Source organism: Brachionichthys hirsutus, chromosome 16 (assembly GCF_040956055.1).
Source record: "Brachionichthys hirsutus isolate HB-005 chromosome 16, CSIRO-AGI_Bhir_v1, whole genome shotgun sequence".
Classification (NCBI taxonomy): domain Eukaryota; kingdom Metazoa; phylum Chordata; class Actinopteri; order Lophiiformes; family Brachionichthyidae; genus Brachionichthys; species Brachionichthys hirsutus.
In genome coordinates, this window is record NC_090912.1 from 8,580,603 (window position 1) to 8,722,699 (window position 142,097).

At 43.4% G+C, this 142,097-nt stretch overlaps 7 protein-coding genes, 2 pseudogenes and 2 gene segments (V, D, J or C); 7 read left to right on the forward strand and 4 right to left on the reverse strand.

Moving 5' to 3' along the window:
• Positions 1-8,173: 8,173 nt before the first annotated feature.
• Positions 8,174-31,336, forward strand: ttyh2l (tweety homolog 2, like). The gene is made up of 14 exons (XM_068750127.1): positions 8,174-8,302; positions 11,835-12,007; positions 16,507-16,618; positions 20,068-20,288; positions 22,996-23,091; positions 24,429-24,501; positions 26,162-26,231; positions 26,340-26,395; positions 28,192-28,284; positions 28,373-28,465; positions 28,992-29,134; positions 29,254-29,439; positions 29,519-29,597; positions 31,256-31,336. Exons 1-14 carry the CDS (start codon positions 8,174-8,176, stop codon positions 31,334-31,336), a joined length of 1,605 nt encoding a protein of 534 aa, XP_068606228.1.
• A 1,615-nt stretch (positions 31,337-32,951) lies between these two features.
• On the forward strand, positions 32,952-35,956 carry LOC137905957 (charged multivesicular body protein 6-like). The gene is made up of 8 exons (XM_068750243.1): positions 32,952-33,075; positions 33,317-33,426; positions 33,892-33,979; positions 34,130-34,216; positions 34,591-34,656; positions 34,921-35,001; positions 35,414-35,498; positions 35,743-35,956. Exons 1-8 carry the CDS (start codon positions 33,010-33,012, stop codon positions 35,790-35,792), a joined length of 633 nt encoding a protein of 210 aa, XP_068606344.1. The 5' UTR covers positions 32,952-33,009; the 3' UTR covers positions 35,793-35,956.
• Positions 35,957-37,047: 1,091 nt separating this feature from the next.
• Positions 37,048-81,448, forward strand: LOC137905265 (BAR/IMD domain-containing adapter protein 2-like). Of its 2 annotated transcripts, none has more exons than XM_068749480.1 (14): positions 37,048-37,119; positions 49,324-49,399; positions 52,118-52,204; positions 61,754-61,815; positions 63,079-63,150; positions 64,461-64,598; positions 71,536-71,688; positions 73,270-73,509; positions 74,927-75,164; positions 75,384-75,585; positions 75,701-75,769; positions 75,863-76,022; positions 76,232-76,269; positions 80,073-81,448. In XM_068749480.1, the coding sequence occupies exons 1-14, from the start codon at positions 37,048-37,050 to the stop codon at positions 80,140-80,142; spliced, it is 1,677 nt and encodes a 558-aa protein (XP_068605581.1). In that variant the 3' UTR covers positions 80,143-81,448. The 2 variants fall into 2 exon arrangements, with proteins under 2 accessions (XP_068605581.1, XP_068605582.1); XM_068749481.1 differs by having other exon boundaries at positions 75,863-76,016.
• A 1,860-nt stretch (positions 81,449-83,308) lies between these two features.
• LOC137905591 (serine/threonine-protein kinase LMTK1-like) lies at positions 83,309-102,642 on the reverse strand. The gene is made up of 15 exons (XM_068749837.1): positions 102,558-102,642; positions 94,021-94,154; positions 93,122-93,263; positions 90,372-90,451; positions 89,811-89,929; positions 89,608-89,695; positions 89,382-89,515; positions 88,517-88,601; positions 88,299-88,420; positions 87,580-87,729; positions 85,663-87,262; positions 83,884-85,518; positions 83,751-83,790; positions 83,625-83,651; positions 83,309-83,523 (listed from the first exon to the last, which is right to left on the reverse strand). Exons 1-15 carry the CDS (start codon positions 102,640-102,642, stop codon positions 83,309-83,311), a joined length of 4,656 nt encoding a protein of 1,551 aa, XP_068605938.1.
• A 2,871-nt stretch (positions 102,643-105,513) lies between these two features.
• On the forward strand, positions 105,514-106,397 carry LOC137905592 (immunoglobulin lambda variable 5-37-like). The segment is given in 3 exon segments: positions 105,514-105,553; positions 105,646-106,034; positions 106,149-106,397. Coding segments are annotated over 3 exon segments (678 nt in total).
• A 669-nt stretch (positions 106,398-107,066) lies between these two features.
• Positions 107,067-109,531, forward strand: LOC137905595 (gastrula zinc finger protein XlCGF57.1-like; annotated as a pseudogene).
• A 3,445-nt stretch (positions 109,532-112,976) lies between these two features.
• LOC137905974 (immunoglobulin lambda-1 light chain-like) lies at positions 112,977-120,401 on the reverse strand. Its single transcript, XM_068750262.1, has 5 exons — positions 120,362-120,401; positions 119,952-120,269; positions 114,314-114,338; positions 114,137-114,174; positions 112,977-113,451 (listed from the first exon to the last, which is right to left on the reverse strand). Exons 1-5 carry the CDS (start codon positions 120,399-120,401, stop codon positions 113,129-113,131), a joined length of 744 nt encoding a protein of 247 aa, XP_068606363.1. The 3' UTR covers positions 112,977-113,128.
• A 2,521-nt stretch (positions 120,402-122,922) lies between these two features.
• On the forward strand, positions 122,923-123,809 carry LOC137905596 (immunoglobulin lambda variable 5-39-like). The segment is given in 3 exon segments: positions 122,923-122,962; positions 123,055-123,442; positions 123,566-123,809. Coding segments are annotated over 3 exon segments (672 nt in total).
• Positions 123,810-124,478: 669 nt separating this feature from the next.
• LOC137905597 (gastrula zinc finger protein XlCGF57.1-like) lies at positions 124,479-126,783 on the forward strand (annotated as a pseudogene).
• A 3,589-nt stretch (positions 126,784-130,372) lies between these two features.
• Positions 130,373-133,010, reverse strand: LOC137906141 (immunoglobulin lambda-1 light chain-like). Its single transcript, XM_068750450.1, has 4 exons — positions 132,971-133,010; positions 132,563-132,878; positions 131,533-131,570; positions 130,373-130,847 (listed from the first exon to the last, which is right to left on the reverse strand). The coding sequence occupies exons 1-4, from the start codon at positions 133,008-133,010 to the stop codon at positions 130,525-130,527; spliced, it is 717 nt and encodes a 238-aa protein (XP_068606551.1). The 3' UTR covers positions 130,373-130,524.
• Positions 133,011-134,772: 1,762 nt separating this feature from the next.
• LOC137906142 (medium-chain acyl-CoA ligase ACSF2, mitochondrial-like) lies at positions 134,773-141,742 on the reverse strand. The gene is made up of 16 exons (XM_068750451.1): positions 141,615-141,742; positions 138,661-138,856; positions 138,253-138,381; positions 137,827-137,880; positions 137,275-137,393; positions 137,023-137,185; positions 136,807-136,902; positions 136,576-136,727; positions 136,411-136,499; positions 136,243-136,319; positions 136,046-136,153; positions 135,813-135,964; positions 135,551-135,692; positions 135,062-135,172; positions 134,924-134,992; positions 134,773-134,823 (listed from the first exon to the last, which is right to left on the reverse strand). The coding sequence occupies exons 1-16, from the start codon at positions 141,740-141,742 to the stop codon at positions 134,773-134,775; spliced, it is 1,836 nt and encodes a 611-aa protein (XP_068606552.1).
• Positions 141,743-142,097: the final 355 nt, after the last annotated feature.

Genomic DNA, 142,097 nt, shown 5'->3' on the forward strand with positions numbered 1-142,097 from the left:
CATCATCCTTGAAGTGAGTGTCATTCGTGTCCACATGCAGCTTTTCCCCTCTCTGCCTCTGCCTCTATATATTCCCTCCACGTCGCAGTAAACGATTGAGCATCCGCCACCAGGAATCCTATCTGGGTAATTACCCAAAGACTTTACACTCCATTGGTATGCATTCTATTCAAATTATACAATAGGTTGTATTTTATACACTACTACAGGAACTACTTAAAATTCACTGATTAAAGTTATTAAAGTATATCAGCACTTTTCAGAGGTATCCCCCCCGACACACACACAACCCATTCCCTGCACCACGTTCACCACTCCCCATCGGCCCTCATTTACCACCTTCATGTTGCCGTCACTGTTTTTCACTCACATCACAAACCAGTCTCTTTGTGTCCTTATCCATGGCTCAAACAAAGCGCTGAACTTAAGACGGATTCTGAGTTCTTGTCCTCAGTGGTCATCATTATGCGTAATGGCTGTCAAAGGCTTTACATATGTGTGTGTGTCAGAGGAGCCTGATGAATCCGTGCCTCACCTGAAAATTTGTTACATTTATCCAGGTATTTGTAATAAAAAGTTATTTTCCAATTGACTTCAACAGTTTAAAAATTATTTTTAATTCAAAATCACTGCACTTTCACATTTTTTGCTCGAGTACTGTGACGATAGATGCGGTGAGGCAGCAACCAGCTGAGCCTCACTATGGACTGTGCAATTACTCTGCTGTGCAACATACTATGCAGTAGCACTATATGTAGCAAGTTAAGATAGCTACTGTATATGAACTAAAGTACCATTGTCCAGCTGTATATAATGTAGTGTTTTTGTCAACAACTGTATACATGTAGCATGTTTCTTGTGCTGAATGATCATAAAACAGCTGTAAAACGTAACTAGGTGAGGCACGCACTTTTCATGCTTCATGGTAGGGGGCGCTGTGATCCCAGGGTTTCTATTTGTGATTCGTCAGCTACAGAGTAAGTTATAATGTAGCTGTCTACAATCTGCAGCAAACACGTCAAGTGCAGGAACCATATAGCGCACAGAACGGCAACACACATAGATTGTTGTACCTTAACCATGTAAAAGCAAAGCCTTCTCAAAGCATGCCATGGTGGCCGGGTTATTGATGAAACAACCAACCAAGGATGGATCCCATCTTATTTTGCAAAAATAAAAAAAATCCACTCTGTATTTAGGCTTGAAAGTTTGAGCGCCTTCTTGGAGGAAGAACTATTGATTGTGGGAACAAGGAAACGGCCGCTACCTGGAATCTCACAGTAGTTCCTTCTTTTGAGTGGCAATTTCAGCCTTTTCTCCAATCAGCACGCCACTTAACTCCTTAATAAGCTGCACTAAGAGCTCGTGTTTAGAAAACTCATCACACACACGCGCGCGCATTGGTACGTATGGCGCAAGAACAACAGCAGTCCCACAAGTGAGTTTCGATACACCCAAGCTCCATAGTTTAAAGAACATGTGAAATGAATTCAGATGGATCAATCTAAATGTCGATACCTAGATGATAAGCATCATCAGGTGAGGCACATCAGATGTACTCCAGATAATAGTTATTCATGTTAGCATATTATGCTTCCAAAAATTCATAGCTTGGAGCAAATAATTATCTCACTGTGAAATGATATGCGGCGTTGATTGGCAGCAGATGACCGACTCTTCGTAGAGAGATAAGCCTCGGCAGCATCCGAGAGAAGCAGCTGCTTGAAGAGGAAGCAAAGCTGAGATGTGGCAGGAAGAGAAGTTTTGTTTTTTTTTAAGTTAAAGGAGCTGTCCCATGAAACAACAAAAAAAGTTCAGTGGCATCAAATTAAGAATAAGCATGAATTTAAAAAAAATGAATGATGTCAGATAATAAAACGAAAAATAATGAAAACAATTTTTACTTCCAAAAGGTCTTGTAGTCTAATTATAGCTGCAACAGATGCTTTGACCAAACAAGCTGCAGCAGCAGGAAGTACAGTGCAATGTTATTTAATGAGACAGATAACAGGTGAGCTTACCTGAGCAAAACGACCTGAGCAGCAGCCAAGCAGCTCCAACGGAAGAGTCAGGAACAACTTTACAGGCCATGCCTTCCGAAGTCATCAATGTGTAACGAGCAATGAAATTGAGCGCATTTAAACATACATTAATGCCAAGCCTAAGATCAATTAGCACTCATGAACTATTTAATTAAAAACATTTCTGTACAGCCAATTTATAAACCATCCGTAAGATCAACCGGGATAGAAATAAGATAAACCATAAATCAATCAGTAATATATTTTACAAGTGAAAACCTGGGTCTTAATTTTTACTTAATGAAAAATTTCAAATACAGCAAAATTGATGCCGGAGGAGGATTAGCCACAACTTTATTATTGTCTTTAAAATGATCGATACATTATAAATGAATGGTTTTTTGTTTCTGTTTTTTTGTTTAAGTAGTGCATAATCAATTAAGGCTTAAACCCCCAATAACGTGACTTGAGAGAAATTGACTTTACACACTACACAGTATTGCAAAGCATGGGGGGGGGGGGGGGGGGGGCAGAGTGCTGACAGCATACATAGAATTTTGTGCCACTCCCACAGGTCCGTTTGATTTTAGAAAGGCAGTAATCCTTTAGCTTTACAACCTTCAAAAACTGAATTAAGGAACTGAGGCATCAGTGGGGACAGGTTATTCACTCGCAGCCAATAAAAACTAAAGACTCTACTATATCTTAATACTTTGCTATTAAATCTTCAAAAAGGCCAGATAAACAAATAAAATATTATTACACTCAAGGAGCGCCCTCGCCGATTCTGCGTGTTTTGTTTGCTTCCAGCTCATGGACCCTAGTCTAGATCAATACTACGCTGTTGCAATTATTACCATCAGCAACCATTTGGAATGATTGGATTTGCTCCAAGGGCTGAAAAATAGACTTAGGCTGCATCATATGGTCGACTTTCCACTGCTGTAAATTTGTAATTGGATAAATTGCAGGCTAAGAAAGCCATTTTCCTGCAGGGTAATAAAAAAGGGACAAATGTGTCACTTTAGTTTTTTTCTCCTCACAAAAATCATTACTGTATGAAATAGCCCTTATAGCGCTGGGCAGCTGTATAAAGTAATAGTATAATCACGGCGTCAAATCTGCTGTCTCACATAGCCCCGGTGCCTGAGTTTCTCATTCCAGATGCCGAACCACATACTGTTGAAAACCTAAGCGGAATAAAATAGCAGTCGATGTGGGTGAAATAAGCTCTCAGGGGAGTCTGAGTGCTTTGCACACTAAAGGTTTCTTTTGGGCCCCAAGCATTTGCATTCCAAACAAGGATTTTAGGTTCAATTGGGAAAAAAAAGAGAACTTCATAAATGCATAGATTGCTATAGAACAATATCATTGTGTGTTTTGACCAGAGACTGCTCGCCATCGGTTAACAGGAGTACAGCATCTCCTGTTTGGAGCTCTTTGGGATGCTGTGAGAATTTTGTATCCAAAAGTAATACCATGCAAAAAAAAGAAATAGATATGTTTCATTTGGCAATGGCGACACACTTTGGGAAATAAGCTCCAGGGGTCGTTTGCTATTGAATTTATAATACAGAAATAGCTGTTCCAAGCATTTCATTTGTGAGCTAAATAGATTGAACATTGTAGTCATCTTTCATTAACTTGCAGAGGCAATGCCTCAAATGAAACATTCCCTACAGAGACAAATCTCCCTGCTAACACGCCATAGTGGCTATAGCATCTGAGGGACCCTGGGTGTTTCAAAGTGCCAATATCCCAAGGATTGCTGCATTGATATTACACTTTAATGCAATCGCAGGTCCGAGCTGCCCCCGGTTTGATTGGATAATACTGACACATTGAGCTCTCAGGCATAAATCTTCCTTCATATGTATAAATCACTCAAAATAGAGCGAGGGGATTTGAGTCACGAATCCCAAGCAAACTCTTATCTTAGCAATAACCATAAACGTGGTCCAATGCAAGACATTTCCACATTCCGCCGAGCAGTAACTGTTACGGCTTGGATAGGAGCCCAGGAGCAGCAGAAGCTGGAGATGCACTCTGAGATGAACCAATCATTCCTCCTGATTGTTATGGAGACAGTCAATCAGGACATGAATCCAGCGCTTGTTGAGGACACCTGAATATATACAGAGGAGGAGGAAGTATACAGCCATAAATGTTTTTTATTTTTTTTAATTTTTTTGCTTTCATGTAAATTGTGCCTGCACAAGTTGAGTCGAGGCGTCTCATGCATTTATCATTTTGTGCGTTTGTGTCCCTCGGAAGGTTTTATGAAGGAAAGCAGATTTATTGAAAACTCCAATTGGAATTTTTCGGTATTTCAAGTCAAGTTCGTCACATTCGAGGCCGTTGCAGGCGGCTGCGAGTGAGACACGGCTGGCTGTTGAAGTCAAGGTTAGAGTATCACCTTCTCTGGGAAGAATATTTTGCCTCTTATCAGAAATTCAGATTTTTTTCTTTCTCTCTCTCTCCCTTCTGTTTAACATTAAAATAGAATCGTCAGAATATTACCGACCTTGAAAGTTACTATTTCACTCATTCACAGCCCACTTTTAGGTTTTAATGTGCCGTCTGCATTACTCCACTTCAAAGTACTCTTTGATATGTATTTCCCATAACATCAGCGCCCCAAATGGCTGACCCCAGAGACTCTTTCTGATGAAAGGCTGGAGAGAGAGCAGTGGATCCGATCTATAAGCCACAGTTCATTAAGATTAGATCTCACTTTAAGGGTGGCGTTATGCTCAAAGGCGCTCTACTGCAATGATGCTGACATTTTTTGTTCTTCACAGATACGCAGTGGCCAGCAGAGGAGCCTTGCAGCAAAGTGCTGGGCTGCCACCTAATGGTTTCGGCTTCATTGTCTGTGGAGAATAGTGTTGCATTAAATTTGCAACCAACCGGCGCTGGCTTTTATGCAAGGGAGACGCATATATTACATCCTGTGCTGGAACCAACCAAGCTCGAGCAGTGTTGGTAAAATATTAAAGACACAGATTTACAACTCATGTAATTGAGTTTAATTAGATTCCAGTATATGATTGGAGTGACTGCAAATATCTATAAAAAATAATCCTTTATTGGTCTTTGTGGCCTAACGACATCCCCGGGCTACGAATTCACGCTGGCTTAATTTGATTTGCGAGTGAGACATGTTTTTGTCTGCACTGAGATTTGACATGAATAAATTAGCAAGCAGAAAGGAGGTCTGATAGTCTGAAAGCGCTTTCATTCATGTCACTCCTGCTTTTTCGCACCGGACCCTCAGTTGGAAACATCCGAGAGTGATTGGCACTGCAATCATTGGGGAGTTTTCTGGTACCAAATCCAGCCGTTTGTAAATGCAGGGCACAGACAGACCTTTAAATTCACACTGTGTATTTCAAGTGTCACCCTACTCAGTGTTCAGACTGAGCGCGCAACTCGCCTGGCCGTGGAGGTTTTATCGAGCCATCCAAATAATTATGCCAGCAGACCACAAGCCATCAAGATGTTAACTTGCAAGCAAACCGCATGTAGAAACAGTTCCTCTAGGTAAAATGCATATGGCGTATTTTCACATTCCCTTTTATCTGCCCATTGAAACCTTTTTGCGATTTGACCCGGATTGATTACCTTGCATTACTGACTAATTGATGGCATTGCAGTGGCCCATTCTTTCTGTGTTGAAAGGCTTTCATTGTTTTTCATGTTTTCATTCTCATTGCGTTCGGAACACAGGGACCATTCATACATTGCTTATTTTTATTACTACTACTGCACTTTCAGCTTGTCCTGCCAGGGGTCACTACAGCAAATAAACCTTGTACACTTCACCCTGTCCTTTGCATCATCCTCCCCAACAAATCTGTAAAACATCTAACCTTCACTCTCCCTCTTATTGCCTCATTTCTAATCCTATCCAACCTGATCACTCCCAAGGAGAACCTCAGCATCTTCATCTCCACCACCTGTCTTTTCCTCAGAGCCACTGTCTCTAAGCCGTCCATCATGGCTGGCCTCACCGCTGTCTTGTAGACCTTTCCCTTCATCCTCGCTGATACTCTCCTATCACAGAGCACACCTGATACTGTCCTCCCTGAAGTCCTCTCACTTCTTTAAGTCTATTCCTTATAACCTCACTGTTCCCCGCTCTATTGCATACTTTTGTTACACCTTCATAAATAGATCTACTAAAAGTGAGGATTATTAACTCCTCCAAGAAGTCAGGATCTCATCAGCATCATTTGGTTAGTGATTTCTCAGAATTACAAAAAAACAACTCAAAATAATTTCACCTGAGTTTTACAGATGGTTTGGAGTCTGTGGGTGAACAAAATGTTTCATCGTGGAGCTTAATTGAGAACAAGGGGCAGATCCTATATCTTTTTCCACCATCTTCACTCATGTTCGAAGGAGCGTTCCATATTTCCTTTGTCTTGGAGCTGGTGGAGATATGCACACAATAAAATGGCATTTTAATGGCAATCTTGGAAACCAGCAGAAATGTGTGTGAAGGTGTATTTATTGCTTTACATTTTTACCAATCGTGAACCTTTTTAACAACATAGTTGATTCATTCATATCACTGAATGCGACAAGTTCAACAAAACGCTAGTCTTCTGTCACTGCTCGGATTGTCCGAGTCGCACACAGTAATCCGGCTGCACAGCCTTCATGGATGAGTTCCAGCGCATGGGTTTTGTTTTACAGTCGATAATGAGCACACACACATGTAATCTCAATCGCCCTCTTCTCTGTGTGTGTGTGTGTGTGCGCGAGGGTCTGATTAGAAATATATTGATATTTCAAATCTTTTTACGCAGGTGGTGAAAAGCTGAAAGCTGGGGAAAAAAATAAGCCTTGTGTAATGATTTTGACCTTCTGGGGCTCCTTTCTGCTCTTTAAACATGGTAGCGGGTCATTGTTGACCAGCAAAGATGACACAAGGGGTTGGGCCTTTCATGGTGACATGAATCTATTTGACCGAGGTTCAGAACACAGCGGGGCGACGCTGAGACTTGATACGAGCACATTAGCAAATGGGCTCGACTTTCCTCACCCACATTTACAGCTCGACTGTAACTCTACTCATGCTGATAATTGCTTTCTCATCGTTACACTTTAAAAAAAAACAATATATTAAAAACCTCATATCCAGCGCCATATGCTCAACCCCTGGGGCAAAGTTTCTTTTACTGTCTCCTACACAGCGCCGCTCTGTTTGTGCAGCTTTTTACAACTACGGCCATTTTGCACGCCATGCCGCTTGACTTCACAGACTAGCAATTTCCCTCTTGAGTATCATGATTTAATACAAAAGCTAAAAATGACTTTATTCAAGCATCAAATGTTTGGAGATATTTTTGTCCAACCAAAATGAACTCCCGTATGATTATTATTATAGCTTCTGTGTTGATTCTCATCAATGTAGTTTCCAACAAGGAGGGAAGCCTTATTCTGTCTAAAGTAGAGGCCAACATCCCATAACCGTTGACTGGAGACCCCCCCTCCTCCCCCCTGCCATTAGCACTCTCTTCACCTCAGTGTGTCTCATTGTCCACAAGAGGTCAGACATTAACAGCCATAAATTGCGCATTTAAAATACTCATGTCTTCAAGCTGGATGCTGGATGCAGTATTTTTTTTCGTTTTCTGGCCCTGTTTTTAGTTTTATTGTTCATTTAGCGTTGCATTTCCTCAAAAAAATATATAATTCTATTGTATGCAGATAGTATTTTTAGTAACTTTTAACGTCCACTCTCATGATGGGACATCAGAAACTTGGTGTTTAAACTGCAAGACATCGCGTTTACTTGAGATGATCTGTCCATCAGATTCAGTTGTCAAAGTCTCCAGTGGAACGCTTTTGACAGCGACAGCGCTTGTCCCGCCTTCTTCTGTTTCAAGGAGGCAGGTTCATACCGTCACTCGAGCGTGCGTTTCGGACAACAAACGCGCTTTGGCCGCATCGGAAGTGCGTTCTCATGATTTCATGCGAACCCATGGACCGGATTGCAATTATATTCTGCTCCGCTCCAAAGTTGTCATGCGCAAAGAATAACTTATTTAATTTATTCTCTGTTATATTGTAGTGGTTATAACTTTTTTCTTTTCTTTTTTTTTTTATTCATCTTGGAGCATTTGCGTACTTTGCGACCGGGAATGGCCTCCGCGAGGCTTGATTACGTTGCTCCGTGGTGGACGTACTGGCTGCACAACTTCCCGCACCTCACGTTCTACTTCCAGCCGGTTGACAACACTTTCAAACCGGAGGACCCGAATTATCAGCAGGTTGGTTCACTGTTACGCTCGTTGCGCGTAAAGGCGCGCGTTTAGTTTCAAAAGGGTTTTTGGCAAACTGAGTAATCGTGGACCGCTTACTTGAAATAAGGTTGTGGGAAAAATAAACACAAACCCCTGTTGAGGTATAGAACTTTTTCTTTCTTGTCCCCGTTGTTCTGGTGTGTGGGTGCCACCCACTCAGCTGCGCCCTGTGTTTGTTCCACGGCCAACAATCAAGAATCCGCGTGCTGCAGCGCTCACATGATAACACATGACCTGCATTAGCTGGGCCATGATTCTCTCTATATCTCAGTGTATGTATTGGTACACACATTGGTATATTCAGGGCTCACATTCCATAGTATAAGAATAAGTAAAACAATCTCAAACTCTAAAAATCTAAGGAGAGGGTTGAGTTTTCCTCGTTTTTCTCCCTTCTAAGAAAGATTACAGTTTATGACTCATCATTCAAACAAGGACACTTCCAGGGAAGGGGAGGGGGGGGGGGGGGGGGCACTTTCACATGAAGGGTTAATTGTTCTAACTTTATAGATCAGATTAGTAACTTGAAATGCAGTATATTGTGTATGTATGGCGAAGCCCCTTCCAGATGTGAGTGGGGTGAACAGTCTGTGGTTTGGATGAGAAGAGTCCGCCTGATTGTAGGACTTTCCTGTCAGTTAAAGGACGGCTGTGTTCCACACTGGGATAATGTTGGTCACGATGTTCTCTCTGGTGCACCAATAAAAGTTTGGGAGAATGTGAGGAGAGACATATTTAGTATCCACAGGAAGTGCATATACTGTTGTGCTTTTTGACCAAGGCATAGGAGATGGTGTGCCAGGTGAGGGTCTTCAGTGATGTTCATTCCCAGAAGCTTGAGGCCAGAGATACACTCCACCTTACTTCCTCTGATGTAGGTTAGGGTGCAAGTGCAATCTTTACTCCACCTGAAGATCATAACAAGTTCCTGAGTCTTCTTGGTATTCACAAATTTGTTATTGTATTCATACCTCCCTATAGGCAAGCTCATTTTTCTCACTGATCAAGCCCACCACTGTGACATCATATGGAAACTGTGTGACATTCAATCCATGCTTGTGTCAGCAGTCGTAGTTGAACAGTGAGAAGATTGTAGGGCTGAGCACACAGCCCTGTGGGACACCAGTGCTCAGTAACAGAGTGGAGAAGGTTGGGGCTATGCCTAACCTGACGAAGGCCTCTTTCTGAGAAAGTTCAGTCAAGGCACTTTGTGAAGTATTGCTACCAAGGTCAGTGAATGCACCACGGGAAATAAATTGAATATGAATAGTTGTCAACATAATTTCCTATATGCATATGCATTAGACGTAACTTTTTTCTGTTTTATTCTTTGTACAATCTAGGTTGAAGTAGTAACTTGCGTTTTATCTTCAAACATTGCAAAACCAAAGAATCAAATGTGATAAAGAAAAACAAAAAAGCTTTCTCTAAATATTATTTCTAAAACTCTGGACAATCCTGCTTACTAATTATACTCATTTTGATCAAAAGTAAACTTATTTTGCCCCTATTTTCTCGATTCTCTTTAAAGAAAAAGAGAAACCTGTGAATTCTCATTAAATTAAAGAGTCCGATCTTTGTAAAAAGCTGTTACAGATACACATCAACTCTGATTCACTTTTTCATGGTTGGTGTGTAAAGATACCAAGAACAATTTAGACCCTATTTGTGATGATCCCACCATGTGGATGGTGAAAATCGAATTAGGTGGGGAAGTCAGTCAGTGAGGAGTGAAGAGCCATTTGAGCATCACAGAGACTGTTGGTTTAAGGCTGATGGGTCCTCAAAGTAACTCATGTTGCTCCTTTGTCTTTTGAAGAAAGTGTAGAGAGAGCATCTCCCAACCCACTTTCAAAGAAAGACTTTATATTGTTTAACGTAATCAGACATGCATCGCTCTTAAGCAGGCTTCCCACAAACACCTGAGAAGGAGCGAAATCCATGACCTCACGGACCACAGTTTTCCATCTCTTTTTTTTTTTTTTTCTTTCTCGCACTCGTGCATCATTTGCCTTTTTTACAGCTCTGCAGCTGGAGGAAATTGAAGTGGCTGCATGTTTAATTGCAAAATAATGGAGTGGAAAATTAGGATGGAGAGTGGTGCAGCGCAGTGCATATGAAAGGTCTGAGTTATAGTGACAGGAAATCTAACTGGAGTGGAAATCGGTGCAAAATTCTACTTTGCAGCTCTCGGCTCATTAAAAATGTTCTCGGCAAACTGTGATTAGCAAATCATTTCATTAAGGGTTTGGCCAGGTTGCCTGCTATCCTGGACAGCTGACATCACATCTGTATTTAACCTACAATATATTCTGTATAATGTTTGCCATCTTTTCCCTGTGGGGGTTACACTAACTGTTGGGCTTCATTGGTTTGTTTTTTCAACTGTCACTTCTAGGTTAGTAAATCACAGACTTGTGATTTAGTGTTTTATTATGCATTATGATTGTCTCAGGTTGACTGGCGGCTAATTTGTATTCGTTTCATTGGAAAATAAGAGCAAAATAAGACTCAGTGCTGCATATCTTAAAAATATGTATTTTATGTTATGCAAAATATTAATATCAGATTCATTCACAGTGTCATCATTGTTGAAGGAGAATAATTTGTCACAGACGTGCTTGAACGATTGCTCTGTTTTGTCAGCCAAACCCAGAGTGTCTGAAGCTATGGGCATTAAAAACTGTCTTCAAATTATTTACAAGATAAATCAAGGTCATGCTTTTCATTTGAACATCAGCTTTATAAAAATAAAAGTTGAAAGTTTTGAGTTTGCGCCCACTAAAACTAATCTCCCTATTGCGATGCATTGTGGCGGAGCCTCGGTTGATGTATTTGTGGCTCCAGTAATGCAATGTTTGAGCTGCAGTGTAAGCACAAATGGTTTGAGGTTTGCTTCACGATGCTGCACTAAAGATAAACAGATCAATTGATGTGTGTAATGCCTCAAGACGGCTTATCCAGCGGGCGGAGGGGAGGGGAGAGGGAGTGAAAGATCATGTGATATGTCTGTAAGAAAATAAAAAGGATTATGAATTGATTGTAGAAAAAATGCAAGAAATGTTCCTCCCATCTCTAAAACAAGCGATTCTATTTTGATCTGCCCCATAGCAAATGCATTTCGTGTTTCTTTACTGTGTGGTGCTTAAAGATAAAAACAAAGCAGAGCATCATGGAGGATGATTGTGCAGTATATCATGTACTTGTCCATATTTAGTCCATTTCAATGACAGTATTTCTCACTTTTTTATATCAGATTCCTCTCCATGTCCCCTCGGGCTGGACATATTTTGTACACTCACAAGGCCGAAGGAAAGCCCCTTTGTCACATGGCGCTCATCGCCGATGGCCTCGTGTAATTATTTTTCAAGGAAATAAAACCACACACGAAGCTGCCACTTTTTGGGTTGATCTGAATTTAATTAATATGAAGCTCTTTCTTCCATTCAAGCACAACCTTGTCTTTTTCCTCTCCTCTGTCCCCGCTGGCCTGCGACAGTCCCTGATATGTATGGCGTGTGCTGGCGTGGTCGGTCTAACTCTGAGTCTGCTGGTTTTGGCGATATACCTGGTCTTCCTGTGCTGCTGCTGCAAGGACGTAGACAAGGACACCAAAAGACCGGAGACATGCTGCATCACGTGGGCCGCCGTGATCACAGGCCTCCTCATGTGGTGAGTGCAAAAAGTTGAACTGTGAAAGTGCTCTTTCCTGTGTCTTTGCTGCAGCACTAAACTCATTCGCGTACGGCAGGACGAGACCTGGTGCTCCAGTTGCCTGGATCATTCAGGAAATTGAACGTTATGGTGGTTTATTTATTGATTTGCATTTAACCGCTCATCTACATTGGCAAATAATTAATGATGTCATCCGGTCATGCAGGATGAGCGAGGACATATTAAAGTAGCTTGATTGGAGAATTAGGCTCACTCTAACAAAGCATGGCATTGTCAAATGAAATTATGCTCAAATTTTAATATGAGTCAAATGACTCAGCTCTGTCTGCTGTTTGTTACCGCCGCCGAGACGGGTGGGGGGAGGTTAAGTAATCGCTGGCGTTGGTTTGTTAGTCTGTCTCTCTGTCTGTTAGCAGCATGCCTCAGAATGTTATGGACGGATCTTGATGACATTTTCAGGAAGTGTTTTGAATGTTACCAGGAACAGATGATTACATTTTGGTGATGATTCAGAAGAGATCCTGGAGTTTGGATCACTTTGAAATTTTTGTTAACATTTCTGTCAATGAAGCCTCAAAATTGTTCCTCAATATCTCGGTTGATTATTGATCAATGTTTATTGAATTTGACAGTCATGTGTGGGAGGGACCTCTATGTTACCACAATTTTATCCAGATTGGATCCAGAATTAAGTCAGTAAAAAATATGACATTTTAACATTGAAACCTCATTTATGGATTCAAACTCCATTTCATTTTTACTTTTCATGGTTGGTGTAAAAAGATACCAGGAACAATTTAGAACCTTTTGGTGATGATCCAGATCACAACGTGGACGGTGTAAAATCCGAAATAGGTGCCACCTCAGCTGACTCCTCTCGATGTGGAGGAGCAGCAGCTCTACTCTGAGTGCCTCCCTGGTGACTGAGCTTCTCACCCTGCGGAGGAAACTCATTTCAACCTCTTGTATCCGGGATCTTGTCCTTTCAGTCCTGACCCAGAGCTCATGACCAGAGGTGAGAGTAGGAATGTAGATTGAGCGGCAAATCGAGAGCATTGCGTTTGGGCTCAGCTCCTTGTTCACCACAACAGACCGATACAATGACTGCATCGCTGCAGCTGCTGCACCGATCTGTCTGTCCATCTCACGCTCCATTCTTCCCTCACTCGTGAACAAGACCCCAAGATACTTGAACTCCCCCACTCGAGGCAAAGACTCCTCACCGACCCGAAGACGGCAGACCACCTTTTTCTGTCAAGAACCATGGCCTTGGATTTGAACGTGCTGATCCTCGTCCGATTTGCTTCACGCTCTGCTGCAGACCGCCCACTACCACGCTGAAGCATCCACCCACACACACACACACACACACACACACAAGATACCAGGAGGGACGCGGTCAAATGCCTTCTCCAAATCCACAAAACACATGTGGACTGGTTGGGCGAACTCCCATGAACCCTCAAGCGTCTGAGAGTGCTCTGTAAGCCTGGCATGTTTCTCACTGGCCAGATCATTCATGAATAAATGATGAGACGTGTAAATCTCACTGACTGACTTCACTGATCCCTGATTGCTCAACTTGTTCTGTCAAAAATGCTCTACAGAAGCAGAATGCAGCGACCTTAGATTCATCCTCTGCTTTTAGAATGTCTATTACTTTCCCGTATTGACTAATAATTCTGCATCCTGTACCAAAATCTCATATTGTCGCAAGCTGAATGCTTTACCTCTGCTTTACTGCTAATTCATGCATGCATGAATACTTTCAAGCATAAACGAGCAGAAAGGAAACTTTCTCTGGCACACTGCAAACATAAATGCTGTTTAAATGCTCTTCATGTATTATTTAATGCATCAAAATGTATCGTGTCAGGAATGAGCCTCCAAAAGGTTGATGGAGTTTGGCAGAATCACCGTAATCCTGTGAAGTTTATCCGAGGGCAAATAAAATGAATTTGTTTCCTGTGTCACAGCACGTAAGGTCTTTTGCTATGTGACAGACGTGATGCTGCGTTCAAAAGCAGCTTTTGTTCTCTTGTTTCTTTCTCCATGGAAGCTTTTTCCAGCAAATTATTATTTCTGACCTCATAATAAAGCTGGAGGTGAATGACGCTTAAAAGAAACAAATATAAAGAAAGCAAATCCTGTCTAATTCCCCCCCTAAAAAGTGACAATACGGTGGTCTCGACAGAACTAAAGCATTTATCTGCTAATACTGGGCAGGATCATCCAGTCAACAAGAAGAGCTACAATCGCAGCTGGACAAAAGCACTAATAACTGCAGGGCTGCACATTTGCTCGAGTCCTATTATATTGCGTAACGTGTTACATGTCATACTCTAGTTGCTGCAGACGATCGTTACCACGGCTACAAAAACGCTTTCCTGTAGGTTAAACATCATCATGATGTCCTTTGCCATTACTGTTTCTTTGCTGTCATTAGTGGGTTGTTATTGTCACTGACATGTCGCTGGGGATGGTCGGATGCTTTAATGACGTGCTCATTATCCTGGCCGCTGTAGATCAACTGGAACACAATTAACTTGGAAGTGTGAAGCAAAATGTTTCCGTTTTCTTTGCAGAACTGAATGATGTTCATTTATTTTTTATTTTTTTTCCCAATTACGGCTATGTAGTGTCGGTTGTGAGGGTGACTGTAATTTTATTTCTTTTTTTTTGCAGGATTGTAGAAAGTTAACCTCTAGCGCCCCTCCATTATAACCAGCAGGAACTAGTTTAATGGCATCGCAGGCAGTGGTTTTCATTTTGCTTACACGGTTGCAGTTGCAAATTCATAAAGAAGCACACACAGATGCAGACACACACACACAAGTGCTAAATGCAAAAATTCAATAAGACTTCGTATCCTGTCTTTGCGCTTAACCAGCTTCCTTCAGACCCAATGCAGACGATATCTTTAACCCAGCCATGTGTCTGTCTGGATAACTGCATCGTTTTTGTTTTGTGCTTTTGCAGCACAGATGGTATTAAAAGTCCTCTGCAAATGAGTCATTGTGAGAGTACACTGGGATTTGGTTTCCTGTTTTGTATTAAGTGGGAGAAACAACCAGAAAAGCTCTCAGAGGGTTCAGACCTCCGCCAACATCGTCGCTCAAAATTCAACTCGGCTGCAAAACATTTTTAAGAGCCTTTTCTCTAACTACTTTCAGCATTCAGGCCTCTGAAAGATTGCATGGGCGCGCTTGCACACAGTGCATGGTACTTCCATTCCATTGAGTACTGTTAGGAAATCATTAATGATTGCATCATTGCTCTCGGGGCACATACCATGGTGCCACTTTGAGGACACTTGGATCTGTCTCAGGATAAAGGAAGTAGAAGCACCTAAGTCCTTGACCTTGGAGAACTAATCCTATAGTTCTGTTGAATGTGCTTATCTATTTTGTATACATTTTTTATGAATTGTCAACCCCAAAAAATATAATTTAGCTTCACACTGCCCTGATGAAGACCTTGGTGTTATATAAAAACTTAATAAGACCAGACATTTTTATCATGGCTAAATATTAGCGGCAGCGCCACGTCTTTACCCTTCCATTACTATTGGGATGCCACGGTATCTCGGGTAATTTTCCGTATCCGTATTATTTTTATGTTGAAGGGTTTAGGATCTGTGTGACTTTGTGCCTTCATGTACTCGGCCATCCGTTCCTTCCTCATCTTCATTCACCCTGTGCTTCATCTCGGTATGGCAGCAGGTCCATCTGACTGCACCCACCGTTAATTTCCTGGCATCGATTTCTCCCTCCTCTTCCCAGGAAGGAGCAACTTTCAAGTAGTCAAGGAGGTGCCCCTAATTTAGTGTCGGCCCGTTTCCCCCTTTTATTGATCACGCTTTAATAAACCTTGCGTTACCATAAAAATGTGTTGCGGCTTGCAGTTGCTTAATACACTACACCTATTTTTCTGTCCGTCACTACAGACACCCAATTTATAATGCTGCAAATATACAAACATTGCAGTTCATTCATAAGCGAAGGAAAAGCTCAAACTCTAAGTTTCCTTGTTCTGAGAGATTGTCTTCCCAGACATCAAATATATATATTTTTTCACATTAATATATATTATTATAAGCAATTTCCTACCTCTGCTCAGGAGGTCGTGTTTCCGCCTGCATCCATTGGTTGGTTTTTTATTTGACTAACTAGGATTACACAAAGCCTGCTTGACAGATTTTCCTATTAATTTTGTTGGAAGGCGTGGAATCGTTCCAGGTAAGAACCCATTAAATCCTTTGGTGCATCTGGATGAAAGACCAAATCCTTTTCATTCTCATTTACTGCCGGATCGGGGGGGGGGGGGGGTTCTTTTTTTTTCTACTACTTCACGGATGTTCTTGACACTTGGGTTAGGTTAATAATTGGACTTTGGATTAGGGTTTAATTTAATTGGTAGCAACTACTGGACCCTAGGTGTGCGCTCTGCTGAGTGCCCTTGTTGTTTGCTTATTCTGATTCTCATCCTCTTCACAGTTCGGCTGTAGGAGTGGGTTTCTATGGAAACAGCCAGACCAACGATGGGGTGTACCAGTTGACCTACTCCCTCCACAATGCCAATCACACATTGGGTGGCATCAAAAATCTGGTGAGGACAGCATGCCAAGTTCCTCTATATAATCTACAATCCCAGCATCATCATCATCCAAGGAATCACGGCCTGCCCCCCCCCCCCCCCCCCGCTTATCAAATATTAGCCACGGTGTAAGACATGACTTTCAATGCTAACACTTTTTGTTCTGAAATCATGATTAATGTCTGGTGGACACCAGAGCCCATCTTCTCTTAATGGGTTGTTTGTCTGTCTCAAGGGGACACTTCCCAGCAGGGGGGTTCTATATCCGCTTTATGTTACAGAGACTGAATTGCCCCCCTAGGGATTTGTGAAATGGGATCCTTTCTGTAAAAGTCCTGACCTGCATTCAGGGACGTTGTTTGGGAGGCTTAGAATGGGAAGGAGAGCAAGAGAGTCAGAAAAGGAAGCAGTAATCACAATGAGGAAGAAGGGGATTAACTCCCATCTGCAGCGCATTAATGGTTGTTAAGCCTCTCCTCTCGCCATCTTTCTCAGTCTTATTATCTGTACTGTATATGTGTGTGTGTGTGTGTGTGTGTGTGTGTGTGTCAGTGCCACATTATCGTACAGACATTTCACTAGTGTGGACACAAACAGATGTGTGATTTTTTTGTTTGTTTGTTTGCACTGGATGTAACTGAGGAGAAAACAGATTAAGATTTAATCCATTCGTAGCTCACACATTGTTTGGGTCGCGATGGATGAAGGGATACGATATACTAATGTACATTCACGGCCCTGCATTAAATCCTACAGTCGTGAAACTGATGAGGTTCAGGTTTGTTTTAAATGGTGTTTTGATTTAACTTGATTGCCATTCTGGAACTATTTCATCTACCCTTGTTCATATTAAATGCAGAGGTCATCATATCTTAATTTGGCCATGCATTTCAGTCAACAAATCTTGAATGCAATTAAAACACTCATGAAGAAGATGGCAGGATATATGCTGTTTCAAGGAATCTGGAAAAAAAGGGGTGGGGGTGAGGGAGGGGTGTGTGTATGTTTCAGTACAGCATTTTCCTGTGATGGATAGAGGCGTTGAGATTGATTTAGTATTGATTATTTCATCTTCTTGCTAGCAACACTCACCACTGTATCAGGATGCAATGCTGCGGCTGTAGGAGGTTTTATCACTTGGGAAGGAGCATAATATAATTACAAATCCGGTGACTCCGTTGGCCATCTTCCCCTAAAGCTAAGGCTGCACCAAGTCTGTTTAGTCTCGTGATTGAGAGAAGAACTTTATCCACTCAACCTTATTATTGGTTTACTATTGGCCCTCCTCTTCTTTATATTAAATTGGACCGAAAGCGGTCACTTTGCTAGTTTCCTGTACTGCATGTCTCACACTGGGTTGTTTTGTCTTGCAAGGTTAGGAACAAGACCAAATAAATATTGAGTTTCAAAAAATTTACCTTCAGTTTTCAAAATTCCTGCTACAAATGTGGAACCATGCTTACCTTTTTATACTCCCCTGAAAGCTGTGTTGTGTTTCTTGAAAAGTTGGACTTCATTCCATTCATTAAACATCAGTCGGGTAAATGCATCTCCTCATTGCCCTGTAATCTAAATGTTCACCATTGGATGCCGTCAGACATTGTTTTATTGCCACAGCTCATACAGTAAATCATATATATAAAATCACTGAAGGTCAAACTGGCCAGTGTGTTTACATTTTTCTCTGCACTCAAAGCCCTGCTACTAAAATCAGTCCGTCTCAATTGACAGGCTTGTCTGATATGTAAAGGCCTTCTTGTGACCCTTGTGAATGAATGCAATCTTTCAATGGATTGCACAGAGCAGCTGCAGCTGATACTGTAGATCCCATTTCTTGCACTCAAGCATATAGGGTTGCAGATGAGATTTGGCAAGAGCTCTGAGACATGAGGAAGATGGAGGTGGGGAGTGGGAGCACTTTACTGGTGATCTCATAGCCCCTCTCTCTCTCTCTCCCCATCCTCTGGGAGTGTTGGAGTGGAGGATGGGCCTGCGTCTTTGACCGATCTCCACATGGATCTCTGTCTAGTTTGAGAGTGTTTGAAAAGTGACAGAGCCGAGAAGAGAGAGATCTTTAACTTCTCTGGTGGGTCGAGGTTTCATAGCGTGGGAAAGTGCAGTCCTGAAAGAAGGAAATCGAGACGGCTTGCAATCTGCTTCGGCTCTGGAAATATAAAGCACAATCTGATCCGAATGAATGCAGCATCCTTATTAGTTTAATATTAAATATAGTGTTGTAGCCGTGCCATTATTTCTCCAATTTTAATTGTTGGAAATTTTAAGAAATCCCGGAGACTTAGATAAGCTTAACCCCCCCCCCCCCCCCTCGATTGCTCAAAGACTGATGTGTTCTCATGTTTGTTTAATCAGTACAAGATGCCAGGTCGTCTGGGAACTAGTGGCTTCAGTACTCAAATCTAACTCGGTTGCAATCCAGAGAGATACGTGATAATAATTCCTGGTTGTTTATTGTTGAAGATTGTCTGCAAAAATCAGAAATCCTTTGAAGTTTAGCCTCTCTAATGAGCTCAAACACAGGTTGTGGTGGTGGTAGTGGTGGTGACTGATGACTCTGCAAAGACTGATGAGATGAGTAAATAAGTGTGTCTGCCACGGATGCAACGCGTTGCTATTGGATAAATGCAATCGGCATTTGACAGCAACAGACAATGATGGCGGGAAAGTCTGAGAACATGGCTGGGGCGTGACTTACAGGATGGGAATGGAAATAAGCTACGGTCTGTGTGCAAACAGAGTCTTCCTGTCATAACAATTGTTGGAGCTTCACTTTACAAAAGGACCTTTTTTTCCAAGCTGCATAATATCATGTTTCCCCAACTATTAACTCCCTGAAATCTTGCCTGAGATTCAATGTTTATTCCTGTTTTTGAAAGACCTTATTGTTGCACTGGCGGTGGGTTTGAAGTGCACATTTTCATTTTAATGGCAAGTTTACTCTTTCTCTATATTTGCAGAGCGGATTGGATTTACACCCCTTTCTAAAATATCTGTAGAAGTGGGTCAAGCCATTTTGCCTGTGATTGTCAGCGAAACGGGGCTACGGTACAGAAGTGATTCACTCCTGTCAGCATCCAGCTAAAATTGAGTCGTTTAAAGCTTTGTTGATGCCGTGAAAGCGCGTGTGTGGTTTATTTTTTTGCTGTGTCACGTTTTTGCTTGAACAGAAAAGTAAACTATGTTGACTTTTCTTTGCTGCGCCTCCTCTGACTCTGTTCTGACATTGTTCACCTCCAAAGAAAGACAGATGAGCAAAGACTTTATTTCCTCGTTTCTTTCACGTCCTTGTATCTTTTTCAATCTTCTTTTAAGAAGCATCGGATTTGTATAAATGTCATTTTTGCTCCTACACTTCCTTCGGACCCTGTTTTCTCATTGATTTCTCCTCGCCGTATCCGGGACGCGGGGGACCTTACCTTTTTCTCTTTCGTGTAATATTGTAGGTTGCAGGATCACTGGGAAATGTGGAAACTGGACTCAAGCAGAACCTGCAACGACTGGATGAAATCTTTGCTGCGAGGCCAGACTACCTGCAGACTCTTCGCTTCATTCAAGTGACAGTCAACAGTGTCATCCGCGAGCTGATGGCTCTGCCAGATATCAATAAAGCCAATGTTGACTTGTCGGCCGTCGCTGACCAGACGGCCTTCGTTGAGTATTACAGGTAGGTGGAGCCTGAGTTTCCACCTCTCTTGTAGGGTTGACTCCACAATCTCCAGTCGCAAAGTGAATGGTTCACAGAGAACTTACAATGTTAAATGGTTTCCATTTGTCCATGAGCATGCACATTACAAATAATGACCTGCAGGAGCATCAAGTGGCGGCTTTATATAAAAAAACACAAAAACATCTGCACGACTCTGCAGTTAGCTTGCATAAGTTCCCATTATTTTTTTTTCTGCGCTTCATTTCAAACCGGCAAGTGTTTCTGACTTCTGGCGTGACGGAGCAGAGATAACCTCCATTGCTGTCTGGCGGCATCTGATTGGCTGTGATTGTCTTGTTCTGAACATGCTGCACAGAATTTGCTTTACAAACGTCAGCCATGCCAGACACAGACCAGCAGGGATTTTATTGATCTCCCTTGAGGAACACAGACCGGAAAATATATTGTTCCTAATTGCTAAATAAATGAAAGCTTAAATTGAGCTTATTGCCCACTGTGCAGTTTCAGCTGTAATGTTTATTACTCTCACAGAACGTTATGCGTGGCAGAGTGGCAATTAGACCATGAATGATCTCCTTACCTGCAGACCATTGCTCACATTGATTGCAGTTGTTATTTTGACATGGTTCTTGCTTTGAGATGTATGTTCCTTTAAAAAAAAAAAAAAGATATGTGAGAAATCATTGGAAACTGAAATTCAATAAGCAGAGAGAGAGAGATGGCGCGTGGGTGGAGGGGGGGGGGGGAGCGTAACACATGCATTGCATTAAATCAGAGGCTGGATACCAATTTATGAGCCTCTAATGGCTTCTGCTCCAAACTGTGAGTGTAATTTGATGGCTTCGGTAAATTTATTTTTTTACTTTTGCGCACATAAAACTTGGCGCCACTGCTGCGCTGTCAAGTTTCACATTTGCAATCTGTTCATTACCATACGGTAAGATTAATGTGGAAGAAATTGGAAGGAGAGGCCGACGCCAGGCCGATTTTAGAGGGGAGCCGTCTTCAGAAGGATTGCCTTCGTACACAGTTCAGACTTGAACCTAATCAGAGATCGGGGCTTGTGTCGGCGTGTTTATGAGGAAGTTCATCAAACTAATATCATTACATTTATCCCATAACTCCTGGCTGTACCAGTTATTTTCAAAAAAAAAAAACACATTGTCAAATGGGAATCTCAGTGTATTCCTCCATGTGATTTCAGTGAGAAACATCCTGCATGCTAAAAGATGCTTGCATATTTCATTGTGACCCGATACCTCTAAATATGTGCAACACAGGCCCATTTCATTGTGTGCACGATATTTCACTTTTGCCGTGCACACAGTTGAAGATAATGTTGGCCTCAAAAGTTGCCCAAATTGACACATCTATGTAAGGATGTGCAGCGAGCTGATTAAAAGCGCAGTTTATTGCTATGTTTACTTGCTCTGCGGATCATCTCTCAGCATCTACGCTAACTTGTTGTTGTTGTAGTTGGCCCCTGGTTATATAAAAGATAGGCAGTCAAAGATAATGTCCTCTGCAGTTCCGTATCCAGTCTGTTCGCCATTTTCACGGAGGATTTCAGAGTTCCTCTATGAGAGATTTATTGAAAACCTTCACCTTTAAGGTTTAACACCGGTTTTACATCATGAGTTTTGCCGCTTGGAGACGGGAAACTGACAACGCAAGAGGGCGATTGATTCATGATTCACGACCTGAAAGTCTCCCCGCTCGCTCAGAAAATCTGTTTTACATTAGCAAGCGGGCGCCCATAAAATGATTAAACAAAAACATCTGCACGACTCTGCAGTTAGCTTGCATAAGTTCCCATCATTTTTTTTTCTGCACTTTATTTCGAACCAGCAAGTGCTTCTGACCGATCTATGCTCCGTGACGGAGCATAGATAACCTGCATTGCTGTCTGGCGGCGTCTGATTGGCTGTGATGATACCGGATCCTCTTTAGGGGGACAGATGCCACCTTCCTGTACCAATCTCCTGGGTGTTGATTGGATTTCATCTAACCCTCATCCCGGTTTTCCTCAGATACGTGAACCTTATCCACTCCCTAATCTACTTCCTATTTCATCCCTTGTTTTTGTTTTGAGGGGAAATCCGTCTGTAGTCTCTGGCGGCGTTTCTCCCCAGTCGCATGCTGGTCTGCAGATTATTTTGACATTCCATTAGCGTACCTCCAGACTACTTCACACACCATGCGTGATTGACATTCTCTTGTGGTGCACAGATTTAGTGCAAAGCTGCAGATGCGCCGCAGCAAGCATCACTGTGGAGCATCTAAACGTGCGCTAGAGTGTGAACTGTTCTCTGTGAATGCGAACAGAGGCGCAACACTTCAGGAGCTTAACTAAAGAGTTAGTCAAGAGCATTCGCACATCTTTGGAGCATCAGAAAAATCGCACACGCATTCCCTTAAATGTTCAGGCACAGTCCGACCATATGTCTTTCCTGTGAAGGGGAGCTTGAAAAATTAATGCCTATGGATTTGTTGCTTTGAATTATTAAGCCAACAGTCTGGAAATTGCCTGAAACAGACGGGGTCCAACCAGGAGAGCGGGGGGGATGCTGATGTGCACGGACCTCACGCGCTCGGTCACAAACAAATGTCGGGCCGGCACTTCCTGAGGCTGCTGCGTGCCGTCTGCACGTGGAAGCGGTCAATCAGGGCTGTTGGACTGACACTTAATTTTCCTGTCTCAAAGATGGCTGACCTGTTTGTTGCTGCTGATCCTGGATCTGCTGATCTGCTTGGCCATGTGCCTGGGGATGGCCAAGCAGCCCCGATGGCTGCTCATCACGTAGGTACTCTGGAACCCTGGAGTGTGTTCTGTGAGCCTGTTGACTTCTCGTCGCTTCAGCCTCTCTGGCACCGTACGAGTCTCTCCATTAACAGCAGCGACGGTGGGATTACATTTATGGATAGCCCCTCAGACTGACTCAGCCCTGTTTCCTCTCCTCCATTGATGTATCTTGTATTTCAATATACAATTAAGAGCAACCGTTTTGTCATGTACTCACACTTAGTCAACGCAGCCAATCGGTTTGATGAATGTATTTTCTTTTATTGCCAAATTAGTTTAAAAAATCTACTGAAGTTTTTCTTCTACATAGAGTAATGCAAAAAAAAAGGAGAAAATCGATTCCAAAGCTCTAAAACAGGTCAAGAGCTGAATGGAGGAATCTTTAACCCTGCGAGGTGCAGCAAGTAATTTAAATGTCTGACGGGCAAATCCACAAGTTTAGACTTCCCCATCCCATTGGCCCAATTTAGTGCAGCCTATGCGCGAGCGCTAGCGGATGGTACTCGGGATCACTCTTCACGTCCCTCTGATGGATCCCTCTAATGCCTATCGATCACTCTGCTCGTTTAACTAATTATTAAGTGCTCTCGGGATGCTTTGTTGGTGCTTTCAAGAGGGTCTGAGCAGTGAGCTTGAGAACAGCGCTTTGCAACCCTTCCTGCATCCATCAGGGGAAGCTTTTCTCATTTTGCGGCACATTTTCTGGCTTCCGCCAACAACTGCTAAAAAAACATTCTGATTAATCATAAGGGTGAGGTTGTTTTAATTTTAATTTCTATAATTCACGTTCGCAGATTTCAGCATCGATACAAATATAAGAGGAAGTCACCAAAGCAAAGCTTATGGCAGTTTATGACTGACTGTGATGTTAGACATTAATTGACAACTTACACCAACGACAGAGGTAAAGTGGCATCAGTTAAACGGTCGATGGTGGAATTTATGCCGCGGTCTTGTGGAGCCCTCTTTTGAACTGCTTCATTCCAACATAACTCTGAACAGAATAAATCTTTTTTTGCTGCAAGTCCAGAGCCAATGAGTGCATTCGGCAAGAAGTCATAAGTTAATTTATCTGTATATTACTCCCTGAAAATGTGATTCTCGGCTGGATTGTCCCCAATCTGCGAGGCAGGAGAACAAAACGCAAGTTGGGTCTGTGTCTTCCAGCGCAAGGAGAGTCATTTCCAACTGAACACTGAATGGAATAAATCAAATTAACGAGGTGAAAAGGGGGGCTGTGGAATATCGGAACGAAGACAAACTTATTCATCTTCTCTTTGTGCGTCTTTGTATCTCTCCCTCTCTCTTTCTCTCCATTCTTCATTTTGCCTCAGGGTCATGGCGTTTGTAGTGCTGTCTCTGATCCTGAGCTGGGCCTCCCTGGGAGCGGGCGCCGCTGTAGCCGTGGTGAGAAAACACTTTCACTTCTTAAAAAAAGAAAAAAAGAGATTTCTTAAAATCTTTTTTTGTGTGTGTGCGTGCGTGTTTAAATTGGAGCCTCTGACACTCTGACAGCAAAACCATTTCTGACATGTGGGTGGGTGGCGACCGTTCTTCTATTTAGCTTCCCAGCTTGTGCAATTGCCTCCTTAAGGTCTTGTGGTCAATAAGCATGTGTTGTTGGACATGTCCTTGTTAGAGAGTGTCTGTACGTGGCTGTTTGGTTCACAGCCGCTGCCTTTCCTCTAGTCAGTCATGCAGTAAACCTGATTGCAAGTCCCCGGCCTTTTTGGCTATTCAAGCCGTCGCCCCACCATCGTAAACAAAGTTGTATGGAGCATTAATTACTAGCTCTGTTTTCTTCGAAAACTCTTCTTTGGTTGTGCTCGGCTTTATTCCCCTTTCCTTATGTCCCTCTCCTTTCTGACAGATAATTCTCTCTTCCCGTCTGTGCAGCATGTGCTCAGAACATCTGGCCTTAATGGCTCATGCATAAGGAATAATATTTGGGGTACAAAAAGCAACCCCATCCTTCATTTTCGCAATCTTCTTGCCTCTATCTTGTCTCTATCCCCCCCCACCCCCGCCCCCCTTGCTGATTATTCCATCTGGGGATAATCTCATGGGGTATTACATCTGGACGGCTGTTTCAAAAGAGAGGAAGCTGATTTCATCCTGAAATTCACTCCATGTTTGCATTTTTGGGGATTTTAATTGAATTTAGAGCTTCTCTGCTGTCTTAAAGTAAGATTACAAAACTGGGCGATGCTAAGCTACAAGCATTGTTAGTAGAACACAAATCTGCTTTAAGATTCTCTGTGGTGGCTTGTATCCAGCCTCCACCTCTGTCAGACTGTGATGCCACAAAGGAGCTGGGCAGGTATGTGAGAAATGTTTGTATGAAGATAGTAGTTGAAACTGCACAGTAAATAAACACGTTGATGGGAAGGCAGACGATTTTGCTGTCCTAAAGCTCTCTCAGAAATGTGCCCTTTAGTACATCGTTGATGAGAGGATGCATGAACAAGTAGTTACCGCTAGCGTAATGAGGCAGCGATCAAGAATAACAGACGGGATGTCATGTGATCGACTTGAGCAATATGTAGAAATCTGCCTTTTTGATTGGAGCTGTCCTCCAGAAATGCAGCAGATGCAAGACTTAATCAGGAATAAATAATGGAATGCTTTGATCTTAGAGCTGTAAGATTATCCCATCGGTTAATAATGCACGTGTGTCAGAGATTATAAAAAAAAAAGATTTTTAACTATTGCTGTCTTCTCACGGTCTGATGGAGGTTATGTGCACAGAAGCTTTATGACATTCATGGTAAATATAGCTTGTTTGCTACATTTCATACATTTTTACATTGCAGCAGTGGTTTTGTTTGTGTGTGTGCGCGCGTGCACTACATTGCACTCATCTTCAGCCATCGTATGAAGGCTTTTGTACTTTTGAGAACTCATCGATAAGTGTCCATTAATTTCCTCCACTAAAACTGCACCAAAAGACATGTCATTGACTCAAAACGTGTGCACTATGAGTATGAATAGTGCACACGTTTGGTTTTGCATTGATGCAGAGTTACAGCATCTTGGCTTTATTTTTTATTTTTTTCCTTTTCAACAGGGCACCAGTGACTTCTGCGTGTCTCCAGACAAGTTCATTGTAAACCAAACCAAGGATTTCCTCAGTGCAGGTAATTTATCTATGCCAGCAGAATAGCACAGATACCGGCTCTCTGTCTCTGAATTCTAGGATGCGATGCTAACCTCCCATACTCCATGTTTCTCCCCCCCCCTTCCAGATGTTGCACACTATTACTTGTTCTGCAGTCCAAATCTGCCCAACCCCTTCCAGCAGGTAATGACAAAATTGAGTCACGAAAGAGAAAGCGATTTTCATTAATTTTTTTACCTCATCTGATGCCAGGCACATCGCATCAAAAATATTTTAACTGTATATTTACAAATCAAATTATGCTGACACATTTTGGTTGGGGTGGGGGGGTTATTGCTTTCAATTAGCTGTGCATAATTTGTGCCTTTTGGGTATTGTCATTATCAGTATGTACATGTCCAATTTTAATTACAGAGATGACACAGCTGTTACACAACCTCTCCAAAAACCCACACAAAGTGAAAGACGATCAATAATCCCAGCACACATTTTCAAGGTCAGCCGAGTTAGACATATCGTGCTGTATAATAAGCACATGAGTTCCAAGTGTGGCGTCTGAGCTGTAATGGGTTTGGAAGAATATTTTACAAGAGGTGTGAGACGGTCAAGGTCACCTCAGTTCAGTTCAGTTCAGTTCAGTTCAGAGCTTTATTGTCCCACAAGGGGAAATTTGCTTTGCAGCAGAGGTCACAACAACAACAACAATGCCACAGGACGACATGGAACATGTAAAGTAAAACAACAATAAAAACAACCTTAAAAAAAAGATAAATAAATCTGTCCTATCTCTGGGATGGAGGCCCTAATGAATAAAGTGCTGCTTAGCAGTGCAGACAAGTGAAGGTTAGTGCAGGTTAAGAACATTTATTGCACTTGGGACAAATGAAAATTTAAATTTATTGCTCTTTATCCTGGGGAGCTTGTATCTCCGCCCAGAGCGTAGGAGAGCAAACTCCTCCAAGAGAGGGTGATCCGAGGTGGACAGAATCGACCGTGCCTTCCGCAACACCTGCCGGTCAAAGATTTCAGCCAGGGAATGCTGCTGTGAGCCAATGATTTTACTCGCTACCTTCACAATGCTGGACAAACTGTACACAGGACGTTACTCTGTGTACCAGAGGAAAGCATCAGGTTCATGCTTGTGAACAGTTTCGCGATGATTCAAATGGCCTCTTCTGTTGTAACGCAGGAGTTGGCCAACTTTTTCTGTCCTACTCCTGCTGCATCATAGCAGTAATGGGAGCAATGAGGGGGAAACAAAGGATTCAAATAGTATTTTAGCCAAATATAGGTCAGTAATAATGTTTTTATGATGATAAACCATTCCTAATTAACGCTGGAGATCGTCGCCTCCTGCAGAGTGCCCCCTTACCCATAAAGAATCTTTTATTTCTCAAACAATGCGCCACCTTCACACCTATTTAGCACATCAACATTTGATGGCACCGTGAAATTTAAGCACGTGAGATTTGACTGTGCAGTTTTACAGTATTTATAGAATTTCAGTTTGTTTTTTTCATCTGTGTGACACGCATTGAAATTATTCACGCATGACAAATCCTTGAACAATAATTCCGAAAGCCCACATTGCTTAGTTATTGTGGATTGCGATCCATTTAGGGATTAAAACCATGCCTGTTAAGTAGGTAAGGATGATGGTTTTGTTTTTTTTCTCTGATGGCCTACTTGATATGAATATTAATGTTTTGTTTAAGCTTGAAATTGGGCTGTGGGTGTGGGAGGAGGGAGCGACTGGTGAGCGAGACGTGTGCCGTCGAAGGTATAATCTGGACATATCTGTCTGGAGAGAAGTGTGTCCTCCTGTTAAGCACATTAAAAAGCCTTATTTAACAGCAATTTACTTGTTGGTGTACTGCTCCCAAACAATGCTCTCCTTAATATGATCCCCTCATTATCTGTGGGGTGTGTGTGTGTGTGTGTGTGTGTGATGATGGTGGTGGATGATTGTGTTTTTACAGCCCCTGACCGTCTGCCAGCACTCTTTGACCACCATGCAAACCCAGATTCAGCACTTTCTGCAGTTCTCCATCCCTTTCTTCCCCACTGCAGAGGTAAGTGGCCTTACTGGATGGGCTACTTCACCCGGCTGTGCAGAACGCATGCATCATTCTCTCCGCTTTCTCCTGCCTTGTTGTACAGAGAGACCTTTTGGGGATCCAGCGACTGTTGAACTCCACTCAGTTCAGCGTGCACCAGCTAACGGCCTTGCTCGATTGCCGCGCACTGCACAAGGTGGGACCTTGTTTCTTGTGTCATGTAATCCATCTGTACCTGCCATACGGGTTTCCCATCGCTACCTCAAGTTCTGCCTTAAGCTTTCCTTTTGTATGTTTGGGTTTCTGTAAATAAAGCGAGAGGCCCTGCTGCTGCCGTTGGCCTTTCTGGCTGCTCGTAATGTGACCTCTGATTTAGGCTTTCAGCTCAGTAGAGCCTTCATCTGATGATTGGGTGCTGTGGGCTGCATGTTGGCGTGTCATTTTATAAAAGCAAAAGCATACACCAAGACAGATGGTGGGATTCTATGGGTCACATCGGATTTTATGTGTGTGTGTATCATGCCAGGAAGATTGACTTTCTATTTAACATGAAGCATGAAGTGTGTTCATGCACTTTGTGCACCCGCAACCATGAAAATATGAGTGTGATCAGAGTTTGTAAGTCAACTTTATGAATAATCGGACAATTAAAAGTGTTTTGCGTTGGGAAAAGACTGCTGTTTCTACACCGTGCTAGTCTTACTGTGTGCCCGTTCGCCTAGGACTACCTGGATGCCCTAATGGGCGTGTGCTACGATGGCGTCGAAGGCCTCCTCTACCTCTCGTTGTTTTCTCTGCTGGCTGCTTGTGCGCTCTCCACGATGCTGTGTATCATTTTCAGAGTGTGGACGCTAATGGACAGCAGGTCAGCACCAACCAACCTCCTGATTCAATTCCGTACTCCCTCCACTGCTGGCCTGTAAAATGTTAATGCAAACCCTCCCTCCATTTCTGCCTTTGTGTACATGTGATGCGTGTCCCCAGAGACACAGAGTATGACGACATAGATGAGGAGGACCCTTTCAATCCCCAAGCACGGCGGATAGCCTACAACCCCAGAAGGCCCAACATCCACAGTTTCTATAGCTATACCAGCAGCCTTGGCAGCCAGGCCAGCCCTCCTCCAATTTCACAATCGGCTTCTAATGTCGCTCCACCTCCAGAATACATGTAAGATCAAATTGAGGGTGGCAGTAAACTGGTATATGTGTGGTTAATCTCTTACCCCCCCCCCCCCTTTCTGCTTCAGGAATCAGGCCATGCTGTTTGGAGAGAGTCCTCGATATGAGAATGTGCCACTGATAGGGGGAGGATCGCCACCGCCCTCGGTGCGTTGGACCTATGGGGCTCTTGTGTCCCTTGTTTGATGGGGACGATGGTCTCAATGACCTCATGACTGCTGCAACAGAAATCATGCATAGTGGTACCATGATCATGACAATACACACACAAAGCCTGTTAACACATGCTTAGAGTAGTGAGGTTGCCGTTCAAGTGATGGTAGACTGCCCTCTTCTGGCCAGTGATGGAAGTTCAATCACCTTGTTTTTTGCTCTGCCTTGGCTTTTGCTTGTAATCATTTTTAAAATAATGGCTAAGTCTAGCAAATAAAATGAGATGAAATTGGAGATAACCCTGGTAATTCTACAGTTGGGGTTAAGGTTTCATTTAAGTGAGGTTTGATTGATCTGATTCCAAGTAAGTTGCTGTGTAAATGTAAATAAATACAGGATGCAAATATTTGGAAAAGAGCCAAATGTTCTTGAGACCGAGTGCCAATATTAAAATAAGTTATACATTTTTACATGCCATACCAAAATCTTTTGAATTGAGCTTGCTAATTGAGTTCTGTCAGTGTGGCTGACTCGGTGCTTGAACTGAATCTGCAGAATACCAAAGACTTTAAACACTTTTAAAATGAAAGACACACACGGAGAGAGAGAACAAGAGAGTGGGTTATTAATTGTACTTCTAGTCTACTTATGTGAAATGCATATTTAAAGTGGAAACAGGCAACTGGATGCTCTAATACCAAAATGACTGTGAATGCCGTAGATTGTAAACATCAAAACACACAGTTAACAAAATTCTTTTTTTTAACTTGCTGATGTTAACTTATTTTGCCTACATCTTTTGCAGAGTAGTTTCCACACTTCTTCCACCATCACTATGGGATAGCAGCTGGGGGGGGGAAACAAATCCTTTCCTGTTTTAGTGCACAATAGCAAATATGCTTCCTTTGTGCAGTAAACCAAGCAAGAACAATCCTGCTTGGTTTACTGGCAGAGAGAAAAGCACGGCAAAAGGGAACAATACAAACACAAATCGAGTCAGTTTGTATGGTTTTTAATGTGCAATCAATATTTAATCATTAATTAAATATTGAGCTAAACAGTTTTCTGTTTCCACTGACACAGGCAATGCCTTGTTTGATTGTGTAACCTTAGTCAATTTATTCTGGGTTTTTGTGTATTTTCTGTGAAACAATTGCACATCTGCAGTTTACACGACTGTTTAATATGAGCCCCTCAATGATGCATGATGCATGATCTGCTGAATATTAACCAGTTTTTCTTTATTTTCATTTATCACTCAGACTTTTAGACACTAAGTTTTCTGGGATCTAACCGCTTCCTGATCTCATTTTCATCCCTCTCCATCCAATGCGTTTGTGAGCCTCCCGCTCTAACGATGCTTTACACAAAATGTTTTAAACAGTACTCCAAATGCCCCCTGAAAGCTCCGTACAGTCCCTCAGTCCTCTGTGACATCCCGGCACTGTTTTATCCTCGGTGTTGCATGTGAGTGTAAATTATTGTGACCCTCCTGCTCCCTGCTCCAGTAGATTTCCACCCCCAGATGCCCCTTGCCTCCTAATTAAAAAGCAGATCATACAATAGAAACACTCCCAAAATTCAATTTACACACAATTTTAAAGTTAATTTGGAATTATACAGATGTGCTGAATTGTGTTTTTTCCTTGCAGTATTCACCCGGGATGAAGACCACCTATCTCTCTATGACTGATGCCCAGATCAGACACTTTGCAACTGACTATCAGGTGTAAACCTGCTGCCTACAGCATCCTTTTCAGAGAAACAGTCTGAGACCCCCCCTCATGGTCCATGCCAAGGAGGCTGTCTTCATGGCATAATCCAGTTTGTGGGAGCTGCCACCTGCTGTCCCAATCCGAGGCATGAAAGCGAGCCCACGTGAGAGAATTACCTCAATAATACGCTAACGCGGCGTTCTGAAGGCACTGCGTGTTCCAGACAGAGATGGCTTCCGCAGGTTCGCCTTGACACTGCTGTGACGTCTGGAACTGACTGGATCAAGGATGTTTCTTTTTGCTTTTTCCTATATCCTGGTGTCCTGTGTGGATGTGATCATCATTACGGACCATAATTCTATGTAACGTGAGATGATTGAATGTGACTTGCAGCTCTTCCATTGTGGATTTTGATTTTTTTTTCTCTCTCTCTCTCTTCCAAAAAATCTCTACACTTTGGCGGTTATATAATTCTATCCTATTTTATGGCTTTTTGCCTTTTTGTACATGAAATTGATCCCCAACCACCACCTTTTCTGAATAACAACAAAAGGATCTAATGACTGCTGTACTATATATTGCCGTCTTGCTGCAAACAGCCAAAGATGCCACTATGGAGTTTCATGATCAGTATTATTTTTCTAGTACTAGTTACGAGGTAAAGGCCACGGCTCTCAGCATCTTGATGTTAATCTGGACTGAGCCAAATGACCTTTACTGAGAGGTTTGTTTGTATTTGGTTAAATCTGGAGATTATGCAGCTCCCTAGAAATTGAGATTAACTTGTGTCCAGGCATGTGCCACTGAGGTGATAACAGAGCAAGTAAAACACAAATGTCCTTTTTGATTTTAGACCCATCCATCCCCTCGTATCTAGTGAACGAGAAATTGTCTTCTTCAGTGTTGCACACATTTGCTGTTTTCTGTGAATAAACTTAAACTGCTGTTTTTCCATGAATACTGTATTCATACACGTGTGTTGTCATCAATCGCTTACTACTGATGTGTGTGTTAAAGAGGCTGTGCTTTACCCCAGACCAAATAATGGAATTAACCACAGCCAGCCCCTTGGATCTAAATCTTGAAAGTGTCTCATTGGCATGTCCGCCAGATGCAAGTGCTGAACTAGTTTCCTTCAATAATTGTTTAAGTGAAGGAACACATCTCCAGACCTACGATATTGGACAGAAGCGCTGCGTATCCCGGGCTGAAACCATCAGGAGTGATGCTTCACACCCCCATCATGGGCTTACCAGCTGGCCTCTGGTAGGAGGTTCTGCAGCGTTTGGGCCACCAGGCCATCAGAGTGTTGAACTGCAAACTTATTCTATGATATATATATTTAGTTAGTATATTTTTACTAATTTTAAACACTGTACTGAGCCTAAATTCGATTAGTGATCATATCTGTAGATTAATTTGAAGTCCGTTTATGGTTCTTGATGAAAATGAGCTAAATTGGACATTGTCTTTCTACTTCAGTGATCTTTCTTGACCAGTGGTTAATGAGAAATCAAATGGTCGCTGTCCACGGTGCTGATCCTGCAACAATCCTGACCCGCCTCGCTTGCCGTAGGAAGCAAAAAGTCAGGCTGTGGGGTTGTTTACGAGCTAGCTGTTTATCAAGTTCAATAAATAGTTTATAATTTGACTGTTGACGGCGGAGGATGTCGGGGGAAAGTGGCTAAAGGATGGGCAACGTTTTTGGGAGGAAGAGTCTTCCTCCTCGAGTGACGGAACACGACAGAGCGGTTCTGGTGAGCTGATAGCGGCAGATTAGACCCGTTACAGCGGGTTGCTGCTAGTTAGCAGTGCACACATGATGTCTGGATTGTTTTTAGCCAAACACAACGCGGGATATTCTGCAAAATTTGTCAGATGGCTTTTACTCCTATTTTTTTAAATTTACAATTATCCATTAACAGAAATTGTTTATGTGCCATCAGGATATATTGGCATTTATATAAATATATCTGACTCTTGTTGTTTTTCCAGCAGCAAATGAAGCAGCAAAGGGATCGTCTGAAGCAGTACCAAAAAAGAATCACCTTGCAACAAGGGAAAGAGCGACTTCTGGCAAAGCAGCTGCTGACAGATGGAAAGAAAGAGTAAGCTAAAACGTAATACAGTATAATAAAGAATGCATATAGCTGACCAAACTGGAACTATACCTTTACTGCAACAAAGTAACTGTCATTTTGTCCAAGTATTGTGTTCTACAACCCCCGATTCCAAAATCGTTGAGATGATGATCGTACATGATAATAAAGTACAAGATGATATTATGCATGCAACACACTTCAACAATGCAGACAGGTGCATGTTTACCGTTGTGTTCCATCACTTTTTCGTTTACCAGAATGTGAGACATAACCTCAGTTATATTGGATTTTCACGGTTTGACTTTAATAATAAGAATGTTAATCAGGAGACGCCGTATACATGGCACTTTTAAACTCTCTTGAAGTGCAGACCCTTCAGTGGGTTTTATGTAATTCTATTCTGCATGCATAGGTGGGGAGAAACAAAATACTATTTTGCATACTGGATTTCTCCTCTTTTTGTTGTTGTAGAAAAGCACTGCTTCTGCTGAAGAAAAAGCAATATCAGGACCAGCTGCTTCACAACTCTGCGATTCAGATCTTAAACCTCGAGCACTTGGTACGTTTTTTTTCAGATTACACTATTTTCATTTCCAAAATAGAAAAGTTGTCATTTGAAATCTGGTCTCTTCCTGCTTTCTGCTGTAATTCCTCTGCATGTTTCACAGGTAACATGTATAATATGTAACCAGCTCTTATTGTTCGACAGATTCAAGATATTGAGGGCCTGCAGAGAGACATGAAAGTTATTGAAGTTCTCAAAGTTGGCAACGACTGTCTGAAGAGTATACATGAGGTAGATCTACTTTTTTGTTCCCTTCTTTCCTGGCACTTCCGTGTTCACAGAAACACCACTTTAATCTTTAGATGTGCGGCCGTAGGGTCAAACTTTTAACTGATTAGCATGCTTTTGAAATGTGCTTCTAGCGTGGACTGCAGCGAGAGCTCACAATTTGTGTTTGTTTAGCTGTGCATGTTGTTTTGGAGATTAAAGGATTAAGCGGCAAAGCCTTCGCTACAGTGGTGTGAGTGCCGCATGTCCTTGGATACAGTGCACAGATTTTATTTTTTTTTTTGTTCCAGAAATTCAAAAAGCTGCCAGAAGAGCACTTTTAAACCCAAAACGTCAGTTCTTCTGTAATACGAGCTTTCTTTTCCGGCTTGTCACAGAGCATGCCGATAGAAGATGTGGAGAGACTCCTGGATGAGACGCAGGACTCAATTGAATATCAACGGGTGAATGTCTTCTTGTTGTAGAAATGCTACGTTTACCATTCATTCAGCAGTGTTATATAAGGCAGTAATGCATTTGTTCACAATAGATGTAAAGCAATAGCAGGAAGTCATTTCACATTTACGACCGCGCTATTTTGAGTATGTTCCGATATTCCTCTTTGCATTGTTTCACCAAACAGGAACCGTTGATACGTCGTCTGATGACACTGGTCTGTCTCTGTGCTGTCAGCTAACACGTTTGTTTTTTGTTTTTGGCTCCTGTAGCAAATAGATGAAATGCTGGCCGGAGCCCTGACGCAGGACGACAAGGATTTTGTTTTAGCTGAGCTGGAAGCTCTCATTCAGGTAGCGACATGTTAAACATTAGCGTTGCTGCAAGTCAGAGACTGTTTGGTGAGGATGAGTGTTCTTTTCCTGTGACGCACTACTACAGGCTTCACAGCGCTTTGCAGTCCCAATACTTAAAACCTCTGCAGATCCTTTCTCCTTTTGTGATCTGATGATTGTTCCAAAATGACACAGGCAAAACACGCTGCAATCGTTTACATTTGAACACAAAACACACACTTTAATTTTATTACCAGTTTGAAGAAAAAAAATGGAATCAATTAAAGCAGGATTGTTTTTTTAAGAGTTTAAACCAGAAGCTTATTTAGCCGTATCATCATTCTCTGAAGGGTGAATTTTTCCAGCATGTAAACTATTGTTTTCTTGAAGGGTCATCTACCCTGTTGCTTTATCCCTTCTCCTGAAACAGGCAGAGGATGCAGCGCTTCCAGAGGTGCCCACTGAGCCGGTCCCAGAGGTCCCAGATGTTCCAGAGGCAGCTAACGCTGAAACAGGTGCTCTAACTCCAAATGTACGATATTCTCCGCCCCAAAGCTCACACTCTGGTGCACCAGCATGAAACGTGCATCTGCACACACACTGCTCGTCAAATATAGATGAAAATGGGAAATCTATCCGTGATGAAGAATAGAAAATAAAAAAGTTTGTTGACATACACCGGTAGTTTTATGTTTCATTTTCTTTATGTATTTGTAATTGCCGGCAGACTGATGACCTTGACTTTACTGTCTTTTCTAGAGAGGAGAGAAGCCAAGAAGAAGGCAGATGGAGAGATGTCAGCAGCCTAACGGAGTGAACTGTGGCTGGGCGCCTCTTTTATCATTAATTAGGATGTGAAGCAGGGAGTTGAAGACATTGGAGCACCTTTGACATGTCTCCATGAAGGAAATTAAATGTGTTCCCTTCTGTCTTGTGTGATGTAACACAAAGAAAGGACTTATTTTTAAATGTTTTTCACGCATATTTCAGTTGTTTTCCAGAGTAAATGGAACTGTGGCAACAATGTGTGTTCTTGGCTTTTCACTCGTGAATTTCATGTCTTAAAAAAAACACCGATTTATTTATTGCGCTGTTGTCATGGAATCGTTTCATTCACAGTTCCACTTTTTATGTCACGCTTTCTCCAGAAGGAGGCGCTGCTTGGTAGTTTTTGGTTTTGACTCGACTCCAACAAACAGGCAGATTCATTCACTTCCCTGCGGAACGTTCCCCGCGTCATTGACAGACATTAGAAAGCTCATGAGATTTTTTTGAAAGAACATGATCAAGCATTAAGAAGGCACTTGACCTCTAATTAGTGCAATGAAGCGAGCACAAATTATTCACTTTGAGAAAAACAAACTCCACATTTATCCCTGCAGGCTAACTGTTTGAACTGTTGCAGAGAAACAGAAACGATGCATTTAATAAAATACATGTGTGTAGTTAGGAGCGCTGGAGTTCAATTCCTTGTAGGGGTGGGGCTAGGGCCAATAAATCTGCACTTTGACAAAATGGTGGTGCGTTATAATGTCGTAGGAAAAAAATAGAGGGGCGCATGTGTTGAGCGAAGGCGGTTTGTTGAAGTCGCATCAACACGATATCAATTTTAATGTCTGCCACTTATTTAGATACATTTGCATTTAACAAATCTCCCAAAATTCATGAGCCGGTGTGTCGGTTTATTAAATATATAGCGATCAAATCTGTATTGGGATGTCTTTCGTCCAGTCATAAATTAGTGTGATTCACTTTTGTAACATGTCAGGGAAACGGACCCATGTTCGTTTTCTACTTTATTTCTGAGTGATTCCGACGCGCGTTCTGGAGTTTCACGAAAAACCAGCCCTGCGATGAGTCCGTGAAGGCAGCAACAAGGCTGTCAGCTGGGTGGGGAGGGAAGGTGCGTTCAGTTGGAGTCGGGCTTCGGGGGGAACGCAGCGCGTCTCCCTCACGGGCTCGTTGTCTCGTTCGTCGCTTTACCGAACGCACCAATCCCCCCCCTCCCTCGCTTTACGCGGATAAACATTTCAAGGAGTAAAACAAAAGAACAAAACCCCGTTTATGGTCCTGGCTGAAGATTTCACGATGTCTCGCACCGACGAGGTTCACCGCATGACGGAAAATGTCTATAAGGTAAGGTTCAACTAATGAATAAAGTTTACGAGTTGCATGCGTTGAAATAGTTTTAACTGTCAGACGGCGCAGTTTAATTCTAACATGAATCAGACTTTATGAATCATTGTTCAGGACGCGTTTAGGGGCATCTGGTTTTATTTTTTTTTATTTTTTTTCATTATCTCTTTCGGGAGAGGCGCAGCAGCTGTTGTTCTCTGATCAGTTGCCAATTGACCCAAAAATAAAAAAAAATGCTCACTGTTCTACCTCCACGTAGCCTGTTTTCTGAGCGACTCCATGTTGATAAGGCAAGCACTTCTTTATCAGGTAAAAATTCCCCAATCAATGTTAGTCGATTCGTGTAACCCTGCGTTGCGTTTTCCTGTGTACCTATACTTCCCAGGTAAGACAATATTCCTGCGAGTAATACTGGATTTCAGTAGTCTTGTTCGTTTTCTGAAACGAGGACATTCCAGAAGTGGCGGAGAAGGTTGGGCTTATCTGTTGGAACAAGTAAACATTTGGCCCATAGGGATTTCAACATTGAAACCTGTTCTGCAGACGCAAGACTCTTCACTGCAACTGGAAAATTAAAAGAATGGGTCATTTTTATATATATATATAAAAATGACCCATTCTTTATATATATATATATTTATATATATATAATGACCAGCCGCCCCAAACTAAAATGCATTCACAAACAACGTTCCCTCTAAGGTGCGCTCGTGCGTAATTACGCACAGCTGATACATTGCGCAGAAAAAAAAAATCCAACCTAAATTGAAAATAACAAACACGTAAAAAACAATTCTGTGCTATTTTCCACGGTGAGTCAGTGAGTGACCGGTGACTGGCTGCTCCAGCTAATTATGAGATTCACGTGTTTTTACGCATCCAATAGACGCCATTGTAATCGGAGTTCTCGCGGGACCACAGTACACACATCCTTTGCTTGTTGATTTTATCTGTTTTATTTGTAGATTTTTATCGCTAGTTTTTATGTTTATTTTTATACTATTGTGCACTTTGAGATTTGCTTTGAAATTTAAAGTGCGTTTAAAATAAAATGTATTATAATGTCGCTCAAAGTTGTCAGAGGGACTGCTCAGGGAGTTTGTGTGTCAGACGCATGATAAATTAAAGTGAACATTGCTCACAACCATTGTAAGCTGCTGCTGCTGGGGAGTAAATGTTGGAAGATTTATTGAACGGTTTAATTCATTTTAAGTTGCTGATTCACCGATTAACCATTTCAGTGCCGTTTCTAACTCATTCATGCTTGGAGCCTTGTTTTACAGGGATAAACCCACTCAATGAATGTGAACTATTTTAGATGTAGCGCTATGCGGGCCCAACACCAGCACCTGAAGGTAATAATCTGGTTCCTATTTCAGTAGAGATCAGCGGCACTCGATGAGGATCAAAATGTTACCGTTTACACATAACAGCCCTCAAATGCTACCCTCCATTTACATGAAACCAGCTGTAGCTCTTCAAACAGGGGCCCAAATAACAGACACAGGGTCGATGCCCCCTTTTTTTCCTTGCAGGGAATAGATGAACCTGATTTGATGAAGAAATGATCTTCTTTTGCATTACGTTTTCACCCATTTATGTGTTTAAAAAAAAAGAAGACTTCCCAATCCTTGTTTAGAATTGGTCCCTCAGATGGTGCTGCTCATTCGAGTGCAAGTCCAGCAGCGGGGTTCAGTCAACAGGTTCCTGGCAGGCACCGGAGGGTGCAGACAGTTCCCTCGCTCGGGATGCTCATTACAAAAGCAAAGGTCATAGAGAGCGTAATCTATAGTCGCTGCTTACTCTACCCCTGCAGGGTAAAAACAAGTTTCTTAGCATGCTGTAATATTTAATTAGACGGCTTCAGCTTTGACTAAGTGATGAAAGGCAGAGTATGCGGTGCTTATTTTTTTTCATGCCATGATGCCGTCTTATTATAGGGACGAGCGGTAATTGATGTGTGCTCGTTGAAATCTGCAGCCATTAGTTTGGATGTAAAGATGGCACCTTGGGTGCGTCTGAAGTGCAAGACTGTCGACGTGAATGTTAATGCACGTTTACGAAGTGTTGAAACCGCATAAGTGTTAAAAAGTTAGATTTAAAATATGGATGTTTAGAGGAGTAAAATGCATCCAAAATCTGAATGTAAACGGAACAAACCCAGTTCATCTGATCATTAATGAATAAGACAAGCATTGACGCAATGACTGGGTGAAAGTTGTCATCCTCACTTCTTTACTTTATATTCCAGGAGCTAATTGTTTGTGCCTTCAAACGTTAACTCCCGGGGGGGATGGGACTTCCACAGAGAAGTCCCATCCATTAGGCAGTAACAGCTTGTCTGTTGCATATGTAGGCAGACTTTTCCTGAGAAAGAAAATGATAAAATAAAAAACATCTAGAGTCTGCTAATTCCTTACAGCCAGTGCTGGGCTGGCACTGAGTAATCGCTGGGGATGAGGGTGGGGTAACCACGCTAGTGTGTGTGTGTGTGTCTAACAGGGCTGGGACTTCAGGCCCTGTGGGAGCAGGAATGGAGATTGCTGATCTCATTGGTGGTGTTTTCCTTAAGTTCTTTTTATTTTAATCATCAGGGGGCGGCGGGTTTATCCTTGTAAACCCAGCAATCTCCGCATGATCCCCCCCCCCATGAGTCACTTCCATTTCCCCTCTCACATCAGCAAGGGGTTCAATAAGTGGCGACCGGGTAGCGTCTAAGATGTTGCCCCGCCGAAACGATGATGAGGCCCTAGAATCAGATGGATGCTGGGGCCCTTGCGTGTTTGCTGCTGTTCGCCAGCCTGCATGTGCTGCTGGGCATCATGGGGTTTGGGGGGGGGGTCAAGCCTCTTAACAAGCCGGTGGATGAAGTCTGCGCGCGTGACCGGGAGTGAACAAACAAATGCATGAGATTTGAGGCCGAAGGAGACGGAGCCGTGTGTGTGTGAAATCGGTCAATGATGAAATATCGTAATGGCGGCTCCGACTTCGACTGTGAACGTTTCTCACGAGACGCAAGTGTGACGAGAGGTTTGAAGAGAAAAGCACATTCGTTTAGCGCAGCTTGACTTTCATTTGTATTTGTTCCACAGTGTCTCGTGGGATGTGTGCGTTCTGTTGCTCCAAGCGTGTGTGTTGCAGGATTTAAACACACCCTTGGCAGGTAAGGGACCTGGAAGGGTGTGTCCCGTCTTTACCAGCCCTCAGGACAAAACACTCATCTTCCCATGCAGCGCCACTCCCCGATTGTCAACACAAGCCTGCAAAACGGTGAATGTCGTCTTTCTCAAATGGATGTTATGCGAAAGACAAAATAGCCGTTTGTGATGTCGACGGATCGGCGTCCCGGGTCTCCCGCCGCCGCTCGAAAAACGCTCTGAAATGCCGCTTTTTTTTTCCTGCCTAAAAGACGTCCTGTTATATAACCAGCTCCTCTCTGCTGCGATGGAGTTGTGAAATCCGCTCCGCTCAAACCAATGATATTCTGATGATGCGAAGAGGGCTACAGTTTCATCAGTCTCGTGTGGGAGCTCTGAACAGGTGGTCTCTTAGCAACAACGTGCCATTGTTCTTGTGTGTTTTCTGTCACATCGTTGTGCTCGGGAGACGGGCAGCCGGAGAAGCTGAGCGAGAAGGGACGAAGCGACGGGAGGGAAAGGTTGAACCGCTTCTCATTTACGTAAAAAGCATCATAAAAGGCCTTTAAGTGTAAACTGCCCCCCCCCCCCTCATCTGGTGTCTATAACATGTCGTGTTTTGTCCCCACAGTGCTGCATTAGAAAGCCGTCTGGAGTCGCTTGAATGATGGCGCCACCCATCACCGTTATTTATCCCCCCCCCCCCCCCCCAGCAATATATGACATAAGGCACCTTTTAACTTAGGCTTGTAACGTCTGCCTCCAGAATCTAGTGTTTCAACAGGTTTGTACGAACTCGGGCCCTTAACGTGATTGCATTGAGCGGTGGCGATCTCCTCGCGCTCCTCGCCTGTGAAACGGCAGATTTGTTCCCTGCGCTTCTGACTGTGATGCAGAGAGAGGACTATCGCTCCATACACCCACCATCTCTGCACGTCCGGGGGCGGCTGGGTTTAGACTCGAGAGACATTCTCTCTTTTCTTTGCTCATCACCGCGTTTTCAAGGATGGAAATTCGAGATCTCGCCGCGCTGTCGTTCCTGCCGCAGAGGAGAGAAGGGTTGAGCGCCTTAACGCTGCCGTCGCCCCCTCAAATATTAGCATTCTCTCTCTCTAAAAAAAAAAATAATAATTCTTATTTGTGAGGGTGGAGGAGAGGAGAGGAGATGGAGGAGGCGGCGTTCTGCATCTTTGTGCAAGTAGCCCCTCATTGCAGGGTGAAGCTGTAATTACACGGACTGAAACGGATGCAGAGTCAGAACATTTCACTCCACGCCGAGGCGGCGGACAATAGGCTTATATTTACGTCTCATGGGCTGCAGTTAACGTGCCTGTGGTTGCTGTCTTTGTGGCAGATGTTGCTACTTCCAGTATCCCTGGCTGTGCTACGCCCACTAGGCTGGTTCAGCAGGACACCACGGTGCTCCGTCTGTGCCCCAGGCCAGCCGTGGTGGGCTGCGCTTTGTACCCAAATGTTCCGGATGTTCCTGTAGGTGGAGACTCTCCTATGCAAGTTTACTGCCGTGTGCGGCGCCTTTAACACGGTAGATGCATTCAGGCTCTGTCTACCAGGATGAAGTTATTCACTTCAACTTCCTTTATATGAAGCATCAGATTATTCGGTTTTAACTGGAAAATCGGCACCTTCTAAATCCAAATTGAGCCTCTCTCATTGGTGTTTCTAGATCGTATGCGCGTCCGTTTCGTGCCACGCTTGCGTGCCGTCTTCAGTAGGCAGCGTGGTAAAAATGGAACGACAGTGATGCAGATCATGATGATGTTGCGATTCCTGATGAGGCGTTGGCTGTTCTCCGGAGCAAAACATGGCGCGTTAAACCCCCTTCCTCTCTGCAGGATGGAGTAGCACGAGTTTTTGTGTTGTTAGTCGTTGGTAATGCAGAGGATCTGTGCAAAATGCATCAATCTGCATAGGCTGCCGGCTGGAGCTAAATGCTGGTCACTTTCAATTATAAATCCATCCATCCATGAGACGTACAGCGTGATCTGTCAAGTTACCAGTGTCCTCCAGTTAACCAGAGAAGTTCTTTGATTTAGTCCGAGCGACGTTCTTATTTGTTCATTTCTGGAAATTCTCCATCATCATCCTCTTCCTCTCTCTTTGTTTATTCCCTTCCTTCACAGGTGACTTGGTAGGAATATCTTCCTTAAACTGAAGTGAGAGGGTCTTTCGTCGGTCAAAGAAACAAAAGCTCGGCAATAAGTCTGGGACTTGGTTGCTGTGGAAACCAGCTCCTCTATTGCTTTAGTGGAGTGGAGTGTGTGTGTGTGTTTTGCGGGGGGGGGGGGGGTCGTTCTTACTGCTTTCAGATATCAGCAAAGCAAACAAGCGCAGTAAGTAGCTGGTCTGTGGTGGAATTATTTGTTGTGCACGGACGACGGGAGACGCTGCACCAAAGCGCGGCAGGGTCCGGGTCGCTTGAGTCGGTCGGGTTTCTGGGTTTCTGGTTTTGGCAGTCCTGTGCAGTGCACCGGCTTAAACCGGTTTCTCTCCGTGTGAACCAGCTGAACTGGAGCTTGTCAGGTGGAGGTGTAGATGGAGAAGGGCTAGCAGGAGTCCTGTTAAAGCGCGGTGCCTTCACCCCACATGACAGAACTCGCACCACCTGGTGGGTGACGCCTTTGTGATATAACATTTTAATGTTAATGCACTCCTTGATTAACTTGTAGCCTGTGTGTGTGTGTGTTAAAGAATGATCAGAATGTACTTGAAAAAGTCTTCTGTAATGTTCAGATGTTAAAAAAAAAAAAATTCTCCATATTCTATTGTTTATCCATAAATGTCTGCATTCATGTTAACATTCTCGTTTTTCTTGATGTACTGTTTCATCCAGAAAAACTTTCTGTTCATGAATGATTATATTTGTGAACAGGGTTTCAAATGATAAAGTTTACAACTCGACCAAACCGTATCCTGCATATTGAGAGGGTTTTTCTTTCCACATATTTTCCTGTAAACTGTCAAATCCCCAAATGCAGATAATTGTCCAAGGCTCTGCCCCCCCCCCCCCCCCCCCCCCCCAGGCCAAGTGATGCTAAATTTGCAGGACAAAGACTGTTTGAGTTATGGCTTGTTATGGCCATTGTATAAATGAAAGCGAGGCCGACCGCCGTCCTCAAATCTCACATCTAGTCCAGTTGGGATGGAATCGGATCAAATTGTGCCCTTTTTGGCCGTTTCCATTTCACACCTGCTAGTGTGGTGACTTGCAATCTTCACAAATGTGTTCCTGACTTTCAGCACAGTCGGATGCATCAGACAGCGGATTGTGAACGCCCCTTGTCCTACGGAAAATACAAAGCCCTCTTGGCCTGTCCATTCTAGGCCACTTGTAGCAACACAACAGCGTCCACGGAAGGTCCGAAAGCTCAAGTTGAGCTAACGAGTACATCACAGTGATTGTTTCCATGAAGATGATAATAATGACTATTGCCTTCGGTTTCTGTTGGCCTGGATCCGGAGCATCAGCTCCACCCACTCCACCTCCGAGGTGGCAGCTGCTGGAGACGAGTCGGATGCTGCTGTCAACGTCGTCTTCTCAATGTGGCCAGATACTGCGTATATTTTGTTCTCTCCACTACACTATTAAATGCAGCTTGTTGCCATGGCTAGACATCGGTACCAAACTTAAATTGTCTTGCATCCAAAAGGAAGGATGTTGGCCTGCAGTGATTAGAGGAGAGATGTTTGAACAGCAATGTCCCATGCCTCCCCTCCCCTCCCCTCACCTGTGGACACATCAGTGCAAGACTGCATGTAAAAATTTAAGAATGAATTGGCACGTCTGTCTCATAGTGAGCAGATTTTTGGGCCTTTATTGCGCCTTAAATGCCCCGCCCTGTGCAATCGGACCTTTAAATTGGTAGGTGAGTTCTGCTGTAGATTCTGCAGAGCCCCCAGTTTCATTATGACCTCTGCGACTTCAACACGTAATTGGATGGAGGCTCCTAAAAAAACCTGATCGGGACATCCATAGTAAGAACGATCTTCTCATCTGTAGTGCTGGAAGAACTGGGCTCCGTCGCCTTCATCTTTATAAGCTGATCTTTGGCCGCTGATAACGATCCCATCGATTACTCAAAACCAATGTTAATCTGCCAACATCCCTCATGTCAATTCAAAAATAACTTGCAACATCTTACAGGACAAAAGCTCCTAAAAGTCAAACATTCTCTAAAAAATAATTCGGCATGTTTAACATTTTAATTAGTCGAGGGGTAATAACAAAAATTAACCACTGCATGTCCAGCCAAGCTAAAAAGGCACTTGTTTTCAATACAGCAGGGGGCGGAGCAAGTAGGCGGGGCTGTCAGTGATCTCATGGCAGAGCAGAAGGAGACAGTGGCTGACTTTCGGACCTTTGCGGAGGTGGATGAGATTGGTTTCAGATATAGAAATCTGCCGATCGATCGGTGCGTCCCTCGTCAAAAGGCCATTTTTATTTTAAGTTGACATGGTCCATTTATTGGCCTCTCTTGTCAGAATCCATGGGATCTTCATTGCTATGCAATAGTAGCCTCGTAATAGATTGAAATGGTGAAGGAACCGCTAATGTGTTAATTTTGCACATTTCTATCTAATTAATTGCAACTTCTGGTTAGATGCTAAATGGCATTTCATCACCAAGTACTTGTACGTGTTCAATGACAAATTTGAACCTAACCTAAATATGTCTGACCCTGACCATGGTCCCACCTGAAGGCCTTCTTCAACTGAGTCCAAAACCCCCCCGCACACACACACAGTTAGCGGGTCTGCAGATGCTAAAGACTCCTGCTTTCGTGCAGTAACTTGAGCCCAGCTTATAGGGAACAGTTCCCAGACATGCTTCTCCTTGGTTGTCATTGTTCATTAGGAATCTGCAGAGTCAGCCGGGCAGGAGATCACGCTGCTATACCTGGTGCAATAATGAGGTTAAACCAAAGGTCCTTAGCTGTCTTCCAGTTGACTGAGACCATTGTATACTCACATGATCTTTTTACATTCCTCCCTGGTTGCATGTACGATCAGCTTCCTCCTCTGCCTCTCTCCATTCAGAACACGCAGCATATGATTCCGCTCTGATTCTGGGAAGTTTCAGGCCTTCGGCTAAAGCGAGAACAGTGAGAAAGGAATGGAAGATGGGATCCCGGCGTCTGACTGCGTGTCATTCCTCCAGATTCCTGTTAACTGGTGTGACTTAGAACTCACCCCAGATTCAGCCACCTCTGCGTACATGTGTGAGTGGAGATGGATGGTTTTAATCAGAGATTTGTTTCTTGCTGCTTCCATTTCAGGGATAAATAAATGTGGTTGGTGTGCAGGGAGAAATCATTGTTGCAGGTGACCTTTTCCTCCCACAGTTTTGTTGCTTTAATCTTTTTAATGAGGACTAGTAAATAAAATATGTTATGCAGAGAGGTTCTGGAGGAGAAACATTACACCTCAGCTGTGACATAGTTCTAATTTTTATTTTATTTAATTTTATCAGATGATCACGGATCTTGAAGTATTCGTTTCTGGCTTGTCCGCCTCTTCCCATCCTCCGGTCTGTCTCTCATTTCACGTCCGTGCCTCCTGGCACCCTTTCCCAATTAGCCGCCACAATTAGGGTGACGATATAGTACAAGAGAACTGGGATGACAAATTTAGCAACAATGGGAAGAGACGAAGAAAGACCACCTCACTGCAATTTCTCCTCAGCTGTCCTTTTAATTTATGGCTCTTATGTAATGGATACACCCATAGTCGGGGTGGGGGGGGGATTCTTTATAGACTTTTTGCTAAATACATTTTTATATTTTCGGCCCGTTCACTCAAATTAAGTGAATACACTCCTAAAGTGATGGTTGTCACACACACACACACACACACAAATTGAGTAATGGCTGTGATCTAAGCTTCTTTCTTCTTCTCTGCCAGACTCCTCACTCACAATCCTCAGCAGAATGAGAGCCTGCTGCAATTTATCACAGGTCACACCATACCAGCACATTTACGGTACATACAGATTGTTCACATGCACACTGTATGAATATTGTACAGCCTTTGTCATCACACCGTGTTTGCATACAGACAGGATGCAGTGTTTTCTGCAGTATTTATTTCTTTACACGTTTAAATGTCCCCGTTCATGCTCAGCCTTTCTAATAGAAATTCAACCAGACCCGTGTCGTTGAACCTTCGGCCTCTTCAGTGGGTGAGCGTTCCTAACGATGCTGCACGGCACGGCACTTTGCTTTGTTATGCAATCCTCCCACCAGCTTGAAACACCACCACTCTTATTACAAAGCCTTTCATTAGGGTAGGTGTGTGCACAAGAACACACGTTTGTGTGTGTGTGTGTATTGTAGGTTTGAACACGGTCACCCCCCCATCCTCGTCAATGAGATGCGTAAAGAAACGGTAAGTTCTATTTCCTGAGCATATTCCTGAGGGATGGGGGGCTTGGTCTCTGATCTTCCCCGAGGCGGAGACTGAGAGGATCCCGTTTTATACGAGTGCTTTGTGTTTGCAGATTGGGTTCTCCCCAATTACGTTCCTTCTAAGAAAAGGGAGCCGATTTGAACACGTAAGCTGTTGCCGTGGTTTGCGTTGCACTCTCTCCCCGGGTAGCATTGGAACAGGTTCATGCAGCAACAGTAAGCTGAGACAATGTCCTCTGTGAACTGCTATCGGCTGTGTGTTTACTCCATGGAAAAATAGGCTCCTTGTTTGAGAAACGTTAAAATTTTCTGTCACAAGTTCTGTTCGGTAATTCGTTTCTCTACGGACGCGTATTGGCGAGAATCGGTTGATGCCTTTCATACCAATGGCTGGAATTGGGGATGCTGTTTTGCAATAGATCCAGAAACCCACTATATTGTTTTAAAGACCTTGTGTTCACACTAGAATGTGCGTTTGCTTCGTGCTCGTCTTCTTGGTGTGGTGTATCACCAAACAATTTTACTTGCACTCTATTTTTGTTTTTTTCCCCCCATGCACCTGAACTGTTCCTGAGCAATTTGGGGCTGACGTGCTGTAGACGCTGCTATGTGTTCGTTTCGCTTGAGGGTTAGCCCCAGTTGGCATCTGGAATTTAACAGGCATCTGTGCGGATATGGGAACATGTTTGTTCATGCTTTTCTGACACAAAACTGAGGCCTTACTGTCGGGTAACATTCCATCATTGTAGAGTGTTGGTATGGTACATAGATACCTGTATAAAAAAACATAACGTATCATAATGGTAGCGATGCTAAAAACAGTAAAGCATCATAATTAATATAATCATCAGCCAACATATAATACAGCCTCAGTGTATATGAAATAATACAGGTGTCTAACAAAATAGGCATAACAAAATATAATAGAATCTTGTCAATTGAGTGGATGGCTGTTTGCAAGTTTCATTTCGAGAATGAGATTCTGTGTGCATATATTCTTACTATGAGTGTTTGTGCGTGTTGACGTGAGCATGTACTTTATGATCAGAATGATATTGGACCCCTTTCAAGATTCGAGATTATTGTGATTGAGTGAATTGAATGCATATTTTCAAAGGTATGTTTTTTGTTATCGTTTTGTTTTCTTTATTTTTTTTGTAAAAGCCTCCATTATAAGTAAATGGGGAAAATCTGGATTATTTTTTTATCCAGAGGTATCCGGATCACTCTCAAAATTGAATGGGCTCTGAGTCAGACCAAGGCAGTGCAGATAAATCCATAAGGAAGATAATTGATTACAGCCATTGAAATAAGCTATGTTCTAATACACATATAAACATTATATGTAATGTTTATACTTCATATGTATGATTCTACTTTAGTATAATGGGAACATATTTCATGTTACATTATGTAACATAGGAAAAGCTACTTGTAGTTGGTTGGGACTGACTTTTATCCCAGTTGAGTGTAGTTAAAATAGTTACTGTTAGTAATGGGAGTATCAGTGGTTTAAGTCTGATTCATTGGTATTTCTACTGGGTTATTCTGCACTGAAGCCATTTGAACTTTGAACCTTGGCAGGATAAACACACACCACAGGGACTGCATGCTCTCATGCACTCATATCCAACACTTCTCTCATTAAAAATTGAAAAAATAGGAAGCAGCAAGTAAACAAAAACAGGTTGAAGTATGACTGCAAGAGATTATCATCTGATTTTCCAGACAAGCTGCCGGGGTTGTTTCAGGTTGGCACCTTGCTGTATTATTCTCCCAGGCTAGAAATAGATTATTTGGTTTGCTCCTGCAGTATTGAAGCCTTGCATTTGGGTCTGCTGCTGCTGCAGAGTTCTGGTTGTCTGTCTGTCCCTTGGCTGTTCCTAACTAGCGGACTGGGGACCAGCTAATTGGAGGAAGCCCTGGAGGTGTACAGGGGGGAGGAAGGGCAGGTGTAGGAAACAATGGTGGGGGTTGTCAGGCTTCATCCATTATCTTGCCTTTACACTGACTCTGCCTGTGTAGCATGATGCTGTAGCTACAGCAATCCTGTGTGTTGTTAATGGATATACGGTGTTACTGGAGTGCTTTAAGTGTTATAAACATATCTCACATTCACTTGCGAGATTCCTATTAAAACATTTTGTTTCTAATTTTGAAAATGCAACTTTTTTTTCTCAAATAAAATGCATTTATTGAAATCTCTGAGTCAGATTTGTTTGTTTTCATCTGATACTTTTAAGTGCTTCGTGAAGAATGTGATGATGAAGATGTGTGCATGCTTGATCTTCGAGGCCACTCTGTATGGATAATTTCTGTTTTATTATGGGGTTTTCTACAGCATGCATTTGTTGCATTGTAATGTGTGTGTGATTGACCTGCAGTCCTGTAAAAGATTTTAAGTCTCAGTAGGACTTCCTGGTCAGTTATCGGCCGTATTCCACTTTGGACAACTTCTCGCTCTGCGGACAATCTTTTTAGTAGAATTCAAGACAACCGATTGGTGCATCCATACACTTTGTCACTGATTTTCTATGCAAGCTGAAGGAGTTTCGTTGAACGTTGGTGAGGCAGACGTGAGTGAGAATGAATCAAACAGCGTGGTCTTGCCTCGATGCCTTTGACCCCACTGTTTTCTATTTCAGACCATCATGGAGCAGTTCAACCCCTGCTTACGGAACTTTGTTGCCATGGGGAAGAACTATGAGAAGGCCCTTGCCAGTAAGTCCTTTCTTTTCTCCTCCCCTTTCTTTTCTCTTTTCGCTGCAAGTTCAGGCACAAAGCCAGATCAGCAGTCTCTTGGTATAGTTATCTTTTTTCCCTCTTTCTCTCTATACTTATCTACCAACATTTGTCTAACTAAAAAAAAAAAAGTAATATTTATCCATCGCCAAATGGATAGGCCCTTATCATGTTGTGCACAGTCTCTGGCATGGCTTGTATACTGTAGGGGACATGTATTCAGAGAGACACAAAAGGGGTCCTATCTGAAGCAGAGGTAAGGATAGTCCAGTGGCAGCAGCAAAATCACAATGGACTACAGTGTTTTATTTTTTCAATTGCTCTCGGCCTTGGTAACAAAAGCCCAAAACCTTCTCTGGAAATGCCCCTCTACTCCAACAAATGCCCCTCTCCTCTCAAAACCCAACTAATGCAGAAATTGCTAGGGCTCGTAGCCTACAGAAAGACTGTACCTCTTTTGCCTGGCACACAATTCCTAATCCCCCATGTTGGTTTAGGTAAGGCACAGACTGGTAGTGAGTCATTGAGCCATGAAAGACCCGCTTTGCAGGATTGCCTCGACCTGTGGGGACTAAGACGCTGTGATGTGCAGGGGCGGGGCGGACAACACACTTCCACCCATATGGTGCAATCACTAAAATCATTCAACACCAGAAATGCGAAAGTGGGCTTCATGCTGGATCCAGGATATGGACACATTCCATGTTTTTAGCACACAGATGCCAACTGCCAACTAACGGCCTGGAATGTGTTACATTCGTTTCCAACCGGCAGGATGAGGACTCTCATAGGTGCAGGAAAAGGGTTGTTGGTTTGTGATAGACGAGTGGCTCTTGAATGAGCCCTTCTCAAACCAATTGTCCTCCCCCTCTTCCCGGCACAAAGAGATCTGGTAATCCTCTCTGCCGTCTGTCTCTGTGAGCCCCTCGCCAAATTTAATTAGAGAAAAGCAAGGTATCCCATAGATCCATCTTATCTACTCGGCCGCACGCACACACACACACACAGGATATTCATTTGACGCAGTGAGAATAAATGGGATGTGATGCTTGGGAGAGACTGTCCTCAGGTGTTCCCTCAGAAAGACTGGGAGGTGGGGAACGAATGTCAGCTTCTTCCTTTGACGGGTCTGTAATTGGAATTAGCATTAGCATATGCCCCTCATCGTTGGCGCAAAGCCTCAAGGCGTCCATCCTCGGAGACTTTGTTTGTTGGTGGGGGGGGGGTCGATGTCTCTGTACGGTGAATTGGTTTGTCCTGGCTAGACTATTGTTATAAATCTCTTACTGGCAGCTGTCTGGAGACACAGGAGACCATTTGTCACATGGCAGATTGTTGATTTGCTTCCAAAACAAACAAAGATGGAACAATTTGCACGATGTTTGGCACGTTAACGTCGGCCTTGTGAACCCTTGTTGACTAGATAAGAGAGAGATTCACGATTATACATGGTAGAAGGTTATAAAGGTAGCAAGAGTTGCATTCTTCTTCTTCAATGCTATAAGGAAATGCTGAACCCTTCTGTCAAGATCACTAGAATCTTGAAAGGGACAGGGCAGGAGGTTGAAGCGTTATACTGTACATGAGTACAGGATAATCCAGCAATCAATCCTAGTCTGTTTTTACAGGTGCACTTTTTAAAAAGTGATATTGTAAGTACTCTCCGTTACTCCATTCATCAGGAAAATCGAGATCCAAGATTGAACACGGCAAGAAAATAATAATAATAAACCACATGGTGCAATATCGGATTTTATTGCCCCGTTTGGTTGCTTATTAAAGAAAACCCCCCCAACATAGTCGAACACCAGGAAAAGTTGATTTAGCACTAAATGTGTTGTACACTTCCTACCCTAGAAAGGCTAGGGACATGCACAAATGCAGAAGTCGTTGTCTTCAGACTAACATGAACTACGCGACTCCAGAGTGGAGGGAAATAAAGCTTTGTGCAAAAGCAACCTGAAAATATTAGACATAATTTGTTTGGGGAACATAAAGCAACTTTGTTTTCTCATTTTAATGCAAATCCAGGAATGAAATGCAACCAAAACCCATTTTGTCGCTTTTGTGGCTTCCCTGTTGAGCACAGAATATCTGTCTGGGAAATAATTTCCCTTTTTGCAATCTACTTCTTTGAATGCCAGCAAGAAGATGTGACTTAATTACGTAGAAAACACAGCGCTCCTTGTTTTTCTCATGGTGAGAAGCTACTTGAAAAACATGTGTGGGGAAAAAAACAATCTTCTGGTGTCAATATTACTAGCCAGGTATTGTGGTCTGTCTTTTCCAAATGTGCTTTACAGTACATTGTATATTGTATATATAGATATTATTCTTATGTAATTTTTCTACATTCTTTTGTCCTTTTTGATTATGAAAAAAAACTATAGTGCCTTTTCATGTAAATAAAGTATTTAAAGTAGATCACGGTAACTTAAACTCCACCACACTAAAACAAAACACACAATAATTAATCAGTAATGCGTTTTCTAAAATGCACATATCTGCATATAATAATAAAATGCTGGCCGATTGTTCCTGAAAGGAATAAATATTTTTGCTCTGTACATTTTGATAATACTTTGTTGGATTGCTGTCTCTTCATACTACAATATAGGTGCTTTAAATGAAATAAAGGATCTAATGCAACTTAGCCATCCTGTTTTATTTATTTTTTATACTTCTTTCCATCTCTAGGTGTGACATTTGCAGCCAAAGGCTACTTTGATGCTCTGGTCAGGATGGGAGAACTGGCCAGTGAGAGTCAAGGATCCAAAGATTTGGGTAAGTGACGACACGCACCCGATGACCTCTGTTGGTTGCCGATCACACATTTCCTTTCTGTCTTCGCTCACGCTGGCCTCCAGTCGAAACGAAGCATTGGTTTTTTATACACTCTGCTGCACAAACTCTTCATCTGATTTCAGCTTCCTGCGCAGGGAATGCATTTAAATTCAAATATGTTGCTTTGCACAGGAGGTGTTTTTCTTTTTTCTTCATTACTTGAACTTTTACTCAACCATTTTAATCCAAAAGCAGTTAAATGTTAGATTATATCTTGGAGCAAGTAACTTTTTCCAATTCGTGGGGCTCCTTGTGGCGGGAGCGATGTCATCAGAGATAGAATTAGACGTCGGTGTTGAATGTGTCGCCTGTGAGGCGGGTAGCGGATCGTTTCCTGAGGGAGCGCATGGACTGTAACATGTTTTTCATCTGAGATGCTAATTTCATGTTGGGATTGTTTCCAGCATGGTATTGATTCTGTGTGATGAATGCATCCAGGCAGTGTCGCATGCGATGCGCTTGCATGTGTGTTCATATAATGAAAGGGAATGACAGCCAGTCCTCTCAGAGTGTGTAGTTTCCTACATGGTTGCAGAGTGTGTCTGTGTTTGCAGTCACCAACCCTTTGTGGAAATCATTTCCTACTTGAAGAGATTCCCTTTGCATTGATTTTTGCTTCTGAAGCATCCGTTGATATGGGGGGGGGGGGGGGCTTTTATTGCAGTGGTGTAGAGATCCAGTTTGGGATTCCTCCAGCCCAACTGGGACTGACATAAAAGTGATCTGAGGATGTTTTGTTCAGTGAGCCTCTCTCTCTCTCTCTCACTCTCACTCTTGCGCTCTCTTTCACTCCCCCCTGCACTCCTCCCTCGTATGTGAGGTATCTCATCGATCCCAAAGTTTGCAGCAGCATCTCCACGTTGATGCGCCACACCAGACATCCTCAGCTAAACTCGTGAAAAAGAAAAGCATCTACGGGGGGGGGGGGCTGCCTTGTAGGACAGAACATTGTGGCGCCATGCTAGACGGGATGCTCGTTAAACGTGGCCTGCTGGGTAATTCTGAAAACCATTCACACGTGCACATATATATATATATATATAGTGCATTTGTGTGGGTATCATTTGAATTCCACATTTGTGTGCATGACGGCCCTGAAATCCTGTTCTATTTCCAAGGCCGTGCCTGGAGGAAGATCTGCTGGATGAAATGACTGATTCGCTGGGTTATCTTCTCCCTTTATATCTGGCTCCTGCACATTTGTGATGTAGCTCCAGACATTAACTTGGATGATCAGGCTGATGGGTATTGGTCTATTCCTGCACGCCTATTTCTTCTATACTCTGTACAGTGTGGCCGTTAAAAGACATAGAAATTATTGATGCTTTTGTTTTCCCAGCCACCTGCTCCCCCCACCCTTGAGGTCAGTGACCTTCTGTCCGGACCATGGGGCAGGGGGGTCGAACGAGAGTTTCTTGTTTACCTAGTGATGACGTACAGAAATATCATGTTTGGAGGACAAAGGGGAACTTGAATAGGTCACAGGCGTCTCCTAAAACTGAATTAAGCCTATATATACCAACGTCTATTTTGCTACCCCATTTAAAAAAATAAACTAAAAATCTTTCAGCAATCTTGCCCTAATTTTATCTTTCTTTATAGACGGTGACTCGATTGCTATTTTCATCTTATAAATGAGCATCGGGTCTGAGAAGCAAAACCAGTGCAGGAATTCCTCAAATCTGCGTTTGCTATCAGGGCAAACAGGGAGTGACTCGAGGTCGCTGCCAAAGGAAATATCCAAGTTTCGGAGAACATGAGGCCACTTTTTAGATGTATTACATCAGTTGAGAGTTCCTGAATGATTTACGGTCAGAGTTGCGAGCTTCTGGTCTTTACGGTCCCGTACAGAGTCAAACGGACCATGTTGATAATCCTCAGGCTCTCTGTCCAGTCCAATCCGAATAGAGATGCTGTGACTCCGCCTCCTCCATCCTCTCCTCGTATATGATCGCCTTTTGCTCCAGGATAAAGAGAAGGCAGCACCTTAAGATTCCAAAATATCTACAGGCATCACGAGGAGTTTATTAGTTGCTACAAACTCTGTTCTCGGTCGCTGAAGGTGGGCGTTAGTGTTAGCTTCTTGTTGATTGTCCTCCAGAGCAGAGCACCCAATCTTTCCCCCCCCACTCACAATCGCATCAGTCATTATCATGGCATTAAGATAATCGCTGATGGGTTGTTTATCCTAAAGAGATGTACCCCCCTCCCCCCCATATTACCACTTGCTCACGCGTTCATATGAATTTGAGCTCTTTAAAGCCTGATAACTCCACTGAGGCTCAGTGGGAGACGGGGCTGCAAATGGTACCACCTACACACCTAAGCGTCGGCAGCTGCTCTCATCTTTCTTCAGCCCTCCTCAGTTTCCTCCTCATGTCTTTTACACACAAACAGACATGCATGCTTTAATCAGGGATTTGAATTGCCCTGTAAAAATGGTCCTGTCTTTTGTCCTGCAACATGCACCACCTCCCGTGGAGAACTGTGCGTTCCCACAGGGGTCCACCCTGGTGTGTGTGTGTGTGTGTGTGTGTGTGTGTGTGTGTGCATGTGCTCATGCCTTTCATACTTGCACGACTGTGTTCATAAATCTCCGGTCAGCTCTTTGTGTTTATACAGTTGGAGCTCTCTTTTAATCCACTTGTGTTTATCGCCGCCCAACGAGTCTCCCTCTCTTTCCCTATATGTCTCTTTCTCCCACTTGCCCCACTCCTCCCACACACACACTCCCTCCCGCCCACATATCCTCCTCCGGTCAGACTAACCAGCGCCTGTCACTTTGCCGCCCACACATGTGCATGCACACAGCTACCCCCCCCCTCTCTCCCTCTTTTTCCGCCATTCTCCTCTTCTTTTCACCCTTTCATATGACGTGTGACTTCGGAGTCCGATGCATTCACTGAGCAGCTCGGTCATTGTGTCTCCCTTCTTCCAGACCCCGGTCCAAATAGAGAATGAATTCACAATTCCTAGCCTTTCAGTTTATTCTCATTCTCAGCACTTGCTCATGTTTGTTATAACAAAGTCCAGGCAGTAAGCCAGTGTTACCCCCCCCCCCCCCACCCCCCACCCTCAAACACACACACACTTTAGCAATCACTTTTTCTTTTATTTGCAGCCAACGCACCCCGAGCAGGCTGATGAGAACATAGAATTAAAAACGGCACAGGTACTTCTCCCAAAGTTGACTAAATGGCCTTATCTTTATGTTCTGAATGCAAGCTTCCTCCCGAGTTTTCTTCTCCAACCCAACCCAACCGGTTCCGTGGCAATTCAGTATGACTCACTAGTTTCTTCAATTCTGTGCTACAGCAAAGGGAACAGCAGCCACCTACTCGAGTCCAGGGTGAGGGCTGTGAGCTCGCTGTGAATTTTGATTTGAGTGGATGATCACCAGCATGTGTAACTGTCTTTTGTTTAAAGCGTACAAACTTGTGGGCGTGCATTATTGCGGTCCCACTTAAAATGAGAGCATCTTACGCACCATAAAGGGAATAGATGTGGCGATTTCGGCCATGGGCCTGTTTTGGGCTAATATGACCGCCGGCCTTTCTTCGGTTTTCATGTCATCAGGTGTTGAGAGCTGCTAAGTGCTTAGCTGGCTGTCTGCTGTTATTTTTATTGCTGTAAGTTTGCAGCGATTGCTGTGGAAATCGACCATACTCTCAGCAATTGCGCGCAAGCACAGACCTGATGTGCCGTGTTTCATGTTTTCTGTGGACGTCTTCATCCATTCCTCTCCTTTAATAAAAAAAAAAAGAAAAGCAATCCCCGTTGAGCCATTTGATTAATTACAGGCTTGACCAGGGGTGGAAAGCGCTTCCTCTCCAGGATGTCAAATATCTATATCTGGCCTCTTACCATCATCTATAACCCTTCACTAATTGCTGTGTTTATGCCTTTTGGGAAATTACAGGCGTTAACAGGGAGGGGGGTCATATTTAACTGCAGTCAATGTTGTATTGGTTAGGCTGCTTGTGGGGGGGGGGGGGCAGTAGGAAAGAAATCCTTCCAGAAATTACTTGACAGTGGTCTCTCAGGGAAAGCGAGGCTGCAAACTGATGAGCTTAACTGTCTTTTTTTTTTAGGTTAATGCTTGCGGGGGGGCACGAGCCTTAAATTTGTGATGATAAATGGGCAACATCTAAAATGCTAAATATCCATTAGGTCAGAGGCGGGGTTGACTTTGACGTGCTGTGTGTGAACGATCACCCTCAAGTACATAGATCCAGTACAGTGCTCTCTCTCTGTCTGTTGCCCGACTGTCTCTCTGCCGTTAGTCTCTCCTCCGCCACCACCTGTCCCGGTTTAAATGAGAGCAGAAGAGCTCTTTTCTTAGCGCTGTACCACCATCCCAGGGGTCCCTTCCTTCCCCTGCTCTATTTCTGAGACATGTGCTGCATGATGGGAAACCAGTGCCCCCCCCCACGCTCTTTATTACGCATCACATTGCCCTTCGTTTGTTCGTGGCAGCGACATATGCTGGTGAGCTTGAATTTACAGCTGTGACAGAGATGGACAAAGCTGCACGGACGATGTTCACACTTGCACTCCAGCGGACGCGCATGAGAATGAATGGCGCATTTTCTGCACTGGTGATGCAACAATGCAAAGTTCCGCAGCAATGAATGTGAAAATGTGTTTGGAGTTAAACCAATATGTCCACATTTTTGGATAATCTAGTCTTGTTCTGCATGTAAAAATGCATGCATAAGCATTTACTATATTTTTAGAGTTTGTCTGTCCAGATTGGGCAAGATGCAAACTTTCAATATAACCTGTCAGACATGAGTTGCACCCCTTTCTCTTGTTTCTCTTGTTGCTTTGGCCTAACCGGCTTGCGTCAAATGACAAAAGACTCAGTTTGGCCTCTCCTTGACTTTCCGTACCTCCAACAGGTAGCTGCATGACTGCCCTTTTGTCTTAGTGCCACGACTCGAGCTGCTGCTGCACTGCTTTGGAGGAAACCGTGCTATTGTGAAGGCTGAAACAACATTCTCTTTTGTTTAGGTGTCTGTAGGTGTTCCACAGGGATAGAAACTCGACTCTTTGCACCTACTGTCTGCCTGATTTCCCTAAAAGCAAAATCTGCTTCTCTTTAATATTGGCCTTTTCTCCCCCTCATGCATTTCATTTCATTCTTCGAACACCTGGAAGGTCCACAGAAAGAAGCAAGACGTATTCCACATCCCAATATGCTGCATGAACTGTAACTCCCAGTAGGCTTCGGCCTTTTTTGAACTATCGTCTCTATCCTTGATTTACTAACGTTTTTCAAGTTATTCTAATTTATATAGCACCAAATAAACACGTTTATCTCAAGGCACTTTCCATAAAAAAATCACAGGTCTAGACCGACTCTATTCAACAGAAACCCAGCAATCTTTCCTGAGAAAGATAGCGGGGGGGGGGGGGGGACTGAAGAACAGGGACACTGACGGATCCAACTGCAAAGACAGTAACAGATATTTAAATACAAAAAAGACAAGCAGTCATCTTTCTATCTGCTGCAGGAATGACAATGATAATAGTAATGATGATCATAATAATAGTAATGATTATAATGAGGGTGATGATGATGTCAGTGAATTTTGACAATAATCCTTGCAGTCACAAAGACTCGGGGAAGAAGTCAAGTTAGTAACATGAATTAGTGAGACATGAATGTGTAGGGATGGATGGACGTAAAGAAGGTAGAGGACCTCAGGGACCGAGGGTCAAGTGATGGAGAATGTGGAAAGGAAGTGAAGAATCGTGCGCAGGCAGGCTGGAATGGGTGGAGGAAAGTATCAGATGTGCTCTGTGATAGGAGAGTGTCAGCGAGGATGAAGGGAAAGGTCTACAGGACAGTGGTGAGGACAGCCATGATGGACGGCTTAGAGACAGTGGCTCTGAGGAAAAGACAGGAGGCGGAGCTAGAAGTGGCGGAGATGAAGACGCTGAGGTTCTCCTTGGGAGTGACCATGTTGGATAGGATTAGAAATAAGACAATAAGAGGGACAGTGAAGGTTAGAAGTTTTGGAGACAAGGTCAGAGAGGCTTCGATGGTTTGGACATGTCCAGAGGAGAGACGGGGACTATATCGGTAGAATGCCAGGGAACAGGGTTAGAGGTCGACCCAGGAGAAGATACATGGACGTAGTGAGGGAGGACATGAGAGTGGCTGGTGTTGGGGAGGACGATGCAAAGGACGGGGTGTAGTGGGGAAGGTTGGGTTGTTGTGGCGACCCCTCACGGGACAAGCCGAAAGAAGAAAAATGTGTCTGGAGGAGAGAGGTAGTCCTGGGAAGTAATCAATATAAACCTATAGTAGCATAGCTAAATGCTAACCTTTAAGCACTTTGGAAATTGTTACGAGTTGTGTTTTTATTATGGAATAAAACCATCTACTGTAGGTGATTTTGCCTCTTTGGATTGGCTACATGTGGTCTCTCCCGCCGTGCAAAGCACAGCCTCCGTCATGAGTCCGTTATTTTGTAAATGCACTGCGCCCCGCAGCCTTCATTTGTCCCCTCTTCATGACCTAAATGCCTGACACCAAATGCTGGCAAACTTATATTAGGTTAGGAGGTTGTGACGGCTTACTTATTTTTAACTTGTCACATACCGTGCACCCTTGGTTTCCTCCCACGCAGTCCGACAAAAAAAAACGAGTGTGTGAGGTGGGCTGGATGAAATCTAAACATCCTGTGTGACCACCCAAAATATCAGCTATTATCTACGGCTCACGCATTTCCTCACTGCTGCGTTATTCCCCTTGTTTACTGTGCATGTTAGAGAGTAGGCACACGCACAAACACACACACACACACACACACACACACACACTCACTCCCCAGGTGTAAATGCTGATTCAGAGTTGGCTTGTAGTACGAGTGGAGATGTTTTGCACAAACGCCATCGCAGCTGCAACTTCTCCCATGGAAACGACTCCAGCATTATCCTGCTTCCATGACAACCCGTAGTGAATCCAGATTGACCTTCATCAGTGATTCAGTGTCTCTCCATCCACCTCCATTCCTCTCTCCTCCCTCTGTCTCTCTTGTTCTCTCCGTTCAGCGCTGCAAACTTCCACTATTGAAAAATAAAACCTAGTCTTTTTGTTTTTTGTTGAATCTTTCATTCCGTTTTCTTCATCTCTACCTGCGTGGGTGGAACGTCGCTTCTGTTATACAAGCAGTCGATACAGCTACACAGTCGATACAGCTACACGCTCCGATGAAGTCATACTTGGGGGGGTTGCTCATGTGCAACCCCGTCATGCATCCCTGTGTCCGTCCCTGTGTTTTAAGTTACCAGGCGGGTGGCCTGCGTGTTGCAGAGCTGCAGATCAACCTGAGCTCCCCTCCCCACAGAGGAGCTGTTGTTTCTCTCAGGCTGCAACGCAGGGGAGGGTTGTTCGAGGGTTCATTTACTGTATATCTGTGTCGAAGCGCAAACACTGCTGTGTGCTCGTGTGCTTCTATCACTATGGATATCGGGCCGGCTGCCATGGCGTGAGCTGCTATGCGGATATCCTTGTCAGCTTGGCAACTCTTTCTTAGTCTCACAGCCAAAGAGCTCTTCTACAAAATGATAATCATCTGCAACCCATCAGAATTGTCTACTTCACACTGTACTGTCATTTTATTTTTATTTTTTTTATATGTGTATTCATTTTTGCTTGAAAGCATCACTGCAATGAAGATTTCCCTACCCCCCCCCCCCCCAAAGATTTTCTGTTATGGTTGTTGTGTGATATTGAAGTTGCCATGGAAACTATTTGCATTTCCAACGTGTGATTTTCTCTCTCTCGCTCTCTCTTCCCACTGCTCTGACATTGTGCATTTATTGTAATGAGACTGCAAGACGAAGAAAGATCTTGCAGATTCATTCATTATTTACCTTTCTGACTTGCTGCAAACACGCCTGTCTTACCGCCAGTTTACTGTGTGTGGTGTGTGTGTGTGTGTGTGTGTGTGTGTGTGGTGGGGGCGGGGGTGTTAATTGCTCATTTGTTAATTGATCTGGCTAGTTGGAGCTGCTAATGGAGTGCCAGGGTCTCAAAGCCTTGAAGGACTGTGATCAGGGATGAGCATCTGTAAGCTGCTTAGCGAGCCTGCTGGGAAGTGAGGGGATTCTCTGGCCTGCCTCTCTGCTCCCGTCGGTGTGCAGGTTGCTCGCAGTCTTTATTAGTCTTTATTATTTATTATTATACGCTCGTCTGTAGTTTAGTATTTAATGGAAATGTTGCACCAAGTATAATTTATTACACATTTGTGATGACCAACATTGTATTATGGGTTCATAACTGTCTACAATGAAGTTGTGAGCAAATAGAACTTGGAATCAAGGATTAAATGACTTTGCAAATAAAATTTGTTTTAGTTTTTCTTTCAATTTTGTTATTTACAGTTATTTACAATTGATGAATAAAAATGTATAATTTAAATATCTATTTAGAATTGCGGCATAATTTTCTGGCAAGGGTAAGGCCTGTACTGTAAAGCGGCCAAAACTATAAAAGCTGTTGTCTTCAGAGATCCCAGAGAGACCCATGACCGCTGATGTCACCAAAGCCAGCATTGGTGAAAGAATTAATCAAGTAAATTGACCCGAGGTGTTCATTACACATCTGTTTTGATCCTGTTTTGATGAATCGCCCCGCTCTGATAGTAATTCTCCTCACTAAAATCAATATAAAAGTTTTGAAGGAATTTCCTGAATAACCAACCGTTGATATTTAGCCATTAGCACTACAATTTTTATTCGTTAGCACTCAGCAACAGATAGAATAGTCTCACCGTACCAACAGAAGTATGCCGAGCTAAGACGCTTTGGAAGTGTGTCATTTTTCTGTACATGCAGATCTCGTGTTGTCTGTCCATCAGGTCTCTCTGTGTGTGTGTGTGTGTGTGTGTCCTCTGCTCAATGTGGCTCTTTGTGTTCCTTTTCTTGACAATGCACTGCATATTCAGAAGAGGCAGCCTGTAGGTATATGAACAGAGCTCTCATAAGCTGCATGCCTATCTTTATTATTACCTTTATTACTTCCCTTTAAAGAAAATCGTGTTTGCTTTTTTGCTTATTTTTTCTTTTTTTTGGTCAAAACGTTGTCGTCCATTGAGTTTGTGGTTTGTTTGTTTTTTGCTGTTCTTGAAATTACATTGCCTGATTGTCACGATCGATCCAAAATATAAAGAGCAGTGATTTCTGCCAGAGATCAGCGTTTTGTCATTTGTCTATACTTGTCATCACTTGTTTTCATTTGATTTTTCTTTTTTACATTTTCTGTCATGTCTTCATCGTCCTGGTTACGAGTCATTTTGTATTCCTGTATTTCCATGTGCCTCGAAACGCTGCATGAGCTTTGCATGTTGGGATTTCTCCATTTGTCGCTCTTGCCTCGTTTTCAACAGCCTCCTCTGTTTCTCTGCTCCAGGAATGCGTGAGCTGTTGAATATTCTTCATGTGCATTCTCCTGTCTCCCTCCTTCTCTTTGTGCAGGGGATGTGCTGTTCCAGATGGCTGAGGTCCACAGACAGATCCAAGTGCAGCTAGAGGAGATGGTTGGTATTCTGGGCTCGGAGGATTTTGTTTTAAATTTATTTTTTAAAGCTGTGTGTTTCAACACTACGGCTCTCTATAAAAGTTTGGCTCCATTCTAAGTTGTGTGTTGGTGATTTTTATACAATAGTTTATATGCAGCAATGAGTTATTGCAGCAATAACGCATTGCTGTTAAGCAGCTTAATACCCAACAACAAATATGCGGGCGGTGACACAGATTTGTCCCTATGGAAAGTACAGGGACTGTGTGGTAATTAAATAAGCAGAATCTCGTATTGAATGAAGAGACATGCTGAGCTCATATGAATCCAAACGCAGGAGGTGGCTGGATAAATGAGGCAACTTGATTGAAGGGTATAGCATTCTGGATAATGGAGAATCGCTCAATATTGAATTGATTAGTGAAGAACACCTGAATCTAGAGTGTGCTGCCCTTAAAGGAGTAGGTTCATATTTATATCCCAGTTAAGTCCAAGTCTATCAGAACTCTCAACTCAATATTCTTTCTGTAAAAAGCATTTCCATCTGTCGACAATGAAAATCCAGAATTGCTTTTTGCTTTTAAGATTATATCGGGGAAAATTCCCCAACCCAAACAAACAAACAGACAAATGCAGGCCAAAACCAGTGTAGCTGTTCTGGTCCCCCCTGAGCTCATTCACATTTGTGTCTTATCAGATGCGTGAGTTCAGGATTTTATTATACAAATGGGAAATTTGCTTCAATCAAACCTGTTTTTTTCTCTCTTTTTTTGCTTTTTTTCTTGCAGCATAACAAGCTGATAGACTGTCAGTGTAAGACTGTTACCACAGCAACCAACGCAAGCAACGAAAGCCTGCATCAGAAATGAACCACTATAACAATGGCAAATTAACTGCAGTGTGAACCTGGCTAAAATTATGAAAGAGTAAAAAAAAAGGGAATTGACACACCTGATATATGACATCATCAACCATTAGCGTGGAGCCGGGATTGAACCATTTTGTTCTGTTTGGGCAGGCAGGTGGTTTTCTAATCTGTCGGCTGCAGATGGTTTCCAACGGCGCTGTGTTGGCTCCGACGGCACAGGCTGTGACCACAGAGATTTACAAAGCAGGCTTCACAGGCCTGTTGGACAAACATTTACTCTCTAACTCAGTAAATGAGCACAACACGCGTTTGGATCATTGTCCATTGTGTGCCGTGTCTTTGGCTCCGACCTTGAGTTCTATGTAATGATCCTGTCGGCTCTGATTAAGAACTATCTTTATGCTTTCGCTACAGCTGAAGTCTTTCCACAACGAGCTGCTCTCGGAGCTGGAGAAGAAGGTGGAGCTGGATGCTCGTTATCTGACCGTGAGTATCTGATTGGCCCGTTCTCCCTTTCCTGTAAGTCCGTATACGTACGTCGGCTGCGTGAAGCTCAGGTGTGTGTGACGCCTGCATTGTCTTCTGAATCAAAGACTGATCCAATTAGAGGGAAGCATCGGCGAGAAAAGAGGCTTTGGGGGGACATTTCAGGTCTAAACCCCTCGGTGTTTAGCTGTACGTTGTTTTGGAGAATGACATAATGGTGACGCTGTTGTGTGGATGGACAGATGATGCTTCAGCTCAGAGATGCTGGAGTTGCACGTAAACTAAATGCACACAGAATTAAAACGGGTTTTACTTGACAGGAAAGTTGGATATCTGTCATGTTAATTTTAAAAGTGAGCGCATCCTTCTTTTACTACTTAACAAAATATTTCACTCGTGACTGAGATGGAACTGTTTCATCCTGCGTTCAGATGCGTCAACCATTTCAGGCGTAACCTTGCCGCTTTAACACTCGTTGCTTTTAATGAATCGCCCAAAGATCCGCCGCAGCGATAAATGGAACTCTCTTTGCCCCGGCGTTTGTGAATTAATCATCAGAAATTTTGAGTTCAAGCAGACTCAAAGAAAATCTTGCCGTTGTAAGACTGAAGTAGTGTGTGTGTGTGTGTGTGTGCTTCTCTCTTCCTCGGTCTCGCTTGTCTCATCACCAGGGTTTTATTTTTTATTTTTTTTAACAGTTCAGTTGTTGTGCCGAGGTCTAAACTAAAGAAATAAAACAACAGGAATCTATATTGGTAAGAAAGATGAGCATTTTTGGAAAGAAAACCTGTAAAGGACATCGGTTCCATTACTCCTACTTATAATCCATCTATTTGATTATAAATGATATATAATATATATTTGGTATCCAGTCTGGTTCCGATGAAGAGGAGTACCTCTGCTCTGTCTCTTCCAATAACGTGTCAGCTATCCTCTGTCCGTGTAGTTTACCGCATGCACAGTTAATACAGCAATGGAGTTCTTATGTACCATCAGATAAATAATTAAATATGCACATCTGATCAATTAAATCACTTTCATGCTGTTGGCGGATTTATGCCAAACAGGGAAAAAAAAAAAAAAAGGAAATCAACTAGACATCATCCTGAGGATGGATGATTAATCCACATCAGGGTGAGCAAAACGCAATTATGAGCTGCATTGTTCCAAAAAATCTAACCGGGTAGACAAATAATAGCAATTGCTTGGAAGAATCATGCAAATTTCCTCCGCAGCAGAGTTGAGCCGTCCGTAAACTGCCGTCTTTCAGCCAACTTTGTAATTTCTGATTTGCTCCTTGCCTCACATAGGCTGCCCTGAAGAAATACCAGACAGAACACAAGAGCAAAGGGGAGAGTCTGGAGAAGTGCCAGGCTGAGCTGAAGAAGCTGCGCCGGAAGAGCCAGGGCAGCAAGAACCCCTCCAAGTACGGAGACAAGGAGATGCAGGTGAGCTTCTCTCAGGATCACGACACCACATCATTTTATGTGTTACAATAAATATGACCTTAAATTGTCATATACACAAAGTACCGTAATTGCTGAACTATTATGCGCACCTGTGAAAAAGCCGCACCCACTGAATTAAAAAATATATATATTTTGTACTAAAATAAGCCGCACATATTCGTAAGCCGCAAGTGCATTGAGACAAATGATATTTAACGGAACACGGCTCGTAACGATATCCGCAGCAGGTCTCCAAGGTGAACAGCCTCTGGCATGTTAGAATAAGGGAAGTCGGCAAATCAGATCCGTAACTTCGGGATAAGGATTGGCTCTAAGGGCTGGGTCGGTCGGGCTGGGGTGCGAAGCGGGGCTGGGCTCGAGCCGCGGCTGGGGGAGCAGTCGCCCCGTCGCCCTCCCCTCTCCGCCCGTCGGAGGCTGCGCGGCGCGCGCGCGCCCGCCTGGCGGGGTGTCCCCGTCCCCCTTGCCCCCGTGCCCCTCATCCTCCGTCCGCGGGAGCGCGGTGCGGCAGGGGTGGGGACGCCCGGGAGGTCGAGGGGGTGGGTTCCTTCCCCGCTACGCGGCGCGTCCGACGCCGCGTAGCGGATGGCGGACAGGCGGCGGGGACCGGGTACGGCGGTCCAGCGGCGGCGACTCTGGACGAGCTCCGGGCCCTTCTCGCAGATCTCCCCAGCTACGCGCAAGCGGGGCTTTCCCTCCGGGCGGGCGGGCGTTAATTTTGTAACGAAAATAAATAGTCTTTAACGAAACACGGCTCGTAAAGAAAGTGGGAAAATATACGTAAATTTGCCGCGTCGTTGCATAAACCGCAAGGTTCAAAATATTGGAAAAAAGTAGCGGCTTGTACACCGAGAATTACGGTAACTAGAGAAGCACTCAGAGAGCCGCCGAGCAGCTCATTCCCCTCATAACTGGATTTAAAATTGAAATTTGGGGTTAGGGTTTGACATTTTTTAAGCTCCGTTGACTGCAATGCTCCAGAACATTTAAGTGATTCAGAATCCGGGATCTCTTCTGGATCATCACCAAAATGTAATCATCTGTTCCTGGTAATAATCCCATCATTTCCTGAAAATGTCATCCACATCTGCCAAGAATGTTTTGATTTATCTTGCTAACGGACGGATAGACAAACAGGCGGCGGCGATTTCATAGCCTCCTCGGCGGAGTAACCGGCTCCAATTGGTTGCACGGAAAAAGAGCGTTTTGGTACGGGGCTACGGGTAGTGTTTTAACTGAACGAGTCAAGGGTCATCAGCTGACTCAATTGTCCAAAGAGGGACGGATAGGATTTGTAATATTGTTCTATATTTCAATGCTGGATATTTCAAATTAAATTCTCACAGCAGAAAGCCTTTATTTACAGGAACTCTTTAATTCAACCGATTTTAATTGGAATATGTTTATATCTTGACTTTTCTCTGTTTTTTAGTCAGGAGTCAAACAATACTGTAGGTGAAACGTACTGTAAAGGTGCTAAAGCAGGGGCAGGCAAACTTTTTGACTTGCGGGCCACAATGGTTTCTAAAATTTGACAGAGGGGCCCGGGCCAGGAACAGATGGATGGAGTGTTTGTGTGAACTAATATAAATGACATGCAAAAGCCATTGCATGAAAGGATTTGGCCTTTTAAAGGTAGCATTAGAAATAGAAATATAAATCTTTTATTCGCATTGTACTTTGTACAACGAGATTATAATTGCATACAATCCCTGGTAGCAAACACTCACTCATACATCCACAGAAGAGAAAAGAAGATAATAAAACGGGGAAAAGGTGAAATGAATGTTTAATTCTAATAAACATTTAATGATATAAATTTAATGATATAATTTGGACAAGGTCAGAGGGCCGGATTAAAAAGCCCAATGTGCCAAGTATGGCCCTCGGGCCGTAGTTTGCCCACGCCTGTGTTAAAGTCACATGGCACAGGCATGCTTGTGTAATTGCTGTGTAGTCCATTGATAAAATGCTTCTTGCGACGATTTCAGTCGTGGGGAAGCCAGACGGCTGATGTTACAGCCTTTCAAACTAGTGACTCATCAAGCAGTCAGGCCGTCCTCTGAGGGGACAGAGTGGGGGTTTACCCTTGGTCTCGCTGTCCGTCAGATTGCCTGCAGAGGGAAGCGATGACCCTTCAGTTTAAACTTAAATGAATTAAATCATCTTTGCACGTTTACTTTGTCGCACGCCCGCCTCCTTTGTTGGTAGTGGTAGCGGTGGGTTTTTCCGAGTACGAATGCTTTATTCCTGCAAAGGTGTATGACGCCCCTTTTGACGGCCTTAACCGTGGGCATTCATTGGCTCAATCACGTGGCCGGTGTTGCTGTCAAAGCGAGGAGGAATGGCGCAGCAGAAAGAGGGAGCAGTGCAACGTAAGGAAGTTCACCAGACGCTGGAAGTCGAACCGCCCGGAGGGAGAGAAACAAAAACCTCTGGCAGGTTAAGACTTGCAGAATAATTGCTGAGCTTCAGTGTGTCTTGCTGTGAACTGAGGCCACGTCAGAATCAGATTCTGCAAAGCTGTTATGAGTTCCATTGTTTCACAAGGTGCTTTGGGTTTGAAAACTTTGCGCCGTACCGTGGTAATTGGGGAGGGGAGGGGGGGGGCACACAAGTTTCACATACACAGAACACATCTGTCATTTCCTGTCTGGGAAGGTATGACGGTGCTGGATTGATCTGACTTCTTCCTCGTATCGCGTTTGTGCCACCGTGTCACAGCTACAATGAGGAAAAGTGTTGTGATGCCTCCAAGTCTGCAGCGTACGCAGGCAGAACTGCTTTGCATGGAGCTGCTTCACTCAGCCAGTGACTTGTTGTTACATGTTCCCCACTGTTGGATTAGTCGCCCCACGATGGGCTTTCGGTACGAAAAGAAGCCGCATCTGGTCAGCAGCAGCGTGAAGGCGTGTCTTGTTTCAGATTATTAGTCAGAAATATATTTAAAAAATGCAAGCGCTCTTTTGCCAAAAAAGGCTATTTTTAATTTGTGTCCAGGAATTGGGGAGTAAAAATATGTTGATGCAAATATTTTCTATTAGGGACTGCATGGTAATGTGATTTTTTTCATGCAGAAATAAGTATTCATTTTGCACTTTGTGCAGCCCTGTTTTGTGTACAGCATCTCTAATATCTCTTTCCAGTAAATGTTTTAGGGGTCATGTTGTAACTGATCTGCAAAAAAAAAAAAGCCTGGTTGATTTTTGATCGGACGTTTACTTGACAGTGACCACAGATGGCCCGGGAATCGCAGAGAGCTTTAAAGTTTATCTTTAGAACAGCGTAATGCTATATTTCATTAGCAGCAGTTAATCCGCCCTGTGTTATTCAGCATCTCGTTGTGGATGAAGGTGGGGGGTGGACTTACTTCAACAATCGAAGCAACAGAAAAGCCCAACAACCTTAAACTGTGCATGGTAGGGTAGTGACCGATTACATGGAAAGAGTAAGGCCATGCTTTTAAAATTTAACTAACCCTAACCCGACCTAAGTAACTAAAGTAATACCAGATTATAGCATTGACGGTATAGATGTAATCTAATATCCCAGTTTGACTGAATCCCACAAACATTCGTTACAACAGTTCTTTAGTGAGTGTGCGGCGTCATTTTTTTTTTAAAGGCAATTTGAATTCAAATGTAAATGCTGAATATGCAAAATAGATTTAAAACCATGTGCTAAAAGAGAAAAAGCTTCTTTTGTGTGCATGATAGTAATGCTTCCCGTAGCAGGACCGAGGAAATGCGATCATGGGTAATGTGTACGTACGGGGTACGCCTGGATCACATGGCGACAATATGGCCGGAGATAAAGAAGCCGATGTGCAGCAGGAGTGAGCAGAGTTCAATTCCAAAATGGCTTTGTTTTTCGGCAAAAAACAATCAAGTATTTTAGTTGTGACTTTTTTGTTTTTTTGTTTTCATTTTCTTTATTCCCAACATTACAAATATGATTTAGGTGATTTCAAGGACTGGAATTTGTCTCACCCAAGGAATGAGTTTTGTTGCTTTTCCCCAAATATGCCATGAACAAAAGCCGTTTAAAGGTGTCTCCGTACATTTTTGAAGTAACTCTGCAGTTTGGGTGTGGAGAGAAGCGTCTCGTCTCTGAGGCCCGGAATCGCATCGTACAGTCGGTTAGCATGGAAAAGGAAAATCCAATCTCCCTTTCTCATTTTCAGTCTGCTCGCTTGCACCGTTCATGTCACCACTGCTCTGCATGCGAGTGAGAAGTCATCGCATTTTTCCTGCTGCAAAAAAAAAAAAAACCTACTGCGCTAAAACTGAAAATTCACACCAGAGATGCAGAAAGGCTTTGTCTCCAAATGCAGCTTAGTGTTTGCTTTAAAGTATGGATGGACAGAAGTTCTTTAGAGGAAGATGAGGAAGCAAAGGCAAACGTTGAAGCTCAACCCTCGTCCTCCTCCTCCACCACTTCTGTTACTTTAGCAAATAAGTTGCCTTTGTTCTCTCCCCTTTTCATTAAAAAGTAAATGTGCGTCTGAGCACAGTCTCGCAGCAGACATGGCTGGCAACCAGATTTCATTGATCGCCATCGCTCTCCCTCTCTCTCTCCATCTGTCTCTTCCTGTTCTCTGCTACCCTCAAACAGTCTCACGGTGACATCTGATTGGTGGGTGAAGCCCATGCCAAAAATGCTAATTGGCTCATTATGTAATTCGCCACAAGTGGACCAAGGCACCCTAGAAAGAGATGGGCTTAATTTAGACCAGGGGTGTCCAAACTGTTCCACAAAGGACCGAGACGTTGCAGGTTTTCCTTCCAGCCGGTTTCTCAAGCAGGTGATTTTAATTATCAACCTCCTCCTTCAGTTTGAGAGGAGGCGCACATTAGTGAGATCAGCTGCTGGAGAGATGGTTGGAAAGGAAACCTGGAGTGTCTCGGCCCCTCCATGGAAGAGTTTGGACGCCCACTGATTTAGATGAACTGCTTCTCACGGCACAAGTTGTTCCTAAGACCGCCAGTCGAGGCGGGAAGTTCAGGGTTCCGAACGGATGCCTTCCACATGCAGGATGAGCCTTGGGCGTTCTTTAGTGTGGAGTCATAACATTGAAAAGTGAAATATCTATTCATAGAGATGCAGGCACGTGCAGCGGCCGGGTAAATTCAAGCTGCTGCATCGGCATCCAGCAGGTTTCTTTTCTATCCAGAACCTCTGTCAAACAAGTCGCTCCAGCTATGATGTAACCCGAGGGCTCAGGTCACGCAGATGTAACGGTGACTCTCCTCCCTCCCTCCCTCCCTCGGCACTCATTGTCTCGGATTACTGTGGAGAATGCTTGACAGGAGAATTAGGCCACACGGCCTTCACGGTAGGAGATGGCCCGTCACCTCCATGAGCTCAGGATCCGCTCTCTAAATCAAAGCTGCGACTGTCAAGAACTGAAATTCAAACTGACTGAACCGTTTCCCCCAAATGCTTAGCTTCAGCTTAAGGTGCACAGGGAGGGGGGGGCAGATAAAGGTCACGCTCCGTCTTGATTTTACAACTTGGCTCTGTGGATTTGTGTAATGGTGTCGGTGGATTCCTTCCAAAGCGTATCCGAAAGGCCATCATCCCTTGAATGTTTGTCGGTCGCTTTGAGCCACCTTGTGGCTGTCGGCGGGGCGGAAGCTGTGTGTTCCGCCGGTTGCTTAATGAAATGCATCTGCACTGCGTGGCGGAACCACAGGAGCCAGACGTTTAGCCGCAGGGAGGAGGAGCTCCAACTTAAAAAACGTTATTTGTCTTTCAATCAGACCTCGTGGGATATAAAGAGAAACTTTTGACGATGTACCCATTTGAGGAAGTATTAATCGCTCCGCAGCAGCGGTAGCATTTTGGATCGTGATGATCTTTTTCTCTCCCGTGGCTGAATCTTAAATGACAACACAGGCCAGGGATAATGTAGAGCTTGCTTTTAGCATTTCTGAATGTAGAAGCGTAATGATGGAGCATAAATGGTTAGGATTGCTTTTTCTGCAAGTTTGAAATGGGTTTACTAAAGCGCCCACATCGCCTCAAAAATTGGATGGAATAAAAAAAGAATATTCAGACATGATCCCTGGAGCTGTGAATTTTGTGATTGGTTTGCTTAATTGGACCGTATTTACATGTATTAGCCACATTTGAACTTAGGCGATGGTAATATCATTCTGTGGTTATTTCTAGGGATGTTTTGTTATTTCAGGTTTTGTTTTGCCCCCGAGTGTGAGTCATTTGATTTTGAACAGAGTCCCAATCCGATACTTCTGTAATAGATTTTTAAAAATGTAATGACGAGTGAAGAAACGGATCCAGGATGTCCCTTATTTTTTTATTTTAATCATCTTATGTCAACATTTAACTCTTAAACTGAGCACTTCTGTGGCGTAATAAATAAATAAAGTACTTTTTTCACTTTTGACTTGGACTAGTGCAACAGGAAATATAAAATGCAAATATTTAAAATAAAATGAACAGCACCTCAATCTGCAGGTTTTTGTCATCCACTTCAAAATACTTACACAGCGCAGAATCGTGCGACTAGCTTCAAGCTGCTTTCGTCTTGGCCTCTATCTCACCACCGAATCTTATCTGGATCCAGAATGGAGTCAGGAAAAAATATACATATATATTTGAACATTGAAAACTCCATTTATGGATTCAAAAATCATTGAGAAATACAACTCTGATTCACTTTTACTTTTCATGGTTAGTGTTTAAAGATACCAAGAAAAATGTGTAACCTTGTTATGATGATGATCCAGATCACCATGTGGACGATGTAAAACTAATTATGAGGGGAATGAGCAGCTCGGAGGAGGTCTGCGCTCTGACTGCTTTTCTAGTTCTGCTACACGTCCTGTAGCGCATTCTGTGTGATGATTTCTGTACTCGGACTCGGTAAAGTATGCTGTTGTGTGTTTGCCTTCAGTTTGTGGAGACCATCAGCAGTAAGCAGACCGAGTTGGACACCTTCATCGCCGAAGGATACAAGACGGCTTTGTCCGAGGAGCGCCGCAGGTACTGCTTCCTGGTTGACCGCCAGTGTGCTGTGGCCAAGAACGGCAGCGCCTACCATGGGAAGGTATGTCCAGATACCACTTGATGTCAACATTGACGATAAATCTTGATAGCTATAGCTTCATCTGAAATATGGGCGTGGCTTGATTCAATTTGATTGGCAATAGTGACCAAAATAAATAAACCCAACAACTCATCTTATTTTGAAGGTTAATACATTTATTCATGTTTCACCCACCCCCCCCCCCCCTCTAATCTGCCCACTTATAAGTGGAAAAATGAAACGCAAACATGAAAATAGTTTGAAGTCAATTGAAAATCTATTAAAACCTTTGGAGAACATGCGTGTTAATGACGTAACCAGGAGATAGTTACAGAAAATGCTAACGCGCTTCTACTTGCAAGTTTTTCCAGTCACCCATTCACGCTCACCAGAAAGGATCACGTGCAACAGTCAGAGCAATGTGGGCTTCAGCGGTTTGCCCTGAGACACTGAGAGGACGGCCCGACGTTGTCAGCTGTTCTTTCTCTTCATGCTATGGCATTGCCCATTTTCCTTTTTTCTCCAAAAAAGAGCACGCCAGGAGGAGCATATTTCAAAGTCACATTGGCATTGACCGCACATAGGAGCGTCTTCATTTTAAAAATTCATTAAGACTGTAGACAATCCCCATGTATTGCACCATTAAAGGTAATGGAGCGTCAATAGTCTGGTGTTAGACATGGTTTTATGCTGGGTTTGTGTTCATGTCTCTGTTACCAACATGAAACATACCCATTACCAGAGACTGAGAAATTCTTGGGTAAGTGAGTGCATCAGTCTCCCGGGATTGCTGGTGGGGTGTGAGCTGCTGGCATGAAGATGTGGCTGGGGGAAGACTTTGTTTTCAACCAGGATTCTAGTCATTAATCAGAACCGGGGTGTGCGTGGGAAGAGAGGCTCATCTTCAGCAAAGTGACGCACCCTCTACCGGAGGGTGCGTTTGTGTGCAAGATTTATGCGTGTCTGCGTGTGAGAGCTCACACAAAGGGGAGCGAGCCGCATCTGTTTCTGCATGCGTGTTTGTGTGTGTCCTGTAAAGTCGGCCACAAGTAGCACGCATGCATTCCTGCACAGCCGTATGTAGGGGAGAGCAGCCGCGTCCACAGCTTGTGAGATGCTGATGTGGGCAGCTTGGTTGTTGGTCCGTCCCGCTTCCTCATCCACGCGGCACATTATCATATTGCTTTGCAAAGGGCAGTGGTCAAGGATGGCGTGGAAACAAACTGAGAATTTTAACAGTTTATTAAAAGACTATTATATTCTAAACTATTATAAAGAGTTTGTGTTAATGTAACATTTTCAAATCTTCTGTCCAGATTATTACTGAAATGAGAAGTTCAGATGGATCTGGGCACTTCCCTATGCATGGCTGGTTCGTCTATTTCTCATAGGAATATAATGCATCTCTCCTGCTTAGTCGCCGTTGCAGGAACTTAACGGTTTGAATGTAACAAGTATTTATTTCTATGAAGAAATTTTGTGGCGTGTCACGGTACGGATTTGATGGACCCGTTTATGGTTTAACTGAGCTTTTTATTTCCCCTGGTCATGCTGGAGCTACATCAGTATCCATCTTCTCTCATCTATCATTCCTTCTTCCAGGGTAAAGACCTTCTGACCCAGAAGATACCGGTGTGGCAGCAGGCTTGCTCAGACCCCAACAAGCTGCCAGAGAGGGCCATGCTCCTGGCCCAGCAGATGGGCTCTGCTGCCCTGGGCGGGACAAGCCCCCTTCATACCTCCAAATCCAACCTGGTTATCTCAGACCCGATCCCTGGAGCTCAGCCTCTTCCTGTCCCCCCAGAGCTGGCTGTCTTCATGAGCGGTGGCCTGGGCCACCCAGCGGTGAGTTTAGGAATGCATTTGCTTTGACTGTCTTATTTTTCCAGTGACAATAGGAAGTGATCTTGTTTCTATATTTATTTTGAAGAAACGTCAAGTACTTTGTGTGCTTTTTATTTGGAGTGGCATTACATCAACGGCTTGATTACCCTCTGGGTAATTCTTTATCAGATGGGGCTTGAGCTGATTAATGCTCACGCTTCCAAAATGTTAGGCAGTTCACATCACAGTTAATGAATGTTCAGTTGTTGCTTTTTGGATGAGTTTGATTTCAGTTGGCAAAAGTTGCTTTACTAAAGGGGTGAAAGACGATTGACAGCTGAGCCTTCATTTCTGCCTAAACATCTGAATTGGGCCCTTTTATAGAGAACAAGATCAGACGGAATGTCGAGGCGCAGCCAGGGCGTTGAGGGGTTCCGGCTTGTTAGCCTCAGGAGTGGGTCGCTGCGTTTTGCAGATGACGTGCTCCTGTTGGCTTCATCTGGATCGGATCGCCGCTGCGTGTGAAGCGGCCGGGATGAGAATCGCCACCTCTAAATCCGAGGTCATGGTTCTCAGCCGGAAAAGGGTGGAGAGTAACCTCCAGGTCTGGGAGAAGATCCTACCCCGAGTGGAGGAGTTCAAGTACCTCAGGGTCTTGTTCATCAGTGAGGGAAGGATGGAGCGGGAGATCGACAGACGGATCGGTGCAGCATCTGCTGTAATGCAGACTCTGCACAGATCCGTCATGGTGAAGAGGGAGCTGAGCCGAAAGGCAAAGCTCTCCACTTACCGGTCGATCTTCGTCCTCCTACCCTCACCTGTGGTCACGAGCTTTGGGTAGTGACCGAAAGAACAAGATCGCGGGTACAAGCGGCTGAAATGAGCTTCCTCCGTAGGGTGGCTGAGCTCTCCCTTAGAGATAGGGTGAGAAGCTCAGCTCGGAGTAGAGCCGCTGCTTTGAGAGGAGCCAGATGAGGTGGCTCGGGCATCTATTTAGGATGCCCCCCCGGACGCCTCCCTGGGGAGGTGTTGAGGGCACGTCCCACGGGGAAGACCCAGGGCATGCTGGAGAGACTGGCTGGCCAGTCTCTTGGCTGGCCTGGGAAAGCTGGGAATCCCCCCCCGGAAGAGCTGGAAGAAGTGGCCGGGGAGAGGGAAGTCTGGGCTTCCCTGCTTAGGCTGCTTCCCCCCGTGACCCGGCCCCAGATAAGCATTTGAGGATGGATGGATGGAAGATCGGACAAAAAAAATTAAAATCTCCAGGCTCACCTTTAAGACGAGACTCTTGGACGAAATCTAACAGAACTTCAGTGACTGCCGAAATCCTCATTTATTGAATTGAAGTTACTTCATATTGATACTTCAGCCGAGTTTAGGTTTTTCAGAATGGAATTGATGCTGCTGCGATATTCACACTTTCACCTGCTCATTCCAGAGGCTGATGGGCCCTGACGGCATGTCCATGGTCAACGGGACAACAGGGGTCCACGGAGAAGAATACTGGACGGATGGAGGGACAATGTCCGTGTCCCAAGTCAGGCCCTCGTCCCCTCAGGCCCAGGCGCAGGGCCAGGGCCAGTCCCAGGCTCAGCCCCAGAGACAGGTCAGCGATGTCTACTCCAACACCCTCCCTGTTCGCAGGCCTGCTCCCGCCAAGAATAAAAACCCCGTGGGTAAGATATCAGACGCCCTGCAGCACCGCCTTCCTGAAAAAATACAAATACAATTCTACGTATTTCTTTCAAATATCTTCGACAAATATAACCAGAGCTACCAATCAATCTGTGGGCGGCGCGGAAGACAGCTGCCAGCGTCTTAGGACACACAAATGCAACCGCTAGCTTGAACTGCAGACTCCAGTCATTCACAGAGACTATCTGGACGCTCCTCAGGAGAGACCCGGACCCTGCCCAGGTCCAGTTCCATGGCAGCGGGCCTGGAAAAGAACGGGCGCTCCCGTGTCCAGGCTATATTCTCCCACGCTGCGGGCGACAACGGCACCCTGCTCAGCTTCGCCGAGGGAGACGTGATCACCCTGCTAGTGCCCGAGGCCCGCGACGGCTGGCACTATGGGGAGAATGAGAAAAACAAGATGTGAGTTGCTATTCGTTTAGTCTGAATCCAAGCCATGGGATTCCATACAGGTTTGATCCCCGTTCCCGTACAGCGGCGTGGAGCTTAAGGTCTTTGCTTCCCCCCCCCCCCGCAGGCGTGGCTGGTTCCCTTTCTCCTACACGCGTGTGCTGCCGGAGAGCGATAGCGAGAAGCTTAAAGTGAAGTACGTAGTATTTAATGTTATTTTCCCCTCTCCAACCTGTGTATCGGCTCAATGAGCACAAGTCTGATGCCTTTTGTTTGCCTCGCCTCCCAGCCTGCACCATGGGAAAAGCAGCAGCACGGGGAACTTGTTGGAGAACGATGGATCACTGCCCACACCTGACTACGGCCTGACTGCCCGACTGCTGGCGCAGAGCCTAGCACAGACCCGCCCCCGCCCCTACAGCATGGCAGGCTTTGGTACACAGGTACAAGTAAGTACAATTGAACATGTGTAGGAGCCTCGAACGACGCACAGGCGCCATCTGCAGCTTCTGCCGTGTTTCGTCTTGAGTTGCATATTTGCTTTGAGTAAATCCTGCATGAACTGAAGAGGACTTTTGCTCAGTTTCTGCTGCCCCCTGCTGTTTTATATGAGAAGCACGCAGCATTGGAAAAAAAAATTTTTTTTTTACCTTTTCAGCCTGCTGTTGAGGATTACGATGGCCGCTTTGCCACAAGGTATGTGCCTCCTTTGCCCTCCGTAATCGACTGTTGCTGTTAATGAGTTACCAGTCGTCTGTGAGAATTTGTAGAAAAGTATTATTATATTGTATAGAAAATGATTTTATTCCCCTGAACATCTTAATGCGTGCTGCATTCTCCTGAATGTGAAGTGTTGGGAGTCGCAATTACAAACATCAAGACAAAATATTAGATGATGAGAAATGACATGGAAGCAGAACCTTTTTTAAGTTTGCAATTGTCACTCTTTGACAGGATATACTTTTTTATTATTATTTGCTGTAGTTTTTATTTTTCCCCAATTACTAATACAGTCCAAAATTTAAATACATACTGCAAATCCACCTTATGGGTACCGGGAATAATGGCAAATCTTCTCATGTAAGAGTTAGGGACTCAGTCTGATAATAAAGAGTTGGCCGTTACTTTTCTTTTGCTAAATCAAGTCAGTAGAGGCCTGATGACACGTATGCATAGAGTTTATTGGATGTTTCCTGTCTTTTTTTATGCTCCTCTTTGCTCTTTCTGTATTTTTTTTTCTTTAAACGACTCTTTGAAATTAATGAATGTAGTTTAGCTGGGGTCCACTTTATTGCCCCCCCCCCCCCCCCCCCCGCTACTCTTGGCAGAGTTTGAGCCGACTCACCGGGGTTATGGATTATTCTGTGCCTGTTTTCCGTGTGATCAGAGGGTAATACGATTGTCTCCGTGTATATAAATGTGTCTGCATGCGTGCGAGGCTGTAGTGTGGTGTTTGCGCGGGGGGGGGTACGTGATCACGCTGACCTCATCTCAGTCATCACTGCCCCGTCAGCCTGGGGGCTCCAGTGTCGAGCTGTTTTACATACATCTTGTCTGTTTTCTTCTGTGTCAGTATCAGTATCTGTCCTGCAGGGTGCATTCACCCCCCAAACGGACTAATCCAACGCTACATCCGTCCAACTGAGGAGATGACTTTGATTTTCTCATCAACAGTTTTTTGTTTTTTCTGACAGTTACCATCAACTACTTGCTTGTAGTTGATGGTAACATCCAAGCAGTCGAAGTGTCTCGATGATAAAACAGTGTTGATGAGGGAATTGGAAGTCCAATCTTCCTGATCACGGCAGGTGTGTTTGGAGTAGTATCTGTAGGTGGGGGTCGGGTGGGGGTAAATTTCCAGACCCCACCTACGCTTCTCTTAAACCCTACCTCACCGTCTTGTGCCTGTCTTGTCCTTCTTCATTTCTCTGAGTGTGTCCGACCTGGCAAGCTTCCTTCTCTCTTTGTTCCACAGTGACAGTCCTGATGGCAAATTGATTTCGACTGTGTGAGAACAGACATACAGACAGACACTCCGGATAGCAAAGGGGCCTCGGCCCCATCTTTGCCCCCCCCCCTTCTTAGCCTCCCTCCTGTCCACTTATCTCCTCCTCTGCCTCCACGCACACCCCTTCTCCAAGTGGAAGAGGCCAGTTTCATCCCTCCTTTCTGTCCTCTCTTCCTCCTCGGGTCCCTCCTTTTCCTCCCGCCGTCCTTCCCGGGTGCTGCTGCTGCTGGTGTCGGTGTGGACAGTAGCGGTTGGTGGGTGGAGGATTGCGTTGAGCGGGAGAGCCAGAGCGGGGCCTACCTGCTCGGCATGCAGCGATATGGACTCTGAGTGCTCTAGCGCTGATCACGGTCCACCATCCCGGACTGATCTCTCTCAAGGGACTTGCCTTTTGCTACTGCTTGCCCTTCGTGCATGTACCTGGTTGTGTCATTTTGTTGGACTAAAGGACATGTTCATGTACTTGTACAAGTGCCAAAAGACTTAAATGTCATTGTACTAAAGCCACTGGCTGAATGGCCTTTCTCCAGCACACTTGCTCTTCTTCGACGTGAGGCTGTGCAGCAGATTACTGTATTTCTGTTCTGGGAGATCTTGTAAGTCGTGCTGTGCATCCTTTGTGTCAGTGCTAGACTTGATTTTTTCCGTCTAGAGGGTGCGTGTGTGTGTGTGTGTGTGTGTGTGTTATATTTGCCTTACTTTTGCTTCTTTTTTCTACTAAACACAGTTTATGTGCAATGAAGCAAACCTGAAAAAATTGCGCTTGAAGAATATACGGCATATATAAATATATATACATTTAAATTGTTTGTCAGCCCACCAAAATTTCCACATTATGAACAATGCAAAATAATGTGTTTATATAAATCTTCGCTAAAATGTTCACCCTCAGCACCGCAGGAATTATTCTTTTATTTGTTCCTTTTACGTTCTTGTCTGAACTTCCTGCCAGAATTGTCCTTTTGTCGGAAGCTGCAGCGAGTTTGGAGCAGATTTTATTTTATTTTCTGTTGACTGTCCTCAATAATGGCTGTGAATTAGTTTGAGGTTTTACAATGAACACGGCTCCTGCAGCTCTCGTTGTTATTTATGATTGTATTCCCTGAGTGGCTATGTAGTTTTTGGTCCTTTTATTTTGACCAAAAGAAAAAAAAATATTCTATTGTCCTGTACACAAGAAAAAGACTATTTCCAGAAACTATGAGAAAAAACTACTGGATCAGTTGTGTTTATCTTATGCATGCTGTGTGGAGGGAAATCAGAACAATGTGATACTGGAAATTGACCTTGAATGTATGGTGACTTTTTACAAAGGTATTCTAAATAAAACATATCTCTATATATTAATAAACAGTTTGGTCTGACGAGAAATATGTTCTGTCAGTCACAATGACATTTTGAGTTTCGTTTTATCTCCCCCTCCCTTTAATGATTGTTTATTTGCTGTTGTTGTTGTTTTACTTGCATGCATGTGTGAATCATTTCAGCAGCATGTAATATCGTCTTTACCCCTAATAACACCCGTGGCATCTGTGCTGCTCCGTCTGTGTGTGTGTGTGTGTGTGTGTGTGTGTGTGTGTGTGTGTGTGTATCGTGAGAATATGAACGTTGACTTTTGTTGTATTTTCCTTTTTTATTGTGTATTTTATTGGATCTGGTTGCTAGAAATAACGCGCACATTTTAGCAGACGCGTCCTCAGAGCCCATGCCTGTTGACTGCACTGCATTTACACAGCACTTGCAGTGCTTCATATTGCAATGCTGAGCATGTTCTTGGTTGCATGCTTCAGTCCCCCCCCCAGTTATAGTCACTATCATCCTACAGTACATTCACCCTCTCACCTCTTGCACCAGACTAACCAGCAGTGTTTGTTACATAATGTGACCCCCATGCATGATCTGAGAGATGAGCCATTCAAACCCAAAGGTTCTCTTTACCTTCCAGTTTGGGTCCAGAAATGTCCCGGTTCTGAGGGAACAGGACCTCCGTAAGTCGCCAGCCTCCATCGCCTTTCAGCCAGCCAATCACTCTTCTCTATCTTTCTTCCTGTGACTGCCCAGCTCTGTCATTGGCTGTCTGGCTGCAGTAGGATGATGGGAATCGCAGGTCTTTTCTGTCCCTTTTGGCTTCTTTGGATGCGGCAGCAATTGATTGTCAGTCCAGCAGGCCTTGGGTTGTAAAAGAATCACCTGAATTGTATTTCTATTTCTAATTGTGTGTGTGTGTGGTTAACGGTATCATAAACACAAACCCTGCATGCATGCATATTCTTAAGACCTAGTTTGTTTTCATCTCTTTCGCTCTTCAGTTTCCTCGCTACATGCTTGCTCACTCGGTACCACTTGCTCAGCTTTACTGTGAGAAGCAACTTTGTAGGAAGGATGATTTCTTCGACTGCGGTTATGTGCCGTCCACGTGTCTCTCTGTCTCATAGTGCCATGTCCATCCTAAATATCACTGTTCCCTTTCTCACCCCTCCTCTCCCCACAGTGACCGCTCCTTGGAGGTCTACCTCCGGCCCACCTTCATTGACGACCGATCTGCACCCATCTTCTACTAGCGTCTCGCTGTGACGCTTTTGTCCACTAATGGGCCCTTTTGAACGGGAACGTAATGCTGGCATGTTCAAATTGTATGATGTTATCAAAATAAGGATCAGACGCATTGTTGGTTAGGAAGATCTAACACCACCTAATTTTTTTTTGGGGGGGCTACTGACATGCACTCTTGAGAATTTCTAATTAATCCTTATGATGTTTTGAAAATGCTTCCCCAAGCGTCTGCCTGAACCTTTGAGTGCAAGCCGATAGATTTTAGTTCATTAGGTCCCAGCAACTGTGGAGGAGGTATGGCTAAATAGGTTATACTAGTGGTTCCGTCCCATTAGTCATCAGCGTTTCTGCTCTGGGATTTTTGTTTCCGTTTTTTAAACAATGTACACTGTAAATTTCACTTGAGGGATATTTACATTGACAAGCAGCAAAGGCACATTAGTTACTTAAATGAGGGCGACTCGAACTCGGTCTGCAAGTTTTCAGGGCATCCCTGGAGACAGTAGATTCGAAGCTGCCACAGATAGACAGAGCTGGTCATTAAGTGATAAAAGCTTATAATTCTGCTTCTGCAAAGTGAGGGATTGCTATATAATTACTCGTGGTGATACAGTACACCCATATTTCCATGTGGGAACTGTGCCTTCTTCTTCTTTTTAAAAATGTGTCGCTTCATGCAAAATTGACCCAGGCGCTCACTAAACTGGTTTGAGGGCATCAAAGTTCGACTTGTGTTTTTGATATTTCTGAAAACATAAGTTTGATATTTTTTTTCTTTCATTTCTTTGCCTGTAATAATTACATTTCCTGCTGCCAATAAACCTCCAGCACTTTTTGCTCTTCCCACTGGAATATTTCCGACTGTTAGAATTTACTTTGGTTTAAATTTCAGTAAGATGCCAGCTACACAAATTACAGCGGAAGGCGTAATGGGACTTTTCTGTCTTTAGCTTTGAGGTGAAGTGGTAGCTTATCATACAAGGTACAGTATTATCATGACTTGTGATCATTCATTCTCTTATTATACGCTCATCTAAGGGATGGCTTTGGAGCAGAGATATATATCTGATGGTGTGATGCATCAAGTGAAACTGTATGTGATGGACAAATGTGTATGGATGAGTGGCGACTGCAATAAAACAATTAAACTCCCCACGGATGAGTCCATTACACTGAGCGATATGATCGGACAAATTCATTTCTACTTTCCTATAGCTTTCACTTTCCTTTCTCACTTCTGTCCCGGTTTGTACTATATCTGTACTGTACAGAATGTGAAACTAAATTATCTTGTCCAAAATAAATGAAAATGGGCAAAAAATGTCATACTTTGTACATCTTCATGTTTTTGTCTACGTGTTTTTGCCCGCTCGATATCATTACTGGTAAATCACCGAAACAAGAAGGGGGGGGGGGAGTATTTGAATTTATTCATTTTGGATGGTACAATAGGACTGAGTAATGAGAGAAATGGAAACAGCGACGTCGTTACTACTCGTGCACACAACAGTCTGCCTCGTCTTCTCCCAAAGTGTCTCCCGTTTCAACCAATCAGCTTTGTGATATCTCCTTGGCTTTATGGGACACGTCCTCGGTTACGTCTTTCTAAGTCGTACAAAAATACTGGCAACATTTTCTCTTGCCAAATACAAAAGGCAAGGTGAGACAAAACAGGATTGGCACTTTGAGCTACAGAAGAATGGGGAGGGCTGGTGGATACAGCAGTAGTAATTCAAGTCAAGCTACCTGCTACATATCAATAAAACATTCATACAATAAGGGTCAAATGTCACATTTTCAATTTTCTATCTTGTGCACCTCAGTCCTGGCATTCAGAATAAATGTAATGAGAAAACAGTTAATTTATTGACCCAGAAAAGATGCATAAACACAGATAATGACATTGGACGTCTATGACGTGAGAAGGCTGAATTTTGTTGAACCTCTGTCACCTTTTAGCTGATGAAATGTGACATGAAAATGGGTTGATGCAAAAATAAAATGAAGATCTAGTTGATAAAAATAGAAATGTAACTGGTTAGGAGATTTCATTCCAGGATCTTTATACAAAAAAAAGTACCCATTTGGCTGTAGGTCTACAAAGTGCTTCAGACGGATAAGATAACTGCACATCATGAACTGTATTGCGTGGTTGTGGTATTAAGGTGCCCATCGCCACCATCCAAGGCTATGGGCAAGAAGATGTGTTCAGAAACGCACCGCAGCTTCTTGTGTGACAATTTGTTGTTTGGCACTGACAATGAGTGTTGTCTAACAGTCTTTAAAAAAAAAAAAGATACAACATTAAGTAGATGGACCAAGACAGCCAATGAGAGGAGCAGTGACTGTGCTACATTTCATTTAATTTGTATCTTTTTAGTTCATCAGATCAGCAACATGCTTGTTGAAACTAACATTGATGATTGACTTTGTATCGTCTTGTCTTGGCTGCAGTTTTCGTTCTTCACCAAATAAAAGTTGTTGAGATTCTGTCACTACAATGAGGCACTGTCTCATAAAGGGTCACCAGGGTCAGGTAACCTAGACATTGATTAAAAAATAAAACTCTGTAAAACATCTAGATTTAAGACTGCTGCTGCTTTTCTGCGTTGAGAGGGATCAGGACTCATTTTCCTCCGATCTGTCTGTGGGACACTCTTCAATCTTTTACGCTGTTACTGTTCGCTGTTGGAAATAATTGGTGTTTCTTAAATTGGTTTCACAGTAAGAGAGATTTTAAAGATTAGCAGTTTTGTACCACATACATACAGTTTCTCAAAATCAATCAATTCTTGAAGTTGCTAATGTCAGCGTAACCTTAAATGTACTCATCTTGAAAATCCAGATATCTATTTAAACAACAATTAATTATTGTTAGGAGAGGTGTTGCATAGTTCGACAACTAAACAGCCCCAAGTCATGTTTGCAGGTTTAGTTGCAATGTGCAGGACTTTATCAGCTAATGAGAGCTCAGTCCTCAAAATTAGCACAAGTCAGGATCATGACTAGAAATGTTTCTAAGGCAATGACGAGAACTAGCGTGGGTCATTGCATGAGGCATCTGTCCGTTAGTCGGAATGACCATCTGCTCTGCATAAGAGCAGATAGAAGCGTATATGCAGCTACTTGTTGACTGTGAATTTACACACATACAGTCCATAGCATCCAAGACATTTAATACAGACCTGTGGCTGAGCCCGTTTGGGAGTCGGCAACATGTGTGATAGAGAATCGTGAAACCATGAAGCGGTTGAGCGCTGCTACGGCTGCAGGTTTTGTGGCCTCAGGACTGGAAGTGGATGTGGGTGAGGACTGGGGCTCGGGGATGGTGTTGGGAGAAGATGAGCAGGGTTCAAACAAGAGGTCACCTTTCCATTCACAACCCTGACCTGAATGATCACACACGCATTTACAACGATGATAAGCAACGTGGGATGAGTCAAGTATTAAGCTGTGAAGGATTATATGTCCTGGGGGGGGGGGGACTCACCTGGCTCTAAGTTGATCCTATCTGTTCCTTCAGAAAAACAAAATGTTTCGTGAGATTTTGCTTCAAGTTCAGGTTCTGGTTGCTGGTGGCAGTCAAAAGCTCTTTCCCCTGATGATGAGTCCGCACCGGTGAAGGTGTAATCAACGAGCTCTCCTGTTGGGCTCTCCTGGAAGTCACAAACCAAACATGTTGCTTCTCAGGACACATTCTTAAGATGAAAAGCAATGCTTTCATTTTTGACCCATTACCACACCATTACCTGGTCAAAGAGGAACACGGTAACGTCGTCAAAAAAGGACACTGCTTTTTTCTTCCTATCCAACTCATTGCAGAAGGACTGGGCCAAAAGGCTTGGCATCTTCAGCAGGCTTCGGAGGTGCATCGCCCTCCTGCAGTCGCTGACAACGACTGGCACTGTGGCGAAATCCTCCTCACTGTCTTCGCTCTCTTCATCTTGAATGTTGTAGGTCCTCAATTCTTCATCAGATTCACTGTCTTCGGAGTCGTCCTCATCCTCTGCCTCCTCCAGCGGCGCTCTCACTTCTTCTCCACACAGCTCCAACAATGACGAGGCAGAAGAAAGGTCTACAGGGCCATCGGATTCTTCAAGTAAACTGTCCCGCGAGTCACTTTCTTCTGCATCTATGTCCTCAAAATCATCATTTATTCTCACAGACTTCTTTTTGTCCTCTGTGCCTTCCTCGACACAACTAAATTCTGGTAGCTCTTCATCCTCTGCAGATCCATCGGCATGTTTATTTTCCTTTGTGGCCTCGGTGGATTCCGAATGCGAAGCCTGGACAGGGGAGCAATCGTCTGCTCTCCTGTTTCCTTCATGACGGTTTCCTGAGTCCTCCCGGACAGCGGAAGAGGATTCGGACCCAATGGAGGAGCTAAAGTCCGAGGAAGGTTCCTCTTCCGGGTGTTCTGTCTCCAAACCAAGGTCGTCGTTTGCCGGGGCAGACTCTTTGGTTAGGCAGCCTCCCATTTGTGGAGGAAAGGGTGACAGCATGGACAATCCAGGGGCAGGAATAGATTGGGGCGAACTAGGGTGAGCCTCAGGGAGGTGAACCAAAATGCAACTTTTGATGCCTGTCGGATTTTTCAAATGGTCTTCATTCCTGAATTGCTGTGTCAAAGAATCAACATCTATGACTGTGCGCATTTTCTCATCGGTGATGTCACCCTTACCTGAACCTTCATAGAATTGATTTCTCCCCTCTGAAGAGCTTCTCCCGTGTTCAGCACCATAGTCAGAGGAATAGGCAGAGTCCCTGCGTGGTTTATTATCAATCACGCTTTTTAACTCTACCTCGGCGTTGCTTGTGGAACTGCAGACCCCTTGGCCTAAACCCAACGGTGGAACTAGTTCTGGTTCCCCATCCAAGCACTGGTTCCACTCAACACCCGGGGGCTCTCCAAGCTCTTTGAATAGAAACTCTGGGGATTCGTTATTCTCTGTGTCATAGCCACTGTCTAAGGATTTGGGAAGGACGGGGGTATTGAACGGATCAGGGCTGAAGGCCTGATCCGAGGTGCTTGCCAATGACGAAGACAAGTTAAGGGTGTCTACAGAGTCTGGAGTTCTCTCTGCATTCTTCAATGGGCTCAGCTCTTCTTCCTCTACTTCACCGTAGTCCAGATTGAAGTCAGCAAAGATCCCTGATGTAATATCTGTGATGTCATCATCATCATCCTCACTATAGTCGCCAAGCCCAACCAGGCCAATGCTGGAGTTGCTGACCCCCATCCCACTGTCCAGTGCTCTGCTACTAACCGATGTATCTGGATAGTGTAGCCTATTGTCTCCCGGACCAAAAGAGAGTCCTGTTGAAGCCCCCTCCCAAATGTGGCCTCTCTGCTTGACTGAGACTGTCTGACCAGTCTCAGGCTCCTTTAAAGAGGATGGGGACTTTACGTAACTTGCCTCGCCAATCAGTTTAAGTTCAGAGTACAGTCTCTCCCCCTGATGCAACAACTGCTTTTCATATATCCCCTTCCTCTTTCCATCCCCCATATCTCTGGTATTACTACTTACTCTGTTAAGAGAATCAATACCTATAAGAGCTTCTGCATTTAATTTCCTTCCCACCAGAGTGGTAAATCCCTCCATCTCCTTAGGACAAAGCTGAATGCGTGAACCTAACTCATTAGGCTTGCAGCCAGCATCTCCACTTTTAGCGTCAAAAAAGCCGCAAGACCTGAAACTCTGGAAGGTTCTGGTGTTGGCCTTGGTTAACGACCATACTTGAGTTGCATGAGCATGATCAGGATATTGAACGTCCAGATAGCTGTCATTCCCACCCGCTGTCTGCCTTTGATCGAAGCTCAGGCTGTTATTGTTTGCGGAACGGTTTGATATCCAGCTAGTGGGCTCTCCCTCGGAGAAAAGGTCCTCCTCAAAGTCATCACTTCTGGGACAGCTTACCAGCAAGCCGTCATCTGTTCCGACATCAATGCTAATGTGGTCAACAATGGGCAACGTCTTTCTGAGGGGGCCCGCCCTATTGCTGCAGTCTTCATTGTCCATTCTGGGACCTGTGCCCTCTTCCAGGTAGGGATCACAGAACCCTAAGCTGGGGCTGCTCACTGCTTGTAATGAACTCCGTGGGGTTTCTAAATGACGTATTGGATGGACAAGATTTGATTTGGGTTCTGATGAGGTATCCAGTTCAGACAGACACAAGTGGTGGTGTCTCTTGTATGTTGGCGACTTTTCACAGATTACCGTGCAATCCTGACTCGATGATACGCAGTCGTTGGAGTGGCCTAAATTTACAGGAGTGGTGCTGGCCGACTGTTTGAGCACTGCTTTAATGTTTAGTTGGACAGCGGGGCTTGAATCTGAATCATAAACTATTGACTTGTCAGTAGTTGCCCAGTAAGCAGTGGACTGCTCAATGGACGACCCAATCTGACTCTCAGAGGACAGTTTGCTGCTGCTGCTGGCCTCCAATCCTGGGCTGTAGTCCACCCCGTTGTCGTTCAAATGAATTTTACAGTCTACTGGCTCCTCGATGCGAATGTAGTACTCACTGCTGACCGGGGGGCTGTGGGCGCTCAGCACTGGGACCACGCTGGTGTGTTCAGGCTGATGGTAAGATGGGGACATGCCTGAGGTCAGGCTGTCTGTCTTGCAGCTCCCTGATGGGCTTCCTTTGCTTGAATAGTAGACATCTTGGTAATGTGGGTTCCCCTGTCCCAGTGGTCCGCTGGTGGAGGAGGAGCAGTAGGGCTGCTCAGCTCGGGCCTGCTCCCACTTGTACTCAAAGTTGAGACCGCGGCTGGTCTCCGTGACGGTGAGTAGGTCGTCCCCAGTGTCCGAGTGAAAGCTGTCCGAAAACTGCTCCAGGAGGGGGAAGGAGGACGAGGCGGAGGAGCCCAGCTCCACTGCTTCAGTCTGGTCTGCACTGGTGTCGTCTGCTGTGGCAGGCGTAGGGGTCAGGACGAGCGCTGTGGATGTTGCTGTGTGTGAGGTGCCGCCAAGCAGGTTGGGCCTCAAGGCATTCCACCGTTGTTCAAAGTCTTCCTCAGCCTCATTGGAGCCTTTGGCACACAAGTATGTGACCAGAAGTTGCACTTCTTCACTGTTGGGTCTGAGTTCTGGCTGCAGCCAACAGAACTGCATCACCTCATACCTAAAGAGCAATTACAGAGTGAGGAGGGAAAAAATTAGAGGCAAAAGACAGTGCATATGAAAAGAGGTCTTGTTGAGATGATGACATCCAGCAGTTGGGATATATTTAGAGTCCTCCTTGTGTGTCTGGGGTTGCATGCTTGCTCCTCAATGTGTTCGCCACCTCAACTGCATTCAGTTTCATCAGACACAATTTAGAACAATGCTTTTGACTGTTCTCCTTGGTAAGGGTGAATAGCATGGGTCACCTCTGGTGAGTGTCAACCCAGGCATGTCTCTGCACAGTGTGTCACCTTGAATGTGTGGTGGAAGCCTCACCAGCGCTCAGCCTGGGGGAACCGGAGCTGAGGTTTGGCTAGTTTGAGCTGCTGTTCCTTCACAGCATAAGTTAGCACCTGTCTGTCAGAGTAGTGTCTGTACGGCTGGGCTCCAAGCTCAAACAGCTCCCACACCGTCACCCCCAGCGACCTGGGGCAGGAAGAGAGATCACTACCTGCGTCCACCAGCCTTATCCCAGAAACAGCAATGTTCCTAATGCTGTGTGTGTACTTATAAATATAATATATACATTTTTCACATGGGTATACTGAACACAGATAATGCAATGATTGAGGTGAACTTGTTACTGCAGCACTGATCAAACTGAACAAGTTCAATTGATTATTATTATTTATTTATTTTGCTCTTCGTAATAACTACAAACTAAGCGGAGATTTTCCGGGTACTACAACCAATTTGGCTTGTTCCTTTATTCCAACCCCCCCACACACACACATAATCAGATTCTGAGTTTGCAATTGATCGCGATTAATCACAGCTGATTGCGATGTTTCCATATTTTAATCGATCAACACGAGATAAAAGAGCAGATCGAATCATAGCGTAGCGTGTTCTTGATTTGAGATCAAACTGAATCCGACGAAACTCAGTAAATGTTATTGGCATGCATCAATGCTCAAAAACAAAACAAAACGTAAATGCAATCAACATTATGGTATGTAATTTGAAGGAAAAAAAATATCTATGACATATCTCACCATATGTTGCTGCATTTTGTTTGATCGACGATGAGCAAATTTCCATGGACCTCATCTATGAGCTCGGGTGCAATCCAGCGCAGCGGCACCCAAATCTGGTCCTGAGTTATATAGTAGTCATCCTGTAGAACAGCAGCAGTCAAACAGATGTGAGTACCGGTTAATGTGAGGAAAGAGCAGTTAGTCAAAATGATGACCTCATCAGTTCACAGTCCGACCTTGTAATTGCTGTGTGAAAGCCCATAGTCTCCGATCTTAACTGACATTTCTGATGTTAGCAGGCAGTTTCTCAAGGCCAGGTCACTGTCAAAAACAAAGGGAACCCGTCACCTCATGCACCGCGACTGTGCAGCATGAGCATGCTTTCAGATCATTTTCACTTGAAATGTTATTTTGATTCGTCTCTAAGTGGGGCTCGGTTGAGAAAAAGCAAATGTCAAATTCGTCAACTGGGGAGGGAAATGAGATGAAACTACAACCATACAGTCTGAGATTCCTTAGTTTATACAAATCTTACATACTTAAAGTACTACCAGAGGTTATTTTTAGTGCTCGTTCTCTGTATCGTCAGTATATAATGCAATATGGAGAGAAATGTGTTTCTTTTTATGCAATAAAGAAACATGGATTTCCAGCCCCCCAAAAAAGATTTGCAAACAAAAATAATGGATTTGGAATCTTTTTTGGGGGGTTGCAAATCCGTTTTTTGTTTGATTGCATAAAATTAAACACATTTCTCTCCATAATGAAACACATCGGTATTACGTTATGTCCAGTACTGTCACTAGAAGAGTCTTCCATAACCGCAAATGCTAAATAAAATAAATGTGTAGTCCTAAACTGACCATGTGACGACAGACTGCATTTCACTTGACAGCCACCACATGGTTGAGAGAGCAAGGAGGAGGGGTTCACCTCCTGCAACAAAATCACTGATGCTGGAGTTTGTCACAATTACTCGGGCAGCACCAGGATGTTGTTGCAGGAAGAGACCATGAGAGGATGCACGGAACAGGCTTCTTTTCTGGGTTATTCATACCGATGAAAGGTAAACCGAGCTGAAATGACTGAGCAACACTGTACCTGTGTATGAAGTGGTATTTGTGCAGGTGCAGAAGCCCTGAGGCAATGTCGCACGCCATTCGCTGGAGGATCAGCGGGTCAGGGCTCTCCGAATCAGCCATCCGACAGCTGCGCAGATAGTTCTTCAGGTCGCCCTGAAGGGAGCAAGGAAAGGTTGACTTTCTCAATAATCCACATAACTATGGACATAGGGAGGAGCCAAAGAGGTGTTTGACATGTGTCCCACCAGAGGGCAAAGCTCCATGACCAGCAGATAGGGAGTGACCTCTGAGCACTGAGCCAGGCACTGTAGAAGGGCAGGGTGTTGGAGGGTTCTGGTAAAAGGAACAGGATTTGAGTTTGTGCTCATCCACATGGACTATGATGTAGAAGTCATGATCTGGTAATTCATTGTGTGACCCCCTGCCCCAGGTGTTTCGCTGAACTCACTGGTATGGCTGAACCTCCTCCAGGAACTGCATCTGATCCTGGACGCTGGCACTGGCTTTGAGCTCCTTCACCACCACCTGGGTGGTGCTGAGGCCCGCGTTGACCTCGCCCAGCAAGACCTGAATAGTCCAGAAAGGAGGAATATAGATCGGAATTTATTCAAAAGCAATTTCCCACTTCCTAAGTGAGACCATATGAGGGGGAAAAAAACAATTAGAATGGTGTCTGAGTAACTCTTCAAGATTCAAGATACTTTATTATCATTATGCAAACATAATAAAATTGTGTGAAGGCCCACGGCTTAAGGCACTCATCGGAACATAACGAAAAACAAAATCTCTCTTAACTCTGGAAGTATTACAGCGGCATGGCCTGCCCAGTAAATTGGGATGAATTTACTGTGACTGTGAATTCCAACTCCGCCCCCCAACCCCCCCCCCCCAGTTGCAGTTGAAACAATTTAAGTACGGTATATAATAAATAATGGCTTGTCTGGATCCAAAAACTGTGGAAATTGTTTGTGTAAAGAACCCAAACCCAAAAACAAAAAGCACATTTTACCTTGCCAAACCAGCCGTGGCCGATCTCCTTTAGATAAAGCAGACTATGCCGACCAAGGTCGGTGGATTTCAGCAGCTGGACTGGAAAGAACGGAGAGAGAGAAGCACAAAATAACTACTACAGATTAGAAACACCGGTGAATGGAAATTAAAAGAAAACATCATAATGGTGATATTTGAATAACAATGGATCCCAAGTGAACAGGGAAGCTCCACAGATGAGTTAGTGAAGGAAAAATACAAACCCCCTTTAGCTGAACAGCAAATGTACATTTCCTCAGTAAAATGTCAGATAACTTCAGAGGAGAAAATACCAAGGTCCTATCAGTAAAACATTTTTTAGAAAAGGGAGCGCAAGCAGTGTACAAGTTCAAATACCTCCATGTATCCTCATTTTTTAAGAATGGAGATGAGTAGAAAGAAGAGGGCGGTGCGGCGGCACGGCCAGCCACCCTGAGCACCGTGACGGGGACTGAGTCCCAGGCAGGGATGGAGTGCCGGCTCAGAGTGTGAGAACCACGATCCCGTGGCCCCAACCTCAACCCCCAGGCGCCTTAGCCTCATTGTGCCTATGTGAGAAAGAGCCCTCGGCCGCAGTGTGTGTGAGAGACAGCCTCGGCTGGATTTAACCCTCCGAGCCCTTGCGCAGCTGAACAAGCTCGCCACGCCGCCTCTCCCAGTCTGCATCGAGCTCATCCTCCAACTGGGATACACACAAACACACACACACAGTCCTCGTCTGGGGCTCGCCAGCTGTCGAGCAAAGACAACAAAGTCCCCGGTTTTCCTATGCAAGCTACTTTGGAATCTACGGTAGACTGCGCTGATTGGAAGCTTCTCACAGCTCGGAGTCCAGAGGGAGCAATCTGCAGATGGTTCCCTCGCAGGAGTTCTGAGGAGGATTTCTGCCCTGGACCAGATTCTCTGCTCATGTATCACGCCCGATGTGACGCTCGCGCGTGTTGGTAGTGTGCTGCTTGACGATGCCCAGTAGTGACACAAAGCCCACGTCATGCTCCGTGTCACCCAGGACGGCAGCATTCCTCAACCCGAAAGGACAAACGCTCCTCTGTCACCCCCATCTCAAGGCTCCCCTCCCGATCCTTAGGTCCCGGTGCATGCCACCACCCATCCCCTATCGCTCCTCATTCTGTCACAGACCCTGCTCTGTGTTCTTCCCATAATGCCAGTCCTCCACTGGTGCGTTCCACGGACATTTCAGCCTGGCCTTACGCTCACCCACTGCCCAGCCGGCCTAAATCGATGTCATTGTTCGGCCCGCTCACTCACACACTCACGCTGCATCTCCTGGTACCCAGTGCACCAAACACACACACACACAGACACACACAAGATCCATTCTCTTGCCGGGAAGAGTTTGTCACAGTGATAACGCTTCAACACGCCGGACCCCTGAGCCTCCACCACCTCCTCCCTAATGGAGAAAGAAAAAAAATTAATTATTCCAAACGTGGAATGTGTGAGCGTGAGTGTGCATTCTCGCCCTACTCGTGACATTCCCAGAGAACACGGGTAGGGTCACGGAGAAACAAAAGGTTGGGGTGGGCGGTGTGGAATGATGCCCACACGGAATCACTTTGGCGCAAACTCATTTTGTTGCGTTCGAAAAGCGCTGCGTGACCTCTTAGATAAAAGATTAGAGCAACACGTGAGAAGCAAGGTTGTCAGATCAGTGGCAAATGCTGCGCTGCGTTCACAGCAGATAAAGCGATGGCCGGCTCAGAAGGGAAACACGGCACTCGTGGTCAGAGCATTAACTATTTAAATGCCGTTTTTGGTCCACATTCAATTCATGTGTTCATTTTCATCAAGAGTCTGTCAGTGTGGAGGTGGTGAATTAATAACGTGTGACATCAATGTGTACGCCGCAAGCTGTGCAGAGTCTGTCTTCTTTATATTTGTGCATGCTTCTTATAAGTGAGATTTTTGCAAAAAGGAAAATAAACCTTAATAAACCTTAGAAGTTGATTTGACTGTCTTTAAATGAGATAAAAGGAATAAGTGCGAGACTGGCCAACGAAACGAAACATTCCCTTTCACACGCTTGTCTCTCTGATTATTTATCCATTCCTCACCCTGCAACACCTGGGCCAATCACACTGCCGTAGCTGTGGAGGACAGAGGGGAGGCTACCGATTGGCTGTGAGACTGAGGCTGCCTTGTCCAATCATTGCCAGAGCTCATATCCCAGGCTGCCGAGCCCTAACTCGCCACCCTTCTGACTGAGCACAGTGCAGCACAGACAGCAAGTGAGTCATGCAGGGAGAGGCATTTTGAGGACCCAGGATTGCACACATCCCATATGCACACACACACGCACACACACAAACACACAATGAATACATGCACAAGCACTGTAACTAAATGGATGAGGCGACGTGCAATGACCTGAAGAAAGATGAACACGCTGTGAAGATGCAGGGAAGGATCATGGGTAAAGAAAATGGAAAAACAGTATAAATGTTGGATTGTACAAAATTTGCAAGCATTTAAAACATAACCTCAGGAATCTCATCACTGCAGTAGGTCCAGTTCTAAATGCATTATACGATGGACAGATGTCTGGCCCTTGTTGAAAGACTGTGAGAATGACATGGCAAATAATGCACGACAACAAAAGATGCCATATTGGATCCAGTCTGCTCCAAATAAATAATAACCTCTGAATAACCTCCTCATTTGGAAGAAGTAAAAAAAATAGCAAAGAAAGGTTCATGCTCAGTTTCTTACTGGATCTGCCAGGCTGTCTGGAAACGGGCAGGGAGACCTCCGTGAGGGGAAGGATGTAGACCTCGGGGCCATTATGGGAGGAAGGTGAGGCCAGGCCGGAGAGATCTGCCGGGTACTCTTCTCCATCAGTGTTTTCAAATTCCTGGTGCACAAACACACTGGGATTAGTGATCCATCTGGAGCCACGCGACTGATGAGGTAAGACAATGATTCAGCTGCGAAGGCATTTATATATACGTTGATGCATGCCCACCTATAGCCACAGCTATAAGTCTCACACACTGTAGGAAGGGTTTGACACATGTCCTCAGTTACAGTTCTCCGTCCACCTGAGCGTTATTTCTCAGTAACACTATAAACACAAATACTGCTCAAATGAGTGATGGTGTTCAAGGAAGGCCAATATATGTCTCATATTTCATCCAATGTGTGTGACACAGCATGGCTGAGTCATGCTGGCAGCTGAAAGCAACACAGAGGCCATGTGTGCCAGCCTGAGACAGCTAAGGGCAGTCAGTCAGTCGCATCATTTGCATTCAATGAGGCTGCTGTTGTCGGCAAAATACTTGAACAACGCTGAATAGCATTGTTGCTGCTACGATGAAACATGAACACATCGATGAGCGCTCATCAATAGATGAGTTGATTAAATTGATTAGCCATTTAATACAACTATCTAAGAAAATATGATTATTTTACTCAAAAGCCTGATTTAAAAATATGGATGTTTTTAGGTGCGTGTTTTTTGTATTGCACTACATTAGTGTTTAGTACACCAACACATGATGCCTGAAAAGTGCTGCTTTCCTTTATCCACTGCGCCCACACGCAAGCACACACACACACACACAGTTCATGCCATCCCTCCCCACTTCCAGCAGGGGGCAGCGTGAGCTCACCTTGAAGCCCATGTCGCCCTTCTTGCAGCAGAGGCAGGCCAGCATGAGGAAGACAAAGGTGAAGAGGCCAGAGAAGGACACGGCTACCACCGCCAGGGATGAGGGCCATGACAGCTCGCTCAGCGGAGCCCCATCTGCAAGCATCACATGAAGATTGTGTTAAAAGGGTGGAGCGGCACAGAGATCGTACGGCAAACTGGGCCGCGCAGGAAATGAAAGACAAAATCAAGATAAAGGTGATCTATTGTCTTGAAGAGAGAAACGTGCGACTAATTATTAGCATGCCCTTCTGCTTTCCATTTATCTCTGCAAATATGCATCTCTGAACAAGAAGCTGCCTCCTGCTGTTTAATTATGATTTTTTTTTTTATCTACATATCATGCAGGCTAAAAGTCTGATACCACCGTGAACACAATCACTGGCTCTTTGGTACCGGTAATACTTTAATAAAGCACCGGCAGCAACGTCTGGGGTGTAATGGCTCACTTTGTTTCCCCTGTAAACAAATGCGATAAATAAAAAATGCAGCTGCAATCGGGTTCTTGCTTTCTACAGTGCTGTGCAAAACTGTTGTCACATTCATGATTCAAATTCTACCTGAAGTGAATTTAATTTCAATAACTCCTCTCCAGAATACACAGTTGTGCACACAATGCTGTTAAAGCCTAACATTCAATGACAGTTGTCTGAATGCAAATCATTTGAACTGCATATAAACTAGTAAACAAGAAGCACGCAAACAGCGATTTTGTATAATTCGTTTTCCCCTTCCTGTTTTTGTGTGCACATGTACAGCACACATATCGAGCGGTCTGTTCAGCTATAGGACAGGCTAGAGGGCTAGATGTCATTAAGATTAATATATATATATATATATGTTAATCTTATTCTTCTCGCAGACATCTTGCGTTCACGTGTCATACATATCAACATCATTAATCTTAAAGCATTTTCACACCTCCAGTATTCAAACAGCAAATGTTTCAGTGATTCATATTTAATCAATAAATGATTGGACTTTAAACGGATAATTTTAAAATTATAAAAGGAACCAAAACTGAGATGCTCCCTGTCTCTCTTGAAGCATCCAATCACCTGATCAATCTGATTTTCAACCATGAGCCACATATTTTATCATTAAGTCTGACTTTTTCCACAGACACTTACAACTTTGTCACTACCTTAGAGTTGTGTTTAAGTACATGACAGCGTGTGGGGGAATTCCTGGAAGAAGAAAATGCCCAATGATGATTCTCTCCTCAACCTTTCTTTAGCATGACAAACAGCTTGAAGCAATGGCTAATCGGTGAAGTCATTGAAATCATTACACAGTCCCCGCTTAGCATCACAGTTCTTTTATTTCTTGTCGAAATTATTCTCCAAATTGACAACCTAGTTTTTGTATGTTGTAACCATTATTAAATCTTAATTCACAAACAAAAAGATTATTAGGATTAACCACAGGAAACCGGCGGCAATTTTGTTTTCATAAAAGCAACCATTGGAGAACAAATCTACCCTCCTACTTTGAAATAAAGTAAAGATCACACAACCCAAGGGTGTTTTTAAATATTTGAGAAACAGACACGGTTTTGCCAGCTCTATAGAGTAATGAAAATAAAGCACTTAAAGCCACGGTTTCATGCTCAGTTTATTAAAAAGCTGTCTGGGAAGATGAGTAATGTCCCAGCAGAAAGGAGTATCCTCAATTCAGGTTACAATATGTAGGTTTTAGGGACAGAGTGAGAGAAAAAGAAATGTGTTTCTGTGTGTTGAATGAATGTATAAACGAGGAAGTGCAACTTATTCGTTTCATTTCATTACTTAATATGGCTCCATTCCACTTCTGGCTGATTGGTTTTGTTTGGGTTTTTTTGGGGGGGGAGGGGTGGATTAATAAAAGAGAATTGCCTAGATGTAGAGAATCAGAGGCTCAAGGAAGTAGCAGGAAAGCTGCAGAATGTATAGGATTTCTGAGCGCTCAAGCGTGTACGCATGAAATGAGAGCGTAGTGCACGGACACTGAACTTCTCATGGTAGATCGTAAATAAAGCATGCGCCTGTGAGGTCTTTCTGTTGTGCTGCAGCTGCAGCAAATTAGCGTCAGTTCCACAGCAACTGTGATATTTATTCGGCGTAAGAACCTGGTTTACACGACAGAGCTCATCCTGCATTCGATGAATCTCTTCAAAATATGCACGGGCAGCAAAGGGAACAAGAGCAATCAGGACAGGACTACAGCAGCCCATTGTAGCATTTAATCAATAGCAGTAGCAGCAATTGCTTTTTTGACTAGATTGAAAGCGGCGCCTACATAACCATAATGCCATTCTGGCTCCTAGAAAATCGAATTAAAGATACGTACACTTTGATTCTGATTAGACACAAAGTTATTAATTGGTTAGTCAACAATAATTTTCTGTCAGTTGGAAATATCAGGAACTCGAGTACAACTACTCATTTTTTAACATTTAACATTGCTTATGAGTGAAACTCACACGCATGTATCCGTAATTCAGCCTGGAGATGCTATAATTCCAAGACTACCTGTGCATAATGTGGTTTTTCATTCACCTTCATCATGCTCCCCTCTAGTCACATGATGGGGGGAGCAGGATGGAGGCGGCTGACCGTAACAGGCCCATGGGGGGAGGAGATGGACTCTTTGTCTCAGGGTAGTGCTTCGGGGGGGCGGCAAACAGGTTCTTCCATCGGCCCTGCCTGGACTGCACCAAGTTGCCTCTCACAAAAGCACACACACACTCACACAGCTATGAGTGTGATATTGGAAGAATGGTGGGAAGCACTTTGAAAAAAGACTTAACCCAATCCATTGGAAGAAGAACTTGTACACAATGTTTAAATGAACCTTATAAATGAGAAAAACTGCAAGAACTGGTGAGATATTTGAGTGAAAGTCGATGGAGGAGAGGTGCGTCCTGCAACAGCATCGCAAAAGGCAACAAATCACCAGCAGCAGTCGAATAATTCCAGTCTCAGGCAATTGAATATAAGCTTAGACAAAGAAATATATATTTTCTAATGCATGGATATGTAAAATGGACTCGGGGTCAACTGTTGCATCAAGAAGTCATTTGAGCACCCCATTTAAATAACTTATTCTTTTTTTGTTTTGCTGTGATTGATAGTGGCTGGAAGAACTGATGGGCTGGATTTAAAGAAGTCAGCTCTCCTCTGACACAGCCCATGGCTTCCCAAGAGAGAAACATGTCCCCCCTTTTAGCAACACTCTGCTGAATGCAGCATGAAGAGGGGAGAGAGAGGGAAGAAGAGACAAGGTTCAAGACGAAGAGGTGACGCTTGATTTGGTTTGATATAGAGACACAGAGAAGGAAACACTCTGCGACACGCATGTGCACGGAAATGTCTTGAGAAGGGCTTGACAGCGGAGGGAACAGCATGACATGATTAATGGCAGAGTGCAGCATCCACCGCCGTTTCACATCCTCTCTGTGAATGACTACAGATGGCAGAGCGATGCGCTGACCTGCGGAGACGTGATAGCATTCATTAACTGGGTGTGAGGGGCCCCCTGGGGCCACCATAAATCAGCAATGCAGGCCTGTCGTGTCCGTCCACCCACAGCCTTCAAGGGCACCAGAAAAGATCTGAATATCTTCATATATTTAAACGAGTTTGGCAAAATTCACAAAGTATCCACGGTGAAGGTGCGAGATGGGCACCAGTCATTTCTTTGGGGGGGGGGGGGGTGCTCTACTGGCTGTGGTTCTGCAGAATGAGCAAGTTGACTATGAACATTCAGGTGTATCCTCTACAACAAGGTGAAACTCACAGACACTGTGAGGCGGGCCTGCGCTTGTCCATGCACGAACTTCTCCTGTCGTGCACATCCTCCTCCTGCAATCAGCTCATTCCGGTCACCTGTGCTCCTCGGCTCACCTGCAGCTCATCTCTCATCACCCCTGGACACTGCATATACTCAACTCAGATGCCACGCCCCCTTGCCAGATTGTTTAGTGATGATTCCTTCTTTCCAGCCTTCCAGACTGACCCTCGGGTGTTTCGACCCTGCCTGCTCCTTTGGATTCTGTTCCTTTGGCTCTGTCTGCCTGTTCCCTGTTCGTTCTGATTACCCGGTTTGTGAACTCTGCCTGATTTCTGGAACCGTCTCATTGCCTGCCCCATATCTGGATTTGTCTGCTGTTTTGGACTGACTACCTGGTTTCGGAGAATAAAGCTTAGTTATTGGATTCCACGTCTTCTGTGGTGCATTTTGGTTCTTACCTGCTTGGTCCGTGACACACAGGTGACTAAAGCTAAAAGCATACCCTGTCGCCCTTCAAACTGGGACTTCTGTCTCTTGGTATTAGCACACGTCGTTTTTTTTTGTTCGCACAGCTGTAGTACTCTCTGTGTAGCTGGTTGTCATCGCAAGGCACCATAACCATACCGTGATATCATTTTAAATGTGATACAAGCGCACAGGTGCCATGTCACAATAACAAACTACTATGTATATTTTAACAGTAAAGATGGCTGCATACAGTATGTACAGTTGCAAGACTATTTAAAATGAGAGGTCTGGGTTGTATTTACGTTTGTCCCGTCTCTCGGTGGTGATGCAGGGCAGTGACAATCCTCTCTAATTAGTCGTGAGCATTCTGTAAACGTTCATACGTGTTTACGCAAGCTCTAAATAAAATGTTTAGTGGTGTAAAGAATTGTTGCCTGGTGGAAAATATCTTCTTAACTTTGCACCCGCCCATTTATTTCTAATTTATAGAAATAATTATTTGAAAAGATGCCCAAGATAAGTTGTCTTTGTAAATGACAGCTCTTCACTATTTCTGTTTTTTAATCTCTGGTAGTGTAATGTCTCAGACGACCTGAACCACATGTAGTTCCTTCTATGACGATAGCATTCACACACAGACCTGACGGGACACAGTTCTGCACAAAGGAGCTCCACGCTGCCCTGATTGGGCCCTTGTGCGTTTAGGCCCGGCTAATAAACACAAATTAGTTGCATGTGCAAACCCTATCGAGGCACAGAAATATGTGCTTAGAAAACTGAATACCAATGGAGGTATTTTCTTCCTGTGACAACAATGCATCATTGTATTTTTATTAATTCACTATGTGCATACTGTCAGTTTTGTATTGCTGTGTCTTGTTGAGTGGAGCACTGTTGCTGATAGAATTTCCCTCTGGGATTAATAAAGTATTCTGATTCTGATACTCTGCAATGAATTAAATACTGCATGCGACCCTCTCGAAAATAACAATTGTCAAATCGAGCACACACAAACGACATTGTCGCACAGAGGAGACACAGTTGCTTTTGCATGACTGCTTAAATCCACTCCATTCTTATTCTGGCTCCCCAGAGGCAGAATTTGCAACGAAGGTTCCTGATGTTACATAAGCAGGCATGAATAATCAAATAGTCAGCAGTGGCAGGATTGTGCCGACTGATTCAGAGGGCGGAGCCTCTCTGAACGAGCCACCGTCCAATTTTTCACACGTTCCCTATTAGTACCTGCGTCACTGTGATACGGCCAGCAGTGGTGCACCCATCAGTATGCGAGGGCAGATGGAGGCATCCCTGCATGTGGACTGATGATGATGATGAATATATTTATTAGATAGAATGTTAGAGTACAAGTACAGTCACACAGTAGCATGTATTACAGTACAAGTACAGTCACACAGTAGCATGTATTACAGTACAAGTACAGTCAAACAGTAGCATGTATTACAGTACAAATAACGTCAAACATCCTGTCTAACAGGAGCATTTCAAAAAAGCCCTTGCGGGCTTGTTTCCGTTGAAAGTCCTTCGTACATAAATCATCCACAAAAAACAATACAAATAACAATACAAATAAAAATAAATCCAATATTAAATTACGCAATTGATGCAACGTAACATTAGAAAGACAAAAATAAAATGTTATTACACCGCCAGTGCAAACTAACAATTAATCTAAAATAAATTACACCACTGATGCGAGATGACAATAAATAACTTACATAAATTACAATAAATTACTAAAGCAATTAATACGTGCAACATAGGTGGACAAAAAAAAAGGAGGGGGGGTTTGACCCGGAGAGAGTCGTGATGACTATCTCCGTTTCTGTCCCCCTGAAAGGTGTATTTTTAGGGCCTTTTTGAAGGAGGCCAAAGAGGTGCATGTTTTGAGGGCGGGAGTCAATCCGTTCCACCCTTGGGTGGCCGTATTGTAGAAAGATGATTTACCCATGTTAGTCCTATAGGAGGGGGTAATCAGGTTGTTGTTTGAGCTCCCTCTAGTGTTGTGGCTGTGGGTGTCACTAAATCTGTGGAGGTGTTCCGTCAGGTATGCAGGGATTGAGGGGACTGAGGGCAGAGCTGCACTGACTATTTTAAATGCCAATCCCATTTTGAGTTGTTTAACCCTGTCTTCTACCCTGAGCCATTTTAGGCTAGCAAAATGTCCAGGAAGAAGGTGGGTCATGGGCCCCAGATTGAGGAGTAGCATGACTGTGCATTATGTTGTTGTGCACAAGTGACATTAAAGGTGTCCATTTTACCATTCCTCACATGCACACTGGCTGCTACTGCTGCCATCCCCAGGCATCAGAGGAGGCTGCCCAAAGACAGACCTCCCAGAGCCTTGCATCGTCAGCTGATGGTGAATCAGCATTGCCTTCCAGGTCGGTCTGTCACCTGCTTGCTGTGTCAGCAAAGCAATGCATATTAATTCTGTCCCATGGATGCAGCCGGTTTATAAAATATCTCCCCAAAAGCTGCTTCCCCCTCCAAATAGGAGTGCTCTCCTTGGGTTTGGAGCTGTACGTTCACACACACACACACATGCACACAAAAACACGAATAAGCTCAAGTATGTGGCAGCGACTGGAGTCAGATTATGAATTCTGCTACATCTCATCAATCTCTATGTGACAATTGGCCGGGTACCATGCTTCTCTTTAAATGAGCAGGTGTGTTGGGGGGGGGGGGGCAGCTATAGAGCATTGCATGATGGATACTATGGATCAAAAATGTAAGTGTGCTCACTAAATCATCCCCTTGGACTCAGAGTCAGCATAGCCGGGAACAGCAGCCGATTCAGCTCAGTGCACCCCTTCCCTTTAAAGGACTCTCGCATTTCAGTCTTTAGCACCGACCATAAAAATCATGGGCTCTTCCTTACATGCCCCCCCCCCCCCCCCCCTGTCCACCTACTCCATCAGTCCTCAGTGCTGTTCCTATGCATGAGCAGAATTGCTGTTGAGGGGCTGCTCTAATACGACAACAATGGGTGAACAATCCAGACCCCATCATGAAGCTACTTGCGTTCTGCCTCACCCGCCACCTAAAACTAACCAATCCAGACGTGCATTTCAATTCAGTTCTGAGGGTAGACATGTACCACAATCAGTCTGAAGTAAAAAAAAGAACATGTGTCACTGCCCAATCACGAGGGGGAATGTTCAAAATCGAACTGCGATCTACTCCAGACAGAAACTATCAATATAATTAAATTAGAAGAGGCCCCATGAAGAGCCTGATTTAACATTCATTTTGCTCATGATTCAGCTGTTAACAATTTGCCTGGCTTAAAATGAAAAGGCTCCACGCCTCAGGTAGATCTGCATCATATTTAACCGAACATGAGACGGGTACGACCTCCTCAGCATCCGCCACACTTTGATAACTGCTTTTCAAATATCTAAACGGACAACTTTTCCTCTCGGAGGATATTTTTACAAGCACAGATCTTCATATCCACAATGTCATTTCAATGATTCGTCTTATGCCAGGAGGGGATTTGTAAATCTTTCGAATGGCTACTGAAAGTTTGCAGCCAAACATGCTCCAATAACGCAATACAAATGTTGACAATTTGCTGTCATGTTGTGCAACGCTGTCAAAAGTATGAGAACCAAACCCTCTCCCACCTTCACGGGGTTAAGCACAACTCAACACAGCATCCAACTCAGCTTTTAAATGGATGCACCTTTTAGACTCACGTGAATGAGAAGTGGGGGGGGGTGCTGCGATTGGGCTAACGCGCGAGTTTAGTTTGAGGACGCTGCACTCAGATTCTTCATCCTGTTTGCACAAATATATTTGTTCTGCTGCAAATCGAGCGAACGCCTGAAAGCAGAGGCATGACTCCCTGCCAAGGGGTTCTCTGTAGCACTGCAGCAGCACCACGGGTTCTCCTTCATCAAGGGTGCCCCCCCCCCCCCCAACCCCCAAACTCAGGGATGATTAAACGCTGCAACCGAATGGGGCACAGATAAGCTAGAGACACACACCTCTAAGATATGGAAGTCAGGCACCATGCACACTCTCAGATTCTGTGAAGGATGGCCATCTGTGCAGAGACGTTTAACCCTCTGATGATGCTGATGCTGATGATGATGCTGATGATGATGATGATGCTGATGATGATGATAGTGGTTCTAGTGCTGGCAGTGATTATGGTGTCCAATGCGTAATCACATCAAGATGATGTGAGATGATGATGAAACCTGAACAAGCCATCGGCGTGACGCTTACCTGTGTCAAAGTGGGAGCTGAAGGCAAAACCGGGATTGAAAAATGTCGATGACATGATGACAACCACGCGCAGGGTCAATAGCATCATCCTCGTTGCGCTGCGGGAGACAGCAAAATGCCGAAAGACGAAAAGGTCAAGAACAAAAATTCCCGACTCAGGCGCGTTTCAGATTTGGCCGCGCTGGAGTAGAAACAGCAGCGCGCAGCATTTTTTTTTTTTTATTCCACTTCGCAGACAGAGCCTGCAGCGATTCCTGTCCACCTTCAGCTCGAAGGGACTTTGAGACAGATGTTGACATTTGACATCGCCAGTTTGGCAGCAAAGACCCGTCTCGCTCTTTCTTCCATTTTGCCGCTATTCTGCGCGGGTTTGCGCGTGAAACGCCGTTATATACACACCAGTTCTATGCAATAGAAATGTTAAATCTGGCACGCACGCCAAACATTTGGTAATCTTCCATGCAGCTGTGATTCCTTCAGAGTAAGAATCGTAATTTTCATCCCCCGATGCGCGTGAAATGCGTTTTATTTTTTATTTTATTTTTTTAGAGAGCGCAGCTATAATGCGTCGGTTCCGATGCGCATTTGGGTTTCAGCTTCGGCGCGGGGACGGGCCAACACGTCTTGCGCCAGAGTCGAGTGAAATGAAGTGCAGGCTTCCGTTTACCGTTTTCAAAATAAAACCATACATAATTGAATACAATATTTCCCCCTTTACTTTGAAAGTAACCACCCAGTCATTTCTTGTGGAATAGCCCTGTAAAAATATACACGCGCGTAATCTCCGCACTTTGTATGTTCAGTTAACGAATATTTTGGGTGAGGGGAGATCACAAACGTCAGCAACAAAATTAAAAATCCCACGACTGATTGACAGAACCAAATGGGCAGATTCATTAATTCCTTAATTCATTTTCTTGAAGAGGAGACAATCCGTTAATGTCTCTTCTTAAGCTGCTTTTCTGAATTTGGGTGATTACTGTTTAGGCTGGACCTTATTTCATCATATTTCAGCTGAGAGGTAGGCTACACCCTGGATAAGTCGTTAGTTCATAGCAGGGTCACATAGAAAGACATACATTCACATCTAGGGTCAATTTCGAGAGGTAAATTCACCTAAAATGCCTTTTTTTGGAAGTGGGAGGATCAATCCAGAGAACCCGGAAAAAGCCCAGAGAAATGGGGAGAACATACAAACTGTGCACAAAAGGTTCCCAGGTGGAATTGAACCAAGGACCATCTTGCTATGTGAGGCGACAGAGCTACACCCCGTGTGATTCAAATAGCCAGATTCAGATTGTTCTTGTAAATACTTTTGTCTACAAAGAACACATTAAGAATTATTAAAAGAAAACTACAAATATGTCAGGTCTGACCCATTACCGGTTCATGAACTAAAAATAGCAGCACATTTAATGTTGAACATGTGAGCCTCCTCTGGTGGCAGGGCTAGAAGGTTGGCAGGGTTTGCTGGATTATTGCCGAAACAACCAAGTAGGCGACCCAGCAAACGATCAAGATGAGATCCCGTCTCATTTCATGGTGGTGTTTTTCTGTTGCAGCCACACGAGAGAGCAGCACTAGATCATTATTAGAAAGACTCAAAAAGGAAGCCTGAGAGATATCAGCAGGGGAGAGGAACCGTGCTTCAACTCGTCTCTCGCATCAGCAGGATGCAGCTGCATTCCCCATGTTTTTATTTAGCTTCATGCAAATTGGGAGTCTAAAGCTACATTTGACTGACTTCATAAAAAGAAAGAAAAGAAACAATATTATGTTATCTTGTAAAAAATAAGGCATGAAAAACTGAAATACACATTTATATATCTTGCCTATACTGTGTTTATATGCAGTAGTGCTCAAAGTTCTCCTCTTGCCTCCTCGCTGTCTTTATAAGCTTCAGTCTCTTTTCTCCCCACACTCTGACCCTGCTCGTCTCTCAGCCGGACCATCAGAAACATTCACGCCGCACACTGAAAACGTGCCTCTGTGCTCCTATCACTGCTCTAACATGGGAGATATTATTCACTGTCTTTTTATTTTCCCTTCAGACTGATGAAATTCTGAAGCCTCAACAAACCTAAATTACCAGCTCATCATAAAGAGTGCAGAGATGCCGGACTGTGGTGTAGATACCACACTAATAGATAGATAGTAATAGATATATTACTACATGATCTGGGATAGCTTTTATTCTGAAGCTGTATCGTAGTGATTCTCACTGTGACAAAATCTCCTTGCTGACTTCTGCTTTCTGAGTCTCGAATCAACTAACGCTCTGTATGACTGTATGACTTTAAAAATGACTGTCAGCTAGTTTCATTAATATTATCGCAAAAAAACCAAGAGGATAGTGACAAAACTCCACCACTTGAAGTTAATAGATAATTAAACAAGAACTTCAATTTTGGTGTTTTGGTTTACAAAAAATGCCGTTTGTACAGATATATTGTCGACCTTGGGGACAGATGTGTGTGGTAAATGTTCTACTCATGACGAAAAGGAAAATATGAAGTTCTGAATGTGTTCTGTAGACCCCGGTCAAGTCCTGATTCACTATGATGGCAGTGGTTTTTATAAAGCCTTGTGCCTCGCAAGTAAAAAAAAGTAGAAAGTAGTTGAAGTATTTAGAGTTGTTGTTGTTTTACATATCTGGGGTTTAATCAAAGTAAAATATATATATATAGATGTACAAATAAAGACCTTCTGATATATTAAATACTTTTGTGTTTTAGTTGACAGAAGACGTAAATGTAATCCATCATGCAGATCCATCTCAGAATCTCAGGTCCAGTGTCATTTAATTTGCCTCTCCAGCACCTCCTCCTCCTCCTGTCAGTCTCTCTCTGCTTCAGTGCTGTAATAAATTGCTCCTCCAGCACCTCCTCTCCTCATCCTCCAAAGCAGTAAGATCACTTTCTGAACGAGGAGACCTTTCTCAGCACACACTGACAACATGCTGGTGACCCTCTGCACTCTCCTCTCTGCTCTAACATGTAAGGAGGCTGACTTGCTGCAGCTCTGACCTCATGCTGGCCTCATCAGTCGGTGTGTTTCTCTTGACTCCATGTCGTCTTGTTGTTTCCAGGTGTGTGTGGTGTGACGGTGGTGACACAGCCTCCTGTTGTGGCTGTGAGGAAAGGAGAGACGGCCACCATGGACTGTAACCTGGGGACGGTTACTAATAGTGCTGCTAGATGGTATAAACAGAGTCCAGGAGGAGTCCCTCAGTATGTGCTGAGGCTTTATCACGACTGGAGCTCTCCAAATTACGGCTCTGGGTTTTCATCCCCAAAATTCACTTCCACTCATCAGTCACAATCAGATTATCGTTTGATCATCAAAGATGTGAACGAGGGAGACTCAGCATTCTACTACTGTCAAACATGGGACAGCTCTGTTAATGAGTACGTATCACAGTGATTTACACTCTGACAAAAACCTCCTCACCAAACACTTCTGCTTTCTGAAACTTCAGTGTTGATTATGCCTCAACATGTTTTTGCAACTCCTCCACATCAAAATCCGATTTTAAACTTCTCACCCCTGTTCTATATCTGACATAAATCATCACAGCTCTTGTATTTAAAGTCCAGTCCTCCTCCTGTCCTGACGCTCTTCCCTCCGTCCACTGCTGAGCTCCAGTCCAACAAAGCCACTCTGGTCTGTCTGTCCAGTCAGTCTGTGCTTTTTGCAGACTTCAACTGGTTGGTTGCTGGGAGTCCAGTGAGCAGTGGGATCTCTACCAGCACCGCCGTTCAGCAACCGGACCAGACTTTCCATATCACCAGAGCTCTCTGTCCGTTCAGACATAATTTGAAAGTGAGACCTGAGCGATGAAACTCTGTAATGGACATAATACTGGAATGCCATCTGTGTTTATATTTTTCCCTTATAAACTACTCTTAATATTAAAATATGATCTACCACCAGCATCAAATTTATGTGGATCATCAAAATTTTACTCAGAAACTAGTCAGGGTGGCATCTTTGCACTGATTTTATCGGCTTTCACGTCTCAATTATTACGTCCACCAAGGTGGTCCAAAATGTATTTAGGAAATACAAGCTAATACCTGCCACAGTAGAACTGCAGACTTGCAAATAAATAAATAAGAATCTGAAACTGCAGCTTCAGTTTGGATACAAATGTAATATATTTTCATAAGTCACTGACTCACTGTGTTACATCCTGCAGAAAATCAGAATTAATGACAAATGGTCAAAGAGGCATTGGAGGTTTATCCTCTGATTGCTGTCTAGTAAGTAAATAAATAGATGACTGTTGGTTCGAATACAATTTATTTACAGAATGAAACTCTCCCAAACACGCTTTGAATGAAAGTACCTTTGTAAGTGGAATGAAAATAAGCGATCACGTCAGCTGTCGGACAGTAATAATGTAACACCGAGCGGAAGTAAATAAACGAGGAGTCGGAGCTGCTGTGGTAGACGTGAACGTGGTTGTCGTCGCTGAGTCGCTCATTTCTCATTCGTAATTCAGCAACAATGTCTTCAGCCGAGTATTTGAGGGAGTTTGTGAAGGAACGACTCTCCGCTGCTGCTGAAGAAATATTCGGAGTTTTTCTAAGAACTGTCGTCGACTACGAGGAAGAGATCGACCGTCAGCGCAAACTGCTGGATGTCGTTTGGAAACCTGAAATAAAGCTACACCGGATAGGTGCGTAAAACTGGATTATCTTATCATCACATTATGTTTTAAATCTATCCAGTGCGTTAGTTCCTCTTTTAGACTTTATATCAGGAGTCTCAAACGCAAATTTCCTGGAGGCGCAGGAAGCAGAGTCAGGACGAGGCCGGGCTGCAGCGGGTCTTCCACACACACAATAAAAACAACTTGGTTAAAATCTAACATTTTCAAACGTGATGAATATTACAAGTTATTTTTATTTTTTAAAGCAAGTTGGAAAATCTCCATTGGTATTTCTTTGTATCCAGACAGGCATCTGAATCATTCTCAACATTTAATGGGATCTAAGTCAGACAAAGGCCCATCTTCAGGTTTTTTTTTCATCAAGATCCATCCTGCACTTTCTCCGTCATCCTGTGTAATGCAATGTGTACCCCTATTTTGGAAAATATCGCCAAAGTATCCGCAATGATGATGATGATGAATATATTTATTAGATAGAATGTTAGAGTACAAGTACAGTCACACAGTAGCATGTATTACAGTACAAATACAGTGAAACATCCTGTCTAAGAGGAGCATTTCAAAAATGCCCTAGCGGTCTTGTTTCCATTGAAAGTCCTTGGTACATAAATCATCAACATTTAACACTCTGATCTGGATGAAATTCTGTGGTAAGATCGAGGTCCCCGCCCTACATTACTGTGTCAAACTCCATAAACACAAACAAAATTGTTTTATTTTATTTTATTTGGTGAAATGGTGAATTCAGGTGAGTCATCTTCTCCATAGTTTATACCCACAACACAGTTCTATTCTCTCTAACTGAAGGAGGATCTGTCACACACTGATGCATTTGTTGTTCAACGATTTGGTTGCTATCAGGGAAATATGTCATGCTCAGGTGGCTCTTGATTATTTTAGTATTAGTAGAACATTATCCTGTTGGTTTTTGTTTGTCCATCCCTCCAGAGCTCCCTCAGCAACATGTCCTGAAGGAGAATGAGGTTTTCACTGAGGAGACCTGCGTACATGGGGAGAGTAACTCCATTGTGGACCAGGAGGAACCAGAATCTCGATGTATCAAACAGGAAGAGGAGGAGCTCTGCACCGCTCTGGAGGAAGAGCAGCTTGTTCCGAAGCAGGAGATGATTACCTTTGTGTTAACTGCTGCTCACGAGGAAAGTGATGATTGTGATCCAGAACTCAACAGCAATCACCAACTTCCCACTAACAACTCTGATGCAGCCGGCAGTCAACATGTGACCGGAAGCAAACATGAAAAGTCAAGTGAAGATGCAGAGACGAAGACAAAGAACAGAAATTGTCAGAGTGAGCACCGTTCTCCCTCTAACAACTCTAGCGTAGCTGAGAGACCAGACCAGAAAAGCGTGTATGGAGAACAGAAACCAACAGAAAGACATTGTATAAACACAATTCAAAGTAACAATGTCAACAACTCCACCACATCAAAGAGTGACAGTAACAGCCAAACATCAAAAAAGGCTTTTAAATGTGACACTTGTGGAAAGTTGCATAGGTATAAATCAGAACTGGAGGTACACTTGAGAACCCACACGGGTGAGAAACCATGTCTTTGTCAAACCTGTGGGAAAAGATTCAGATGCAAGTCTGGACTGGACAAGCATTTAAAGCTCCATACTGGTGAAAAGCGCCATTTGTGCAACACATGTGGAATCAGATTCTTTGTTAAATCACAATTGACTGTTCATACACGAATCCACACGGGTGAGAAGCCGTACCCTTGTAAAACTTGTGGGAAAAGATTCAGAGAGTTGTCCCAGATGAAAATTCACTTCAGAATCCATTCTGGTGAAAAACCACATTTGTGTAGCACCTGTGGAAAAAGATTCTCTCAGAGATCAACCTTGACCAATCATATTAGACGCCACACAGGTGAGAAGCCGTACCTTTGTAAAATGTGTGGGCGAAGTTTTAGATACAAGGCTGCACTGAACAAGCATTTAGTGGAAAACCGCATTTGTGCATTACCCGTGGGAAAAGATTCATATTTAAATCATACTTGACAATTCATAGAAGAATCCACACAGGTGAGAAGCAGTTTTCTTGTTCCACCTGTGGAAAAGAAATATTCAGAGAACCAAGTAAGCTGAGAGCTTACCTCAGAGAAAGAATGCGCCAGACGTTTAGCATGTAGCTCCAATTTGATGAAGCTCATTAAAAGCCGTACAGATTAGAGACCGTATTCTAGCAGGACTTTTGGGAAAAGATTTAGTCATGAATCAATTCTGAAAAGACACCGAATGACCCACAGATGAGAAACCGTATCCTTGTGACAAATGTGACAGAAGATTGATGTAACTTTCATGCTGTTTGATGAATTGAGAAGTTCTGTGTTTCTTATTTTCTATGACTGAATAAAAGTTTGTTTGAATGCTCAAATCATATTTTGACCTGTAGTGAATTCCTGTGTTTTGTTATTTGAAAGGAAATGAAAATATGCTGAAGCCATTATCATGTAGCTTTTGTGGGGAATCTACTCACCTTGGAAAACACCCGAGGATCAATAACACTCTCACTCAGGTGACCCAGCCGCAGTTGATCAGACCGCGACTTGTCTTCAGGTGGCATAGTCTTGTCCCCATGGTTGTCCTCTCTGGATCCAGAGCCATCTCGAGGCTCTCTCCGCTGCTACGGTGGTCTTCTTGATTGCCCTACTCCTCGCTGTTCCCGTGATGCCCAGAGCGCTTGAGGCTTTGTGGAGCGAGTACCCCACAATTCCTCTGCTGCCAACCTCAACGGGCATCCATCTTGCCTTTCGGCCCTGCTCTTGACATTTGATGACCAGGTGTTCATATTTGGTCCTCCTCCCTTTATGAGCCTCCCCCAAGCAGTCCTCCCATGGCACAGTCAGCTCCATGATAATGATCGTCTTGGTTCTTTCTGAGACCAGTAAGATGTCTGACTTCCGCGTGGAGCTAACAATGTGCTGGGGGAACCTCAGCTGCTTCCCCAGGTCTACAGAGAGCTGCCAATCACGGGCCGTAGCCAGGATCCCTGCTGGAACCTTCTTGCGACTCACACTTGGCTGGTCTCGTCGCTTGATCAAAGCAATTGCGCTGGTGGACTTTGCACAACCGGCTACAGCTGCTGATCCCGACCGCAATCGGTTTCAGCACCTGATTATGGCACCTGGTGTGTGTGTGTGTGCATGGTACCAGTTCTCACAAACAGGAACTAGAATTTCTTCAATATAAATGGCTCTTGAATTGTGATGCCTTTGTGCAAGTTTATTCAAGCTGTACGCTGAATAGCGATCAAGTCTGACTGACGAGAAAAAGGTTGACAGATTTCTTTTTCACCTCATTTCAACAATCCTTTCTGACAGGAGCTTTCCCTGCTCTAAGCCTTTGTAATAAAACCAAATGTTTCTTCTTTGAAATAGACCTCTAGTGTTTATTTGATCACCATTTACTTTACTGATAGATGACCAATTGGTAAATATTGAAACAGTTAATTTTTAAGTATTCTTTTAAGCCAAAATACATTCTTTATGGCAGAATATTGGGGTCACATTGAGAAAAACAATCTGAAATTCCAATGATTACATTTTGTATTTTTGTGAGAACTGAAACTGCCATAAACACTGTAAGAATGAAGTTGTAATTTTATGAGAAGAAAGGTGATGATATTGCAAGACTGAAGTCATAATCCTCACAATCAGCATTAACATAAAGGATTTAGAGAGTGTCCGTGTGCCTTTCAGCTCTTCAGTGTCTCAGTTCTTTGATCTTATCTTGTTTTTTTTTTACAAACAATTCCGTTGTTCATTGAACATGTTCACTATAACAATGAAAAATAAAGTCTAAGTTAAGTAAAGAACAATCAGATAAAATGAGTGAAACTGAGTTTTCACCCTCCATCAGTGAAGCGTCACATCTCTGCTCCTTCCCAGGATGCACCTGCAGGCCTGCTCTCCTTATTAACAGCTTCATGTAGATGAAGAGTCAAGATTCAGCTCTCTGTAGAACCACAGGAACTCAAGCAGAACTCATTCATTAGGAAGCCAACAAGGAAAATAATATGACAATAAAGTTTCAGGATGAGTTTTTCAGATCATGATTTTGTATTATTTTAAGTCGGGGTGTGAAACATTTTCTGCCCTGATGATCATGGAGTCTGAACAAAGATCCCCTTCCCGTCAAAGCTCCTCCTCCTCCTGTCAGTCTCTCTCTGCTTCAGTGCTGTAATAAATTGCTCCTCCAGCACCTCCTCTCCTCATCCTCCAAAGCAGTAAGATCACTTTCTGAACGAGGAGACCTTTCTCAGCACACACTGACAACATGCTGGTGACCCTCTACACTCTCCTCTCTGCTCTAACATGTAAGGAGGCTGACTTGCTGCAGCTCTGACCTCATGCTGGACTCATCAGTCGGTGTGTTTCTCTTGACTACATGTCGTCTTGTTGTTTCCAGGTGTGTGTGGTGTGACGGTGGTGACACAGACGCCTCCTGTTGTGGCTGTGAGGAAAGGAGAGACGGCCACCATGGACTGTAACCTGGGGACGGTTACTAATAGTGCTGCTAGATGGTATAAACAGAGTCCAGGAGGAGTCCCTCAGTATGTGCTGGTATTTCATCACAGCTGGAGCTCTCCATTTTACGGCTCTGGGTTTTCATCCCCAAAATTCACTTCCACTCATCAGTCACAATCAGATTATCGTTTGATCATCAAAGATGTGAACGAGGGAGACTCAGCATTCTACTACTGTAAAACATGGGACAGCTCTGTTAATGAGTACGTATCACAGTGATTTACACTCTGACAAAAACCTCCTCACCAAACACTTCTGCTTTTTCAAACATCAATGTGATGATGACTGTGCCTCAACAAACTGTAGACTGTGTATAAGAGTAGACAAGCAGAGTGAACATTTCATGTCTGCTATTTTATGTTAGTTTTTACGTTAGAAAAACGTGTGTGCATGCTTGTAATAAATGTTGTGACAGTTAGGTGGAGGTCTTGTATTGGCTTTGCGGCTGCTGCAGATTTCAAACTCCTGTCAGAATGAACTGCATCTGTTTTAAAATCAAGATAAGAGTTTGTATGGAATATTTTTTCAAGTTGCAGTATCCATTATGTACTTACAATATGTCACTGACAAAGGACTGACCGAGGACTGAAAGTATGTTTCATGATCTTTGTGTTATTATTCAGAAACCATTAATGCTGTCAAGGCATTTTTTTGTTTTGCAGCTGAAAACACAACAAAACCGAAGCACACAAATCTGTTCACAGATCTAATTTATGAAATTGTTGTGTGTGAACACAAGAAGATAAACTTTGTCTGTGTACATAAACATATTAATTAGTGTGTTTCCAGTCAGAGTGTTTTCTGATCTTAGCATCGACTCTTGATCTCCTCATTTACATGAAGCTGCAAATAAGCCTGCAGGTGTTTCCTGTCAGGGACAGAGGGAAGCTCGGAGAGGTGATGCAGCAGTGGCACAGGATGACTCACTTTCATTTGATCACCTTATCTGATTTTTATAAAACAAAAAAGCATTAAAAGTCAGGTGCATGATTATTAATCTCCACATGGTACTTTTGTAGTAATTATTAGAAACACAGAATTACAAAGTTCACTGAATGTAACTATAAATATACAGGATTATAACTGACAGTAATTTTCAGAGAATGTAATGATGTCAATAATGTATATTTTGAAAGGAAAAGACAAAATAAAACGCATATATTTTATCCTGTTTTTTATTGAATGAGTTTTGAAATCTGCAAAGCCGATACAACGCCTCCACCTAACTGTCATAACATTTACTACAAGCATGCACACACATGTTTTTTTCTAACATTAAAACACTGCAATGAGCAAAAAGAACAAACAATAAAGTAGCAGATATGAAATGTTCACTCTGCTTGTCTACTCTTTTACACAGTCAGATTTTTTGATGCTTTCCTCCGCGGTCTGGGAGCCCAAAGACACTTTACATGTGTAAACCTCATCCATGTTCCAGTCTGATTTCTGGATGGACAGATAGCTGCTGATTTGGAAAGTCTGGTCCGGTTGCTGAACGGCGGTGCTGGTAGAGATCCCACTGCTCACTGGACTCCCAGCAACCAACCAGTTGAAGTCTGCAAACGGCACAGACTGACTGGACAGACAGACCAGAGTGGCTTTGTTGGACTGGAGCTCAGCAGTGGACGGAGGGAAGAGCGTCAGGACAGGAGGAGGGAGGCTGGAGCCTGAAAATACATGAAGGACGTTCATCAACAACCAGCAGCGAAATGATTGTTAAAAGGCAGAGTCTTACAGTTTATGTTACGAGTTCAGTTGAGAGTGGAACATCTCAAATAATATATTAAGAATTCTATATAACATCCCCCTTTAAACAACTAAAAAGCAAAAAAAATAATCTGAAAAATAAAGGTTTCTGTGACCATTTAGTGCTTTTATTGTGAAATGTCTGGATTTGTAAAATGACAGTATGAGAAAAGATAACAGAGCAAACTTGGTTTTCATGATGTCAAGATAAACATTGAACGGAAGATGGAAAAATCCTTCTTCAAACATCCCTTAAACACAATTACTACAAGTTCGATTCAAGATGAATTCTAGAATTTAAACATGAGCAAAACAAACACAACAATTCTTTTTCTTTTTTTTTGATGACTGAAGTATTTAACTTTTGTACTGTCAAAGCTCTCTAAACTAATATGGACAATTATGTAGAAAATGTGTGAAATGTTTTTATTACATTAATAAATAACTTAATATTAAAATTTACAATCTGTCAGCATCTTAATTAATGAATAGCACGTAAGATGTTTTTACAAGGAGTCAAATGTATTGATTTTTATTTGATACAACCTCTTTTTAAAACACAAAAGTCTCTGCTGTTTCATTTAAAGGTAAGTTAAAGGTACTTACTTGTTACAATCAGCTTGGTGCCTTGTCCGAATACCACAGTGATTCAGTTCGTACACATCGCTGTACAAAAACCTCCCGACTCTCACCGATGATGATGAGGAGGAGGAAGTGAAACATCAACATGTGCTGATAAACAATAAAAGCTCCATCCTCCCTTGAATCTGTGTTTTACACAATAAACCCTGTAGAAACTGGTCCTCTCCTGCATCAGACCGATGGTGACCACATACATGGATCCTGTACAGTTTTCCTACGAGCCAGAGATTGGTGTGGACGATGATGTCATGGTTATACTTCAGAGGTACGTACACACAAGGACACGATGTTCTTCAGCTTCTCCAGCACCTTCAACGCCATCCAGCCGAGGCTGCTTGGAGAAGATGAGGACCAAGAGGATGGAGTCAGGACTCGTCTCCTGGATCAACTATCTGGCATCACACCAACAGTTTGTCCACATGCAGAACTGTGTCTCTGGAAAGGATACCTGCGGCACAGGAGCAGCACAAGGAACCAGTCTGTCCTCAGTCCTGTCCACTTTGTCCACGTCAGACTAACAGATGAGGTGAGACAGGAAGCCCCTTGGAATATGATGTTTGCAGATGACATTGTGATCTGCAGGGAGCAGGTAGAGGAGAATTTAGAGAAGTGGAGGTCTGCTCTAGAAAAGAGAGGAATGAAGGTGAGCAGGAGTAAAACAGAGTACATGTGTGGAAATGAGAAGGTCCCAGGGGGAACAGTGAGGTTACAAGAAATAGATGTAAAGAAGTTAGAGGACTTCAAGTACTTCGGGTCAACAGTGCAGAGTGATGGAGAGAATGTGGAAAGGAAGTGAAGAATCATGTGCAGGCAGGCTGGAACGGGTGGAGGAAAGTATCAGGTGTGCTCTGTGACAGGAGCGATCCACAACCGTCTGCAGCAGAACATCACTAAGATTAAGGAAATGGTTGTGGATTGAAGAAGGTGGAGGTCAAATCTGGCCACTGTCAGCATCCAGGAGGATAAGGTGGAGATTGTGTCAAGCTGCAGAGAGCTGGAGGTACAGCCGGACAGTAAACTGGACTGGACTTTATTTACAAGAGCTGTAATGATTTATGTCAGATATAGAACAGGGGTGAGAAGTTTCAAATCGGATTTTGATGTGGAGGAGTTACAAAAACATGTTGAGGCATAATCAACACTGAAGTTTTAGAAAGCAGAAGTGTTTGGTGAGGAGGTTTTTGTCAGAGTGTAAATCACTGTGATACGTACTCATTAACAGAGCTGTCCCATGTTTGACAGTAGTAGAATGCTGAGTCTCCCTCGTTCACATCTTTGATTATCAAACGATAATCTGATTGTGACTGATGAGTGGAAGTGAATTTTGGGGATGAAAACCCAGAGCCGTAATATCGAGAGCTCCAGCCGTGATAAAATGCCAGCACATACTGAGGGACTCCTCCTGGACTCTGTTTATACCAGATAGCTCTATCAGTAACCGTCCCCAGGTTACAGTCCATGGTGGCCGTCTCTCCTTTCCTCACAGCCACAACAGGAGGCTGTGTCACCACCGTCACACCACACACACCTGGAAACAACAAGACGACATGGAGTCAAGAGAAACACACCGACTGATGAGGCCAGCATGAGGTCAGAGCTGCAGCAAGTCAGCCTCCTTACATGTTAGAGCAGAGAGGAGAGTGCAGAGGGTCACCAGCATGTTGTCAGTGTGTGCTGAGAAAGGTCTCCTCGTTCAGAAAGTGATCTTACTGCTTTGGAGGATGAGGAGAGGAGGTGCTGGAGGAGCAATTTATTACAGCACTGAAGCAGAGAGAGACTGACAGGAGGAGGAGGAGCTTTGACGGGAAGGGGATCTTTTTTCAGACTCCATGATCATCAGGGCAGAAAATGTTTCACACCCCGACTTAAAATAATACAAAATCATGATCTGAAAAACTCATCCTGAAACTTTATTGTCATATTATTTTCCTTGTTGGCTTCCTAATGAATGAGTTCTGCTTGAGTTCCTGTGGTTCTACAGAGAGCTGAATCTTGACTCTTCATCTACATGGAGCTGTTAATAAGGAGAGCAGGCCTGCAGGTGCATCCTGGGAAGGAGCAGAGATGTGATGCTTCATTGATGGAGGGTGAAAACTCAGTTTCACTCATTTTATCTGATTGTTCTCATGTCTGACGTGGTACAAGAAACTCAGAAATATTACTCTGTTGTGCATTGTAACATGTAAAACTGTGTGTTTTCATTAGTTTAAAAACATTTTCAAGTAAGAATTGTCAAGTAAAACATCAGTATGTGTCCAGAATGACAAATAACATCCGGATATCAGAACATTCTAATTTCTAATGAGAATGTAATTAATGCAGGTAATATTAAGCTATTTTAAATAACTATTTCATGAGAACAAACTCAGATCATGTCTTCAACAATTTTTTATTGAAAGAGACTTGAAATCTGCAGCAGCTGCAAAGCCGATAAAATGCCTCCACCTAACTGTCAACATTTACTACAAGCATGCACACACACGTTTTTCTAACATTAAAACACTGCAATGAGCAAAAAGAACAAACAATAAATAGCAGATATGAAATGTTCACTCTGCTTGTCTACTCTTTTACACGGTCTGATTTTTTTATGCTTTCCCCCGTGGTTAGGTGGAGGTCTTGTATCGGCTTTGTAGCTGCTGCAGATTTCAAACTCCTGTCAGAATGAACTGCATCTGTTTTAAAATCAAGATAAGATTTTGTATGGAATATATTTTTTAGTTGCAGTATCCATTATGTACTTACAATATGTCACTGACAAAGGCTTTGACCGAGGACTGAAGTATGTTTCATGATCTTTGTGTTATTATTCAGAAACCATTAATGCTGTCAAGGCATTTTTTTGTTTTGCAGCTGAAAACACAACAAAACAAATCTCAATATTTGCATAGTTTAGGTAGAAGCACAAAAATCTGTTCACAGATCTAATTTATGAAATTGTTGTGTGTGAACACAAGAAGATAAACTTTGTCTGTGTACATAAACATATTAATTAGTGTGTTTCCAGTCAGAGTGTTTTCTGATCTTAGCATCGACTCTTGAGCTCCTCATTTACATGAAGCTGCAAATAAGCCTGCAGGTGTTTCCTGTCAGGGACAGAAGGAAGCTCGGAGAGGTGATGCAGCAGTGACAGCATATTTTTATTTCCTTTCAAATAACAAAACACAGGAATTCACTACAGGTCAAAATATGATATGAGCATTCAAACAAACTTTTATTCAGTCATAGAAAATAAGAAACACAGAACTTCTCAATTCATCAAACAGCATGAAAGTTACATCAATCTTCTGTCACATTTGTCACAAGGATACGGTTTCGGTTTCTCATCTGTGGGTTACTCGGTGTCTTTTCAGAATTGATTCATGACTAAATCTTTTCCCAAAAGTCCTGCTAGAATACGGTCTCTAATCTGTACGGCTTTTAATGAGCTTCATCAAATTGGAGCTACATGCTAAACGTCTGGCGCATTCTTTCTCTGAGGTAAGCTCTCAGCTTACTTGGTTCTCTGAATATTTTTTTTCCACAGGTGGAACAAGAAAACTGCTTCTCACCTGTGTGGATTCTTCTATGGATTGGCAAGTATGATTTAAATATGAATCTTTTTCCAGTAAATGCTTGTCCAGTGCAGCCTTGTATCTAAAACGTCTCCCACACATTTTACAAAGGTACGGCTTCTCACCTGTGTGGGATCTAGTATGTTTGGTCAAGGTTGATTTCTGAGTGAATCTTTTTCCACATGTGCGACACAAATGTGGTTTTTCACCAGAATGGATTAATAAATGCATGTCCAGTGCTGACTTGCATCCAAATCTTTTTCCACAGGTTTTACAAGAAAACAGCTTCTCACCTGTGTGGGATCGAGTATATACGGTCAAGTTTACTTTCTGAGTGAATCATTTCCCACAGGTTTTACAAAGATATGGTTTCTCACCCGTGTGGGTTCTCATGTGTTCCTCCATATGTGATTTAATCCTATGCAACTTTCCACAAGTGTCACATTTAAAAGCCTTTTTTGATGTTTGGCTGTTACTGTCACTCTTTGATGTGGTGGAGTTGTTGACATTGTTACTTTGAATTGTGTTTATACAATGTCTTTCTGTTGGTTTCTGTTCTCCATACATGCTTTTCTGGTCTGGTCTCTCAGCTACACTAGAGTTGTTAGAGGGAGAACGGCGCTCACTCTGACAATTTCTGTTCTTTGTCTTCGTCTCTGCATCTTCACTTGATGAGTTTTCATGTTTGCTTCCTGTCACATGTTGACTGCCGGCTGCATCAGAGTTGTTAGTGGGAAGTTGGTGATTGCTGTTGAGTTCTGGATCACAATCATCACTTTCCTTGTGAGCAGCAGTTAACACAAAGGTAATCATCTCCTGCTTCGGAACAAGCTGCTCTTCCTCCAGAGCGGTGCAGAGCTCCTCCTCTTCCTGTTTGATACATCGAGATTCTGGTTCCTCCTGGTCCACAATGGAGTTACTCTCCCCATGTATGCAGGTCTCCTCAGTGAAAACCTCATTCTCCTTCAGGACATGTTGCGGAGGGAGCTCTGGAGGGATGGACAAACAAAAACCCACAGGATAATGTTCTACTAAGTATATTTAAGTATATTTTGATAATAAAAGAATCCATTTTTGCGCACCTATCCAGTGTAGCTTTATTTCAGGTTTCCAAACGACATCCAGCAGTTTGCGCTGACGGTCGATCTCTTCCTCGTAGTCGACGACAGTTCTTAGAAAAACTCCGAATATTTCTTCAGCAGCAGCGGAGAGTCGTTCCTTCACAAACTCCCTCAAATACTCGACTGAAGACATTGTTGCTGAATTACAAATGAGAAATGAGCGAGACTCAGCTACGACACGTGATCGCTTATTTTCATTCCACTTACAAAGGTACTTTCATTCAAAGCGTGTTTAGGAGAGTTTCATTCTGTAAATAAATGTAATTCGAACCAACAGTCATCTATTTATTTACTCACTAGACAGCAATCATAGGATAAACCTCCAATGCCTCTTTGACCGTTTGTCATTAATTCTGATTCATTCCTGGTCTGACGTGGTTACACTCAGGGACACTATGTTCTTCAGCTTCTCCAGCACCTTCAACGCCATCCAGCCGAGGCTGCTTGGAGAAGATGAGGACCAAGAGGATCGAGTCAGGACTTGTCTCCTGGATCAACTATCTGGCATCGCACCAACAGTTTGTCCACATGCAGAACTGTGTCTCTGGAAAGGATACCTGCGGCACAGGAGCAGCACAAGGAACCAGTCTGTCCTCAGTCCTGTCCACTTTGTCCACGTCAGACTTCCAACACAACTCTGACAGTAGCTTTCCTCAGAAATGTTCTGATGACTCATCTTTTCTTGGCTATATTTGAGGATAATATGAAGAGGGGTAAAGAAGTTCTATTGGATAATTTGTGGACTGGTGCATCCACAACCGTCTGCAGCAGAACATCACTAAGATTAAGGAAATGGTTGTGGATTGAAGAAGGTGGAGGTCAAATCTGGCCACTGTCAGCATCCAGGAGGATAAGGTGGAGATTGTGTCAAGCTGCAGAGAGCTGGAGGTACAGCCGGACAGTAAACTGGACTGGACTTTATTTACAAGAGCTGTAATGATTTATGTCAGATATAGAACAGGGGTGAGAAGTTTAAAATCGGATTTTGATGTGGAGGAGTTACAAAAACATGTTGAGGCATAATCAACACTGAAGTTTCAGAAAGCAGAAGTGTTTGGTGAGGAGGTTTTTGTCAGAGTGTAAATCACTGTGATACGTACTCACTAACAGAGCTGTCCCATGTCTGACAGTAGTAGAATGCTGAGTCTCCCTCGTTCACATCTTTGATGATCAAACGATAATCTGATTGTGACTGATGAGTGGAAGTGAATTTTGGGGATGAAAACCCAGAGCCGTAAGTTGGAGAGCTCGAGCTGTGATAAAGCCTCAGCACATACTGAGGGACTCCTCCTGGACTCTGTTTATACCACCTAGCAGCACTATTAGTAACCGTCCCCAGGTTACAGTCCATGGTGGCCGTCTCTCCTTTCCTCACAGCCACAACAGGAGGCGTCTGTGTCAGCACCGTCACACCACACACACCTGGAAACAACAAGACGACATGGAGTCAAGAGAAACACACCGACTGATGAGTCCAGCATGAGGTCAGAGCTGCAGCAAGTCAGCCTCCTTACATGTTAGAGCAGAGAGGAGAGTGCAGAGGGTCACCAGCATGTTGTCAGTGTGTGCTGAAAAAGGTCTCCTCGTTCAGAAAGTGATCTTACTGCTTTGGAGGATGAGGAGAGGAGGTGCTGGAGGAGCAATTTATTACAGCACTGAAGCAGAGAGAGACTGACAGGAGGAGGAGGAGCTTTGACGGGAAGGGGATCTTTTTTCAGACTCCATGATCATCAGGGCAGAAAATGTTTCACACCCCGACTTAAAATAATACAAAATCATGATCTGAAAAACTCATCCTGAAACTTTATTGTCATATTATTTTCCTTGTTGGCTTCCTAATGAATGAGTTCTGCTTGAGTTCCTGTGGTTCTACAGAGAGCTGACTCTTGACTCTTCATCAACATGAAGCTGTTAATAAAGAGAGCAGGCCTGCAGGTGCATCTTGGGAAGGAGCAGAGATGTGATGCTTCACTGATGGAGGGTGAAAACTCAGTTTCACTCATTTTATCTGATTGTTCTCATGTCTGACGTGGTACAAGACTCAGAAATATTACTCTGTTGTCAAACAAAACATCAGTATGTGTCCTCAATGACGAAGAACATCAGGAAATCAATACAATCTAATGAACAGTGTAATTAATGCAGGCATAATAAAGATGTTATAAATAACCATTTCATGAGAACAAACTCACATCATGTTTTAAACACATTTTTATTGAAGGTTTTGAAATCTGCAGCAGCTGCAAAGCCGATAAAACGCCTCCACCTAACTGTCACAACATTTATTAAAAGCATTCACACACATTTTTGACCCAACAACCAACCAGTTGAAGTCTGCAATAGGCACAGGCTGACTGGACAGACAGGCCAGAGTGGCTTTGATGGACGAGGAGAGGAGGTGCAGGAGGAGGAGTTTAATACCACACTGAAACAGAGATTTGCTGCTGCTCTTGTTGACAAATTCAAGGGCCCTTTATGTTTTACCTCCCTAACATGTTAAAAAAGTCTATTACACCAAATACGGAAAGATTTATGTGATACATACGCAATGCAAAAAACAAAATCCACATAATATGCATACCGTGGTTATTGCATTGTGAAAGTACACTACACTGTTGTGAGACAGTTGCCGAGTTCATTTTCAGCCATGACTTCATGTCCAGCAAGTTCAGCACAGAGTGAAACCTGAAAGTTGTTAATGGCAACAGGTCTTTTTTGTTTGGCACGATCTAACGACAGTAAGTGAACACACACACACAATGCATGGTGGTGTTTTTCTGTTGCAGCCACACTAGAGAGCAGCACCAGAGCATTATTAAAATGACTCAAAAAGGAAGCCACCTGAAGGTGGGGGAGAGGAACCGTGCTTCAACTCGTCTCTCGCATCAGCAGGATGCAGCTGCATTCCTCATGTCTTTATTTAGCTTCATGCAAATTGGGAGTCTAAAGCTACATTTGACTGACTTCATAAAAAGAAAGAAAAGAAACAATATTATGTTATCTTGTAAAAAATAAGGCATGAAAAACTGAAATACACATTTATATATCTTGCTTATACTGTGTTTATGTGCAGTAGTTTGTGGATGAAAAAACATTGCGTGCTCAAAGTTCTCCTCTTGCCTCCTCGCTGTCTTTATAAGCTTCAGTCTCTTTTCTCCCCACACTCTGACCCTGCTCGTCTCTCAGCCGGACCATCAGAGACATTCACGCCGCACACTGAAAACGTGCCTCTGTGCTCCTATCACTGCTCTAACATGGGAGATATTATTCACTGTCTTTTTATTTTCCCTTCAGACTGATGAAATTCTGAAGCCTCAACAAACCTAAATTACCAGCTCATCATAAAGAGTGCAGAGATGCCGGACTGTGGTGTAGATACCACACTAATAGATAGATAGTAATAGATATATTACTACATGATCTGGGATAGCTTTTATTCTGAAGCTGTATCGTAGTGATTCTCACTGTGACAAAATCTCCTCGCTGACTTCTGCTTTCTGAGTCTTGAACACATCAACTAACGCTCTGTATGACTGTATGACTTTAAAAATGACTGTCAGCTAGTTTCATTAATATTATCGCAAAAAAACCAATAGCATAGTGACAAAACTCCACCACTTGAAGTTAATAGATAATTAAACAAGAACTTCAATTTTGGTGTTTTGGTTTACAAAAAATGTCGTTTGTACAGATATATAAATGTAAAGTAGACAGAAGTTGAAGTATTTAGAGTTGTTGTTGTTGTTGTTGTTGTTGTTGTTTTACGTATATCTGGGGTTTAATCAAAGTAAAAAAAAAAAATATAGATGTACAAATAAAGACCTTCTGATATATGAAATACTTTTGTGTTTTAGTTGACAGAAGACGTAAATGTAATCCATCATGCAGATCCATCTCAGAATCTCAGGTCCAGTGTCATTTAATTTGCCTCTCCAGCACCTCCTCCTCCTCCTGTCAGTCTCTCTCTGCTTCAGTGCTGTAATAAATTGCTCCTCCAGCACCTCCTCTCCTCATCCTCCAAAGCAGTAAGATCACTTTCTGAACGAGGAGACCTTTCTCAGCACACACTGACAACATGCTGGTGACCCTCTGCACTCTCCTCTCTGCTCTAACATGTAAGGAGGCTGACTTGCTGCAGCTCTGACCTCATGCTGGCCTCATCAGTCGGTGTGTTTCTCTTGACTCCATGTCGTCTTGTTGTTTCCAGGTGTGTGTGGTGTGACGGTGGTGACACAGACGCCTCCTGTTGTGGCTGTGAGGAAAGGAGAGACGGCCACCATGGACTGTAACCTGGGGACGGTTACTGATAGAGCTGCTAGCTGGTATAAACAGAGTCCAGGAGGAGTCCCTCAGTATGTGCTGGTGCTTTATCACAGCTGGAGCTCTCCAAATTACGGCTCTGGGTTTTCATCCCCAAAATTCACTTCCACTCATCAGTCACAATCAGATTATCGTTTGATCATCAAAGATGTGAACGAGGGAGACTCAGCATTCTACTACTGTAAAACATGGGACCGCTCTGTTAATGAGTACGTATCACAGTGATTTACACTCTGACAAAAACCTCGTCACCAAACACTTCTGCTTTTTCAAACGTCAGTGTTGATTATGCCTCAACATGTTTTTGTAACTCCTCCACATCAAAATCTGATTTTAAACTTCTCACCCGTGTTCTATATCTGACATAAATCATTACAGCTCTTGTATTTAAAGTCCAGTCCTCCTCCTGTCCTGACGCTCTTCCCTCCGTCCACTGCTGAGCTCCAGTCCAACAAAGCCACTCTGGTCTGTCTGTCCAGTCAGTCTGTGCTTTTTGCAGACTTCAACTGGTTGGTTGCTGGGAGTCCAGTGAGCAGTGGGATCTCTAGCAGCACCGCCGTTCAGCAACCGGACCAGACTTTCCATATCACCAGAGCTCTCTGTCCGTTCAGACATAATTTGAAAGTGAGACCTGAGCGATGAAACTCTGTAATGGACATAATACTGGAATGCCATCTGTGTTTATATTTTTTCCTTATAAACTACTCTTAATATTAAAATATGATCTGCCACCAGCATCAAATTTATGTGGATCATCAAAATATTACTCAGAAACTAGTCAGGGTGGCATCTTTGCACTGATTTTATCGGCTTTCACTTCTCAATTATTACGTCCACCAAGGTGGTCCAAAATGTATTTAGGAAATACAAGCTAATACCTGCCACAGTAGAACTGCAGACTTGCAAATAAATAAATAAGAATCTGAAACTGCAGCTTCAGTTTGGATACAAATGTAATATATTTTCATAAGTCACTGACTCACTGTGTTACATCCTGCAGAAAATCAGAATTAATGGCAAATGGTCAAAGAGGCATTGGAGGTTTATCCTCTGATTGCTGTCTAGTAAGTAAATAAATAGATGACTGTTGGTTCGAATACAATTTATTTACAGAATGAAACTCTCCGAAACACGCTTTGAATGAAAGTACCTTTGTAAGTGGAATGAAAAGAAGCGATCACGTCAGCTGTCGGACAGTAATAATGTAACACCGAGCGGAAGTAAATAAACGAGGAGTCGGAGCTGCTGTGGTAGACGTGAACGTGGTTGTCGTCGCTGAGTCGCTCATTTCTCATTCGTAATTCAGCAACAATGTCTTCAGCCGAGTATTTGAGGGAGTTTGTGAAGGAACGACTCTCCGCTGCTGCTGAAGAAATATTCGGAGTTTTTCTAAGAACTGTCGTCGACTACGAGGAAGAGATCGACCGTCAGCGCAAACTGCTGGATGTCGTTTGGAAACCTGAAATAAAGCTACACCGGATAGGTGCGTAAAACTGGATTGTCTTATCATCACATTATGTTTTAAATCTATCCAGTCCGTTAGTTCCTCTTTTAGACTTTATATCAGGAGTCTCAAACGCAAATTTCCTGGAGGCGCAGGAAGCAGAGTCAGGACGAGGCCGGGCTGCAGCGGGTCTTCCACACACACAAAATAAAAACAACTTGGTTAAAATCTAACATTTTCAAACGTGATGAATATTACAAGATATTTTTATTTTTTTAAGCAAGTTGGAAAATCTTCATTGGTATTTCTTTGTATCCAGACAGGCATCTGAATCATTCTCAACATTTAATGGGATCTAAGTCAGACAAAGGCCCATCTTCAGATTTTTTTTTCATCAAGATCCATCCTGCACTTTCTCCGTCATCCTGTGTAATGCAATGTGTACCCCTATTTTGGAAAATATTGCCAAAGTATCCGCAATGATGATGAATATATTTATTAGATAGAATGTTAGAGTACAAGTACAGTCACACAGTAGCATGTATTACAGTACAAATACAGTCAAACATCCTGTCTAAGAGGAGCATTTCAAAAAAGTTGTTTCCGTTGAAAGTCCTTGGTACATAAATCATCAACATTTAACACTCTGATCTGGATGAAATTCTGTGGTAAGATCGAGGTCCCCGCCCTACATTACTGTGTCAAACTCCATAAACACAAACAAAATTGTTTTATTTTATTTTATTTGGTGAAATGGTGAATTCAGGTGAGTCATCTTCTCCATAGTTTATACCCACAACACAGTTCTATTCTCTCTAACTGAAGGAGGATCTGTCACACACTGATGCATTTGTTGTTCAACGATTTGGTTGCTATCAGGGAAATATGTCATGCTCAGGTGGCTCTTGATTATTTTAGTATTAGTAGAACATTATCCTGTTGGTTTTTGTTTGTCCATCCCTCCAGAGCTCCCTCAGCAACATGTCCTGAAGGAGAATGAGGTTTTCACTGAGGAGACCTGCGTACATGGGGAGAGTAACTCCATTGTGGACCAGGAGGAACCAGAATCTCGATGTATCAAACAGGAAGAGGAGGAGCTCTGCACCGCTCTGGAGGAAGAGCAGCTTGTTCCGAAGCAGGAGATGATTACCTTTGTGTTAACTGCTGCTCACGAGGAAAGTGATGATTGTGATCCAGAACTCAACAGCAATCACCAACTTCCCACTAACAACTCTGATGCAGCCGGCAGTCAACATGTGACCGGAAGCAAACATGAAAAGTCAAGTGAAGATGCAGAGACGAAGACAAAGAACAGAAATTGTCAGAGTGAGCACCGTTCTCCCTCTAACAACTCTAGCGTAGCTGAGAGACGAGACCAGAAAAGCGTGTATGGAGAACAGAAACCAACAGAAAGACATTGTATAAACACAATTCAAAGTAACAATGTCAACAACTCCACCACATCAAAGAGTGACAGTAACAGCCAAACATCAAAAAAGGCTTTTAAATGTGACACTTGTGGAAAGTTGCATAGGTATAAATCAGAACTGGAGGTACACTTGAGAACCCACACGGGTGAGAAACCATGTCTTTGTCAAACCTGTGGGAAAAGATTCAGATGCAAGTCTGGACTGGACAAGCATTTAAAGCTCCATACTGGTGAAAAGCGCCATTTGTGCAACACATGTGGAATCAGATTCTTTTTTAAATCACAATTGACTGTTCATACACGAATTCACACGGGTGAGAAGCCGTACCCTTGTAAAACTTGTGGGAAAAGATTCAGAGAGTTGTCCCAGATGAAAATTCACTTCAGAATCCATTCTGGTGAAAAACCACATTTGTGTAGCACCTGTGGAAAAAGATTCTCTCAGAGATCAACCTTGACCAATCATATTAGACGCCACACAGGTGAGAAGCCGTACCTTTGTAAAATGTGTGGGCGAAGTTTTAGATACAAGGCTGCACTGAACAAGCATTTAGTGGAAACCGCATTTGTGCATTACCCGTGGGAAAAGATTCATATTTAAATCATACTTGACAATTCATAGAAGAATCCACACAGGTGAGAAGCAGTTTTCTTGTTCCACCTGTGGAAAAGAAATATTCAGAGAACCAAGTAAGCTGAGAGCTTACCTCAGAGAAAGAACGCGCCAGACGTTTAGCATGTAGCTCCAATTTGGTGAAGCTCATTAAAAGCCGTACAGATTAGAGACCGTATTCTAGCAGGACTTTTGGGAAAAGATTTAGTCATGAATCAATTCTGAAAAGACACCGAATGACCCACAGATGAGAAACCGTATCCTTGTGACAAATGTGACAGAAGATTGATGTAACTTTCATGCTGTTTGATGAATTGAGAAGTTCTGTGTTTCTTATTTTCTATGACTGAATAAAAGTTTGTTTGAATGCTCAAATCATATTTTGACCTGTAGTGAATTCCTGTGTTTTGTTATTTGAAAGGAAATGAAAATATGCTGAAGCCATTATCATGTAGCTTTTGTGGGGAATCTACTCAACTTGGAAAACACCCGAGGATCAATAACACTCTCACTCAGGTGACCCAGCCGCGGTTGATCAGACCGCGACTTGTCTTCAGGTGGCATAGTCTTGTCCCCATGGTTGTCCTCTCTGGATCCAGAGCCATCTCGAGGCTCTCTCCGCTGCTACGGTGGTCTTCTTGATTGCCCTACTCCTCGCTGTTCCCGTGATGCCCAGAGCGCTTGAGGCTTTGTGGAGCGAGTACCCCACAATTCCTCTGCTGCCAACCTCAACGGGCATCCATCTTGCCTTTCGGCCCTGCTCTTGACATTTGATGACCAGGTGTTCATATTTGGTCCTCCTCCCTTTATGAGCCTCCCCCAAGCAGTCCTCCCATGGCACAGTCAGCTCCATGATAATGATCGTCTTGGTTCTTTCTGAGACCAGTAAGATGTCTGACTTCCGCGTGGCGCTAACAATGTGCTGGGGGAACCTCAGCTGCTTCCCCAGGTCTACAGAGAGCTGCCAATCACGGGCCGTAGCCAGGATCCCTGCTGGAACCTTCTTGCGACTCACACTTGGCTGGTCTCGTCGCTTGATCAAAGCAATTGCGCTGGTGGACTTTGCACAACCGGCTACAGCTGCTGATCCCGACCGCAATCGGTTTCAGCACCTGATTATGGCACCTGGTGTGTGTGTGTGTGCATGGTACCAGTTCTCACAAACAGGAACTAGAATTTCTTCAATATAAATGGCTCTTGGATTGTGATGCCTTTGTGCAAGTTTATTCAAGCTGTACGCTGAATAGCGATCAAGTCTGACTGACGAGAAAAAGGTTGACAGATTTCTTTTTCACCTCATTTCAACAATCCTTTCTGACAGGAGCTTTCCCTGCTCTAAACCTTTGTAATAAAACCAAATGTTTCTTCTTTGAAATAGACCTCTAGTGTTTATTTGATCACCGTTTACTTTACTGATAGATGACCAATTGGTAAATATTGAAACAGTTAATTTTTAAGTATTCTTTTAAGCCAAAATACATTCTTTATGGCAGAATATTGGGGTCACATTGAGAAAAACAATCTGAAATTACAATGATTACATTTTGTATTTTTGTGAGAACTGAAACTGCCATAAACACTGTAAGAATGAAGTTGTAATTTTATGAGAAGAAAGGTGATGATATTGCAAGACTGAAGTCATAATCCTCACAATCAGCATTAACATAAAGGATTTAGAGGGTGTACGTGTGCCTTTCAGCTCTTCAGTGTCTCAGTTCTTTGATCTTATCTTGTTTTTTTTTTACAAACAATTCCGTTGTTCATTGAACATGTTCACTATAACAATGAAAAATAAAGTCTAAGTTAAGTAAAGAACAATCAGATAAAATGAGTGAAACTGAGTTTTCACCCTCCATCAGTGAAGCGTCACATCTCTGCTCCTTCCCAGGATGCACCTGCAGGCCTACTCTCCTTATTAACAGCTTCATGTAGATGAAGAGTCAAGATTCAGCTCTCTGTAGAACCACAGGAACTCAAGCAGAACTCATTCATTAGGAAGCCAACAAGGAAAATAATATGACAATAAAGTTTCAGGATGAGTTTTTCAGATCATGATTTTGTATTATTTTAAATCGTGGTGTGAAACATTTTCTGCCCTGATGATCATGGAGTCTGAACAAAGATCCCCTTCCCGTCAAAGCTCCTCCTCCTCCTGTCAGTCTCTCTCTGCTTCAGTGCTGTAATAAATTGCTCCTCCAGCACCTCCTCTCCTCATCCTCCAAAGCAGTAAGATCACTTTCTGAACGAGGAGACCTTTCTCAGCACACACTGACAACATGCTGGTGACCCTCTGCACTCTCCTCTCTGCTCTAACATGTAAGGAGGCTGACTTGCTGCAGCTCTGACCTCATGCTGGACTCATCAGTCGGTGTGTTTCTCTTGACTACATGTCGTCTTGTTGTTTCCAGGTGTGTGTGGTGTGACGGTGGTGACACAGACGCCTCCTGTTGTGGCTGTGAGGAAAGGAGAGACGGCCACCATGGACTGTAACCTGGGGACGGTTACTAATAGTGCTGCTAGATGGTATAAACAGACTCCAGGAGGAGTCCCTCAGTATGTGCTGGTATTTCATCACAGCTGGAGCTCTCCATTTTACGGCTCTGGGTTTTCATCCCCAAAATTCACTTCCACTCATCAGTCACAATCAGATTATCGTTTGATCATCAAAGATGTGAACGAGGGAGACTCAGCATTCTACTACTGTAAAACATGGGACAGCTCTGTTAATGAGCACGTATCACAGTGATTTACACTCTGACAAAACCCTCCTCACCAAACACTTCTGCTTTTTCAAACATCAATGTGATGATGACTGTGCCTCAACAAACTGTAGACTGTGTATAAGAGTAGACAAGCAGAGTGAACATTTCATGTCTGCTATTTTATGTTAGTTTTTACGTTAGAAAAACGTGTGTGCATGCTTGTAATAAATGTTGTGACAGTTAGGTGGAGGTCTTGTATTGGCTTTGCGGCTGCTGCAGATTTCAAACTCCTGTCAGAATGAACTGCATCTGTTTTAAAATCAAGATAAGAGTTTGTATGGAATATTTTTTCAAGTTGCAGTATCCATTATGTACTTACAATATGTCACTGACAAAGGACTGACCGAGGACTGAAAGTATGTTTCATGATCTTTGTGTTATTATTCAGAAACCATTAATGCTGTCAAGGCATTTTTTTGTTTTGCAGCTGAAAACACAACAAAACCGAAGCACACAAATCTGTTCACAGATCTAATTTATGAAATTGTTGTGTGTGAACACAAGAAGATAAACTTTGTCTGTGTACATAAACATATTAATTAGTGTGTTTCCAGTCAGAGTGTTTTCTGATCTTAGCATCGACTCTTGATCTCCTCATTTACATGAAGCTGCAAATAAGCCTGCAGGTGTTTCCTGTCAGGGACAGAGGGAAGCTCGGAGAGGTGATGCAGCAGTGGCACAGGATGACTCACTTTCATTTGATCACCTTATCTGATTTTTATAAAACAAAAAAGCATTAAAAGTCAGGTGCATGATTATTAATCTCCACATGGTACTTTTGTAGTAATTATTAGAAACACAGAATTACAAAGTTCACTGAATGTAACTATAAATATACAGGATTATAACTGACAGTAATTTTCAGAGAATGTAATGATGTCAATAATGTATATTTTGAAAGGAAAAGACAAAATAAAACGCATATATTTTATCCTGTTTTTTATTGAATGAGTTTTGAAATCTGCAAAGCCGATACAACGCCTCCACCTAACTGTCATAACATTTACTACAAGCATGCACACACATGTTTTTTTCTAACATTAAAACACTGCAATGAGCAAAAAGAACAAACAATAAAGTAGCAGATATGAAATGTTCACTCTGCTTGTCTACTCTTTTACACAGTCAGATTTTTTGATGCTTTCCTCCGCGGTCTGGGAGCCCAAAGACACTTTACATGTGTAAACCTCATCCATGTTCCAGTCTGATTTCTGGATGGACAGATAGCTGCTGATTTGGAAAGTCTGGTCCGGTTGCTGAACGGCGGTGCTGGTAGAGATCCCACTGCTCACTGGACTCCCAGCAACCAACCAGTTGAAGTCTGCAAACGGCACAGACTGACTGGACAGACAGACCAGAGTGGCTTTGTTGGACTGGAGCTCAGCAGTGGACGGAGGGAAGAGCGTCAGGACAGGAGGAGGGAGGCTGGAGCCTGAAAATACATGAAGGACGTTCATCAATAACCAGCAGCGAAATGATTGTTAAAAGGCAGAGTCTTACAGTTTATGTTACGAGTTCAGTTGAGAGTGGAACATCTCAAATAATATATTAAGAATTCTATATAACATCCCCCTTTAAACAACTAAAAAGCAAAAAAAATAATCTGAAAAATAAAGGTTTCTGTGACCATTTAGTGCTTTTATTGTGAAATGTCTGGATTTGTAAAATGACAGTATGAGAAAAGATAACAGAGCAAACTTGGTTTTCATGATGTCAAGATAAACATTGAACGGAAGATGGAAAAATCCTTCTTCAAACATCCCTTAAACACAATTACTACAAGTTCGATTCAAGATGAATTCTAGAATTTAAAGATGAGCAAAACAAACACAACAATTCTTTTTTTTTTTTTTTGATGACTGAAGTATTTAACTTTTGTACTGTCAAAGCTCTCTAAACTAATATGGACAATTATGTAGAAAATGTGTGAAATGTTTTTATGACATTAATAAATAACTTAATATTAAAACTTACAATCTGTCAGCATCTTAATTAATGAATAGCACGTAAGATGTTTTTACAAGGAGTCAAAAGTATTGATTTTTATTTGATACAACCTCTTTTTAAAACACAAAAGTCTCTGCTGTTTCATTTAAAGGTAAGTTAAAGGTACTTACTTGTTACAATCAGCTTGGTGCCTTGTCCGAATACCACAGTGATTCAGTTCGTACACATGGCTGTACAAAAACCTCCCGACTCTCACCAATGACGAGGAGGAGGAGGAGGAAGTGAAACATCAACATGTGCTGATAAACAATAAAAGCTCCATCCTCCCTTGAATCTGTGTTTTACACAATAAATCCTGTAGAAACTGGTCCTCTCCTGCATCAGACCGATGGTGACCACATACATGGATCCTGTACAGTTTTCCTACGAGCCAGAGATTGGTGTGGACGATGATGTCATGGTTATACTTCAGAGGTACGTACACTCAGGGACACGATGTTCTTCAGCTTCTCCAGCACCTTCAACGCCATCCAGCCGAGGCTGCTTGGAGAAGATGAGGACCAAGAGGATCGAGTCAGGACTCGTCTCCTGGGTCAACTATCTGGCATCGCACCAACAGTTTGTCCACATGCAGAACTGTGTCTCCGGAAAGGATACCTGCGGCACAGGAGCAGCACAAGGAACCAGTCTGTCCTCAGTCCTGTCCACTTTGTCCACGTCAGACTTCCAACACAACTCTGACAGTAGCTTTCCTCAGAAATGTTCTGATGACTCATCTTTTCTTGGCTATATTTGAGGACGATATGAAGAGGGGTAAAGAAGTTCTATTGGATAATTTGTGGACTGGTGCATCCACAACCGTCTGCAGCAGAACATCACTGAGATTAAGGAAATGGTTGTGGATTGAAGAAGGTGGAGGTCAAATCTGGCCACTGTCAGCATCCAGGAGGATAAGGTGGAGATTGTGTCAAGCTGCAGAGAGCTGGAGGTACAGCCGGACAGTAAACTGGACTGGACTTTATTTACAAGAGCTGTAATGATTTATGTCAGATATAAAACAGGGGTGAGAAGTTTAAAATCGGATTTTGATGTGGAGGAGTTACAAAAACATGTTGAGGCATAATCAACACTGAAGTTTCAGAAAGCAGAAGTGTTTGGTGAGGAGGTTTTTGTCAGAGTGTAAATCACTGTGATACGTACTCATTAACAGAGCTGTCCCATGTTTGACAGTAGTAGAATGCTGAGTCTCCCTCGTTCACATCTTTGATGATCAAACGATAATCTGATTGTGACTGATAAGTGGAAGTGAATTTTGGGGATGAAAACCCAGAGCCGTAACGTGGAGAGCTCCAGCCGTGATAAAATGCCAGCACATACTGAGGGACTCCTCCTGGACTCTGTTTATACCAGCTAGCACTATAAGTAACCGTCCCCAGGTTACAGTCCATGGTGGCCGTCTCTCCTTTCCTCACAGCCACAACAGGAGGCTGTGTCACCACCGTCACACCACACACACCTGGAAACAACAAGACGACATGGAGTCAAGAGAAACACACCGACTGATGAGTCCAGCATGAGGTCAGAGCTGCAGCAAGTCAGCCTCCTTACATGTTAGAGCAGAGAGGAGAGTGCAGAGGGTCACCAGCATGTTGTCAGTGTGTGCTGAGAAAAGTCTCCTCATTCAGAAAGTGATCTTACTGCTTTGGAGGATGAGGAGAGGAGGTGCTGGAGGAGCAATTTATTACAGCACTGAAGCAGAGAGAGACTGACAGGAGGAGGAGGAGCTTTGACGGGAAGGGGATCTTTGTTCAGACTCCATGATCATCAGGGCAGAAAATGTTTCACACCCCGACTTAAAATAATACAAAATCATGATATGAAAAACTCATTCTGAAACTTTATTGTCATATTTTGAGTTCTGCTTGACTTTCTGTGGTTCTACAGAGAGCTGACTCTTGACTCTTCATCAACATGAAGCTGTTAATAAAGAGAGGCCTGCAGGTGCATCCTGGGAAGGAGCAGAGATGTGATGCTTCACTGATGGAGGGTGAAAACTCAGTTTCACTCATTTTATCTGATTGTTCTCATGTCTGATGTGGTACAAGACTCAGAAATATTACTCTGTTGTCAAACAAAACATCAGTATGTGTCCTCAATGACGAAGAACATCAGGAAATCAATACAATCTAATGAACAGTGTAATTAATGCAGGCATAATAAAGATGTTATAAATAACCATTTCATGAGAACAAACTCACATCATGTTTTAAACACATTTTTATTGAAGGTTTTGAAATCTGCAGCAGCTGCAAAGCCGATAAAATGCCTCCACCTAACTGTCACAACATTTATTACAAGCATTCACACACATTTTTGACCCAACAACCAACCAGTTGAAGTCTGCAATAGGCACAGGCTGACTGGACAGACAGGCCAGAGTGGCTTTGATGGACGAGGAGAGGAGGTGCAGGAAGAGGAGTTTAATACCACACTGAAACAGAGATTTGCTGCTGCTCTTGTTGACAAATTCAAGGGCCCTTTCTGTTTTACCTTCCTAACATGTTAAAAAAGTCTATTACACCAAATACGGAAAGATTTATGTGATACATACGCAATGCAAAAAACAAAATCCACATAATATGCATACCGTGGTTATTGCATTGTGAAAGTACACTACACTGTCGTGAGACAGTTGCCGAGTTCATTTTCAGCCATGACTTCATGTCCAGCAAGTTCAGCACAGAGTGAAACCTGAAAGTTGTTAATGGCAACAGGTCTTTTTTGTTTGGCACGATCTAACGACAGTAAGTGAACACACACACAATGCATGGTGGTGTTTTTCTGTTGCAGCCACACTAGAGAGCAGCACCAGAGCATTATTAAAATGACTCAAAAAGGAAGCCACCTGAGGGTGGGGGAGAGGAACCGTGCTTCAACTCGTCTCTCGCACCAGCAGGACGCAGCTGCATTCCTCATGTCTTTATTTAGCTTCATGCAAATTGGGAGTCTAAAGCTACATTTGACTGACTTCATAAAAAGAAAGAAAAGAAACAATATTATGTTATCTTGTAAAAAAAATTAAAAAAAATAAAGCTAACTTCCAGAATGTTCTATGTCCAACAGGAAACAATTGGCAAGTAGGACTGAAATATGAATATGTTTAAAGGCAAAAAGACACATTTCAGTCCTTGATTGTCATTTGTACAGTAGAAATTCTAGGAAATATATTGCACTGTTATGATTGATCAACAAAACACATTCCTATATCCTCACTTTGTTCATGGTGGAGGACACTAATTAAAACTAGAAAAATAGGTAATGCTACTTCAGCGGGTGATCAGCTACACACTGGAGTCACAGTGCAGCTCCTGCTGGAGAAAGCTTTGCTTCCATGCACATCCGAAAAACAGTTAAAGTCCTAATTCCTTCTCCATTTGCTCTCTTAATTCATTCTTCTTGATCTAGATGAACAGAAAGTAACAACCATTTCACTCTCAATATGTATGAATCATTAATACCATTAATTATTCATCTTCATAGCAATATATATCTGAGTCATACCTTTCCAGTGACTGTCAACGGGTAGCTGTCTAAAAACAGCACGTAGTTTGGGATCTTGAAGTGAGACATCTGACGGGACAAAGACATGCAACTTGGAGACAGCTGTTTGTGTAACTTAAGCTTTAGGCATCTCCTCACCTTTCCCTTGCAGAATGTTCTTATCTCTTCTGCGCTGCAGGTCTCGCCTGCCTTCAGCCTGATGCAGGCGCACACCTGCTCACCCAGCCTTGAATCTTTAACTCCCACCACCTGGGGAACAGATAAAGAGACAAAGTGTCAGAACGGTGTGATGTTGCAGGTTCAAATCCAACTTGGGGCCTTTCTGTGAGGAGTTTGCATGTGTGCGTGGGTTCTTCCTCCCACCTCCAAAAATATATAAATTAGGTGAATTGGTTACACTAAATTGTCCGTAGGTGTGAGTGTGTATGTGAACGATTGCCTGCCTGTTGCCCTGCAATGAACTGGCGGCTAGTCCAGGGTGTACCCTGCCTCTCACCCGTAAACTGCTGGGATAGGCTCCAGCATGACCAGCGACCCGGTTACGGATAAAAGCGGTTGAGAAAATGAATGAATGAATCAAAGCAAGTGTCTCTCATCTTGCTGCCCTCTGGTGGTTCTGAGTCTCACCTGCACTTCCTGCACTTTGGAATGTGTGAAGAGGAATTGCTCGATCTCAGCTGGGTAAATGTTCTCCCCTCCTCGGATGATCATGTCTTTTAAGCGTCCTCTGATGCTGCAGTATCCCAGACTGTTCAGACTGGCTGTGTCTCTGTGCAGAAGAAAAACAATCATGATGTTAACATTACTTGTGACTTGACCCTCCATACCTGTAATATTTTGTCCTTTTATTTTCCCGGTCAGGAAAACATTCCGTATACATCGTACGCACCCAGTCCTGTACCAGCCGGATTCAGAGATAGCTTCACTGGTTTTCTCTGGATCATCCCAGTATCCACGCATCACACAGTAGCCTCTGATCATGAGCTCTCCGGCTTCCCCCAGAGGGACAATCTCCCCAGTAGTAGTGTCCACCACTTTAGCCTGCAGTAAAGTTTTACAGTAGTAAGACACTCCATTGCTGCTATATTTAGATGAATGTTTTTGCAAAATCCTATAACAAACCTCAGTGTGGTTCATGATACACCCAACAGTGTGTAGCTTCAGATCCTCATTGTCATGTGGGAACCCGAGAAATGTAATTGGGCTATTCTCAGTGGCTCCATAAGCTATCTACCAAAAGAAAAAGGTGCAAAAATTGAATGATGAAGACGTCTGAATGTTTGACACAGTATAATTTGAAAGGGCCTTTATTCACTCACTGTTATTTCTTTCATGTTCATGTCTGATCTCAGTTTTCTCATGATCTCAGGAGGAGCTGGAGATCCTGCCATGACACCTGAGAAACAGCGACACAAAAAAGGATGACACTAACGCTTTAAACCTAATTCATGAACTGTTAGTTGTATTAAAGCCTTTAAATATCTCACCGGCTTCAATTGATGCTAAATCATACTTGAATAGATCTTGGCTAAGCATGTCGGTGTACATAGTGGGAGTGCCGTAAATGACGTTGCACCTTGGGTATAAAAATATGGATGATGATCAGTGTAAAATGTTACATTTATATCAAATTAATTTCATTGATGACATACTTTTCATTCTGAATGGCCTCTAGGTTGGCTTGACTGTTGTACCCGGCGGAAGGAAAGACCAGCGTGACACCATGTACCGCCATATTCATCCCTCCGATCACAGAGCCGAAGCAGTGGTACATGGGTACCTGCATGCATATTCTCACCTTGGGCTGATTGAAACATAAGACTTTTATTGTTAGCATTTAAACAATTGTGTTTTTACAAATCAAAAGACAACTTTGGACTTACTCTCCATCCGTAGCCCATTCGTAGACCAATGAAGTAGGCATTATTTACAATATTGTGCTGTGAAAGAGTGGCTCCCTTTGGCCTCCCTGTCGTCCCCTGAAATCAAAGATAAGGGAAATTGTTTGATTTAATCTGAATTCTTTTTACACATCTATGACTGCTACTTGTGACATCATAATGTCAGTGAGCCCGTGTGCAGCACTGAAGGCTACTGACTGAAGTGAACTGGATGTTGATGGGATCATCACAGGACAGCTTGGTCTGCAGGTCCATTAGCTGCTTGTGGTGCCGACTCTCCCCTGCTTGCATCACATCCTCGACGCTGAGCATCCCTGGCTGCCTGCTATCCGTCACAATCACCATGCGCAAGTCTGGCAAGCTGGCAGAGCAAGAACAGAAACTTTACATGACATCCACAGAATTCAAGAGTATTTATTACATAAACATTTGACTGTGACTCAGTCAAACCTGGAGCTTTTGATCATGCCCACTGGCGTCTTGCTGATATCTGGGCAGAGCTGCCTCAGCATCTCACAGTAATCTTGTGTTTTGAAGCGGGTAGGACAGACCACAGCTTTACACTGGACCTGCAACGTGACAAATCAGTTCATAGATGTAAGACACAAATCTGTAATATGAAAAATTATTCATTCAGTGTCCTCATCTCTCCCTCTCTGTCATTGTGTCTGTCTGTCTACCTCTGTCTCTTCCTCTCTTTCTCAACCCAACCGGTCCAGACAGACCACTATGAGTCTGTTCAAGGTTTCTGCCTGTTAAAGGGAAGTTTTTCCTTGCCTCCGTCGCCAAAGTGCTGGCTCTTGTGGGACACGTTGGGTTCTATCTTTCCCTGCTATAACAGTAAAGTGCCTTTAGGTAACATTTCTGTTATGATCTGGCGCTATAGAAATAAAATTGAATTGATTTGTCAGTTATCATGTTTCTGTATTTTATATTGGTTCAGTTGCACATAACTGTATTGTTATAAATGTAGCCGTCTATATGTAATTGAGCTTGTCTTACCTTGTTTAATGTAAACTCCACTTCCTTCACCTGATAGGCTGGGTTCAATGATACCTGTAAATACGAGGAATGGCTACAGAAAACATGTTGGTATACTTTCTCATGGATCCAGGTCTTATAGAAGGTTAAATCTGAAGCAACTTGACTTGCGTTTGTCTTTGAAGACATTTCACCTTTCATCCAACAGCCTTCTTCAGTTCTCAGTTTACACTAAAGCTTAAGATGCATAGCACATTATGACATGTCTATAGAAGCCATTAATATTGAGCTGGTAAGCAGTACAGTTAGGGCTTCTGAAATGTTTCTCTGTTCTACTCATTTGGAGGTTACTGCAGGACATTTGATCATCCACCTCAAAGACTGCCAGTTAAACCACAAAGAGTACACTCGCCGTCTAATTTAAAGAATCTGAACTCTCAAACTGACCAGTATGATTCCTGCCTTGGCTGTCGCATACTGGAAAAGGATCCACTCATATGTGTTGGGTCCCCAAACTCCCAGTCGGTCACCTGGCTTCAGGCCCAGAGCCAGCAGGCCAGCAGCCACTTTATCAACCTGCACAGGTGAACGTAGCAAAATACATCACTAACAAATGGTAGAATGCATTTTGGCCTTTAACAGTGTCTACCAAATCACATTTGGGATTCTGTTCATCTGGATCATTAATACGGAAATAAAAGGTGCAAACTGTTGCACAAGTTGCTCCTAATTTCAAGCTATCTCAAACTGTCTCAGAGTCTTTAATACAGAAATATATACGATTTATATCACAATGATTTAACACCGAACGCGAAAAAGCTCCAGAAAGCATGAAGGTTAGGATCAGAAACTCACGTCTCGCTGAAACAGAGCAAATGTTTTCCGGACGCCGTCCTGCACAAAGACCACAGCTTCCCGGTCAGGCCAGCGCTGGACTGCAGAGTCCAGCACCTGTCCCACAGTCAGAGGGAGCAGAGAGATGGAGGAGGTGCCGTGGACATAGCTGCTGGTCAGAGTGGGGACGTGAGGAGGACTGTCCACATGGAGAGACCTGGCATAGAAAACAAGGACAAACACAGGAGTCATAGAGAACACATGAACAGAATTGTAGCTAGTGTACAACTGAAGCAATCATCATTTCGGACCACAGTCCCTTTAGATGGGCAGCACACCTTTAGATAATTGATTCTGTAGATGTGTCTCCACCAGGGGTCGGGAACCTTTTTGGCTGAGAGAGCCATGAACACCACATATTTTTAAAAGTAATTCCGTGAGAGCCATACAATATGTTCTCATTTCTCATTTTCTCACCGCGTATTCCGCTATCGGGTCGCGGGCCAAACTGGAGCCAATCCCAGCAGTCAATGGGCGAGAGGCGGGGTACACCCTGGACAAGCTGCCAGTTCATCGCAGGGCAACACAGAGACAGACAACCAGCCACACGCACACTCACACCTACGGACAATTTAGCGTCACCTAGGCAGCATGTCTTGGGTGGTGGGAGGAAGCCGGAGAACCCGGAGAGAACCCACGCAGACACGGGGAGAACATGCAAACTCCTCACAGAATGGCCACAAGCCGGAGACGAACCTGCGACCATCTCGCTGTGAGGCAACAGTGCTTACCACTGCGCCACCGAGCCGCCTCCATACAATATGTTTAAAACTAAATACAAGTAAGTGTATGTATTTTATGTAATAACACTTTTATAGTACAATACGTTTCTGAATTCCTTTTAATAACATTGTTACGCTTTGTCCATTAATGCGACTTCTGGTGCTGCATGGTTTTGCTGATGGCTTTGTGACTACAAAGTGAAAAGTACGATTCTCCTCGTCTTTTTTTCTTTCAGCCATCATCTCAAAACGGTTTCTAAAATTAGCCTAGAGTTTCTAAGAATAGAAAAGGAGTCAGAGCCTTCAGTTATCACGTCCTCTTCCATGAAACTCCCGGTGTGGAAGGCAAAAACCTTTTATTATAACTTTCCTTTTTAGTAAGGCTTGTAATTGGGGCTGGATAAGGTCGTCCTTAAGCTACGATCGTATTGGCTTACTGGGGGAATTCCCATGATGCTTCTCTCTCCCCCCTTCATCAGTGCATGTTACTAACTTCATGTCTTCCTTGGAGTCTTTGTGTGTTCTTATCCACAAAGTTATTGGACAGGACATACATTCTCACATACACACTCACACACTTTGGAGTGAACTATTCATCTAAATTTTGAGGAAACCGGAAAGAAGGATCAAATCCGGTACCTTCTTGCTGCGAGGCGACACGGGTGGGTCTTTCAGTCACACACAGAAAGACAAGTGTTCTCGTCCACATTCCCACTTACAGTCAACACTTATGATCAAATTACAATCAGCAATTCATTATTATTATTATTAATATTAATAATGATTATTATTAATAATAATAATGATAATAATAATAACGATAATAATGCATTGGACTTAAATAGCGCTTTTCTATGAGAAACTCAAACTCAAAGCGCTCAACATTGTGCAACAACTACTATAAGAAATTCACTCAAGTAATAACGCTGAACTGTGCTGTACTAAACTATAATTCATAAGCAACGTTGTTCCCTCTAATTGTTCATGCCTCTGAGCAAACAAACAAACTCCCTGAGCAGTCCCTTGGACAACTTTGAGCAACATTATAATAATACATTTTATTTTAAACGCACTTTACATTTAAAAGCAAATCTCAAAGTACACAATAAAAATAAATAACATAAAAACAAGCGATAAAAATCAACAAATAAAACAGATAAAATCAACACGCAAAGGACGTGTGAACTGTGGTCCCGCGAGAGTCCTGTAGCTCCGATTACAATGGCGTCTATTGGATGCGTAAAAACACGTGAATCTCATCATTAGCCGGAGCAGCCAGTCACAGTGGAAAATAGCACAGAATGAATCTTTACGTGTTTATGTTATTTTCAATTTAGGTTTGATTTTTTTTTTTTTGTGCGCAACGTAGATTTTCGCTGCGCGAAGACCGTATCAGCTGTGCGTAATTACGCACGAGCGCACCTTAGAGGGAACGTTGTCATACCTGTCAACCAGTACGTTTTTGCCGTACAAAGTACGGTTTTTATGCATTCTAAGACGTGTACGGCGTAGAAGAACATCTGTACGGGAAAACGCAAATTTGTAGCGTCCGTCAGACGCTGAAACAAGGACGAGATGGGCCTCAGAACAAGCTTTTATTAATCGGTAACCCCGCCGCTAACAGGACAGATATCCTCTCCCGTCTCTCTCACCCCCTCCACGCTCACACACACCCCGCCCCTCCTCCCTGGATGCCTTCACTGACTCTCTGCAGAGTAGGAATTACGAACACGAACTGTTACAGTCCCATCCGGTACGCACCGAATATCAAGAAACGTGAAAAACATGTTTCCCAATCACAAGCCAGCAAAGGTTTGTATTTTTCTGTCCCTGTTTGAAATTTAAATTACAAGCATCATTGATCGATACTTAAGTTTGGTTTACAAAAATAAAAATGCTAACGATTTTTTTCCCCGAAATATGTGTTCTTATTTAAAAAATTAAATTACAAGCATTATTAATGGATATTTTAGTTTAGTTAAAATATCAAAATTAAACTGTATCCTAATTAATAATGTCCAACTATGTACATAAATAAACGCATTTGAAAAAAAAAATATGGTGTAAGGTTATTTTGTATTTTGTAAGGAAAAAATCAACGGTTTGTAAGGCCATGGAGCCTTGGAGGTTGACAGGTATGCGTTGTTCATAAGCAATAAATCCATAAACGATGTCACAGAGTACTTAACTTACCGAAAACACAGACGCCACTTTGTGCTGCATAATTTCCACGTCGCGCTGCGTTCGAGTCCCTCTGCAGATCTGATTCTGAGGCTGTGAACGCAGCACCGCAGCAGCGAGGACGAGATCAGCGCAGACATTTGGTTTAAGTTTCACTCGCCGTGCGTCAAAGGAGTTCTAAAGACAGTAAACCTCCAGCGGGGGCGGGGACTTAATACGGCTTGATTTACAAATGAGGCGCTCATTCGCCCCCTTTCTTGGATTCTATCCCAGAATAGCTCACGTTTAATTTACACACGTTTTCATTGGCTGAGAGAGGCTCTGAACTTTGGCCTTCCAAACGCCCATTGGATGAGGCATTGTTTGACACGCCCTTTATTCTCCAGTGTGGAAAAAAGGTCTGGAGTTCAGTCAGCATAAATACAGAGAGCAATATTTAAAAAAAGTAACTAATATTTATTGGGATTTACCACCAAGAAACGTGTTTTTATTTGT

Excerpts from the sequence above, each read along its gene's own strand:
- ttyh2l (XM_068750127.1), top strand. The coding sequence starts at position 8,174 with ATGGCCTCCGCGAGGCTTGATTACGTTGCTCCGTGGTGGACGTACTGG. Across the intron at positions 20,289-22,995 it reads GCCTTCGTTGAGTATTACAG|ATGGCTGACCTGTTTGTTGC; the intron begins GTAGGTGGAGCC and ends CCTGTCTCAAAG. Across the intron at positions 26,396-28,191 it reads TGCCCAACCCCTTCCAGCAG|CCCCTGACCGTCTGCCAGCA; the intron begins GTAATGACAAAA and ends GTGTTTTTACAG.
- LOC137905957 (XM_068750243.1), top strand. The coding sequence starts at position 33,010 with ATGGGCAACGTTTTTGGGAGGAAGAGTCTTCCTCCTCGAGTGACGGAA. Across the intron at positions 33,980-34,129 it reads TCTTAAACCTCGAGCACTTG|ATTCAAGATATTGAGGGCCT; the intron begins GTACGTTTTTTT and ends ATTGTTCGACAG. Across the intron at positions 35,002-35,413 it reads AGCTGGAAGCTCTCATTCAG|GCAGAGGATGCAGCGCTTCC; the intron begins GTAGCGACATGT and ends CTCCTGAAACAG.
- LOC137905265 (XM_068749480.1), top strand. The coding sequence starts at position 37,048 with ATGGTCCTGGCTGAAGATTTCACGATGTCTCGCACCGACGAGGTTCAC. Across the intron at positions 49,400-52,117 it reads CTATGAGAAGGCCCTTGCCA|GTGTGACATTTGCAGCCAAA; the intron begins GTAAGTCCTTTC and ends TTCCATCTCTAG. Across the intron at positions 64,599-71,535 it reads ACGGAGACAAGGAGATGCAG|TTTGTGGAGACCATCAGCAG; the intron begins GTGAGCTTCTCT and ends GTTTGCCTTCAG.
- LOC137905591 (XM_068749837.1), bottom strand. The coding sequence starts at position 102,642 with ATGCTATTGACCCTGCGCGTGGTTGTCATCATGTCATCGACATTTTTC. Across the intron at positions 90,452-93,121 it reads CAGACAGCCTGGCAGATCCA|TCCAGCTGCTGAAATCCACC; the intron begins GTAAGAAACTGA and ends CGTTCTTTCCAG. Across the intron at positions 87,730-88,298 it reads ACAAAATGCAGCAACATATG|GTCGCTGGGGGTGACGGTGT; the intron begins GTGAGATATGTC and ends TTCCTGCCCCAG.
- LOC137905974 (XM_068750262.1), bottom strand. The coding sequence starts at position 120,401 with ATGCTGGTGACCCTCTGCACTCTCCTCTCTGCTCTAACAT. Across the intron at positions 120,270-120,361 it reads TCTCCTCTCTGCTCTAACAT|GTGTGTGTGGTGTGACGGTG; the intron begins GTAAGGAGGCTG and ends TGTTGTTTCCAG. Across the intron at positions 114,339-119,951 it reads GACATGGGACAGCTCTGTTA|GAGAGGACCAGTTTCTACAG; the intron begins GTGAGTACGTAT and ends GGTCTGATGCAG.
- LOC137906141 (XM_068750450.1), bottom strand. The coding sequence starts at position 133,010 with ATGCTGGTGACCCTCTGCACTCTCCTCTCTGCTCTAACAT. Across the intron at positions 132,879-132,970 it reads TCTCCTCTCTGCTCTAACAT|GTGTGTGTGGTGTGACGGTG; the intron begins GTAAGGAGGCTG and ends TGTTGTTTCCAG. Across the intron at positions 130,848-131,532 it reads CACCAAGCTGATTGTAACAA|GCTCCAGCCTCCCTCCTCCT; the intron begins GTAAGTACCTTT and ends ATGTATTTTCAG.
- LOC137906142 (XM_068750451.1), bottom strand. The coding sequence starts at position 141,742 with ATGTCTGCGCTGATCTCGTCCTCGCTGCTGCGGTGCTGCGTTCACAGC. Across the intron at positions 136,903-137,022 it reads TCAACATCCAGTTCACTTCA|GGGACGACAGGGAGGCCAAA; the intron begins GTCAGTAGCCTT and ends CTTTGATTTCAG. Across the intron at positions 134,824-134,923 it reads CGTTGACAGTCACTGGAAAG|ATCAAGAAGAATGAATTAAG; the intron begins GTATGACTCAGA and ends CTGTTCATCTAG.